The following is a 144,179-nucleotide window of genomic DNA, read 5'->3' as shown; positions in this document are numbered from 1 at the left end:
CTATCCACCATGAGGATTTTTGGATCAAGATTGTCATTTCTTTTATTGAGTCAAAACTTGTAAATTTGATTCCATTATAGATGAAAATTCAAAAAATTTTACTTGACATGTTATAAACAGTCAGTGATTCAGGGTTTTCAGCGATTGCTGTCAGTATAATCAATACAAAGGATGTTTGTTTTTTCTTTTGTCTCTATTGGTACAAACTATCTTATTTGTCAATCATGTAACCTAGTTTGTTAACTTCCAATCAGGATTCTGAAAGATAGCAACCATCGCTCCCAAAAAAGACTTTCAAGCTAAGCCCACCTGGTCGAGACCTACCCCAGTGTCTAGACTCGTTCGCCACTTTGATTCCTCTGTGTCATCTTCAGTTCGTTTACCTTCTTCACCAGAGTCTTCAAATTTATTTGAAGTAAATCAAATGGCAGACACAACTGAACTTTTAATGAGCATGCAAGAGATGATGAAAAACCTCACCAGAGATATGGCGGGAATGAAAGAAGAAATGGCAAACATGAAAACACAGATAAGTGATAAGACTTCCACGTCTAGGCCCGTACTTCAGCCTTCTCATGTTCCAGCTCCAGAGTCGCATAGACCCGTTATCCAGTCTTTCGAGGTGGATTTAGATGATGGTCAGTATGCTGCAGAGTATTGTGCTCCAGAGGTTGATAAAGAAAAAGAAAATTTTGAAAAATTTGAGAAGGAAATGTCTGAGAAATTCAGCAAGATGGCTCATGAGATGGAGCAGATGAGAGTCCAGGGACCCAAGAAATTTGACGTCTCTGAATTAATACTGTCTTCAACAGTTTCTTTACCGCCCAACTTCAAAGCTCCTGATTATGACAAATATGACGGAACCGGGTGTCCGCGTAACCACATGAGGTGGTTTATCATTTTGTCCCAGCAGTATGGTCTGAGCCGTGAGCAGATGGCCCAGTTGTTCCCGATTTCTTTGATTGGGATCGCAAAGAAGTGGTTTCTAAGGCTAAAGCCCGAGGAGGTGAGAACCCTGGAAGATATTTCGGAGAAACTAATAGAGCAATTCTCAATGGAAGAGGGTATTGAGGTCACGAAGAGAGACCTAAAACAGCTAAAGCAAGGTCCTCAAGAGACCTTCACTTTCTTTATCAGGCGCTGGAGACGCAAATCTGCTCAGCTAAGCCAGAAAATGACTGAATCAGAGCAGATAAAGCTGGTTCTGAAGAGTTTGTCTCCCATGTATTTTCATTTTCTCGCTCCTCAGCATTACCCGAGCTTTGACCATTTAATCAAGACGGGTACTCAGACAGAAGATGCCATAGCAAAAGGCTTGAGAGCCAAGGTTTCTTCTGAAATCCGAGACGGGAAAAGACCAATGGTCCAGTCCAAAGAAATTCATGCTGTCAGTTATACCAGGCCTGTGGCCCGAGTTGCTGCAGAGGCTGCAAAAGCGCCAAGGAGAGTTGCATATGACAGAAAGTTTGATCCTCTTCCATATCCGATAATAATGATATTCAAAAGGCTCATGAAAGATAGGAAGATCCGGCTCCCGGATATCAAACCTCCACCCAATCCCTTACCCGCATTCTGGAAGATGGATCAATACTGTGAATATCACAGAGGTCCAGGGCATTTGACCGAGAATTGTTTGGCCTTGAAGCATGCTATCCAGAACATGATTGACAAAAATGAGCTGGCAGTGGAGAGACCAAACGTTACTCAAAACCCACTTCCTAATCATCATACCATGCCTCCTCCTGCTACCAATGCAATTTTTACTGATGAACCTCTGCTCGATCCATCAACCCTCATTTGTGCCATTACCACAGAAAAAACCTATGTAATGAAGTTTGACAAGGAAGATTTCGAAGCAGTAGAAAAGAAAGATCATTATGTAATTTCCTTTGATGACGATGAATTGGCTGAATCGTCTTCATCTCAGTTTGGTACATTTCAGATTGACAGTGCTGGAAATAGAAGGACAGCTCCTTATGTCTTAAGGGCTGAGGACTTTGAAGAAGATGAGTTATTGTTGTTGGATAACCATTGTGACGAGATGCGTCATATGACCCGTGGTGGGCGTGTATTCAAGCCTCAAGAATTGTGTGTTGAAAATCCTGCAGAGGTTGCGCGAAATACTGAAAACCAGAGACAGAATAAGGTCAGTAAGGTCAGCGCCGATGAAGAAGAAGAGAGCTTGTTAAAGCAGTTGAAAAAGACTCAGGCCAATATTTCCGTATGGGGTTTACTCATGGCCTCATCTAAGCACAGAAAATTAGTCCTTCAAGAGCTTAACTCAGCACAAGTCTCTGTAGACACTACTCCGGATGAGCTGGTAAGCTTGGTTGCCATGACAAGAGTGTCTAAGACTTTATCTTTCACTGACGACGATCTGCCTTCTGAGGGCCGAGACCACACCAAATCTCTGAAAATCACAGTACTTTGCAACAAGAAGAGAGTACCAGAGGTGTTAGTTGATAATGGCTCTGCTTTGAATGTATGCCCGTTGAGTACTGCAACAACTCTTGGATTTGGTCCTGCGGATTTCATCCCATCTGAACAGGGTATTCTGGCGTACGATGGCACTCGCCGAGATGTGATCGGAACTCTGGTCACCGAAATACAGATCGGAGGAGAAGACTTTGAGATAGAGTTCCAGGTTTTGGACATCAAAGCCTCATTTTTGTTGTTACTCGGCCGCCCTTGGTTGCACAAGTTTGGGGTTGTTCCATCCTCTCTTCACCAAAAGCTAAAGTTTCTTCGCAAAAACGGAGTGGTAACTGTGAAGGGGGACCCAGACCTGGAAGTAGGGCTGATTACTCAGGACCTGACTATGGAGAAAGCTGAGGATGTTAGTTTGACTGGATTCTCATTAGAGGTGGCTGCCATTACCTTTAAAGAAGCTATGAATGAGGAAATTTGTTTCCTGACCAGTACAAACGCAAATGTCGTCAGGATGATTCGTCGACAAGGATATATGCCAGGTGCAGGGCTAGGTAGACACCATCAGGGTTTGACTGAGTTCCCTGAATTCGAATCCTTCAATAATCTATTTGGGCTGGGGTACAAGCCTTCAAAGAAGGAAGTTAAAGAAATGAAGCTGCTGATGATGAAATGGGCTGAATGTCGCCGCAGGGGGTTAGAATTACCAATGGCACCGATTAATTTGACGATGAATGGCCGTTTTCGAAGAGAGGGTGCAGATGTCCCTTTCTGTGGCTTTGCCGAAACTTGGTTAGATGAGAATTCAGGACAGAGGTTGCCAGGATTTGAAATTTTCTTTGATCTGCAGTTAGAAGACAAGCAGACCGATGTGCAGACAGAAGTTGAATCAGAAGCTGATTGGGCAGAACATGTAGAGCCGAGCCTTCTGAGTTCACTGTTTCTCGAAGATTCACAAACTATTGCCGTAATTGATCGGAGGGCCTCGATTCTGAACCCTACTCATTTAATCACCCCGGCAGAGGAACCATTGACCAACTGGACCTTTCAAGTCATACCTCAGGTTACTTTCCTAAACAGTCATGTCCCTCCAAAAGAGTCAGTTGTCCATAAATACACGTCAGTCTTTGGGTCTAATTCAGAGTCTGTTTATTCTAACAATTCTGTTAATGCAGGTACTGTAAATGTCGAGTCTCCTAAGGTCGATGATGATTCCTCTTCTTCCAGCGGAATCAAGTCAGATGCTACTTCTATCGTTGATTCAGAGTTAATTGACATAAATGTCAATATGTTCGTTGAGTCTGTAAATTTTTTTCAAGCGTCTATTGTAAAGCCCGATGTGGGTAATTTTTCATTTGATGTACCTGATTCAGCATTAAATGAAATAAAGCATCCTTTCTCTGAGTACAATCCAGTCTCTACTTTTATTTCTAATGTTTCTGCTTCAGAATCTGATAAACTTAATAATAACAATCAAGACCCCCCCTCTGATGAGGATACTGACGACACTCCTCCTGAAATCAAATACATGATTCAACAGGATGAGAGTCGCCGAGCAAAACCACTCGAAGAGGAAATTGAAACCGTGAATATAGGTGACGAAACCTTGATTCAGGAGATTCGAATTGGCAAAACTTTATCTCCTGAAGAACGCGAGGAATTAATCGCCTTATTTAAAGAGTTCAAGGAAGTTTTTGCTTGGTCATATGATGACATGCCAGGGTTAAGTGAAGAAATTGTTCAACATCGCTTACCCTTAATCCCTGGTGTTAAGCCAAAGAAGCAAAAGCTCCGAAAACTCAAAACTGAATGGGAGATGAAAGTTTATGAAGAAGTTAAGAAACTGTTGGAGGTAAAATTCATTCAAGTAGTTGAATACCCAGAATGGCTTGCAAACATTGTACCGGTGCCCAAAAAGGACGGAAAAGTTCGAATGTGTGTCGATTTTCGAGACCTGAACAAGGCAAGTCCTAAGGATGACTTTCCTCTTCCCAATATTGATCTCCTGGTTGATAATACAGCTGGTCATGCTCTTCTATCCTTTATGGATGGGTTCTCAGGCTACAATCAGATTAAGATGGCTCCCGAGGACATGATGAAGACAGCGTTCATTACTCAATGGGGTACATACTGCTACAGGGTGATGCCGTTTGGATTGAAAAATGCGGGTGCTACGTATCAGAGGGCTGCTACAACTCTTTTACATGATATGATCCATAAAGAGGTCGAGGTATATGTTGATGACATGATTGTGAAAGGCAAGACTCGACCTGAGCACACTGTTGCCCTGAGAAGGTTCTTTGAGCGGATCAGGAAGTATCAGCTTCGCCTAAATCCGAGTAAGTGCGTCTTTGGTGTTACATCAGGAAAGCTCTTAGGGTTTATGGTCAGTGAAAGAGGGATTGAAGTAGACCCGCAAAAGATTAAGGCAATTCAAGAAATGCAGCCGCCGAAGACAGAAAGGCAGATCCGAGGTTTCCTTGGCAAAGTTCAGTATCTGAGACGGTTCATATCACATCTGACGATGACGTGTGAACCCATTTTCAAGCTTCTGAAAAAGAATTCCTCGAAGAAGTGGAATGAAGAATGTCAGGAGGCATTTGAAAAGGTTAAGCAGTGCCTATCCTTGCCCCCTGTTCTATCGCCAGTCACTCCAGGCCAGCCATTATTGTTGTACTTGTCTATCACAGATACAGCGATGGGTTGCATGCTTGCTCAGCAAGATTCAGAGTCTAAACGGGAGAAGCCCATTTACTACATCAGTAAGAAGATGCTGGAATACGAATTAAAGTACACAGTTTTGGAAAAGACGTGTCTAGCATTAGTTTGGGCTACCCAGAGGCTTAGACATTATTTGCTTTCAAGCAAGATCTTTTTGCTTTCGCGGATGGATCCGCTAAAATACTTGTTTGAGAAACCCGCCCTTACAGGACGAACCGCAAGATGGTTGTTGTTATTGTCTGAGTTTGACATCACTTATGTCACTCAGAAATCAATTAAAGGGCGTATCGTTGCTGAACAGTTGGCTGATGCACCCATTGAAGAGAACGCTTTTCTGAAGGCAGACTTCCCTGACGAAGAGATCATGGATATTAAAGAAGAAGCTTCGAATACTAAGTGGCTTATGTATTTTGATGGAGCTGTAAACAGTCGAGGACAAGGAGTAGGAGCTGTACTTATATCCCCTCGGAAAGAATATATTCCTGTCTCTATCAAGTTGCAGTTTGAGTGCACCAACAATATGGCTGAGTATGAAGCTTGCATCGCCGGGTTAGAGGCAGCCTTAGCTTTGGAGATTCAGGATATTGATGTGTTTGGGGATTCTATTTTGATCATTTGCCAAATTAATGGGCAATGGAAAACTCGAGAAGATAAATTGATCCCTTATAACACTTATTTGGAATCTTTGGTCAGAAAGTTCAAGAACATTACGTTCACTCACTTGTCAAGGACCAGAAATCATTTTGCTGACGCTTTGGCTACTTTGGCCTCGATGTTAGACATTTCTGTATCAATGGAGGTTCAGCCGCTAGTTGTCAGACTTCAGTGGGCTCCTTCGCATGTGAATGCTATAGAGATCTCAGCCAGGTGTCCAGATGGGAAGCCTTGGTATACAGATGTCAGAAATCTTATTGCTGGTAAAGGACATCCCCCAGAAGCTTCAAGCAAAGAGAGGAAGACGCTTCAGAAGTTGGCTGCCAACTTTATTATTTGCGGAGAAGAGCTGTACAGAAGGTCATTTGATGGTATACAGCTTCTTTGTGTTGATGAAGATAAAGCTGCAGAGCTTATTGAGCAGACCCATGAAGGAGTTTGTGGACCTCACATGAATGGAAAAATGTTGTCAAGAAAGATTTTGAGACTCGGATTCTATTGGCCCACAATGGAAACAGATTGCTTCGCATTTGTGAAGAAATGCCATAAGTGTCAAGTCTATGCAAATCTTATTCACGTTCCTCCTTCGGTGTTGCACTCTATGACTTCTCCATGGCCATTTTCAGTATGGGGAATTGATATAATTGGGAAAGTTTATCCAAAGTCTTCGAGCGGTCATGAGTACATTCTGGTCGCAATTGATTATTTTACAAAATGGATTGAAGCCGCTTCGTATGCTTCCATTACTTCGAGCACAGTTGCGAAGTTCATTCGTGCCAATATTATTTGCAGATATGGAGTGCCTCACGAGCTGATTTCAGATAATGGGTCGCATTTCAAGAAAGAGGTGTTACACCTGTGTGAAGAATTCAAGATTAAACATCACAAGTCATCTCCTTACAGACCTCAAACAAATGGGGCTGTAGAGGCGGCAAATAAGAATGTCAAAATCATTATCAGTAAGATGACTGAGACCTATAAAGATTGGTCGAATAAGCTTCCATATGCCTTATGGGCTTATCGGACATCAATCAGATCTTCAACAGGTGTAACTCCGTATTCTTTGGTGTATGGAATGGAGGCAGTCCTCCCTGTTGAGCTTAGAATTTCCTCTTTGAGAGTGATGATGGAAGCTGACTTACCAGAGTCTGATTGGGCTAGAGCCAGGTATGATGAGCTGCAGATGATAGATGAGAAGAGATTGAGAGCCTTGTACCATATTCAAGGATATCAGAGGCGGATTGAGAGAGCTTTCAACAAGAAAGTCCGTGTTCGAGATTTGAAGCCTGGAGATCTTGTTTTGAAGTCTTACAGAGCACCGGTATTCGATCCCCGAGGGAAATTCAGGCCAAACTGGTCTGGTCCTTACATCGTCGATGAAGTCCTGCCTGGAAAAGCCGTAAGACTCCTCAATGAAAATGGAGAAAAATTAAATGAACCTACAAACCTGGATCAGTTAAAGAAGTACTATGCTTAAATACACCAAGAGGCCGTCTTTGATTGATCTGAGTTTTGAGCCAAACAACCTAAATATTTTAAACCGTTTTGCAAACCCTTTGGGCTTATAAAATAATTTGTTTCTTTGATAAACCCAAACCAGGGGCATTTTCTTTTTTATATATATATATAAAAAAAAGAGTAGTTTGAACTACGTTAGGACCTGATCCTCCATTTTGGGGTACGTAGGTAGTCTGGCTAGACCAGATTCGGTCCAAATCCTTAGAACCTTAGATATTCAACCCTTTTGAACCAAAGCCCACCTAGAAAGCCCTTCTGGTGAAACAAGCAAAGGTTCGAGGCGAATGAAAAGAAAAACAGAAAGAAAAGAATGAGAGTCTGAAGACCCGCTAGGTTGAAAACTCGAAAGGGCGACTTAGAGAAAGGTGAAAGTTGTTTTTCTTGCTAAGTCAACAAGCAAAGGGATCGACTTATCAGAAAATAAGGGTAGTGGTCAGCTGGATAGAAAAGTTGAAGAGACAATCTAGTCAGAGGCAAATACTTCTCATGAAAAGTTGAGTTGAATAGAAGCAGAAGGAGTTCCTCAGTTACGTAGTATTCCCAAGTTTGGGTGCAAGCAAAAGTTGAGATAAGTAGTCTTTTAGACTGAAAACTTGAAGAGCAAAAGTTGAAACAAGTGGTCTTTTAGACTGAAAACTTGGAAGACATTAATTTTGACTTCTTCCGAAAAGAGAAATCAAGGAGACCGAGAAGCAACCTCTACAGGGCAGGATCTTGAAATCCGAATAGTGTCAGCGAGGCTTACTTTGACACCTTTTTAAACTAGGGGCATTGAAACTGAGCAATCCGAAGGGGGTAATAACTATGACGGAGATCCCGATGGAGGAAATTAGGCCATCTTGACATAGTTTTTGAGACTACTCTGAGAGTGGCTGACCTTACCATTAAAAAATGATACATTTGATTTAAGAGTGAATCAAAATTTAGTCAAATCATTTGAATATTGTAAGTCTTCTTTGAAAGAGTCTTCAGGAGTCTGTTCCTTGTTTATCATTGTTTTCTTTTAGAATCAAAAGTGTTTGGCACTGGAGAGAATGGGTGTATACCTTCCAAAGTGAAAAGAAAATTCAAAGTAGATCCTGGTTTAAGAATCAAAGAAGGGCAAGAGATTTGTTATTCAGACCTGCCTGAAACATCAAAGCCTCAAGCACTGAGCAAAATGAAATATTCTTACATTCAGCCTTTGTGGAAATGGTTTTACCACTATACCAAAGAAAGAACTCATGCAAACTCAATTTTTCTCTACTTACCTTGGTTCTGCCTTCTTAAGACTTTGTCATGGAAGCACATCATACTAGGGGCATCTTTTATGACTTGCGTCATAAAAGATATTACACAATGATAACTGGGATATCTATTCTTAGCAAATAGAAACCAGAGAAGCTTGAACATACTCTTTGAGTTGAATTCCTTGATCAAATTGTTTCTTTTGGAGTCAGTTTCAGAAACTTCAATTCCCAGTGGAGTATAGAATCTATTCCTGCATCCTTCAAACCTCATCAAAATGCTTCTCACCTGTTAAAGAGAGTCAGCACCTGAAAATCTCATCAATCTATTTGAGTTTTGCTTTCAGCAAAGATCATGCGTTCCTAGTTATTCTTGGTAAGAGATGACTGGCCCATTAGTGAAATTGATCAAAGATGGTAAATTCTTCATTCCTTTTGAAGGTTTTTAATAGAATGTGAAAATTACCGAACCTGTGTTACACGGTTTGGTCTTTTCTTCGATCATTTTGAAAGATTTTTAATTAGGGGAAAATTTCCGATCCTGTGTTACACGGATTGGTCTTTTCTTCCTTCTCCCGGGTATTTAGTACCCCGATGATTAGTATTGTAATGTCAAGTGGTGACTTACCTAATCATCGTTCCGCTATGTGCAGCTTCCTAACGTGTTAGGAGTCATGTATATCTGCGAAGAGGTTTGTAGGGGACTGTTTAGCAGGACCTACGAATTTGGGTTTATGTGGAACTGTTTAGCAGAACCGCATGATCCGGAGTGATTTGCTACCTTGAAAGAGAGGAGTCAGAATTACTCGGATAGTTAAACAGATTTATTTTCATCAATGATCTGTATAACTATCGCTAGGCTTGAGACTCATTCTCGCCTCGGGTATTTAGTACCCAGATGATTAGTAATGTAATGTCAAGTGGTAACTTACCTAATCATCGTTCCGCAATGTGCAGCTTCCTAACGTGTTAGGAGTCATGTGTATCTGCGAAGAGGTTTGTAGGGGACTGTTTAGCAGGACCTACGAATTTGGATTTACGTGGAACTGTTTAGCAGAACCGCGTGATCCGGAGTGATTCGCTACCTTGAAAGAGAGGAGTCAGAGTTACTCGGTAGTTACACAGATTTATTTTCAGCAATGATCTGTATAACTATCGCTAGGCTTGAGACTTAGTCTCGCCTCGGGTATTAGAAGTTTGAGTTTAGCTCGAATATTCGATTACCCTAGTAATTGGTCGAGTCTTTGACTGATCGGCATGATTTTAAAAAAAAAAAAAAAAAATAATTCTTTGAGTGTTTGATTTTGAACTTGTTTTGGACGAGTTTTGATACATTGGTCTTTGGCCTATTTTTGCAGGTTTCTAAAAAAAAAAATAAAAAAATGGAAGCTCTTTGAGTGATTGAAGTGATTAACTTGTTTCTTTGGTTGGTGCTCTTGGAGCAATTGTTATGTTTACTTTGGCTTAGCCTGATATATAAAAAAAAGGAAAAAGAAAAAATGTTTGTGTTTTTGTAATCGTTCGTTCGTTTTTTATTAATTAGTCGAGTCATGAGTATTAGGGAGAGACTATCTCTTTGAGATGTCTTAGTTGCCGAGTTAAGAGTCGGTGAGAGACTATCTCCCTATTGTTAGTAGAGTTTTATCTTTGTGAATATCGTTTTAAAACTGAAAACCCAAAAATTTGCTTTGTTTTGGTTTCGGGTCAGTCAAAATGTGTCGTCTGTTCAGCTTTGCCATTCGCGTGTTACACACGCTCTGCCAAAGAGGGGCATCTGTAGACACCCCATTTTGACCGGACCCAAGTTCGCTATGCTTGGGAGAAACCCCATCCGATCATTTCCGCCATGTTTCGCATTTTTCCGTTTAGTGTTGAGAGGTTGAGAGAGATTATTCATAAGAATCCAAGCGAGGGAGAATTTGGACCCGTTTGGTGGGCCCGCATTAAACATTTGTTTAAAATTCGAATCAACCGAGGGCCCACATTGTGGGGCCCACGTTGTGGGGCCCGCGTTGTGGGGTCCACATTGTGGGGCCTCAGTAGGGCCTCTTGTGAGGCCTCTTATGAAGAACAATAATGATGGATTCTCCACTAAAGAAACATGATGGGCCCTCCACTAAGAACAATAATGATGGATTCTCCACTAAGAAACATGATGGGCCCTCCACTAAGAAGAATGATGATGGATTCTCCACTAAGAAACATGATGGGCCCTCCACTAAGAAGAATGATGATGGATTCTCCACTAAGAAACATGATGGGCCCTCCACTAAGAAGAATGATGATGGATTCTCCACTAAGAGGGACAACATGATGAGCTCTCCACCAACACATCTCTCTCTCTCTCTTTCTCTCCCTATATATATCTTCCTTCCCATCCATAAAAAAAAGGAGAAAATGAGAGATTTATCTTCCATTATCTTTTTCTCTTCCATTATCTCTTCCAATCACTCCCTCCAATCCCTTTCCCTATATTCTTCTTCCATTATCTCTCCCAATCACCTCCCAATCCTTCCCTCTAAGAGAAAGTGAAAGACGGCGGAACGGATCGGCGGTAACATTTTTTTTTTTGGGGGTTTTCTTTGCTAATTGAAAGGGTAAGACAAAGCGTATATCCGAGGATTACTTACCCTAGAGACAAGGAGAGCTAGCAAGGTTGGTATTCCAAAACCCTCTTTCATATATCTTAAACTAGAAGCATGCTAGGATAGAATTTGTGATTTATTTTTATTTTTTCTTATTGTTATTCAAAATATGTTTTTTTCAATCTCTGAGTGTTTTGCACATTAAGAAGTGTAGAAATCTGGAATTTCGAAGAATTTTGACTTCGTTTTGACCGTAATTTGACCTTTTGAACTTTACCCTCAAAGGGGTAAAATTCTAAAGATTGAATTTAAGAAGATGTCAACATAGATCCAAAATCAATGAAAATTTAAACATAATATAATTGTAAGATTTTGAATTAGTACGAATTTCTTTATGAATTCTTGATTTGATTTAAAGGGTTTAAAAATTCATTTAACTCTAGGGGTATTTTTGGAAAAAACCAATTTTCAAAAACTCTATAATGTTTTCAAAAGTGAAATTTGGATGAGATGCAAATTAAATCTAATCTAATCTCCCGTGAATTTTTCAAGATTTTTGGTTTCTGTTGGATATTTGTTTATGATTTTTTACGTAAAATCATGCATGCTGTATTAAATCTGATAAAAATAGTAAATTGCAATGAAAACTTCTGAAAATATTTTTTTGATAATTACTACTGGAATTACATGTTTTCATAAAGTTTAAACTGATTTGGATTTGATTTACTATGTGTTTCTTTGTTAATTCATAATCTGGATGGATATTTGTAAAATCGTAAATTAATAGTAAATCATTTTTAAAATTTATGAAACTTTTACAGTAATCCTTTCTTATTGTAATAAACATACTATAGAAATTTCATATTGTTTTGAATTGATTTGCTATACGTTACTGTGTTAATTCACAATCTGGACAGAAACTTTCAACATTGAAAAACTAATAGCAAACCACATTTAAAATCTATGAAATTTTTATTATAATCTTATATAATTAAGGAGAAGTTACTGTAAAAATTTCATCTTGTTCTGAAAAGATTTGTTATATGTTGATGTGTAAATCTACAATCTGAATTGAAACCTTTTAAAATCCTTGAGTAAATTGAATTAAAATCAAATTGTTTTAAAAATTTCCAGATCATAATATTCCATCACATATTCAATAATTAAATTATCAAAATAGAAACCTTAGGAATCACTGATTTCCTTTGTAAAATCCTGATGCTGTGATTAGTTTGTATGTTTTATTTTCTCATCACATTTACTCAAACTTAATCTAACAAAACCTGAAGGCATCATAGATTGCGCGAACTTATCGCACACACTTACATCACTTGCATCTAAACCCCTGCATCTCACATGCACACACGTCCTATTTTAGGAACCCGGAGTGTTATCTAGCATGGTTGACTGGGATTTCATCACCTGGTGCCTCTGTGCTAGAGAAGCATTCCACCCTTAGCCTAGTACCTTTATGGTACGTAAACGGATCTCTTGTTCACGTACTGATACGCCGGACACTGGTACAGTATATCGAACATGGATTCGCGCTAAGGGAACTCTTGGCCTTACCCCTAGATTAACCCACACATGCATGTAGTATACGAACACATGTGCATCACGTGTGTGAGCCTAGTTTAGGATATCCTACCCATTTGTGTCTAGATTAGGCCGTAGTCCATCTTCCAATGGCTACGATCGGTCCTAGGTACACAAACAAAGTCATGAGTCGAGATCCTTTCTCCACTCCGCTAGATTAGGGTTAGGGTTGATGCCTTCAGGTAACACTGATAAAATGTGTGAAGATTAAAAAACTTTTCCTTTGGGGTTAGGATGTAAATCCCATTCATTTCCAAAGATCTCATAGGATTAGTCATTCATGATCCATCCGTTGAAAGCAATCTTATGCTATCTCATCTCATCTTGATCACAGATTTTCAATCTTCTATTATATGATTCGATCGCGTTTCCATATCTTTTAGAGAGTCTTTTGACTCATCTGTCTTTAGCTGTTGTCAGTGGAGTCTTTGACTCGTGTTTTCTTTTCCTTTAGAGAGTCTTTGACTCATATATCCTTTAGTTGGTGTTAGTGGAGTCTTTGACTCGTGTTTTCATCTCTTTTAGAGAGTCTTTGACTCATTTATCCTTTAGTTGGTGTTAGTGGAGTCTTTGACTCGTGTTTCTTTTCTTTTAGAGAGTCTTTGACTCATTTATCTTTTAGTTGGTATTGTTGGAGTCTTTGACTCGTGTTTCCATTTCTTTTCGAGAGTCTTTGACTCACTTCGTTTTCTTAGTTGGTATCATTAGAGAGTCTTTGACTCATTTGTTCTTTTGTGATATTACCAGGGAGTCTTTGACTCGTTGGTTCTTCCGTTGGTGTTATTTGGGAGTCTTTGACTCATTCCTCCTTTAAGTTGTAGTATTAGAGAGCCTGTGGCTCATTTGTCTTCTTGAGTGCTGTTAGTAAGGAGTTTCTCCATAGTCTTGTTGTCATTTCTTCTTCTTTGGAGACTAGCCCAGTCTCATTATAGCTTTGCTTTTTGAGATCATAGATCATTTTTGTTGTCATCGATAGTCTAGTTTGCCTTGTTTAGGGGTTTCCCCTATTTGCCCTAAGGTTTGGTCCTAGGGTTTTGCTTTGTGTTTTCCCTTAGGTCTTTGACCAAAAGGGTGAAAACTCTTTACTTTAAAAACTTTTGAAAAACTTTAAAAATATGAAAAACAACTGAAAAACCTTAAAAAGCCTAAAGTGTTGAGTGTTTTAGAATCAGTAATTAGGAGAGTTTGTTTCGAACTACGTTGGCTTGATCCTCTTCCACGAGGTACGTAGTGCAGCTTGGGATCCACATCCCAAGTCCAGCCAAACCTTTAAAAATAAAAATTTTAAATCTTTCAAAGTTACAAAAATATTCAAACCATTTTCAAAAAGATCTTCCTCTAGAGTTAGGAGTATGTCCTAGCTGTTTAGGTTGTGTTAGGAGTTTGTCTTGATTTGTATTGATATGGTATGTCCTGTCGTGTGAGTGTCCCTAGAGTTAGGAGGCCTCGAGTCGATCGGTTAGACATTTAGTCGAACCGATGGCTAGACTAGGCATATAGTCATCCCGTGGTTTTCATTAGGTTGCACGGCCTAGTTACACATAGGATTGTAGGAACCACCTGCATTAGCTTAAGGCTAATCAATCTGCATTTAGTTAGGGCATATAGGATGTCCTAAAATCCACCATTCATTGGAATTTAAATAATAGTTCAAGAAGCTTTAATAACTAGTCCGGTCTTTTAGATCGAGTCTAGGATAGAGGTCTAGGTGTCTTAGGCATCATAATTTTGAATAGGGCATCGAACTACGTGGGCTCCGATTCTTCCCGAGGCCGGGATACGTAGTGCAGCTAGGATGGATGGCCATTCTGGTCCGAGTCCAGTCTTGCATTAGAGTTAGGCATGTCACCCATAACCTAGCTTTGCTTAGGTGACACATTTTCATTTTATGTGTTTATTTCTTCATTCTCAGGAAATGCATGCTTAGGTAGACGATTCCTGAGGATTGTTCCCATTTCATATGATTTTTACCCAAACTTCTTTGGAGTTAATGAAAATGGCATAAGAGACCAAGTGCTTGCACTCGGGCGAATTGGGGGTGCTCTCAGACCTTCCCCATTCGTAACCAGGCACGAACCCATATATATCTCTGGTTATCCATTGCACAGAGGATTTGATTTTAGGGTTCCATGGCCTATCCATGGATGGCGACTCTGAGTTCTTTTTAGGTACATCTCGGTTTCGAGCCCTGGCTCCTGATCAGGATGTATCTCATTCGTTTTGTATCGCCACTCGTGCTATGCTGTGAGGGTGGCATCCGTTTCGAGAGTTCCTTGGCAGAGCTCTCCTTCACATTGTGGAGATCTTAGAGGATTGCTGTGGAGACCTCGCGTCCCTCGCCACACTCGTCCTCTCCGGATCGGGGTCCACAGTAAGACATCTATCTTTTAGAAAAGGAAACGTTAGGGATGGTGTGAAGGTGATTTTAGCCATGTTTTGAGATGAGGATGAGATGGTAATGAATCTTAGATTCAGTTGATAAAGGATAGAGATTGAAAAAATAGAAAGTTTGTTATTGTAGATAGCTTAAAAAACATCCATCTTTTAGACATATGAGACCATAGAGACGGTGTCAATGAGCTTTTAGCCATGGTTTGGGATGAGGATGAGAGGGTATTTAATCTCAGATTTAATTGATTAATGATGGAGATTGTAAAAATAGAAAGTTTCTTATTTTTGAACCTCTATCAAACATCCATCTTTTAGACATAAGAAACCCTAGAGATGATATCAACGAGCATTTGGCCAAGTTTTGGGATAAGAATGAGTGGGTACTGAATCTTAGATTTAGTTGATGAATGATGGGTATTGAAAAAATAGAGGGTTTCTTATTTTAGAAACTTTATAAAATATCAATCTTTTAAACTTAGTAAATCTTAAAGATGGCGTCAAGGAGCTTTTTGCTTATTTCTGAGATGAGGATGCGATGGTATTGAATCTTAGATTTAGTTGATGATGGGTAGAGATTGAAAAAATAGAAAGTTTCTTATTTTAGAAAAAATATAAAACAAACATCTTTTAGATATAAGAAAACCAAGATATGCTGTCAAGGTGCTTTTGTTGGTAGAGATTGAAAAACAGAAAGTTTCTTATTTTAGAAACTTTATAAAACATCCACCTTTTAGACATAAGAAACACTATAGATGGTGTCAATGAGGTTTTAGCCAAGTTTTGAGATTATGATTAGATGGTATTGAATATTAGATTTTGTTGATCAAGGATAGAGATTGTAAACTAGAAAGTTTCTTACTTTAGTAACTTTATAAAACACCCATCTTTTAGACATAGGAAACCCCATAGATGGTGTCAAGGAGCTTTTTGGAAAGTTTTGAGGTGGGGATGAGATGATATTGAATTTTAGATTTAGTTGATGAAGGATGGAGATTGAAAAATTAGAAAGTTTCTTATTTTTGAAACTTTATAAGACATCAATATTTTAGACATAGGAAACCCAAAAGATGGTGTCGAGGAGCTTTTAGCCAAGTTTTGAGATGAGGATGAGATGATATTGAATCTTAGATTTAGTTGATAAAGGATAGAGATTGAAAAAATAGAAAGTTTGTTATTGTAGAAAGCTTAAAAAACATCCATCTTTTAGACATATGAGACCGTAGAGACGGTGTTAATGAGCTTTTAGCCATGTTTTGGGATGAGGATGAGAGGGTATTGAATCTTAGATTTAGTTGAGTAATGATGGAGATTGTAAAAATAAAAAGTTTCTTATTTTAGAAACTTTATCAAACATCCATCTTTTAGACATAAGAAACCCTAGAGATGATATGAACGAGCATTTAGCCAAGTTTTGGGATAAGAATGAGTAGGTATTGAATCTTAGATTTAGTTGATGAATGATGGATATTGAAAAAATAGAGAGTTTCTTATTTTTGAAACTTTATAAGACATCAATATTTTAGACATAGGAAACCCAAAAGATGGTGTCGATGAGCTTTTAGCCAAGTTTTGAGATGTGGATGAGATGGTATTGAATCTTAGAATTAGTTTATAAAGGATGGAGATTGAAAAACTAGAAAGTTTCTTATTTTATAAACTTTACAAAACATCCATCTTTTAGACATAAGAAACCCTAGAGATGATATCAACGAGCATTTAGCCAAGTTTTGGGATAAGAATGAGTGGGTATTGAATCTTAGATTTAGTTGATGAATGATGGGTATTACAAAAAAAATAGAGAGTTTCTTATTTTAGTAACTTTATAAAATATCAATCTTTTAAACTTAGTAAATCGTAAAGATGGTGTTAAGGAGCTTTTTGCTTAGTTCTGAGATTAGGATGCGATGGTATTGAATCTTAGATTTAGTTGATGATGGATAGAGATTGAAAAAATGGAAAGTTTCTTATTTTAGAAACTTTATAAAACAAACATCTTTTAGATATAAGAAAACCAAGATATGCTGTCAAGGTGCTTTTGTTGATAAAGATTGAAAAATAGAAAGTTTCTTATTTTAGAAACTTTATAAAACATCCACCTTTTAGACCTAGGAAACACTATAGATGGTGTCCATGAGGTTTTAGCCAAGTTTTGAGATTATGATTAGATGGTATTGAATATTAGATTTTGTTGATCAAGGATAGAGATTGTAAAATAGAAAGTTTCTTATTTTAGTAACTTTATAAAACATTCATCTTTTAGACATAGGAAACCCCATAGATGGTGTCAAGGAGCTTTTTGCAAAGTTTTGAGGTGAGGATGAGATGATAATGAATCTTAGATTTAGTTGATGAATGATGGAGATTGAAAAATTAGAAAGTTTCTTATTTTTGAAACTTTATAAGACATCAATATTTTAGACATAGGAAACCTAAAAGATGGTGTCGAGGAGCTTTTAGCCAAGTTTTGATATGTGGAGGAGATGGTATTGAATTTTAGAATTAGTTTATAAAGGATGGAGATTGAAAAAATAGAAAGTTTCTTATTTTAGAAACTTTACAAAACATTCATCTTTTAGACATATGAAACCCTATATATGGTGTCAAGGAACTTTTAGCTGAGTTTTGAGATGAGGATGAGATGATATTGAATCTTAGATTTAGTTGATGAAGAATAGAGATTTAAAAAATATATGGTTTCTTATTTTAGAAACTTTGTAAGACATCTATCTTTTAGAAAAGGAAACGTTAGGGATGGTGTGAAGGTGATTTTAGCCATGTTTTGAGATGAGGATGAGATGGTATTGAATCTTAGATTCAGTTGATAAAGGATAGAGATTGAAAAAATAGAAAGTTTGTTATTGTAGATAGCTTAAAAAACATCCATCTTTTAGACATAAGAGACCATAGAGACGGTGTCAATGAGCTTTTAGCCATGGTTTGGGATGAGGATGAGAGGGTATTTAATCTCAGATTTAATTGATTAATGATGGAGATTGTAAAAATAGAAAGTTTCTTATTTTTGAACCTTTATCAAACATCCATCTTTTAGACATAAGAAACCCTAGAGATGATATCAACGAGCATTTGGCCAAGTTTTGGGATAAGAATGAGTGGGTATTGAATCTTAGATTTAGTTGATGAATGATGGGTATTGAAAAAATAGAGGGTTTCTTATTTTAGAAACTTTATAAAATATCAATCTTTTAAACTTAGTAAATCTTAAAGATGGCGTCAAGGAGCTTTTTGCTTAGTTCTGAGATGAGGATGCGATGGTATTGAATCTTAGATTTAGTTGATGATGGGTAGAGATTGAAAAAATAGAAAGTTTCTTATTTTAGAAAAAATATAAAACAAACATCTTTTAGATATAAGAAAACCAAGATATGCTGTCAAGGTACTTTTGTTGATAGAGATTGAAAAACAGAAAGTTTCTTATATTAGAAACTTTATAAAACATCCACCTTTTAGACAAAGGAAACACTATAGATGGTGTCCAATAGGGTTTACTAAAGTTTTGAGATTATGATTAGATGGTATTGAATATTAGATTTTTTTTATCAAGGATAGAGATTGTAAAATAGAAAGTTTTTTATTTTAGTAACTTTACAAAACATTCATCTTTTAAACATAGGAAACCCCATAGATGGTGTCAAGGAGCTTTTTGCAAAGTTTTGAGGTGTGGATGAGATAATATTGAATCTTAGATTTAGTTGATGAAGGATGGAGATTGAAAAATTAGAAAGTTTCTTATTTTTGAAACTTTATAAGACATCAATATTTTAGACATAGGAAACCCAAAAGATGGTGTCGAGGAGCTTTTAACCAAGTTTTGAGATGTAGATGAGATGATATTGAATTTTAGAATTAGTTTATAAAGGATGGAGATTGAAAAAATAGAAAGTTTCTTATTTTAGAAACTTTACAAAGCATCCATCTTTTAGACATATGAAACCATATATATGGTGTCAACGAACTTTTAGCTGAGTTTTGAGATGAGGATGAGATCATATTGAATCTTAGATTTAGTTGATGAAGAATAGAGATTTAAAAAGAAGGTGGTTTCTTATTTTAGAAACTTTCTAAGACATCTATCTTTTAGCAAAGGAAACCTTAGGGATGGTGTCAAGGAGCTTTTTGCCAAGTTTTGAGATGAGGATGAGATGGTATTGAATCTTAGATTTAGTTGATAAAGGATAGAGATTGAAAAAATAGAAAGTTTGTTGTTGTAGAAAGCTTAAAAAACATCCATCTTTTAGACATATGAGACCCTAGAGACGGTCTCAATGAGCTTTTAGCCATGTTTTGGGATGAGGATGAGAGGGTATTGAATCTTAGATTTAGTTGATTAATGCTGAATATTGTAAAAATAGAAAGTTTCTTATTTTAAAAACTTTATCAAGCATCCATCTTTTAGACATAAGAAACCCTAAAGATGATATCAACGAGCATTTAGCCAAGTTTTGGGATAAGAATGAGTGAGTATTGAATCTTAGATTTAGTTGATGAATGATGGGTATTGAGAAAAAATAGAGAGTTTCTTATTTTAGAAACTTTATAAAATATCAATCTTTTAAACTTAGTAAATCGTAAAGATGGTGTCAAGGAGCTTTTTGCTTAGTTCTGAGATGAGGATGCGATGGTATTGAATTTTAGATTTAGTTGATGATGGATAGAGATTGAAAAAATAGAAAGTTTCTTATTTCAGAAACAATATAAAACAAAAATCTTTTAGATATAAGAAAACCAAGATATGCTGTCAAGGTGCTTTTGTTGATAGAGATTGAAAAACAGAAAGTTCCTTATTTTAGAAACTTTATAAAACATCCACCTTTTAGACATAAGAAACACTATAGATGGTGTCAATGAGGTTTTAGCAAAGTTTTGATATTATGGTTAGATGGTATTGAATATTAGATTTTGTTGATCAAGGATAGAGATTGTAAAGTAGAAAGTTTCTTATTTTAGTAACTTTATAAAACATCCATCTTTTAGACATAGGAAACCCCATAGATGGTGTCAAGGAGCTTTTTGCAAAGTTTTGAGGTGGAGATGAGATGATATTGAATCTTAGATTCAGTTGATCAAAGGATGGAGATTGAAAAATTAGAAAGTTTCTTATTTTTGAAACTTTATAAGACATCAATATTTTAGACATAGGAAACCCAAAAGATGGTGTCGAGGAGATTTTAGCCAAGTTTTGAGATTTGAATGAGATGATATTTAATCTTAGAATTAGTTTATAAAGGATGGAGATTGAAAAAATAGAAAGTTTATTATTTTAGAAACTTTACAAAACATCCATCTTTTAGACATAGGAAACCTTATATATGGTGTCAAGGAACTTTTAGCTGAGTTTTGAGATGAGGATGAGATGATATTGAATCTTAGATTTACTTGATGAAGAATAGAGATTTAAAAAATAGATGGTTTCTTATTTTAGAAACTTTGTAAGACATCTATCTTTTAGCAAAGGAAACCTTAGGGATGGTGTCAAGGAGCTTTTAGGCAAGTTTTGACATAAGGATGAGATGGTATTGAATCTTTGATTTAGTTGAAAAAGGATAAAGATTGAAAAAATAGAAAGTTTGTTATTGTAGAAAGCTTAAAAAACATCCATCTTTTAGACATATGAGACCCTAGAGACGGTGTCAATGAGCTTTTAGCCATGTTTTGGGATGAGGATGAGAGGGTATTGAATCTTAGATTTAGTTGATTAAAGATGGAGATTGTAAAAATAGAAAGTTTCTTATTTTAGAAACTTTATCAAACATCCATCTTTTAGACATAAGAAACCCTATAGATGATATCAACGAGCATTTAGCAAAGTTTTGGGATAAGAATGAGTGGGTATTGAATCTTAGATTTAGTTGATTAATGATGGATATTGAAAAAATAGAGAGTTTCTTATTTTAGAAACTTTATAAAATATCAATCTTTTAAACTTAGTAAATCGTAAGGATGGTGTGAAGGAGCTTTTTGCTTATTTCTGAGAAGCGGATGCGATGGTATTGAATCTTAGATTTAGTTGATAATGGACAGAGATTGAAAAAATAGAAAGTTTCTTATTTTGAAAACTTTATAAAACAAACATTTTTTAGATATAAGAAAACCAAGATATGCTGTCAAGGTGCTTTTGTTGGTAGAGATTGAAAAACAGAAAGTTTCTTATTTTAGAAACTTTATAAAACATCCACCTTTTAGACATAAGAAACACTATAGATGGTGTCAATGAGGTTTTAGCCAAGTTTTGAGATTATGATTAGATGGTATTGAATATTAGATTTTGTTGATCAAGGATAGAGATTGTAAACTAGAAAGTTTCTTACTTTAGTAACTTTATAAAACATCCATCTTTTAGACATAGGAAACCCCATAGATGGTGTCAAAGAGCTTTTTGGAAAGTTTTGAGGTGGGGATGAGATGATATTGAATTTTAGATTTAGTTGATGAAGGATGGAGATTGAAAAATTAGAAAGTTTCTTATTTTTGAAACTTTATAAGACATCAATATTTTAGACATAGGAAACCCAAAAGATGGTGTCGAGGAGCTTTTAGCCAAGTTTTGAGATGAGGATGAGATGATATTGAATCTTAGATTTAGTTGATAAAGGATAGAGATTGAAAAAATAGAAAGTTTGTTATTGTAGAAAGCTTAAAACACATCAATCTTTTAGACATATGAGACCGTAGAGACGGTGTTAATGAGCTTTTAGCCATGTTTTGGGATGAGGATGAGAGGGTATTGAATCTTAGATTTAGTTGAGTAATGATGGAGATTGTAAAAATAAAAAGTTTCTTATTTTAGAAACTTTATCAAACATCCATCTTTTAGACATAAGAAACCCTAGAGATGATATGAACGAGCATTTAGCCAAGTTTTGGGATAAGAATGAGTAGGTATTGAATCTTAGATTTAGTTGATGAATGATGGATATTGAAAAAATAGAGAGTTTCTTATTTTTGAAACTTTATAAGACATCAATATTTTAGACATAGGAAACCCAAAAGATGGTGTCGATGAGCTTTTAGCCAAGTTTTGAGATGTGGAGTAGATGGTATTGAATCTTAGAATTAGTTTATAAAGGATGGAGATTGAAAAAATAGAAAGTTTCTTATTTTATAAACTTTACAAAACATCCATCTTTTAGACGTAGGAAACCCTATATATGGTGTCAAGGAACTTTTAGCTGAGTTTTGAGCTGAGGATGAGATGATATTGAATCTTACATTTAGTTGATGAAGAATAGAGATTTAAAAAATAGATGGTTTCTTATTTTAGAAACTTTGTAAGACATCTATCTTTTAGCAAAGGAAACCTTAAGGATTGTGTCAAGGAGCATTTAGCCAAGTTTTGAGATGAGGATGAGATGGTATTGAATCTTAGATTTAGTTGATAAAGGATAGAGATTGAAAAAAATGAAAGTTTGTTATTGTAGAAAGCTTAAAAAACATCCATCTTTAGACATATGAGACCCTAGAGACGGTGTAAATAAGCTTTTAGCCATGTTTTGGGATGAGCATGAGAGGGTATTGAATCTTAGATTTAGTTGATGAATGATGGATTTTGAAAAAGTAGAGAGTTTCTTATTTTAGAAACTTTATAAAACATCTGGTGTCAAGGAACTTTTAGCTGAGTTTTGAGATGAGGATGAGATGATATTGAATCTTAGATTTAGTTGATGAAGAATAGAGATTTAAAAAATAGATGGTTTGTTATTGTAGAAAGCTTAAAAAACATCCATCTTTTAGACATATGAGACGCTAGAGACGGTGTCAATGAGCTTTTAGCTAAGTTTTGAGATGAGGATGAGATGGTATTGAATCTTAGATTCAGTTGATAAAGGATAGAGATTGAAAAAATAGAAAGTTTGTTATTGTAGAAAGCTTAAAAAACATCCATCTTTTAGACATATCAGACGCTAGAGACGGTGTCAATGAGCTTTTAGCCATGTTTTTGGATGAGGATGAGAGGGTATTGAATCTTAGATTTAGTTGATTAATGATGGAGATTGTAAAAATAGAAAGTTTCTTATTTTAGAAACTTTATCAAACATCCATCTTTTAGACATAAGAAACCCTAGAGATGATATCAACGAGCATTTAGCCAAGTTTTTGGATAAGAATGAGTGGGTATTGAATCTTAGATTTAGTTGATGAATGATGGATATTTAAAAAATAGACAGTTTCTTATTTTAGAAACTTTATAAAATATCAATCTTTTAAACTTAGTAAATCGAAAAGATGGTGTCAAGGAGCTTTTTGCTTGGTTCTGAGATGAGGATGCGATGGTATTGAATCATAGATTTAGTTGATGATGTATAGAGATTGAAAAAATAGAAAGTTTCTTATTTTAGAAACTTTATAAAACAAACATCTTTTAGATATAAGAAACCCCATAGATGGTGCAAGGAGCTTTTTGCAGAGTTTTGAGGTGGGGATGAGATGATATTGAATTTTAGTTTCAGTTGATGAAGGATGGAGATTGAAAAATTAGAGAGTTTCTTATTTTAGAAACTTTATAAGAAATCAATATTTTAGACAAAGGAAACCCAAAAGATGGTGTCGAGGAGATTTTAGCCAAGTTTTGAGATGTGGATGAGATGGTATTGAATGTTAGAATTAGTTTATAAAGGATGGAGATTGAAAAAATAGAAAGTTTCTTATTGTAGAAACTTTACAAAACATCCATCTTTTGGACATAGGAAACCCTATATATGGTGTCAAAGAACTTTTAGCTGAGTTTTGAGATGAGGATGAGATGATATTGACTCTTAGATTTAGTTGATGAAGAATAGAGATTTAAAAAATAGATGGTTTCTTATTTTAGAAACTTTGAAAGACATCCATCTTTTAGCAAAGGAAACCTTACGGATGGTGTCAATGAGCTTTTAGCCAAGTTTTGAGATGAGGATGAGATGGTATTGAATCTTATATTTAGTTGATAAAGGATAGAGATTGAAAAAATAGAAAGTTTGTTATTGTAAAAAGCTTATAAAACATCCATCTTTTAGACATATGAGACCCTAGAGACGGTGTCAATGAGCTTTTAGCCATATTCTGGGATGAGGATGAGAGGGTATTGAATCTTAGATTTCGTTGATTAATGATGGAGATTGTAAAAATAGAAAGTTTCTTATTTTTTAAACTTTATAAGACATCAATATTTTAGACATAGGAAAGCCAAAAGATGGTGTCGAGGAGCTTTTAGCCAAGTTTTGAGATTTGGATGAGATGGTATTGAATTTTAGAATTAGTTTATAAAGGATGGAGATTGAAAAAATAGAAAGTTTCTTATTTTAGAAACTTTACAAAATATCCATCTTTTAGACATACGAAACCCTATATATGGTGTCAAGGAACTTTTAGCTGAGTTTTGAGATGAGGATGAGATGATATTGACTCTTAGATTTAGTTGATGAAGAATAGAGATTTAAAAAATAGATGGTTTCTTATTTTAGAAACTTTGTAAGACATCTATCTTTTAGCAAAGGAAACCTTAGGGATGGTGTCAAGGAGCTTTTAGCCAAGTTTTGAGATGAGGATGAGATGGTATTGAATCTTACATTTGGTTGATAAAGGATAGAGATTGACAAAATAGAAAGTTTGTTATTGTAGAAAGCTTAAAAAATATCCATTTTTTAGACATATGAGACCCTAGAGACGGTATCAATGAGCTTTTAGCCATGTTTTGGGATGAGGATGAGAGGGTATTGAATCTTAGATTTAGTTGATTAAAGATGGAGATTGTAAAAATAGAAAGTTTCTTATTTTAGAAACTTTATCAAACATCCATCTTTTAGACATAAGAAACCCTATAGATGATATCAACGAGCATTTAGCAAAGTTTTGGGATAAGAATGAGTGGGTATTGAATCTCAGATTTAGTTGATGAATGAAGGATATTGAAAAAATAGAGAGTTTCTTCTTTTAGAAACTTTATAAAATATCAATCTTTTAAAAATACTAAATCGAAAAGATATTGTCAAGGTGCTTTTTGCTTAGTTCTGAGATGAGGATGCGATGGTATTGAATCTTAAAATTAGTTGATGATGGATAAAGATTGAAAAATAGAAAGTTTCTTATTTTAGAAACTTTATAAAACAAACATCTTTCAGATATAAGAAAACCAAGATATGCTGTGAAGGTGCTTTAGTTGGTAGAGATTGAAAAACAGAAAGTTTCTTATTTTAGAAACTTTATAAAACATTCACCTTTTAGACATAGGAAACACTATAGATGGTGTTCATGAGGTTTTAGCCAAGTTTTGAGATTATGATTAAATGGTATTGAATATTAGATTTTGTTGATTAAGGATAGAGATTGTAAAATAGAAAGTTTCTTACTTTAGTAACTTTATAAAATATCCATCTTTTAGACATAGGAAACCCCACAGATGGTGTGAATGAGCTTTTTGCAAAGTTTTGAGGTGTGGATGAGATGATATTAAATCTTAGATTCAGTTCATGAAGGATGGAGATTGCAAATTAGAAAGTTTCTTATTTTTGAAACTTTATACGAAATTAATATTTTAGACATAGGAAACCAAAAAGATGGTGTCGAGGAGCTTTTAGCCAAGTTTTGAGATGTGCATGAGATGGTATTAAATTTTAGAATTAGTTTATAAAGGATGGAGATTGAAAAAATAGATAGTTTCTTATTTTAGAAACTTTACAAAACATCTATCTTTTAGACATAGGAAACCCTTTATATGGTGTCAAGGAACTTTTAGCTGACTTTTGAGATAAGGATGAGATGATATTGACTCTTAGATTTAGTTGATGAAGAATAGTGATTTAAAAAATAGATGGTTTCTTATTTTAGAAACTTTGTAAGACATCTACCTTTTTGCGAAGGAAATCTTAGGGATGGTGTCAAGGAGCTTTTAGCCAAGTTTTGAGATGAGGATGAGATGGTATTGAATCTTAGATTTAGTTGATATAGGATAGAGATTGAAAAAATAGAAAGTTTGTTATTGTACAAAGGGTAAAAAACATCCATCTTTTAGACATATGAGACCCTAGAGACGGTCTCAATGAGCTTTTAGCCGTATTTTGGGATGAGGATGAGAGGGTATTGAATCTTAGATTTAGTTGATTAATGATGGAATTGTAAAAATAGAAAGTTTCTTATTTTAGAAACTTTATCAAACATCCATCTTTTAGACATAAGAAACCCTAGAGATGATATCAAAGAGCATTTAGCCAAGTTTTGGGTTAAGAATGAGTTTGTATTGAATCTTAGATTTAGTTGATGAATGATGGATATTGAAAAAATAGAGAGTTTCTTATTTTAGAAACTTTATAAAATATCAATCTTTTAAACTTAGTAAATCATAAAGATGGTGTGAAGGAGCTTTTTGCTTAGTTCTGAGATAAGGATGCGATGATATTGAATCTTAGATTTAGTTGATGATGGATAGAGATTGAAAAAATAGAAATTTCTTATTTTAGAAACTTAATAAAACAAACATCTTTTAGATTTAAGAAAACCAAGATTTGCTGTCAAGGTGCTTTTGTTGGTAGAGATTGAAAAACAGAACGTTTCTTATTTTGGAAACTTTATAAAACATCCCCCTTTTAGACATAGGAAACACTATAGATGGTGTCCATGAGGTTTTACCCAAGTTTTGAGATTATGATTAGATGGTATTGAATATTATATTTTGTTGATCAATGATAGAGATTGTAAAATAGAAAGTTTCTTACTTTAGTAACTTTATAAAACATCCATCTTTTAGACACAGGAAACCCCATAGATTGTGTGAAGGAGCTTTTTGCAAAGTTTTGAGGTGGGGATGAGATGATATTGAATCTTAGATTCAGTTGATGAAGGATGGAGATTGAAAAATTAGAAAGTTTCTTATTTTTTAAACTTTATAAGACATCAATATTTTAGACATAGGAAAGCCAAAAATGGTGTCGAGGAGCTTTTAGCCAAGTTTTGAGATTTGGATGAGATGGTATTGAATTTTAGAATTAGTTTATAAAGGATGGAGATTGAAAAAATAGAAAGTTTCTTATTTTAGAAACTTTACAAAATATCCATCTTTTAGACATACGAAACCCTATATATGGTGTCAAGGAACTTTTAGCTGAGTTTTGAGATGAGGATGAGATGATATTGACTCTTAGATTTAGTTGATAAAGAATAGAGATTTAAAAAATAGATGGTTTCTTATTTTAGAAACTTTGTAAGACATCTATCTTTTAGCAAAGGAAACCTTAGGGATGGTGTCAAGGAGCTTTTAGCCAAGTTTTGAGATGAGGATGAGATGGTATTGAATCTTACATTTGGTTGATAAAGGATAGAGATTGACAAAATAGAAAGTTTGTTATTGTAGAAAGCTTAAAAAATATCCATTTTTTAGACATATGAGACCCTAGAGACGGTATCAATGAGCTTTTAGCCATGTTTTGGGATGAGGATGAGAGGGTATTGAATCTTAGATTTAGTTGATTAATGATGAAGATTGTAAAAATAGAAAGTTTCTTATTTTAGAAACTTTATCAAACATCCATCTTTTAGACTTAAGAAACCCTAAAGATGATATCAACGAGCATTTAGCCAAGTTTTGGGATAAGAATGAGTGGGTATTTAATCTTAGATTTAGTTGATGAATGATGGATATTGAAAAAATAGAGAGTTTCTTATTTTAGAAACTTTATAAAATATTAATCTTTTAAACTTAGTAAATCGTAAAGATGGTGTGAAGGAGCTTTTTGCTTATTTCTGAGATGAGGATGCGATGGTATTGAATCTTAGATTTAGTTCACGATAGAGAGAGATTGAAAAAATAGAAAGTTTCTTATTTTAGAAACTTTATAAAACAAACATCTTTTAGATATAAGAAAACCAAGATATGCTGTCAAGGTGCTTTTGTTGTTAGAGATTGAAAAACATAAAGTTTCTTATTTTAGAAACTTTATAAAACATCCACCTTTTAGACATAGGAAACACTATAGATGGTGTCCATGAGGTTTTAGCCAAGTTTTGATATTATGGTTAGATGGTATTGAATATTAGATTTTGTTGATCAAGGATAGAGATTGTAAAGTAGAAAGTTTCTTATTTTAGTAACTTTATAAAACATCCATCTTTTAGACATAGGAAACCCCATAGATGGTGTCAAGGAGCTTTTTGCAAAGTTTTGAGGTGGAGATGAGATAATATTGAATCTTAGGTTCAGTTGATGAAGTATAGAGATTGAAAAATTAGAAAGTTTCTTATTTTTGAAACTTTATAAGACATCAATATTTTAGACATATGAAACCCAAAAGATGGTGTCGAGGAGCTTTTAGCCAAGTTTTGAGATGTGGATGAGATGATATTTAACCTTAGAATTAGTTTTATAAAGGATGGAGTTTGAAAAAATAGAAAGTTTCTTATTTTAGAAACTTTACAAAAGATCCATCTTTTAGATATAGGAATCCTTATATATGGTGTCAACGAACTTTTAGCTGAGTTTTGAGATGAGGATGAGATGATATTGAAACTTAGATTTAGTTGATGAAAAATAGAGAGTTAAAAAATATATGGTTTCTTATTTTAGAAACTTTGTAAGACATCTATCTTTTAGCAAAGGAAACCTTAGGGATAGTGTCAAGGAGATTTTAGCCAAGTTTTGAGATGAGGATTAGATGGTATTGAATCTTAGATTTAGTTGATAAAGGGTAGAGATTGAACAAATAGAAAGTTTGTTATTGTAGAAAGCTTAAAAAACATCCATCTTTTAGACATATGAGACCTTAGAAACGGTGTCAAAGAGCTTTTAGCCATGTTTTGGGATGAGGATGAGAGGGTAGTGAATCTCAGATTTAGTTGATGAATGATGGATATTGAAAAAATAGAGAGTTTCTTATTTTAGAAACTTTATAAAATATCAATCTTTTAAACTTAGTAAATCGTAAAGATCGTGTCAATGAGCTTTTTGCTTAGTTCTGAGATGAGGATGCGATGGTATTGAATCTTAGATTTAGTTGATGATGGATAGAGATTGAAAAATAGAAAGTTTCTTATTTTAGAAACTTTATAAAACAAACATCTTTTAGATATAAGAAAACCAAGGTACTTTTGTTGATAGAGATTGAAAAAGAGAAAGTTTCTTATTTTAGAAACTCTATAAAACATCCACCTTTTAGACCTAGGAAACACTATAGATGGTGTCCATGAGGTTTTAGCCAAGTTTTGAGATTATGATTAGATGGTATTGAATTTTAGATTTTGTTGATCAAGGATATAGATTGTAAAATAGAAAGTTCTTTATTTTAGAAACTTTACAAAACATCCATCTTTTAGACATAGGAAACCTTATACATGGTGTCAAGGAACTTTTAGCTGAGTTTTGAGATGAGGATGAGATGATATTGAATCTTAGATTTTGTTGATGAAGAATAGAGATTTAAAAAATAGATGGTTTCTTATTTTAGAAACTTTGTAAGACATCTATCTTTTAACAAAGGAAACCTTAGGGATGGTGTCAAGGAGCTTTTAGCCAAGTTTTGAGATTAGGATGAGATGGTATTGAATCTTAGATTCAGATGATAAAGGATAGAGATTGAAAAAATAGAAAGTTTGTTCTTGTAGAAAGCTTAAAAAACATCCATCTTTTAGACATATGAGACCCTAGAGACGGTGTCAATTAGCTTTTAGCCATGTTTTGGGATGAGGATGAGAGGGTATTGAATCTTAGATTTAGTTGATGATGGAGAGAGATTGAAAAAATAGAAAGTTTCTTATTTTAGAAACTTTATAAAACAAACATCTTTTAGATATAAGAAAACAAAGATATGCTGTCAAGGTGCTTTTGTTGATAGAGATTGAAAAACATAAAGTTTCTTATTTTAGAAACTTTATGAAAAATCCACGTTTTAGACATAGGAAACACTATAGATGGTGTCCATGAGGTTTTAGCAAAGTTTTGATATTATGGTTAGATGGTATTGAATATTAGATTTTGTTGATCAAGGATAGAGATTGTAAAGTAGAAAGTTTCTTATTTTAGTAACTTTATAAAACATCCATCTTTTAGACATAGGAAACCCCATAGATAGTGTCAAGGAGCTTTTTGCAAAGTTTTGTGGTGGAGATGAGATGATATTGAATCTTAGATTTAGTTGATGAAGGATGGAGATTGAAAAATTAGAAAGTTTCTTATTTTTGAAACTTTATACGAAATTAATATTTTAGACATAGGAAACCAAAAAGATGGTGTCGAGGAGCTTTTAGCCAAGTTTTGAGATGTGCATGAGATGGTATTAAATTTTAGAATTAGTTTATAAAGGATGGAGATTGAAAAAATAGAAAGTTTCTTATTTTAGAAACTTTACAAAACATCCATCTTTTAGACATAGGAAACCCTTTATATGGTGTCAAGGAACTTTTAGCTGACTTTTGAGATGAGGATGAGATGATATTGAATCTTAGATTTAGTTGATGAAGAATAGAGATTTAAAAAATAGATGGTTTCTTATTTTAGAAACTTTGTAAGACATCTATCTTTTAGCAAAGGAAACCTTAGGGATGGTGTCAAGGAGCTTTTAGCCAAGTTTTGAGATTAGGATGAGATGGTATTGAATCTTAGATTCAGATGATAAAGGATAGAGATTGAAAAAATAGAAAGTTTGTTCTTGTAGAAAGCTTAAAAAACATCCATCTTTTAGACATATGAGACCCTAGAGACGGTGTCAATTAGCTTTTAGCCATGTTTTGGGATGAGGATGAGAGGGTATTGAATCTTAGATTTAGTTGATGATGGAGAGAGATTGAAAAAATAGAAAGTTTCTTATTTTAGAAACTTTATAAAACAAACATCTTTTAGATATAAGAAAACAAAGATATGCTGTCAAGGTGCTTTTGTTGATAGAGATTGAAAAACATAAAGTTTCTTATTTTAGAAACTTTATGAAAAATCCACGTTTTAGACATAGGAAACACTATAGATGGTGTCCATGTGGTTTTAGCAAAGTTTTGATATTATGGTTAGATGGTATTGAATATTAGATTTTGTTGATCAAGGATAGAGATTGTAAAGTAGAAAGTTTCTTATTTTAGTAACTTTATAAAACATCCATCTTTTAGACATAGGAAACCCCATAGATAGTGTCAAGGAGCTTTTTGCAAAGTTTTGTGGTGGAGATGAGATGATATTGAATCTTAGATTTAGTTGATGAAGGATGGAGATTGAAAAATTAGAAAGTTTGTTGTTGTAGAAAGCTTAAAAAACATCCATCTTTTAGACATATGAGACCCTAGAGACGGTCTCAATGAGCTTTTAGCCATGTTTTGGGATGAGGATGAGAGGGTATTGAATCTTAGATTTAGTTGATTAATGCTGAATATTGTAAAAATAGAAAGTTTCTTATTTTAAAAACTTTATCAAGCATCCATCTTTTAGACATAAGAAACCCTAAAGATGATATCAACGAGCATTTAGCCAAGTTTTGGGATAAGAATGAGTGAGTATTGAATCTTAGATTTAGTTGATGAATGATGGGTATTGAGAAAAAATAGAGAGTTTCTTATTTTAGAAACTTTATAAAATATCAATCTTTTAAACTTAGTAAATCGTAAAGATGGTGTCAAGGAGCTTTTTGCTTAGTTCTGAGATGAGGATGCGATGGTATTGAATCTTAGATTTAGTTGATGATGGATAGAGATTGAAAAAATAGAAAGTTTCTTATTTCAGAAACAATATGTAGACACCCCATTTTGACCGTGCCCTGCACCTCCTTGTTTTGTGCATAACCTTTTCAAATCAGTGTGTGGACCCCAAATTACGCCCTAGGCTAGCTTAGGGTCCCACCATGGTCCCTGTAAAATTTCATCGAGATCCGTGCGCGTTCGCCTAGCGAACGAGCTAGGGCAGTGTCGTGGGGCAAGTTCAGAAGGGTAGCGATTTAGCCTGAAAAAGGGGGTGCTCTGGAACCTAAAAAGCCAGTTCAAATTTGCCATAATGGGTTGTCCAGGGAGATAAGGAGGTATACAGATTAGTGTGTAGCAAAATTAGTTAGGAAGAATCTTTGGAAGCTTCCTAGGTGGTTAGGCTTCCTTTGATCCCAGCCCTTAAATAAAAAGTTGATTTGGAGGGTTGGGATCAAAAGAGAGAAGATATTTTGCAAAAATTCCCCTCCCCTGTTTCCTACCTGGACCACTAACCCTATATAGAAAAATACCAAAATATATGGATGGGGGCTGCCCAGGGAACAGCAGGGCTTTGAAAAATATCATTTCTATTTTCTCACCCTGGCCACTCCCCTTGCTGTGTGAAAAAAAAGGTCATTGAATGCATTAGAGGGGTGTCCATGAAGGAGGGGGGGGGTATAATTTTTGATGGTCTTATAAGAGACCATCGAATTAGGGCAAAAGGAGGATTTTCTTTTGCTGGTTTTCTTTCTCTCGTTCAAAACCGAGAAGAGAGAAAGAGAAAGTGAGAGAGGAAGAAGAAGGAGAGGGAGGAATCCGGCCACCCTTGCCGGAAACCCACCACCTCAATACCCTTTTTCCCCTAAAAATCCAAACCCACCACCTCAATACCCTTTTTCCCCTAAAAATCCAAACCCACCACCGAGCAACCATCTTCTCCGGTGAGAAATCCCCAACTCCGGCCGGCCATCTCTCTCCACCACTACCACAGCCACCCCATACCCAATCACCACCACCACTAACTCTAACCCATTCCACCCCAAACCTACTTCGAAAACCCACGTCCAAGAAAACCACCATTTCAATCCATTTCCATTATCATCTTTACCTTCAAACCCATCGGATTCCGGCCGGTCGCCATTAAATCCAGCAAGACCCATTCAACCTCACAACCATTAAATCCCTTCTATTCCGTTGATTTTTATTTTTAAAAACCCATTTTCTGGAAAAAGCAGAGAGGGAGGAAGAGAAAAATAGAGAGAGAGAGGAGAGGAGCCACCACCGTATTCTTCCTAAATCTTCTTCTTCTTTTTCTTCTTCCCTTTTCCAAACCCATTTCAACCTTAACACCTCTTCTACTGGCGAAATTGGTAGATTCCGGCCCGGAATCCGACGATCTCCATCGGCCACCCCATCCACCCTTTTTCTCATCTCCTACCTCCATTTCCACCGCCACCTACCACCGAGCCACCGTCATCCACCTCCATCCATCTTCTCCGGTAGATTTGCCGGAGTCCCGACGGAAAATCTCCATTGCCGACCTCTGCTACAACCCCTACCTCTTCCTCTTCCTCTCCAATTTGGATTCCAAGTTTTAATATACACCGAGCAAATTCGTGCAAAAAGAGATAAGTAGAAGGACATTTCAAATAGCCTAGATCTAAAGAGAGGAAGGTAATCTTTTCTGCTTTTCTTATTTTATTTCTTCTTGTCATTGTTCATTGTTTATCCTTTTAATGCTCTTATTTTGGTTAATTTTGTCTTGCTGTGTGTGTTTTTATCGTTTAATTTCAGCTTATTAGAGTATTGTTCGATGTCATTTATATTTGGTAATTTTGTGTTCTCTCCTTCATTTCTTTTCTTTGCTGTTATTACTGAAGGTTCAAGTTTCATTTTCCATTTTTTTTGAGCAGTATGAGCCCAGCTTGTTTTATTCATCTCGACTGACTTGAATGTGTAGAATCCTTTGGCTAGAGCATTTTTTTTATTTGGATTAAATTGTCACTTAGCCTGTTAATTGTTGTGTGCTGAATATCTAAATCAGACACAAAGCAAGCCTGACCATGGATTTGATGACAAGGCTTTGTTGATTTGGTATTGATGCCGGTATATGGGAATACTAGCATTAGGTGTAACAATGGTGGCTCAAAATTTAGCTTTATCATATCACCAAATGTGTGCTGTGCTGATTTGTAGCTGAAAAGGGCAAAATCCAAATATGATAGTGTTATTATTGTTTTTCAATTTGACCCAACCGTAATGCAACACAACCCCTAACCGGATAAAAAAAAAAAATGGATCGGATTATCTCTGCAATTGAATGGGTAGATAGCAGTAGAGAAGTGATATATTTGTTTCATGTTTTTGCTTAGGATAAGTGAGAAAGAGGGTTCGGATGATTATATTAAGCTAGTTAGTTTTGTTTTATTGATTTCCTTCTATATTTGGATTGATAATGGCCTTTGATAGCCCCTGTTTAGTAGAGAATAGAGCCCCATTTTACATTGATAATGGCAGCCCTCACCTTAGTGATTTTTGAAAGCCTCACTCCCCTTTTGATCATGGCAGCCCTTACACCCTTGGTTTTGAAAGCCTCACATCCCTTTTGATAACGGCAGCCCTTACACCCTTGACTTTGAAAGCCTCGCACCATTTGATAATGGCAGCCCTCACCTTAGTGATTTTGAAAGCCTCACTTCCCTTTTGATAACGGCAGCCCTTACACCCTTGATTTTGAAAGCCTCGCAGCATTTGATAATGGCAGCCCTCACTTCTTTTTTTTATATATTGGCAGCCCCCGCACCTTTGTGATAGTAGCAGTCCTTATAAATGTTGATTCTGTTGCTTCTAATGGTTTATCTTATAAGTAGTGGGAGTAGCATTTCCTTAAAATGGATGCAAATGTTTGGAATTGTACTGTTGCATATTTTGGTGCCTGCATTGGTGTGCTTTTGGTGTTTACATAGGATTTGCTTATGCTTTTTATTTTAGGTGATCGTTTCCAAGTTTTCTTTACCTTCTTTTGGTTTACTAGGTCTAATATGGATTTTTTTGTTGTTGCTGTGATTGGTTGCTTTGAAATACTTGAGAATGATTTTCATTCAGGGGTCAACTTTAGTGTGTGAACTCTTTTAAAGAATTTGGATGTGCATTATTCTGATCGCATCATTATATAGTTCTGCATTCTATAGATTGAATGATTGAATCATTTGCCTAAAGTGTTATTCATAAAGTTAATATGCAGACACATAAGGGCATAATAATAATAATAATAATAATGACAGGGTCTCTTCCATAATAGTGTTATCTTAAGTGTTGATGTTGTCTTATGGTAATGGGTGTATTAAGTTATTTCTTGGTGAGGACATTTTATAGCCTGTTGGTATCACTTTTGTTGTTTATTCACTTATTTAGGGAAGCATTTTCGCTCTTTTACCTTTCATTTAGGAAACTTGTTTAGTTTTTTAGAAATTTTCTTAGCTATTAGTATCCTTTATAATTGTAAGGGCGATGAAGGCGCCTAGCCCAAGCCCATCCTTAGGGGACTCGCTCAATCCAAGTAGCGCTCCCCTCTTTTGTTTAGTAGGCCTACCTAACCTTTTGAATTTCTTTTAACCATTTTTTTTAAAAGAGCCCTTCTCGGGGCAATGATGAGGTTACTTGGAGCCCGTCTTTATGTTTTATGGCTCACCGCTTCACACTTGGATCTGCACAAGTTGATGTCCCATGTATGCACTGAAATTTTTAATAAATTGGAATTATCATAATCTTTTGATATTTTTTTATATATATTCTTCTCTTGTACTAATCTTTGAGTTAGGTTTTGAAGATGATAATAAATGGACTGCTCAGGTAAGACTCTCTTGAGGTTCATAAACTTGTCTTTTATTTAAATAAATTGTTTTAGGAAAGAAGGAGATCAGATGACTACTCTATTCGATATTATCGACATGAGTACTGTCTGATCTCAAGGCGGTTTGTAGGAATATTATCATGTGTATTATGATATCAGATGATTACTTTAGCATCATCTGATTTCATCCCCATATTGGGGTGGTGTTTGTGGTTGGGCATAGAAGTGTTTGATATTGTTTTCTTTTACTTTATTAGGCTATCCAGCGGCTGGTCTGGACTAATTAATGTTGTTTATCATTTTATGATTGCTATAGATTGTGTATTTCTTCTATTGAAAATTCTTCTTTGCTTAGCACTTGATTTATTTTTATAGGAATAAAATGGAATTTGCGATTATCTGGTAGCCTTTTCTTCTCTTTTTGATAGACTAACACAGTCTTATGGATTTCTGTTAAATTTCTTTAGATACTAGAATCCCCTCTCATTGCGAGGGCGATGAAGGCGCTAGCCCAAGCCCATCCTTAGGGGACTTGCTCAGTCCGAGTAGCATACCCCTCCTTTGTATATAGGAGACTTGTCCAGTCTCATTCTCTTGCTTAACCTCCTCTTTGTGTGTCGTTTGGTTTTGGGAGAACACCCTACTCGGCTTGGCAGCATACCCCTATCCTTATGGGTATTGGGTTGCACATTTGTTGCACCCTGCGGCTAGGTAGCTGTCCGGCCCGGCTGGGTGTTTCACCTTTGCCAAATATGCACAAGGTCTCTTATTCCTTTTAGACCCGCCCGGTCTCATTCTCTTGCTAAACCTCGTCCTTGTGTGTCGTTTGGTTTTGGGAGAACACCCTACTCGGCTTGGCAGCATACCCCTATCCTTATGGGTATTGGGTTGCACATTTGTTGCACCCTGCGGCTAGGTAGCTGTCCGGCCCGGCTGGGTGTTTCACCTTTGCCAAATATGCACAAGGTCTCTTATTCCTTTTAGACCCGCCCGGTCTCTTTCTCTTCCTAAACCTCCTCTTTGTGCGTCGTTTGGTTTTGGGAGAACACCTTACTCGGCTTGGCAGCATACCCCTACCCTTATGGGTATTGGGTTGCACATTTGTTGCACCCTAGGGCTAGGTAGCTGTCCGGCCCGGTTGGGTGTTTTACCTTTGCCAAATATGCACAGGGTCTCTTATTCCTTTTTACATCATTTGTGTCTCGGAGACAAGCCTTGTCTCCTGTAGAGAGTTTCTCCTTTAGGAGGCTTATCTAGCCTCATGTTAGAATAACCCTTCCTCCTGGCGAGTCTTTGACTCATTTTTACCCCTTTATTGGTAGTGTTTTTAGTGAGTCTCTGACTCATTTGTGCTCCTTTCTTTAGTGTGTTAGTTAGTAATTCGCCTTTAGATTTGTTGTCATTCATCCTTGTTTGAGACTAACTCAGTCATATAGAGCCTTCCCTGCTTGGGATCTTAGATTGTTTTCTCTGTTCTTGGGGCACTTCTTTACGTATTGTGGTTCGTCTCTTTGAGACGCTTGTTGTTTATTCGGGGTTTCCCCTTTTGATTTAGGGCTTTGCCCTAGTTTGTGGTTATGCTTGCGTGTTCCCTTGAAGGGTGAAAACATTTAAGAATCTAAGAGCATTGGAAAAGCTTTAAAATCCAAAAACATTAGAAATTTAAAACTCAAAAACATTTGAAAACTTTAAAAATATAAAAAACATTTGAAAATATAGAAAACCTTAAAAAAATCTGAAATGTTAGTGTTTCTTTTAAAAGCGTAGTTTGAGAGTTCGTTTCGAACTACGTTGGCTTGATCCTCTTCCACGAGGTACGTAGTGCAGCTTGGGATTCTTATCCCAGGTCCAGCCAAACTTTGTAAATAAATGCTTTAACCCTTTTTCTTCAAAACCTTGTTTTCAGCAAGATCTTCCTCTAGAGTTAGGAGTCTATCCTAGATAGAGAGTTTTAGAGTTAGGGTTTTTGTCTTTGATATGTTGTGTGCTTGTTTGTGTTGTTTTAGAGTTAGGAGTTGTCTTTTGTTGTGTGCTTATTTGTGTTTGTTTTAGAGTTAGGGGTTTGTCCTAGCTAGGAGTGCCTCCGCCCGGTTAGTTGGCGATTCACATCGCCGACTGATGACTAGGTCTTGGATACGTTAGCAATCCTATTGTTTTCCTTAGGGCATGCAGCCTAGTTACACGTAGGTTATAGGATTCACCTGCATTAGCTTAAGGTTAACTTGCATTTAGTTAGGGCATATAGGGTGTCCTAAAATCTACAATTCACTGGAATTTAAATAATCGTTCAAGAAACTTTAATAACTAGTCCGGTCTTTTAGATCGAGTCTAAGATAGAGGTCTAGGTGTCTTAGGCATCCTAGCTTAGAATAGACGCGAAGAACTACGTTGCCTTGATTCTCGTGGAGGCGGGGATACGTAGGCTTCTTTGGATGAACATCAGACCATCCGAGGACTCGGGCTAAATCATTTAGAGTCTTAGGATTTGTTGTGTTGTTATATTGTATATTTTGTTGTGTTTTCTTACTTTCTTGTGCAGACCTTATACCTGTAGTTGTGGCATGCATGTGTTCGTCCACCAGAACTTAGACACCAGTTAGGTATGTCACTCATAACCTAGCAATCATTAGGCGACACATCTTTTATCTTACTTTATGTGTGTTTATTATTGCATCCCCGAGTCATGCATGATTAGGTAGACGTCCACTCGGGGATATTTGTTCCCATTTCACATGATTTTTACCCAAACTTCTTCGAAGTTAATGAAAAATGGCATAAGAGACCAAGTGTTCGCACTCGGGCGAATTGGGGGCGCTCTTCGGACCTTCTCCATTCGTCATCAGGCGCGGACCTTTTGTATCTCTGGTTATCCATTGCAAACAGAGCATTTGTTTTGGTTCCATGGCGTGTCCATGGATGGCGACTCTGAGTTATTTTTAGGTATATCTTGGTTTCGAGCCCTGGCTCCTGATCAGGATGTATCTCTTTCGTTTTGTATCGCCACTCGTGCTATGCTGTGAGGGTGGCACCTATTTCGAGAGTTCCTTGGCAGAGCTCTCCTTCACGTTGTGGAGATCTTAGAGGATGGTGTAGGGACTAGTTTCCCTCACCTCACTACCTCTTCGGATCGGGGTCCACAGGCTGGCGACTCTGCTGGGGATGTTCTTGAAACATTGCCTAACTCTATAAAAATGCCATTTTTACTAACTTTGGAGAAATTTGAGCTAAAATCATTTTAAATGGGAATTCTATCGTTAGAATCCAGGGGCACCAGATAGGTGCGTAATTAAAACAAGGGATTCACACACTGCACATCATGCATTTTCATATTTGTTATTTGTTTCATTGTTTTTATCGTTTTTTATTATTGGCTCCACGGGATAGATATAATGCGTGCCTCATGGGATATCACTATCCAGATGGTGCTGTTGTATCTATTACCAAGCTATGCGCCGGTGCTGCAGCCGTAAACACTAGGTGTACTTGTGTTTACAGCAGCCGATGAGCAATGAAGCATACTATGTATAACACTAGGTGTACTTGTGTTATACATATTAGGTATGTTTCATACGCATAGTACCCGATAGATTGAGTTCGGAGCCCTACTTTGTTTTATATATTATGTATATACTTACTGGCCTAGTGAAACCCAATTAGGAAGTACCCGTGTTTATATAAGTATATTGCATTCATATAAGGGTCGAACATGTGTTGCTCACGCATGTGAAGCCTAGAGTTAGGAGCCTTGTCCCATCTGTAGACTAGGGTAGCTCACCTTGCGTGGCTACAGCACGGTCTTAGTACACTCACTGATCTGTCGCAAGTCGAGACTTTCTCGACTCCGTTAGATAGATTACGGCTGGTGCCCCTGGTTAGGATTTATGTATATGTGAATATACCTATATATATACTGATTATGTATATTAGGGTTCTCTTAGTTGGAGTTCCTTATTCATTTCATTTGGTTATATCCATTCTTTGTTCAGATCTAAATTTAGTCAGTGGTTTTGCTTGTCGTTACTGCGGCCACGATCTGTCCTTTGATCTGTTGTCCATGGGATTTGACTTGTTGTCGTAGGTTCTCACCCTGGGTCAGCCCTTCAGTTGATCGCCATTATCTATTGACCATATTTCAAGCTCATCTTACCCCCCATTATTCGCATCCCCTTTGGTTGAGCTGTGGGAATCCTTGGTGTAGCCGTTATGCTGCCGGATATTGTCCAGACCACTTTTGAGCATAAATGCTACTTCTTAGAGTTAGGAAAAGCCATGAGTTTACCTTATCTTGACTCTCTTATCTAGCCGTTATTCTGCTGAATTTTTCGCAAAAATATTTTTAAGCATAACTTCTATTCTTTAGAGTCAGTTTACCTTGTTTTGATTCCCAGTCATAGCCTCAATTAGCTTAGAACTCATTTTTTGGTAAAAACTTCGGGTTTGGTCAGCTGTATTTGCACCCTTTCAGTTTCACTAAGTGCGTGGCCTGTATATGTTGTTCTCGTGGCCGCAATTTATTTGCTACTCATTGATTGTATATTTATTCTTTTGTTGTGTCATAGATTCATTTTTTGCATCTATTATTGATTAGGATATATGCTTGTCTGTTTACTTATCTCGTCTTGAGATCTGGCCGGTAGCTTGTCACTGTTCCTATGGCCGCGGTCTATCACTTTGATCTCCTCGAGTGTATAGTTATTGGTATTCATCGCTGGATTTAAATCCGGTCTATGACCTACTTCTGTCATTTTGTGGCTGTGATTTATTTCCTTATTCACCGATCATCTTTGATCGCTGATGAAAAATTTGGTGTCGCCGATTGTATCCTCCCCTTATAATTGATCATCAAGTTTATCCTTATCATTTGTTTATGGATATCTCCATTCTCTCTGATTTTGTCGTTGTATGAGTGTTAGGTTTGATCATGGCGAACAACGTGTTGAAGAGTTGGATAAAGGAGACTATTAAAACTCTTCCGTGTGAGCATTCAAAGCGGAGCATGGCCGAGAAGTTTATTAGTGCATTCAATCATTTGAGCATACTCGGCATAGACTGGAAGTTTCTCCAAGCAGCTGCCAATCTTTGGGATCCTACTCTTCATGTCTTTAGATTCGGTTCATTTGAATTTTGTCCTATCTTTGAAGATTGGTGCGTCTTATTGGAGCTCCCATCGGAAGGACTCTGGGTCCAACCTCTGAGTCCAGATGACCCTCATTCCATTTTCTGCAAGTTGTTCAAAAATACCACGGTTGACGCTCTGTCATATTTTACAGACACAGGTGTGCGAGTTCAAGACCTCATCAAACTTTTTTCTAAAAATATCGACCCTGTCGACTCCCGTTTTCAGAGTTGTCGGCGCAGCGCCTTGATTTTCGGTGTCTTCGCGCGTTATGTCATTCGTGGAGATTCTTATAATGCTCCTTTGGCCTTGTTAGCTGTGGTGGATCAAATCAATGAGGGAAGGAATCCTGTTCCCACCATACTAGCAGAAACTTTCGCCGGACTGGACCTTATTGCTCGTCAGGAGGTTCATGATAATTTCTTTGGGTGTGTCAAACTGCTTTATTTGTGGCTTTGTGAAAAACTCACCATCCTTCGGCCGCAGAGCTCCCTTCAGTACACCCTCAGGGATCACCTTTCGTGGCAACCAATGGCCAATAAACCCCAATCCATTGATGAGTGGCATAATTGGTTGCAGCACGTGGAGAATGATCAATTTCATTTGGTGAGTCATTCATGCTTGCACGTTATCACTAGCACCCACCCATATCCCTTTGTGTATCTTATGGGTTTGGAAAAGTCAACCTTTTATGCACCAACCCGTTTGCTTCATCAGATCACGGGACGCCCATGTTCTCCCGGAACTGTAGCGCCTCCTCCTTGCGAAAAGCTATCCCCTGATCTTATCAATACCATTGTGGCTGCTTGGAGAAACAAGGTCGTAGAGAGGAGATTTGGCTTAATATCTAAGGTCCGATGTGGGGAATTAACAGGAAAGCTCGTGGGCAAGAGAGCTCGGATCGAAGAGCTTTGAAGATTCCTTTTCATAAAATTGTCATTTTAATTTCTTCAAATTTCATTGTAAATGGTTACTTTCATCCAATTGTTAACAAAGACTAATGTTTTGATTGTAACTACATTTTGACTATTGATCAATGGAATAGCATTTATGTCTTTCTCTTATCTTATTTGGTACAGAATACTTTATCTCAATGCTTATTGTTTTAATGTAGTATGTTAATTTCCAATTCAGGATTCTAAAATCGAGCAAACATCGCTCCCTCAGGTGTCAGTCAACCTGCGTGGTCTAGACAGTCAACCACGTCTAGACTCATTCGTCAATTCGAACCGCTAACCTTACCTGAACAATCTGCATCCTCTTTATCTGAATCATCTGAATCCCTAGAATCTGTCCAAATGGCTGAACCCAATGATGCGCTAACTAAAATTCAAGAGATGATGGTGAATCTTACCCGGGATATGGCCTTTATGAAAGAGGAGATGGCCCAAATGAAAGCCCAGTCTAATGAAAAGGTCTCTACTTCTAGAGCGCCTGCGGTTCACCCCCCTCCCGGTATACCGGCAAATCCGAGCCCTGCAAATTTGAACCACCCTTTCATTTCACCAGTAGACGTCGACCTAGAAGAAGGGCAGTACGCTGCAGAATATTGCATTCCAAATGTGGCCCAGTATAATAAGGAAAAACAGGTAGCTGATCAATTGGAGAAGCTGACAAAAGAAATGGAAAGCTTGAAGCATCAAGGCCCAAAGCAGTTCGATATATCTGAGCTGATAATGTCTCCGGGAGTCACCTTGCCCCCTAAATTCAAAACCCCCGATTATGACAAATATGATGGGACTGGATGTCCCCGGAATCATATGAGGTGGTTTATTGAGATGTCGCAGCAGTGTGGGCTATCTCCTGAGCAAATGGCCAGGGTCTTTCCAATGTCTCTTACTGGGGTGGCGAAGAAGTGGTTTCTGCGTCGTAAACCTGAAGAGGTGCAGACCTTACAAAGCATCTCCAACAAATTTGTAGAGCAGTTTTCTATGGAAGAAGGGATAGAGGTTACCAAGAGGGATCTCAAACAGTTAAAGCAAGGTCCTCTGGAGACCTTTACCTTTTTCATCCGTCGTTGGCGTCGAAAGTCTGCCCAGCTGAGCGAGAGGCTATCAGAAGAAGATCAGATCAAGTTGGTGATCAAGGGTTTGTCGCCGCAGTATTTTCATTTTATGTCCCCTCAGCATTACACCGATTTTGACCATCTGATTAAGACTGGGACGAGGACTGAGGATGCAATAGCTAAGGGTCTGAGGGCCAGACTTCCATCAGACATCAAGGAAGGAAAGAGACCCGTGGTCGTACAGAAAGAAGTTGACCACGTAAACCATGTTCGCCCAGCGGCCAGGACTGTAACAGAGGTGGCGAGACCAGCGCCAGCCCCGGTAGAGCAGAAACCTCAGAGGCACTTTGATCCCTTACCATACCCTTTACCCCTGATTCTGAAAAAATTGATAAGGGATAAGAAAATCAGACTACCTGATATTAGGCCAGTACCTAACCCGTTACCCCCATATTGGAGAGCAGACCAGTATTGTGAATACCACAGAAATTCGGGTCACCTCACTGAAAGATGTCTGGCCTTAAAGCATGCGCTCCAGACTATGTTAGAGAACGGAAAGCTTGAGGTGGAAAGGCCCAATGTAACGCGGAATCCCCTTCCCAATCATCGTGCAATTCCTCCTCCTGTAGCGAATGCCATTTTTGTCGAGGAGCCGGTTCTTGATCCATCCATTCTCATTTGCGCAATCACTCCTGATGAACCTTATATTCTAAGATTTGATCCTGAAGAGATCGAGGAGATGGAAAGGGAAAGGTCTTATGCCCTCTGGAGGGGGAGCACCAGTTTGGCAGAGACATCCTCTCCTTGTGTCCTTCGATGTGAGGATGTTGAGGCAGAAAAGGAAACGCCTTATGTTCTAAGGATGAGTGATTTTGAAGAAGAGGAGGCAATTGAAGCTCCGTATGTTTTGAGAATGGATGCAGATGATTTGCTTCTGTTAGAAGATCAGTGTGACGAGCTTCGTCACGTTACCAGGGGTGGCCGTGTGTTCAAGCCCGCGGAATTGAGAGCAGAAAACCCTGCAGAAGCAGTGAGAGCAGCCGAGAATCAGGGGCAGAATAGGCCGAGTGCAGATGAAGAAGAAGATAATTTGTTGAAGCAGCTGAAAAAGACCCAGGCAAACGTTTCTATTTGGGGTCTACTTATGTCTTCGTCTAAGCACAGGAAGGTTGTACTCAAGGAGTTGAATGCTGCTCAGGTGCCAACTGAGATCACTCCCGATGAGTTAGTAAGCCTAGTCGCTGTAACTAGGACTTCCAAGGTAATATCTTTCACAGACGATGATTTACCTCCTGAAGGGAGTGACCATGCTCGTTCACTCAAAATTACCGTGATCTGCAACAAGAAAAGGGTACCCGAAGTACTGGTCGACAATGGGTCCGCTCTGAATATCTGTCCTCTGAGTACTGCTGCGACTTTGGGCTTTGGACCTGGAGATTTTATTCCCTCAGAGCAGGGTATATTAGCATATGATGGCACCCGGCGAGATGTCATCGGAACCCTGGCCACTGAAATTCAGATTGGGGGAGAAGACTTTGACATAGAATTCCAGGTTTTAGATATTAAAGCTTCTTTCTTGTTGTTATTGGGTCGACCTTGGCTGCATAAGGTCGGAGTTATCCCTTCTACCCTTCATCAAAAGTTGAAGTTTGTTCATAACAACAGGGTAGTGACTGTGAAGGGTGATCCAGATTTAGAAATTGGACAAATTTCGCAGGAGCTCGTAGTTGGGAAGGAAGCCGATGTCAGTTTGACAGGGTTTTCTCTGGAGGTGTCGGTTATATCCATGAAAGAAGCCATGGGCGAAGAAGTTTTCTTCTTGACTAGCACCAACTCGAATGTGGTCAGGATGATCCGTAAACAGGGTTATATTCCAGGCGCAGGGCTGGGCAAATATCATCAAGGCCCTACTGAGTGGCCTGTGCTTAGAACTTTCAATGGTCTCTTTGGCTTGGGATATAAGCCGACCGAGCAGGAGGTCAAGGAAATGAAAAGATACATGCTGAAATGGGCCGAGTGCCGCCGCCGGGGTTTAGAATTGCCTATGGGGCCAATCAGTCTGATCAGAAATGGCATTTTCAGAAAAGAGGGGGCAGATTTTCCATTTTGCGGGTTTGCTGAGCCGTGGACCGATGATGTGACAGGGCAGAGGTTTCCAGGTTTCGAAATTTTCTTTAACCTAGAGTTATCAGAAGCGCCAATGAATGCGCAGATTACTGAGGCAGCACCGAAAACTGATTGGGCCGATGTTTTAGAGCCGGGCTGTCTGAATGGCATGTTTCAGATCGAATATCCAGTGGCAGCAGTGGTTGGCAGTGAGACTGAAGCGTCAGAGGTGGCAGTGATAGGCAGAGATGCATTCATTCTGAACCCCGCAGAGTTAATCACCCCAGCCGAGGGACCCTTGACCAACTGGACCTCCCAGGTTTTACCTCGAGTAGTCTTTCAGTATAGTCCCGTTTCCTCAAAAGAGTCAGTAGTGTCTAAGTATACATCTACTTCCCAGTCTGATATTGAGTTTGTTTATTCTAACGATTCTTTTGATGCAGGTACTGTAGAAGTTGGATCTGGTTCCGGAGTCGGTGACAAGTCCCTTTCTAATAAGGTCAAGTCCAAGAGTACTTTAGATGATGAGTTTATTTCTTCAACTGCACATATGCCAGAGTTGGCTGAGTTCAATGTTGAGTTGTCTGTTGAGTCTGTGAATACATCGTTAGAGTCCAATACAATGCCTGCTGTGGGCTATTCCATTCTTGATGTAACCAATACTATGAATGAAATGAAAGACTCTTTTACATACATTCCTGTCTCTGTTTCTCCTGTTTCCATTTCAAGTACTGATTCTGCTCTTAAAACTGATAATATTAATAATGATGATCAATATTCCCCCTCTGATGAGGATGCCGACGAAACTCCCCTTGAAATCAAACATATGATTCAACAAGAGGAGAGTCGCCGAGCAAGACCGCTTGAAGAGGAAATTGAAACCGTAAATGTTGGTGACGAAACCTTAATTCGGGAAATACGAATTGGCAAAACTTTATCTCCCGAAGAGCGTGAGGAATTAATCACTTTACTTAAGGAGTTCAAGGAGGTTTTTGCTTGGTCTTATGATGACATGCCGGGATTGAGCGAAGACATTGTCCAGCATCGGTTGCCTTTAATCCCTGGCGCGAAGCCAAAAAAGCAAAAACTCCGAAAACTTAAAACAGAATGGGAGTTAAAAGTTCATGATGAAATTAAAAAGCTATTGGAAGTAAAATTCATTCAAGTTGTTGAATATCCAGAATGGCTAGCGAATATAGTGCCGGTGCCCAAAAAGGACGGGAAGGTCAGGATGTGTGTGGACTTCAGGGACCTCAACAAGGCGAGTCCGAAGGACGATTTCCCGCTTCCGAACATTGATCTTCTGGTGGACAATACAGCTGGTCATGCTCTGTTATCTTTTATGGATGGGTTTTCGGGATACAATCAGATTAAGATGGCGCCGGAGGATATGATCAAGACAGCGTTTACTACTCAGTGGGGAACTTACTGTTACAGAGTAATGCCTTTTGGGTTGAAGAATGCAGGCGCTACTTATCAGAGGGCTGCGACTGCTCTTCTTCATGATATGATCCACAAAGAAGTCGAAGTCTATGTAGATGATATGATCGTCAAGGGAAAGACTCGGCCGGAGCATACTGTCTCTTTAAGAAAATTCTTTGAAAGAATCAGACAGTATCAGCTTCGTCTGAACCCCAGCAAGTGTGTATTCGGGGTTACTTCAGGAAAGCTACTGGGATTCATGGTGAGCGAAAGGGGAATTGAAGTAGATCCTCAGAAAATCAAAGCGATTCAGGAGATGGAACCGCCGAAGACCGAAAAGCAGATCCGAGGTTTTCTCGGAAAAGTTCAGTATCTGAGACGGTTTATAGCTCATCTAACTATGACCTGTGAGCCTATCTTCAAGCTTCTAAAGAAGAATTCATCGAAGAAATGGACCGAAGAATGCCAGGTGGCTTTTGAAAAAATCAAGCAGTGTTTGTCCTTACCTCCTGTTTTATCTCCTGTCATCCTGGGTCAGCCATTGTTGTTGTATTTATCCATCACGGATACAGCGATGGGTTGTATGCTTGCTCAGCAAGATTCAGGGTCTAAGAAGGAGAGGCCTGTATACTACATCAGCAAGAAGATGCTAGAATACGAGGTGAAGTATACAATCTTAGAGAAGACCTGTCTAGCATTAGTTTGGGCAACTCAGAGGCTCAGGCATTACTTGTTGTCAAGCAAGGTACTTCTGCTTTCACGGATGGATCCGTTGAAGTATTTGTTTGAGAAGCCTGCTCTTACCGGAAGAACCGCAAGGTGGTTATTATTGTTATCTGAGTTCGACATTACTTATGTCACTCAAAAGTCTGTTAAAGGGCGGGTCATCGCAGAACATTTAGCTGATTCCCCTGTGGAAGAGAGCGCATTCCTGAAGGCTGAATTTCCTGATGAAGAGATTATGGATATTGAAGAAGATACCCCAAATACCAGATGGACAATGTACTTTGATGGTGCAGTCAACAACCAGGGTCAGGGAATAGGAGCAGTACTCGTATCCCCTCAGAAGGAGTATATTCCTATATCTATCAAGTTGCAGTTTGAGTGCACCAACAACATGGCCGAGTATGAAGCTTGTATTGCCGGACTGGAGGCAGCCTTAGCTTTGCAGATTCAAGACATTGATGTGTTTGGAGATTCCATCTTGATCATTTACCAGACTAATGGAAAATGGAAGACTCGGGAAGATAGATTGATCCCGTATAATGCATATCTCGAATCTTTGGTCCAGAAGTTCAGGAGTATTACATTTACTCACTTGTACAGAACAAAGAATCATTTTGCTGATGCTTTGGCTACACTGGCTTCTATGTTAGACATTTCAGCAACAATGGAGGTCCAGCCACTTACAGTGCGACTGCAATGGGAGCCAGCACATGTGACCGTTATTGAAATAGCAGCTAGGTGTCCAGATGGAAAGCCCTGGTATACAGACATCAGGAATCTCATATCCGGTGAAGGGCATCCACCTGGGGCTTCTGGGAAAGAGCGCAAAACCCTTCAGAAATTAGCTGCCAATTTTGTTATTTGCGGTGGTCAGTTATATCGCAGATCTTTTGATGGGATCCAGCTTTTGTGTGTTGATGAAGACAAAGCAGTTGAGCTTATCGAGCAGACCCATGAGGGAGTTTGTGGACCTCATATGAATGGGAAAATGTTGTCAAGAAAGATTTTGAGACTTGGATTCTATTGGCCCACAATGGAAGCAGACTGCTTCGCATTTGTGAAGAAATGCCATAAGTGTCAAGTCTATGCTAATCTTATTCATGTACCTCCTTCGGAGTTGCACTCCATGACTTCTCCATGGCCGTTTTCAGTATGGGGAATTGACATAATTGGGAAGGTTCATCCAAAGTCTTCGAGCGGGCATGAATACATTTTGGTCGCAATTGATTACTTTACGAAATGGATTGAAGCCGCTTCGTATGCTTCCATTACTTCGAATACAGTTGCAAAGTTCATCCGTGCCAACATTATTTGCAGATATGGAGTACCTCATGAGTTAATCTCGGATAATGGTTCTCACTTCAAGAAGGAAGTAGCGCACTTATGTGTAGAGTTTAAAATAAAGCATCACAAGTCGTCTCCTTATAGGCCGCAGACGAATGGAGCCGTTGAAGCAGCAAACAAGAACATCAAGGTAATCATCAGTAAGATGACAGAAACTTACAAAGATTGGTCAAACAAGCTTCCTTATGCTTTGTGGGCTTACAGGACGTCGATCAGATCTTCTACAGGTGTCACTCCGTATTCTTTAGTGTATGGAATGGAAGCAGTTTTGCCTGTTGAACTGAGAATCCCATCCCTAAGAGTGATGATAGAGGCAAGCTTGCCGGAATCTGAATGGGCGAAGGCCAGGCATCATGAACTGCAGATGATAGATGAGAAGAGGCTACGAGCTCTATATCATATCCAGGGGTATCAAAGGCGGATTGAAAGGGCGTTCAATAAGAAGGTTCGTGTCCGAGATTTGAAACCAGGGGATCTTGTCTTGAAGTCCTATAGGGCACCGGTATTTGATCCGAGAGGGAAGTTTCGTCCAAATTGGTCTGGTCCTTATATTGTCGATGAAGTCCTGCCGGGAAAAGCCGTAAGACTCCTCAATGAAAATGGAGAAAAATTAACAGAACCTACAAACCTGGATCAGTTAAAGAAATATTACGCCTAAAACACTGGAAGGCCATCTTTGGACGATTTGAGCCTGTTAAGCCAATAGCCCCAGATTTCAAAAATGAGAACCCCTTTTTGCTAAACTCCTTTGAGCCAAAAGCAAAACCTCTTTATCAAACTTAAACCAGGGGCATCTTTTATGACTTTCGTCATAAAAGATATTAACCTCGAACTACGCGGGACCTGATTCCCATTTTCTTTGGGGATACGTAGGCAGTCTGGATAGTCCAGATTCGGTCTAATTGCTCAAAACTTACCAAATGTTATCCTGTTTGAACCCGAGCCTACCTAAAAGTCCTTCTGGTGTTATTGGCCCAGGTTTGTAAAAAAAAAAAAAAAAAAAAAAAAAAAAAAAAAAAAAAAAAAATGATGGAGTTTTGGACCCGCTAGACTGAAAACCCGCAAGGGCGGTCTAGGCAAAAGTTAGGGTCATTCACCCGCCAAGTTGAAAACCCGAAAGGGCGGCTTAGGCAAAAATCAGGGTGCTGAGCCTGCTGGATGGAAAAAGCTGCAAGGGCAGACAGTCCAGGCAAAAATTAAGGCTGCGGTCCGCTGAATCGAAACCCTAAAAGGGGCAATTCAGTATGGCAGGGATTTCACGAAGGATGGCTTTTGAAAGCCGATTGTGCTTCCGTTTTGGGCATTACTTCAGAGTCTGAGTAAGCGCCAGCATAATTTCTTTCGATACTTCTTCAATTTAAAGTGGTTAAAACTAAGTAATCCAAAGGAGGTAATAACCATGACTGAAATACCGAAAAGAGGAATGAAACACTTTTAGATACGGTATTCAAAGGATCCTAAGAGCGGTAGACTGTTACCACCTTAAACATTTATCAAATTAAGAAGCAGATTCAGTCTCTTTTAGAGTCTATGTTGCGCATTTATCAAAGTTTTCGTCTGTCATCTGTCAAAGTCTCGTTTATCGTGTGTCAAAATCTTTCATTGTCAGGTCAAAGTCAGGTCTTTAAGGTCAAGTTTAGCCTTTACTTCTCTTGAGGCTGGGGCGATAAACTTTAAAAGCAAGAAGTTGCATCTCCTGCGGAAAGAGCCGAACAGAGCAGAGTTCAGAAGGGGCAATTTTTTAAGTTTACTCGGAATGTTATCACGAAGTGCAGGAGGAAGAATGCTTTGAGCAGAACCCATTTTCCTGTATTTGCAAAAGCTTTGTAGCCTCAGGCATTTCTTTGAAATGAAAGCCTTTAGTTGAACCCTTGCGTTTGGCTCTCTTTTGAATCTTGTAATGGAAATAAAATCATACTAGGGGCATCTTTTGTGACTTGGTTTCCCAAGTCATAAAAGACGTCGAACAAAACTTTAGGGTTAAGATGGCTATTCTTGTCAAATAAAGATAAGAGAAGCTCGAACATCCCTTTTCGAGCTAGGCTCCTTGATCAGTTTCTTCAGAAAAATCCAATCCTCGTTGGAATTTAAAATTGAGTTTTGCATTTTTCAAAATATAGGCAGAGTTTTGGTTTATTTGTTTAAAGGGGGCCAATGCCCGCGAGATTTCGTCAAATGCCTTTGAGTTATACCTATGGTAAAGGTTATGATTTCCAGATCTATTCCAGTTGTGCTATGTTTTAACTATCTTTCCTCCCCTCTGATCTCTAAGAGGTTATGTTAGGAGCGACCTGACCGTCTTTTTTAGAATAAAAAGCTTGAGACATCATCCCTCCTATCCGGTATTGAAAGTTTGAGTCTTCTCAAACATTCTTTACCCGTTTTGAAATCCGGTATTGAAAATTTGGGTCTTCTCAAATATTCTCTACCCGTCTTGTATTCCGGTATTGAAAGTTTGGGTCTTCTCAAACATTCTTTACCCGTTTTGTAATCCGGTATCGAAAGTTTGAGTCTTCTCAAACAATTCTTTACCCGTTTTGAATGATCTGGCTCTCGATTCCAGGATAAAAACTCGATGTATCCGGTATTGATAGTTTGAGTCTTCTCAAACATTCTCTACCCGTTTTGTATCTGGTATTGATAGTTTGAGTCTTCTCAAACATTCTCTACTCGTTTTATAATCCGGTATCGAAAATTTGAGTCTTCTCAAATAATCTTTACCCGTTTTGAATGATCTGGCTCTCGATTCCAGGATAAAAACTCGATGTATCCGGTATTGATAGTTTGAGTCTTCTCAAACATTCTCTACCCGTTTTGTATCCGGTATTGAAAGTTTGAGCCTTCTTAAACATTCTTTACCCGTTTTGTATCCGGTATTGATAGTTTGAGTCTTCTCAAACATTCTCTACCCGTTTTATAATCCGGTATCGAAAATTTGAGTCTTCTCAAATAATCTTTACCCGTTTTGAATGATCTGGCTCTCGATTCCAGGATAAAAACTCGATGTATCCGGTATTGATAGTTTGAGTCTTCTCAAACATTCTCTACCCGTTTTGTATCCGGTATTGAAAGTTTGAGCCTTCTTAAACATTCTTTACCCGTTTTGTATCCGGTATTGATAGTTTGAGTCTTCTCAAACATTCTCTACCCGTTTTATAATCCGGTATCGAAAATTTGAGTCTTCTCAAATAATCTTTACCCGTTTTGAATGATCTGGCTCTCGATTCCAGGATAAAAACTCGATGTATCCGGTATTGATAGTTTGAGTCTTCTCAAACCTTCTCTACCCGTCTTGTATTCCGGTATTGAAAGTTTGAGTCTTCTCAAACATTCTTTGCCCGTTTTGTAATCCGGTATTGAAAGTTTGAGTCTTCTCAAACATTCTTTACCCGTTCTGAAATCCGGTATTGAAAATTTGAGTCTTCTCAAATATTCTCTACCCGTCTTGAAATCCGGTATTGAAAATTTGAGTTTTCTCCAACGTTCTCTACCCGTCTTGTATTCCGTATTGATAATTTGAGTCTTTTCAAATATTTTCCACTCGTCTTGTATTCCGGTTTTGATAGTTTGAGTTTTCTCAAACGTTCTCTGCCCGTCTTGTAGTCCGGTATTGAAAGTTTGAGTTTTCTCAAAATACTTATTTACCCGTTTTGGTAATTTCATAATCCGGTTTTGAGTCTTCTCAAGTATACTTTACTCGTTTTAGCACTCGATAATTAGCCAAGTGATTCTTGGTTTAAATTGTCAATCAAAATCTTCATTCTTCCATGCAAGCACCGAGTTAAGAGTCGGTGAGAGGTTATCTCCCTTTTGTTTTCAGTCTTTGAGTCTCGTAGTGTTATTCTGTTGTTTCACCCTGTGAATACCATTTTAAAATCAAAACCCAAAAATTTGCTTTTTTCTTATTTTCGGGCCGGCCAAAATGTGTTGTCTTGTCAGCTTTGCCATTCGTGTGACAAGCACACTCTGCCAAAGAGGGGCATCTGTAGACACCCCATTTTGACCGTGCCCTGCACCTCCTTGTTTTGTGCATAACCTTTTCAAATCAGTGTGTGGACCCCAAATTACGCCCTAGGCTAGCTTAGGGTCCCACCATGGTCCCTGTAAAATTTCATCGAGATCCGTGCGCGTTCGCCTAGCGAACGAGCTAGGGCAGTGTCGTGGGGCAAGTTCAGAAGGGTAGCGATTTAGCCTGAAAAAGGGGGTGCTCTGGAACCTAAAAAGCCAGTTCAAATTTGCCATAATGGGTTGTCCAGGGAGATAAGGAGGTATACAGATTAGTGTGTAGCAAAATTAGTTAGGAAGAATCTTTGGAAGCTTCCTAGGTGGTTAGGCTTCCTTTGATCCCAGCCCTTAAATAAAAAGTTGATTTGGAGGGTTGGGATCAAAAGAGAGAAGATATTTTGCAAAAATTCCCCTCCCCTGTTTCCTACCTGGACCACTAACCCTATATAGAAAAATACCAAAATATATGGATGGGGGCTGCCCAGGGAACAGCAGGGCTTTGAAAAATATCATTTCTATTTTCTCACCCTGGCCACTCCCCTTGCTGTGTGAAAAAAAAGGTCATTGAATGCATTAGAGGGGTGTCCATGAAGGAGGGGGGGGGTATAATTTTTGATGGTCTTATAAGAGACCATCGAATTAGGGCAAAAGGAGGATTTTCTTTTGCTGGTTTTCTTTCTCTCGTTCAAAACCGAGAAGAGAGAAAGAGAAAGTGAGAGAGGAAGAAGAAGGAGAGGGAGGAATCCGGCCACCCTTGCCGGAAACCCACCACCTCAATACCCTTTTTCCCCTAAAAATCCAAACCCACCACCTCAATACCCTTTTTCCCCTAAAAATCCAAACCCACCACCGAGCAACCATCTTCTCCGGTGAGAAATCCCCAACTCCGGCCGGCCATCTCTCTCCACCACTACCACAGCCACCCCATACCCAATCACCACCACCACTAACTCTAACCCATTCCACCCCAAACCTACTTCGAAAACCCACGTCCAAGAAAACCACCATTTCAATCCATTTCCATTATCATCTTTACCTTCAAACCCATCGGATTCCGGCCGGTCGCCATTAAATCCAGCAAGACCCATTCAACCTCACAACCATTAAATCCCTTCTATTCCGTTGATTTTTATTTTTAAAAACCCATTTTCTGGAAAAAGCAGAGAGGGAGGAAGAGAAAAATAGAGAGAGAGAGGAGAGGAGCCACCACCGTATTCTTCCTAAATCTTCTTCTTCTTTTTCTTCTTCCCTTTTCCAAACCCATTTCAACCTTAACACCTCTTCTACTGGCGAAATTGGTAGATTCCGGCCCGGAATCCGACGATCTCCATCGGCCACCCCATCCACCCTTTTTCTCATCTCCTACCTCCATTTCCACCGCCACCTACCACCGAGCCACCGTCATCCACCTCCATCCATCTTCTCCGGTAGATTTGCCGGAGTCCCGACGGAAAATCTCCATTGCCGACCTCTGCTACAACCCCTACCTCTTCCTCTTCCTCTCCAATTTGGATTCCAAGTTTTAATATACACCGAGCAAATTCGTGCAAAAAGAGATAAGTAGAAGGACATTTCAAATAGCCTAGATCTAAAGAGAGGAAGGTAATCTTTTCTGCTTTTCTTATTTTATTTCTTCTTGTCATTGTTCATTGTTTATCCTTTTAATGCTCTTATTTTGGTTAATTTTGTCTTGCTGTGTGTGTTTTTATCGTTTAATTTCAGCTTATTAGAGTATTGTTCGATGTCATTTATATTTGGTAATTTTGTGTTCTCTCCTTCATTTCTTTTCTTTGCTGTTATTACTGAAGGTTCAAGTTTCATTTTCCATTTTTTTTGAGCAGTATGAGCCCAGCTTGTTTTATTCATCTCGACTGACTTGAATGTGTAGAATCCTTTGGCTAGAGCATTTTTTTTATTTGGATTAAATTGTCACTTAGCCTGTTAATTGTTGTGTGCTGAATATCTAAATCAGACACAAAGCAAGCCTGACCATGGATTTGATGACAAGGCTTTGTTGATTTGGTATTGATGCCGGTATATGGGAATACTAGCATTAGGTGTAACAATGGTGGCTCAAAATTTAGCTTTATCATATCACCAAATGTGTGCTGTGCTGATTTGTAGCTGAAAAGGGCAAAATCCAAATATGATAGTGTTATTATTGTTTTTCAATTTGACCCAACCGTAATGCAACACAACCCCTAACCGGATAAAAAAAAAAAATGGATCGGATTATCTCTGCAATTGAATGGGTAGATAGCAGTAGAGAAGTGATATATTTGTTTCATGTTTTTGCTTAGGATAAGTGAGAAAGAGGGTTCGGATGATTATATTAAGCTAGTTAGTTTTGTTTTATTGATTTCCTTCTATATTTGGATTGATAATGGCCTTTGATAGCCCCTGTTTAGTAGAGAATAGAGCCCCATTTTACATTGATAATGGCAGCCCTCACCTTAGTGATTTTTGAAAGCCTCACTCCCCTTTTGATCATGGCAGCCCTTACACCCTTGGTTTTGAAAGCCTCACATCCCTTTTGATAACGGCAGCCCTTACACCCTTGACTTTGAAAGCCTCGCACCATTTGATAATGGCAGCCCTCACCTTAGTGATTTTGAAAGCCTCACTTCCCTTTTGATAACGGCAGCCCTTACACCCTTGATTTTGAAAGCCTCGCAGCATTTGATAATGGCAGCCCTCACTTCTTTTTTTTATATATTGGCAGCCCCCGCACCTTTGTGATAGTAGCAGTCCTTATAAATGTTGATTCTGTTGCTTCTAATGGTTTATCTTATAAGTAGTGGGAGTAGCATTTCCTTAAAATGGATGCAAATGTTTGGAATTGTACTGTTGCATATTTTGGTGCCTGCATTGGTGTGCTTTTGGTGTTTACATAGGATTTGCTTATGCTTTTTATTTTAGGTGATCGTTTCCAAGTTTTCTTTACCTTCTTTTGGTTTACTAGGTCTAATATGGATTTTTTTGTTGTTGCTGTGATTGGTTGCTTTGAAATACTTGAGAATGATTTTCATTCAGGGGTCAACTTTAGTGTGTGAACTCTTTTAAAGAATTTGGATGTGCATTATTCTGATCGCATCATTATATAGTTCTGCATTCTATAGATTGAATGATTGAATCATTTGCCTAAAGTGTTATTCATAAAGTTAATATGCAGACACATAAGGGCATAATAATAATAATAATAATAATGACAGGGTCTCTTCCATAATAGTGTTATCTTAAGTGTTGATGTTGTCTTATGGTAATGGGTGTATTAAGTTATTTCTTGGTGAGGACATTTTATAGCCTGTTGGTATCACTTTTGTTGTTTATTCACTTATTTAGGGAAGCATTTTCGCTCTTTTACCTTTCATTTAGGAAACTTGTTTAGTTTTTTAGAAATTTTCTTAGCTATTAGTATCCTTTATAATTGTAAGGGCGATGAAGGCGCCTAGCCCAAGCCCATCCTTAGGGGACTCGCTCAATCCAAGTAGCGCTCCCCTCTTTTGTTTAGTAGGCCTACCTAACCTTTTGAATTTCTTTTAACCATTTTTTTTAAAAGAGCCCTTCTCGGGGCAATGATGAGGTTACTTGGAGCCCGTCTTTATGTTTTATGGCTCACCGCTTCACACTTGGATCTGCACAAGTTGATGTCCCATGTATGCACTGAAATTTTTAATAAATTGGAATTATCATAATCTTTTGATATTTTTTTATATATATTCTTCTCTTGTACTAATCTTTGAGTTAGGTTTTGAAGATGATAATAAATGGACTGCTCAGGTAAGACTCTCTTGAGGTTCATAAACTTGTCTTTTATTTAAATAAATTGTTTTAGGAAAGAAGGAGATCAGATGACTACTCTATTCGATATTATCGACATGAGTACTGTCTGATCTCAAGGCGGTTTGTAGGAATATTATCATGTGTATTATGATATCAGATGATTACTTTAGCATCATCTGATTTCATCCCCATATTGGGGTGGTGTTTGTGGTTGGGCATAGAAGTGTTTGATATTGTTTTCTTTTACTTTATTAGGCTATCCAGCGGCTGGTCTGGACTAATTAATGTTGTTTATCATTTTATGATTGCTATAGATTGTGTATTTCTTCTATTGAAAATTCTTCTTTGCTTAGCACTTGATTTATTTTTATAGGAATAAAATGGAATTTGCGATTATCTGGTAGCCTTTTCTTCTCTTTTTGATAGACTAACACAGTCTTATGGATTTCTGTTAAATTTCTTTAGATACTAGAATCCCCTCTCATTGCGAGGGCGATGAAGGCGCTAGCCCAAGCCCATCCTTAGGGGACTTGCTCAGTCCGAGTAGCATACCCCTCCTTTGTATATAGGAGACTTGTCCAGTCTCATTCTCTTGCTTAACCTCCTCTTTGTGTGTCGTTTGGTTTTGGGAGAACACCCTACTCGGCTTGGCAGCATACCCCTATCCTTATGGGTATTGGGTTGCACATTTGTTGCACCCTGCGGCTAGGTAGCTGTCCGGCCCGGCTGGGTGTTTCACCTTTGCCAAATATGCACAAGGTCTCTTATTCCTTTTAGACCCGCCCGGTCTCATTCTCTTGCTAAACCTCGTCCTTGTGTGTCGTTTGGTTTTGGGAGAACACCCTACTCGGCTTGGCAGCATACCCCTATCCTTATGGGTATTGGGTTGCACATTTGTTGCACCCTGCGGCTAGGTAGCTGTCCGGCCCGGCTGGGTGTTTCACCTTTGCCAAATATGCACAAGGTCTCTTATTCCTTTTAGACCCGCCCGGTCTCTTTCTCTTCCTAAACCTCCTCTTTGTGCGTCGTTTGGTTTTGGGAGAACACCTTACTCGGCTTGGCAGCATACCCCTACCCTTATGGGTATTGGGTTGCACATTTGTTGCACCCTAGGGCTAGGTAGCTGTCCGGCCCGGTTGGGTGTTTTACCTTTGCCAAATATGCACAGGGTCTCTTATTCCTTTTTACATCATTTGTGTCTCGGAGACAAGCCTTGTCTCCTGTAGAGAGTTTCTCCTTTAGGAGGCTTATCTAGCCTCATGTTAGAATAACCCTTCCTCCTGGCGAGTCTTTGACTCATTTTTACCCCTTTATTGGTAGTGTTTTTAGTGAGTCTCTGACTCATTTGTGCTCCTTTCTTTAGTGTGTTAGTTAGTAATTCGCCTTTAGATTTGTTGTCATTCATCCTTGTTTGAGACTAACTCAGTCATATAGAGCCTTCCCTGCTTGGGATCTTAGATTGTTTTCTCTGTTCTTGGGGCACTTCTTTACGTATTGTGGTTCGTCTCTTTGAGACGCTTGTTGTTTATTCGGGGTTTCCCCTTTTGATTTAGGGCTTTGCCCTAGTTTGTGGTTATGCTTGCGTGTTCCCTTGAAGGGTGAAAACATTTAAGAATCTAAGAGCATTGGAAAAGCTTTAAAATCCAAAAACATTAGAAATTTAAAACTCAAAAACATTTGAAAACTTTAAAAATATAAAAAACATTTGAAAATATAGAAAACCTTAAAAAAATCTGAAATGTTAGTGTTTCTTTTAAAAGCGTAGTTTGAGAGTTCGTTTCGAACTACGTTGGCTTGATCCTCTTCCACGAGGTACGTAGTGCAGCTTGGGATTCTTATCCCAGGTCCAGCCAAACTTTGTAAATAAATGCTTTAACCCTTTTTCTTCAAAACCTTGTTTTCAGCAAGATCTTCCTCTAGAGTTAGGAGTCTATCCTAGATAGAGAGTTTTAGAGTTAGGGTTTTTGTCTTTGATATGTTGTGTGCTTGTTTGTGTTGTTTTAGAGTTAGGAGTTGTCTTTTGTTGTGTGCTTATTTGTGTTTGTTTTAGAGTTAGGGGTTTGTCCTAGCTAGGAGTGCCTCCGCCCGGTTAGTTGGCGATTCACATCGCCGACTGATGACTAGGTCTTGGATACGTTAGCAATCCTATTGTTTTCCTTAGGGCATGCAGCCTAGTTACACGTAGGTTATAGGATTCACCTGCATTAGCTTAAGGTTAACTTGCATTTAGTTAGGGCATATAGGGTGTCCTAAAATCTACAATTCACTGGAATTTAAATAATCGTTCAAGAAACTTTAATAACTAGTCCGGTCTTTTAGATCGAGTCTAAGATAGAGGTCTAGGTGTCTTAGGCATCCTAGCTTAGAATAGACGCGAAGAACTACGTTGCCTTGATTCTCGTGGAGGCGGGGATACGTAGGCTTCTTTGGATGAACATCAGACCATCCGAGGACTCGGGCTAAATCATTTAGAGTCTTAGGATTTGTTGTGTTGTTATATTGTATATTTTGTTGTGTTTTCTTACTTTCTTGTGCAGACCTTATACCTGTAGTTGTGGCATGCATGTGTTCGTCCACCAGAACTTAGACACCAGTTAGGTATGTCACTCATAACCTAGCAATCATTAGGCGACACATCTTTTATCTTACTTTATGTGTGTTTATTATTGCATCCCCGAGTCATGCATGATTAGGTAGACGTCCACTCGGGGATATTTGTTCCCATTTCACATGATTTTTACCCAAACTTCTTCGAAGTTAATGAAAAATGGCATAAGAGACCAAGTGTTCGCACTCGGGCGAATTGGGGGCGCTCTTCGGACCTTCTCCATTCGTCATCAGGCGCGGACCTTTTGTATCTCTGGTTATCCATTGCAAACAGAGCATTTGTTTTGGTTCCATGGCGTGTCCATGGATGGCGACTCTGAGTTATTTTTAGGTATATCTTGGTTTCGAGCCCTGGCTCCTGATCAGGATGTATCTCTTTCGTTTTGTATCGCCACTCGTGCTATGCTGTGAGGGTGGCACCTATTTCGAGAGTTCCTTGGCAGAGCTCTCCTTCACGTTGTGGAGATCTTAGAGGATGGTGTAGGGACTAGTTTCCCTCACCTCACTACCTCTTCGGATCGGGGTCCACACAATATAAAACAAAAATCTTTTAGATATAAGAAAACCAAGATATGCTGTCAAGGTGCTTTTGTTGATAGAGATTGAAAAACAGAAAGTTCCTTATTTTAGAAACTTTATAAAACATCCACCTTTTAGACATAAGAAACACTATAGATGGTGTCAATGAGGTTTTAGCAAAGTTTTGATATTATGGTTAGATGGTATTGAATATTAGATTTTGTTGATCAAGGATAGAGATTGTAAAGTAGAAAGTTTCTTATTTTAGTAACTTTATAAAACATCCATCTTTTAGACATAGGAAACCCCATAGATGGTGTCAAGGAGCTTTTTGCAAAGTTTTGAGGTGGAGATGAGATGATATTGAATCTTAGATTCAGTTGATCAAAGGATGGAGATTGAAAAATTAGAAAGTTTCTTATTTTTGAAACTTTATAAGACATCAATATTTTAGACATAGGAAACCCAAAAGATGGTGTCGAGGAGATTTTAGCCAAGTTTTGAGATTTGAATGAGATGATATTTAATCTTAGAATTAGTTTATAAAGGATGGAGATTGAAAAAATAGAAAGTTTATTATTTTAGAAACTTTACAAAACATCCATCTTTTAGACATAGGAAACCTTATATATGGTGTCAAGGAACTTTTAGCTGAGTTTTGAGATGAGGATGAGATGATATTGAATCTTAGATTTACTTGATGAAGAATAGAGATTTAAAAAATAGATGGTTTCTTATTTTAGAAACTTTGTAAGACATCTATCTTTTAGCAAAGGAAACCTTAGGGATGGTGTCAAGGAGCTTTTAGGCAAGTTTTGACATAAGGATGAGATGGTATTGAATCTTTGATTTAGTTGAAAAAGGATAAAGATTGAAAAAATAGAAAGTTTGTTATTGTAGAAAGCTTAAAAAACATCCATCTTTTAGACATATGAGACCCTAGAGACGGTGTCAATGAGCTTTTAGCCATGTTTTGGGATGAGGATGAGAGGGTATTGAATCTTAGATTTAGTTGATTAAAGATGGAGATTGTAAAAATAGAAAGTTTCTTATTTTAGAAACTTTATCAAACATCCATCTTTTAGACATAAGAAACCCTATAGATGATATCAACGAGCATTTAGCAAAGTTTTGGGATAAGAATGAGTGGGTATTGAATCTTAGATTTAGTTGATTAATGATGGATATTGAAAAAATAGAGAGTTTCTTATTTTAGAAACTTTATAAAATATCAATCTTTTAAACTTAGTAAATCGTAAGGATGGTGTGAAGGAGCTTTTTGCTTATTTCTGAGAAGCGGATGCGATGGTATTGAATCTTAGATTTAGTTGATAATGGACAGAGATTGAAAAAATAGAAAGTTTCTTATTTTGAAAACTTTATAAAACAAACATTTTTTAGATATAAGAAAACCAAGATATGCTGTCAAGGTGCTTTTGTTGGTAGAGATTGAAAAACAGAAAGTTTCTTATTTTAGAAACTTTATAAAACATCCACCTTTTAGACATAAGAAACACTATAGATGGTGTCAATGAGGTTTTAGCCAAGTTTTGAGATTATGATTAGATGGTATTGAATATTAGATTTTGTTGATCAAGGATAGAGATTGTAAACTAGAAAGTTTCTTACTTTAGTAACTTTATAAAACATCCATCTTTTAGACATAGGAAACCCCATAGATGGTGTCAAAGAGCTTTTTGGAAAGTTTTGAGGTGGGGATGAGATGATATTGAATTTTAGATTTAGTTGATGAAGGATGGAGATTGAAAAATTAGAAAGTTTCTTATTTTTGAAACTTTATAAGACATCAATATTTTAGACATAGGAAACCCAAAAGATGGTGTCGAGGAGCTTTTAGCCAAGTTTTGAGATGAGGATGAGATGATATTGAATCTTAGATTTAGTTGATAAAGGATAGAGATTGAAAAAATAGAAAGTTTGTTATTGTAGAAAGCTTAAAACACATCCATCTTTTAGACATATGAGACCGTAGAGACGGTGTTAATGAGCTTTTAGCCATGTTTTGGGATGAGGATGAGAGGGTATTGAATCTTAGATTTAGTTGAGTAATGATGGAGATTGTAAAAATAAAAAGTTTCTTATTTTAGAAACTTTATCAAACATCCATCTTTTAGACATAAGAAACCCTAGAGATGATATGAACGAGCATTTAGCCAAGTTTTGGGATGAGAATGAGTAGGTATTGAATCTTAGATTTAGTTGATGAATGATGGATATTGAAAAAATAGAGAGTTTCTTATTTTTGAAACTTTATAAGACATCAATATTTTAGACATAGGAAACCCAAAAGATGGTGTCGATGAGCTTTTAGCCAAGTTTTGAGATGTGGATGAGATGGTATTGAATCTTAGAATTAGTTTATAAAGGATGGAGATTGAAAAAATAGAAAGTTTCTTATTTTATAAACTTTACAAAACATCCATCTTTTAGACGTAGGAAACCCTATATATGGTGTCAAGGAACTTTTAGCTGAGTTTTGAGCTGAGGATGAGATGATATTGAATCTTACATTTAGTTGATGAAGAATAGAGATTTAAAAAATAGATGGTTTCTTATTTTAGAAACTTTGTAAGACATCTATCTTTTAGCAAAGGAAACCTTAAGGATTGTGTCAAGGAGCATTTAGCCAAGTTTTGAGATGAGGATGAGATGGTATTGAATCTTAGATTTAGTTGATAAAGGATAGAGATTGAAAAAAATGAAAGTTTGTTATTGTAGAAAGCTTAAAAAACATCCATCTTTAGACATATGAGACCCTAGAGACGGTGTAAATGAGCTTTTAGCCATGTTTTGGGATGAGCATGAGAGGGTATTGAATCTTAGATTTAGTTGATGAATGATGGATTTTGAAAAAGTAGAGAGTTTCTTATTTTAGAAACTTTATAAAACATCTGGTGTCAAGGAACTTTTAGCTGAGTTTTGAGATGAGGATGAGATGATATTGAATCTTAGATTTAGTTGATGAAGAATAGAGATTTAAAAAATAGATGGTTTGTTATTGTAGAAAGCTTAAAAAACATCCATCTTTTAGACATATGAGACGCTAGAGACGGTGTCAATGAGCTTTTAGCTAAGTTTTGAGATGAGGATGAGATGGTATTGAATCTTAGATTCAGTTGATAAAGGATAGAGATTGAAAAAATAGAAAGTTTGTTATTGTAAAAAGCTTAAAAAACATCCATCTTTTAGACATATCAGACGCTAGAGACGGTGTCAATGAGCTTTTAGCCATGTTTTTGGATGACGATGAGAGGGTATTGAATCTTAGATTTAGTTGATTAATGATGGAGATTGTAAAAATAGAAAGTTTCTTATTTTAGAAACTTTATCAAACATCCATCTTTTAGACATAAGAAACCCTAGAGATGATATCAACGAGCATTTAGCCAAGTTTTTGGATAAGAATGAGTGGGTATTGAATCTTAGATTTAGTTGATGAATGATGGATATTTAAAAAATAGACAGTTTCTTATTTTAGAAACTTTATAAAATATCAATCTTTTAAACTTAGTAAATCGAAAAGATGGTGTCAAGGAGCTTTTTGCTTGGTTCTGAGATGAGGATGCGATGGTATTGAATCATAGATTTAGTTGATGATGTATAGAGATTGAAAAAATAGAAAGTTTCTTATTTTAGAAACTTTATAAAACAAACATCTTTTAGATATAAGAAACCCCATAGATGGTGCAAGGAGCTTTTTGCAGAGTTTTGAGGTGGGGATGAGATGATATTGAATTTTAGTTTCAGTTGATGAAGGATGGAGATTGAAAAATTAGAGAGTTTCTTATTTTAGAAACTTTATAAGAAATCAATATTTTAGACAAAGGAAACCCAAAAGATGGTGTCGAGGAGATTTTAGCCAAGTTTTGAGATGTGGATGAGATGGTATTGAATGTTAGAATTAGTTTATAAAGGATGGAGATTGAAAAAATAGAAAGTTTCTTATTTTAGAAACTTTACAAAACATCCATCTTTTGGACATAGGAAACCCTATATATGGTGTCAAAGAACTTTTAGCTGAGTTTTGATATGAGGATGAGATGATATTGACTCTTAGATTTAGTTGATGAAGAATAGAGATTTAAAAAATAGATGGTTTCTTATTTTAGAAACTTTGAAAGACATCCATCTTTTAGCAAAGGAAACCTTACGGATGGTGTCAATGAGCTTTTAGCCAAGTTTTGAGATGAGGATGAGATGGTATTGAATCTTATATTTAGTTGATAAAGGATAGAGATTGAAAAAATAGAAAGTTTGTTATTGTAAAAAGCTTATAAAACATCCATCTTTTAGACATATGAGACCCTAGAGACGGTGTCAATGAGCTTTTAGCCATATTCTGGGATGAGGATGAGAGGGTATTGAATCTTAGATTTCGTTGATTAATGATGGAGATTGTAAAAATAGAAAGTTTCTTATTTTAGAAACTTTATCAAACATCCATCTTTTAGACATAAGAAACCCTAGAGATGATATCAACGAGCATTTAGCCAAGTTTTGGGATAAGAATGAGTGGGTATTGAATCTCAGATTTAGTTGATGAATGAAGGATATTGAAAAAATAGAGAGTTTCTTCTTTTAGAAACTTTATAAAATATCAATCTTTTAAAAATACTAAATCGAAAAGATATTGTCAAGGTGCTTTTTGCTTAGTTCTGAGATGAGGATGCGATGGTATTGAATCTTAAAATTAGTTGATGATGGATAAAGATTGAAAAATAGAAAGTTTCTTATTTTAGAAACTTTATAAAACAAACATCTTTCAGATATAAGAAAACCAAGATATGCTGTGAAGGTGCTTTAGTTGGTAGAGATTGAAAAACAGAAAGTTTCTTATTTTAGAAACTTTATAAAACATTCACCTTTTAGACATAGGAAACACTATAGATGGTGTTCATGAGGTTTTAGCCAAGTTTTGAGATTATGATTAAATGGTATTGAATATTAGATTTTGTTGATTAAGGATAGAGATTGTAAAATAGAAAGTTTCTTACTTTAGTAACTTTATAAAATATCCATCTTTTAGACATAGGAAACCCCACAGATGGTGTGAATGAGCTTTTTGCAAAGTTTTGAGGTGTGGATGAGATGATATTAAATCTTAGATTCAGTTCATGAAGGATGGAGATTGCAAATTAGAAAGTTTCTTATTTTTGAAACTTTATACGAAATTAATATTTTAGACATAGGAAACCAAAAAGATGGTGTCGAGGAGCTTTTAGCCAACTTTTGAGATGTGCATGAGATGGTATTAAATTTTAGAATTAGTTTATAAAGGATAGAGATTGAAAAAATAGATAGTTTCTTATTTTAGAAACTTTACAAAACATCTATCTTTTAGACATAGGAAACCCTTTATATGGTGTCAAGAAACTTTTAGCTGACTTTTGAGATAAGGATGAGATGATATTGACTCTTAGATTTAGTTGATGAAGAATAGTGATTTAAAAAATAGATGGTTTCTTATTTTAGAAACTTTGTAAGACATCTACCTTTTTGCGAAGGAAATCTTAGGGATGGTGTCAAGGAGCTTTTAGCCAAGTTTTGAGATGAGGATGAGATGGTATTGAATCTTAGATTTAGTTGATATAGGATAGAGATTGAAAAAATAGAAAGTTTGTTATTGTACAAAGGGTAAAAAACATCCATCTTTTAGACATATGAGACCCTAGAGACGGTCTCAATGAGCTTTTAGCCGTATTTTGGGATGAGGATGAGAGGGTATTGAATCTTAGATTTAGTTGATTAATGATGGAATTGTAAAAATAGAAAGTTTCTTATTTTAGAAACTTTATCAAACATCCATCTTTTAGACATAAGAAACCCTAGAGATGATATCAAAGAGCATTTAGCCAAGTTTTGGGTTAAGAATGAGTTTGTATTGAATCTTAGATTTAGTTGATGAATGATGGATATTGAAAAAATAGAGAGTTTCTTATTTTAGAAACTTTATAAAATATCAATCTTTTAAACTTAGTAAATCATAAAGATGGTGTGAAGGAGCTTTTTGCTTAGTTCTGAGATAAGGATGCGATGATATTGAATCTTAGATTTAGTTGATGATGGATAGAGATTGAAAAAATAGAAATTTCTTATTTTAGAAACTTAATAAAACAAACATCTTTTAGATTTAAGAAAACCAAGATTTGCTGTCAAGGTGCTTTTGTTGGTAGAGATTGAAAAACAGAACGTTTCTTATTTTGGAAACTTTATAAAACATCCCCCTTTTAGACATAGGAAACACTATAGATGGTGTCCATGAGGTTTTACCCAAGTTTTGAGATTATGATTAGATGGTATTGAATATTATATTTTGTTGATCAATGATAGAGATTGTAAAATAGAAAGTTTCTTACTTTAGTAACTTTATAAAACATCCATCTTTTAGACACAGGAAACCCCATAGATTGTGTGAAGGAGCTTTTTGCAAAGTTTTGAGGTGGGGATGAGATGATATTGAATCTTAGATTCAGTTGATGAAGGATGGAGATTGAAAAATTAGAAAATTTCTTATTTTTTAAACTTTATAAGACATCAATATTTTAGACATAGGAAAGCCAAAAGATGGTGTCGAGGAGCTTTTAGCCAAGTTTTGAGATTTGGATGAGATGGTATTGAATTTTAGAATTAGTTTATAAAGGATGGAGATTGAAAAAATAGAAAGTTTCTTATTTTAGAAACTTTACAAAATATCCATCTTTTAGACATACGAAACCCTATATATGGTGTCAAGGAACTTTTAGCTGAGTTTTGAGATGAGGATGAGATGATATTGACTCTTAGATTTAGTTGATGAAGAATAGAGATTTAAAAAATAGATGGTTTCTTATTTTAGAAACTTTGTAAGACATCTATCTTTTAGCAAAGGAAACCTTAGGGATGGTGTCAAGGAGCTTTTAGCCAAGTTTTGAGATGAGGATGAGATGGTATTGAATCTTACATTTGGTTGATAAAGGATAGAGATTGACAAAATAGAAAGTTTGTTATTGTAGAAAGCTTAAAAAATATCCATTTTTTAGACATATGAGACCCTAGAGACGGTATCAATGAGCTTTTAGCCATGTTTTGGGATGAGGATGAGAGGGTATTGAATCTTAGATTTAGTTGATTAATGATGAAGATTGTAAAAATAGAAAGTTTCTTATTTTAGAAACTTTATCAAACATCCATCTTTTAGACTTAAGAAACCCTAAAGATGATATCAACGAGCATTTAGCCAAGTTTTGGGATAAGAATGAGTGGGTATTTAATCTTAGATTTAGTTGATGAATGATGGATATTGAAAAAATAGAGAGTTTCTTATTTTAGAAACTTTATAAAATATCAATCTTTTAAACTTAGTAAATCGTAAAGATGGTGTGAAGGAGCTTTTTGCTTATTTCTGAGATGAGGATGCGATGGTATTGAATCTTAGATTTAGTTCACGATAGAGAGAGATTGAAAAAATAGAAAGTTTCTTATTTTAGAAACTTTATAAAACAAACATCTTTTAGATATAAGAAAACCAAGATATGCTGTCAAGGTGCTTTTGTTGTTAGAGATTGAAAAACATAAAGTTTCTTATTTTAGAAACTTTATAAAACATCCACCTTTTAGACATAGGAAACACCATAGATGGTGTCCATGAGGTTTTAGCCAAGTTTTGATATTATGGTTAGATGGTATTGAATATTAGATTTTGTTGATCAAGGATAGAGATTGTAAAGTAGAAAGTTTCTTATTTTAGTAACTTTATAAAACATCCATCTTTTAGACATAGGAAACCCCATAGATGGTGTCAAGGAGCTTTTTGCAAAGTTTTGAGGTGGAGATGAGATAATATTGAATCTTAGGTTCAGTTGATGAAGTATAGAGATTGAAAAATTAGAAAGTTTCTTATTTTTGAAACTTTATAAGACATCAATATTTTAGACATAGGAAACCCAAAAGATGGTGTCGAGGAGCTTTTAGCCAAGTTTTGAGATGTGGATGAGATGATATTTAACCTTAGAATTAGTTTTATAAAGGATGGAGTTTGAAAAAATAGAAAGTTTCTTATTTTAGAAACTTTACAAAAGATCCATCTTTTAGATATAGGAATCCTTATATATGGTGTCAACGAACTTTTAGCTGAGTTTTGAGATGAGGATGAGATGATATTGAAACTTAGATTTAGTTGATGAAAAATAGAGAGTTAAAAAATATATGGTTTCTTATTTTAGAAACTTTGTAAGACATCTATCTTTTAGCAAAGGAAACCTTAGGGATGGTGTCAAGGAGATTTTAGCCAAGTTTGGAGATGAGGATTAGATGGTATTGAATCTTAGATTTAGTTGATAAAGGGTAGAGATTGAACAAATAGAAAGTTTGTTATTGTAGAAAGCTTAAAAAACATCCATCTTTTAGACATATGAGACCTTAGAAACGGTGTCAAAGAGCTTTTAGCCATGTTTTGGGAGGAGGATGAGAGGGTAGTGAATCTCAGATTTAGTTGATGAATGATGGATATTGAAAAAATAGAGAGTTTCTTATTTTAGAAACTTTATAAAATATCAATCTTTTAAACTTAGTAAATCGTAAAGATCGTGTCAATGAGCTTTTTGCTTAGTTCTGAGATGAGGATGCGATGGTATTGAATCTTAGATTTAGTTGATGATGGATAGAGATTGAAAAAATAGAAAGTTTCTTATTTTAGAAACTTTATAAAACAAACATCTTTTAGATATAAGAAAACCAAGGTACTTTTGTTGATAGAGATTGAAAAAGAGAAAGTTTCTTATTTTAGAAACTCTATAAAACATCCACCTTTTAGACCTAGGAAACACTATAGATGGTGTCCATGAGGTTTTAGCCAAGTTTTGAGATTATGATTAGATGGTATTGAATTTTAGATTTTGTTGATCAAGGATATAGATTGTAAAATAGAAAGTTCTTTATTTTAGAAACTTTACAAAACATCCATCTTTTAGACATAGGAAACCTTATACATGGTGTCAAGGAACTTTTAGCTGAGTTTTGAGATGAGGATGAGATGATATTGAATCTTAGATTTTGTTGATGAAGAATAGAGATTTAAAAAATAGATGGTTTCTTATTTTAGAAACTTTGTAAGACATCTATCTTTTAACAAAGGAAACCTTAGGGATGGTGTCAAGGAGCTTTTAGCCAAGTTTTGAGATTAGGATGAGATGGTATTGAATCTTAGATTCAGATGATAAAGGATAGAGATTGAAAAAATAGAAAGTTTGTTCTTGTAGAAAGCTTAAAAAACATCCATCTTTTAGACATATGAGACCCTAGAGACGGTGTCAATTAGCTTTTAGCCATGTTTTGGGATGAGGATGAGAGGGTATTGAATCTTAGATTTAGTTGATGATGGAGAGAGATTGAAAAAATAGAAAGTTTCTTATTTTAGAAACTTTATAAAACAAACATCTTTTAGATATAAGAAAACAAAGATATGCTGTCAAGGTGCTTTTGTTGATAGAGATTGAAAAACATAAAGTTTCTTATTTTAGAAACTTTATGAAAAATCCACGTTTTAGACATAGGAAACACTATAGATGGTGTCCATGAGGTTTTAGCAAAGTTTTGATATTATGGTTAGATGGTATTGAATATTAGATTTTGTTGATCAAGGATAGAGATTGTAAAGTAGAAAGTTTCTTATCTTAGTAACTTTATAAAACATCCATCTTTTAGACATAGGAAACCCCATAGATAGTGTCAAGGAGCTTTTTGCAAAGTTTTGTGGTGGAGATGAGATGATATTGAATCTTAGATTTAGTTGATGAAGGATGGAGATTGAAAAATTAGAAAGTTTCTTATTTTTGAAACTTTATACGAAATTAATATTTTAGACATAGGAAACCAAAAAGATGGTGTCGAGGAGCTTTTAGCCAAGTTTTGAGATGTGCATGAGATGGTATTAAATTTTAGAATTAGTTTATAAAGGATGGAGATTGAAAAAATAGAAAGTTTCTTATTTTAGAAACTTTACAAAACATCCATCTTTTAGACATAGGAAACCCTTTATATGGTGTCAAGGAACTTTTAGCTGACTTTTGAGATGAGGATGAGATGATATTGAATCTTAGATTTAGTTGATAAAGAATAGAGATTTAAAAAATAGATGGTTTCTTATTTTAGAAACTTTGTAAGACATCTATCTTTTAGCAAAGGAAACCTTAGGGATGGTGCCAAGGGGCTTTTAGCCAAGTTTTGAGAAGAGGATGAGATGGTATTGAATCTTAGATTTAATTGATAAAGGATAGAGATTGAAAAAATAGAAAGTTTGTTATTGTACAAAGGGTAAAAAACATCCATCTTTTAGACATATGAGACCCTAGAGACGGTCTCAATGAGCTTTTAGCCGTATTTTGGGATGACGATGAGAGGGTATTGAATCTTAGATTTAGTTGATTAATGATGGAATTTGTAAAAATAGAAAGTTTCTTATTTTAGAAACTTTATCAAACATCCATCTTTTAGACATAAGAAACCCTAGAGATGATATCAACGAGCATTTAGCCAAGTTTTGGGATAAGAATGAGTTTGTATTGAATCTTAGATTTAGTTAATGAATGATGGATATTGAAAAAATAGAGAGTTTCTTATTTTAGAAACTTTATAAAATATCAATCTTTTAAACTTAGTAAATCGTAAAGATGGTGTGAAGGAGCTTTTTGCTTAGTCCTGAGATAAGGATGCGATGGTATTGAATCTTAGATTTAGTTGATGATGGATAGAGATTGAAAAAATAAAAATTTCTTATTTTAGAAACTTAATAAAACAAACATCTTTTAGATTTAAGAAAACCAAGATTTGCTGTCAAGGTGCTTTTGTTGGTAGAGATTGAAAAACAGAACGTTTCTTATTTTAGAAACTTTATAAAACATCCCCCTTTTAGACATAGGAAACACTATAGATGGTGTCCATGAGGTTTTAGCCAAGTTTTGAGATTATGATTAGATGGTATTGAATATTAGATTTTGTTGATCAAGGATAGAGATTGTAAAGTAGAAAGTTTCTTATTTTAGTAACTTTATAAAACATCCATCTTTTAGACATATGAAACCCCATAGATGGTGTCAAGGAGCTTTTTGCAAAGTTTTGAGGTGGAGATGAGATAATATTGAATCTTAGATTCAGTTGATGAAGGATGGAGATTGAAAAATTAGAAAGTTTCTTATTTTTGAAACTTTATAAGACATCAATATTTTAGACATAGGAAACCCAAAAGATGGTGTCGAGGTGCTTTTAGCCAAGTTTTGAGATGTGGATGAGATGATATTTAACCTTAGAATTAGTTTATAAAGGATGGAGATTGAAAAAATAGAAAGTTTCTTATTTTAGAAACTTTACAAAACATTCATCTTTTAGACATAGGAATCCGTATATATGGTGTCAACGAACTTTTAGCTGAGTTTTGAGATGAGGATGAGATGATATTGAATCTTAGATTTAGTTGATGAAGAATAGAGATTTAAAAAATATATGGTTTCTTATTTTAGAAACTTTGTAAGACATCTATCTTTTAGCAAAGGAAACCTTAGGGATGGTGTCAAGGAGCTTTTAGCCAAGTTTTGAGATGAGGATGAGATGGTATTGAATCTTAGATTTAGTTGATAAAGGGTAGAGATTGAACAAATAGAAAGTTTGTTATTGTAGAAAGCTTAAAAAACATTCATCTTTTAGACATATGAGACCATAGAAACGGTGTCAATAAGCTTTTAGCCATGTTTTGGGATGAGGATGAGAGGGTAGTGAATCTCAGATTTAGTTGATGAATGATGGATATTGAAAAAATAGAGAGTTTCTTATTTTTAGGAACTTTATAAAATATCAATCTTTTAAACTTAGTAAATCGTAAAGATGGTGTCAAGGAGCTTTTTGCTTAGTTCTGAGATGAGGATGCGATGGTATTGAATCTTAGATTTAGTTGATGATGGATAGAGATTGAAAAAATAGATAGTTTCTTATTTTAGAAACTTTATAAAACAAACATCTTTTAGATATAAGAAAACCAAGGTACTTTTGTTAATAGAGATTGAAAAAGAGAAAGTTTCTTATTTTAGAAACTCTATAAAACATCCACCTTTTAGACCTACGAAACACTATAGATGGTGTCCATGAAGTTTTAGCTAAGTTTTGAGATTATGATTAGATGGTATTGAATTTTAGATTTTGTTGATCAAGGATATAGATTGTAAAATAGAAAGTTTTTTATTTTAGAAACTTTACAAAACATCCATCTTTTAGACATAGGAAACCCTATACATGGTATCAAGGAACTTTTAGCTGAGTTTTGAGATGAGGATGAGATGATATTGAATCTTAGATTTAGTTGATGAAGTATAGAGATTTAAAAAATAGATGGTTTCTTATTTTAGAAACTTTGTAAGACATCTATCTTTTAACAAAGAAAACCTTAGGGATGGTGTAAAGGAGCTTTTAGCCAAGTTTTGAGATGAGGATGAGATGGTATTGCATCTTAGATTCAGTTGATAAAGGATAGAGATTGAAAAAATAGAAAGTTTGTTATTGTAGAAAGCTTAAAAAACATCCATCTTTTAGACATATGAGACCCTAGAGACGGTGTCAATTAGCTTTTAGCCATGTTTTAAGATGAGGATGAGAGGGTATTGAATCTTAGATTTAGTTGATTAATGATGGAGATTGTAAAAATAGAAAGTTTCTTATTTTAGAAACTTTATCAAACATCCATCTTTTAGACATAAGAAACCCTAGAGATGATATCAACGAGCATTTAGCCAAGTTTTGGGATATGAATGAGTGGGTATTGAATCTTAGATTTAGTTGATGAATGATGGATATTGAAAAAATAGAGAGTTTCTTATTTTAGAAACTTTATAAAATATCAATCTTTTAAACTTTGTAAATCGTAAAGATGGTGTCAAGGAGCTTTTTGCTTAGTTCTGAGATGAGGATGCGATGGTATTGAATCTTCGATTTAGTTGATGATGAATAGAGATTGAAAAAATAGAAAGTTTCTTATCTTAGAAACTTTACAAAACAAATATCTTTTAGATATAAGAAAACCAAGATATGCTGTTAAGGTGCTTTTGTTGGTAGAGACTGAAAAACAGAAAGTTTCTTATTTTAGAAACTTTATAAAACATCCACCTTTTAGACATAGGAAACACTATAGATGGTGTACATGAGGTTTTAGCCAAGTTTTGAGATTAAATTTAGATGGTATTGAATATTAGATTTTGTTGATCATGGATAGAGATTGTAAAATAGAAAGTTTCTTATTTTAGTAACTTTATAAAACATCACTCTTTTAGACATAGGAAACCCCATTGATGATGTCAAAGAGCTTTTTGCAAAGTTTTGAGGTGGCGATGAGATGATATTGAATCTTAGATTTAGTTGATGAAGGATGGAGATTGAAAAATTAGAAAGTTTCTTATTTTTGAAACTTTATAAGACATTAATATTTTAGACATAGGAAACCCAAAAGATAGTGTCGATGAGCTTTTAGCCAAGTTTTGAGATGTGGATGAGATGGTATTAAATTTTAGAATTAGTTTATAAAGGATGGAGATTGAAAAAATAGAAAGTTTGTTATTGTAGAAAGCTTAAAAAACATCCATCTTTTAGACATATGAGACCCTAGAGACGGTGTCAATGAGCTTTTAGCCATGTTTTGGGATGAGGATGAGAGGGTATTGAATCTTAGATTTAGTTGATTAATGATGGAGATTGTAAAAATAGAAAGTTTCTTATTTTAGAAACTTTATCAAACATCCATCTTTTAGACATAAGAAACCCTAGAGATGATATCAACGAGCATTTAGCCAAGTTTTGGGATATGAATGAGTGGGTATTGAATCTTAGATTTAGTTGATGAATGATGGATATTGAAAAAATAGAGAGTTTCTTATTTTAGAAACTTTATAAAATATCAATCTTTTAAACTTTGTAAATCGTAAAGATGGTGTCAAGGAGCTTTTTGCTTAGTTCTGAGATGAGGATGCGATGGTATTGAATCTTCAATTTAGTTGATGATGAATAGAGATTGAAAAAATAGAAAGTTTCTTATCTTAGAAACTTTACAAAACAAATATCTTTTAGATATAAGAAAACCAAGATATGCTGTTAAGGTGCTTTTGTTGGTAGAGACTGAAAAACAGAAAGTTTCTTATTTTAGAAACTTTATAAAACATCCACCTTTTAGACATAGGAAACACTATAGATGGTGTCCATGAGGTTTTAGCCAAGTTTTGAGATCAAAATTAGATGGTATTGAATATTAGATTTTGTTGATCATGGATAGAGATTGTAAAATAGAAAGTTTCTTATTTTAGTAACTTTATAAAACATCACTCTTTTAGACATAGGAAACCCCATTGATGATGTCAAAGAGCTTTTTGCAAACTTTTGAGGTGGCGATGAGATGATATTGAATCTTAGATTTAGTTGATGAAGGATGGAGATTGAAAAATTAGAAAGTTTCTTATTTTTGAAACTTTATAAGACATTAATATTTTAGACATAGGAAACCCAAAAGATAGTGTCGATGAGCTTTTAGCCAAGTTTTGAGATGTGGATGAGATGGTATTAAATTTTAGAATTAGTTTATAAAGGATGGAGATTGAAAAAATAGAAAGTTTGTTATTGTAGAAAGCTTAAAAAACATCCATCTTTTAGACATATGAGACCCTAGAGACGGTGTCAATGAGCTTTTAGCCATGTTTTGGGATGAGGATGAGAGGGTATTGAATCTTAGATTTAGTTGATTAATGATGGAGATTGTAAAAATAGAAAGTTTCTTATTTTAGAAACTTTATCAAACATCCATCTTTAAGACATAAAAAACCCTAGAGATGATATCAACGAGCATTTAGCCAAGTTTTGGGATAAGAATGAGTAGGTATTGAATCTTAGATTTAGTTGATGATTGATGGATATTGAAAAAATAAAGAGTTTCTTATTTTAGAAACTTTCTAAAATATCAATCTTTTAAACTTAGTAAATCGTAAAGATGGTGTGAATGAGCTTTTTACTTATTTCTGAGATGAGGATGCGATGGTAATGAATCTTCGATTTAGTTGATGATGGACAGAGATTGAAAAAATAGAAAGTTTCTTATTTTAGAAACTTTACAAAACAAACATCTTTTAGATATAAGAAAACCAAGATATGCTGTTAAGGTGCTTTTGTTGATAGAGATTGAAAAACAGAAAGTTTCTTATTTTAGAAACTTTATAAAACATCCACCTTTTAGACATAGGAAACACTATAGATGGTGTCCATGTGGTTTTAGCCAAGTTTTGAGATTATGATTAGATGGTATTGAATATTTGATTTTGTTGATCATGGATAGAGATTGTAAAATATAAAGTTTCTTATTTTAGTAACTTTATAAAACATCCATCTTTTAGACATAGGAAACCCCATAGATGGTGTCAAGGAGCTTTTTGCAAAGTTTTGACGTGAGGATGAGATGATATTGAATCTTAGATTCAGTTGATGAAGGATGGAGATTGAAAAATTAGAAAGTTTCTTATTTTTGAAACTTTATAAGACATCAATATTTTAGACATAGAAAACCCAAAAGATGGTGTCGAGGAGCTTTTAGCCAAGTTTTGAGATGTGGATGAGATGGTATTGAATTTTAGAATTAGTTTATAAAGGATGGAGATTGAAAAAATAGAAAGTTTCTTATTTTAGAAACTTTACAAAACATCTATCTTTTAGGCATAGGAAACCCTATATATGGTGTCAAGGAACTTTTAGCTGAGTTTTGAGATGAGGATGAGATGATATTGAATGTTAGATTTAGTTGATGAAGAATAGAGATTTAAAAAATAGATGGTTTCTTATTTTAGAAACTTTGTAAGACATCTATTTTTTAGCAAAGGAGCTTTTAGCCAAGTTTTGAGATGAGGATGAGTGGGTATTGAATCTTAGGGATGGTGTCAAGGAGCTTTTAGCCAAGTTTTGAGATGAGGATGAGTGGGTATTGAATCTTAGATTTAATTGATTAATGATGGAGATTGTAAAAATAGAAAGTTTCTTATTTTAGAAACTTTATCAAACATCCATCTTTAAGACATAAGAAACCCTAGAGATGTTATCAATGAGCGTTTAGCCAAGTTTTGGGATAAGAATGAGTGGGTATTGAATCTTAGATTTAGTTGATGAAAGACGGATATTGAAAAAATAGAGAGTTTCTTATTTTAGAAAGTTTCTAAAATATCAATCTTTAAAACTTAGTAAATCGTAAAGATGGTGTGAAGGAGCTTTTTGCTTATTTCTGAGATGAGGATGCGATTGTATTGAATCTTAGATTTAGTTGATGATGGACAATGATTGAAAAAATAGAAAGTTTCTTATTTTAGAAACTTTATAAAACAAGCATTTTTAGATATAAGAAAACCAAGATATGTTGTCAAGGTGCTTTTGTTGATAGAGATTGAAAAACAGAAAGTTTCTTATTTTAGAAACTTTATAAGACATCCTCCTTTTAGACATAGGAAACACTATAGATTGTCTCCTTAAGGTTTTAGCCAAGTTTTTAGTAACTTTATAAAACATCAATCGTTTAGACATAGGAAACCCCATAGATGGTGTCAAGGAGCATTTTGCAAAGTTTTGACGTGGGGATGAGATGATATTGAATCTTAGATTAATTGATAAAAGATGGAGATTGAAAAATTAGAAAGTTTCTTATTTTTGAAACTTTATAAGACATCAATCTTTTAGACATAAGAAACCCAAAAGATAGTATCGAGGAGGTTTTAGCCAAGTTTTGAGATGTGGATGAGATGGTATTGAATTTTAGAAACATAAAGGATGGAGATTGAAAAAATAGAAAGTTTCTTATTTTAGAAACTTTACAAAACATCCATCTTTTAGACATAGGAAACCCTATATATGGTGTCAAGTTACTTTTATCTGAGTTTTGAGATGAGGATGAGATGATATTGAATCTTAGATTTAGTTGATGAAGAATAGAGATTTAAAAAATAGATGGTTTCTTATTTTAGAAACTTTGTAAGACATCTATCTTTTAGCAAAGGAAACCTTAGGGATGGTGTCAAGGAGCTTTTAGCCAAGTTTTGAGATGAGGATGAGATGGTATTGAATCTTAGATTCAGTTGATAAAGGATAGAGATTGAAAAAATAGAAAGTTTGTTATTGTAGAAAGCTTAAAAAACATCCATCTTTTAGACATATGAGACCCTAGAGACGGTGTCAATGAGCTTTTAGCCATGTTTTGGGATGATGATGAGAGGGTATTGAATCTTAGATTTAGTTGATTAATGATGGAGATTGTAAAAATGGAAAGTTTCTTATTTTAGAAACTTTATCAAACATCCATCTTTTAAACATAAGAAACCCTAGAGATGATATCAACGTGCATTTAGCCAAATTTTGGGATAAGAATGAGTGGGTATTGAATCTTAGATTTAGTTGATGAATGATGGGTATTTAAAAAATAGAGAGTTTCTTATTTTAGAAACTTTATAAAATATCAATCTTTTAAACTTAGTAAATCGTAAAGATGGTATCAAGGAGCTTTTTGCTTACTTCTCAGATGAGGATGCGATGGTATTGAATCTTAGATTTAGTTGATTATTGATAGAGATTGAAAAAATAGAAAGTTTCTTATTTTAGAAACAATATAAAACAAACATCTTTTAGATATAAGAAAACCAAGATATGTTGTCACGGTGCTTTTGTTGATAGAGATTGAAAAACAGAAAGTTTCTTATTTTAGAAACTTTATAAAACATTTACCTTTTAGACATATCAAACACTATAGATGGTGTCCATGAGGTTTTAGCCAAGTTTTGAGATTATGATTAGATGGTATTGAGTATTAGATTTTGTTGATCAAGGATAGAGATTGTAAAATAGAAAGTTTCTTATTTTAGTAACTTTATAAAACATCCATCTTTTAGACATAGGAAACCCCATACATGGTGTCAAGGAGCTTTTTGCAAAGTTTTCAGGTGGGGATGAGATGATATTGAATCTTAGATTTAGTTGATGAAGGATGGAGATTGAAAAATTAGAAAGTTTCTAATTTTTGAAACTTTATAAGAAATCAATATTTTAGACATACGAAACCCAAAAGATGGTGTCGAGGAGCTTTTAACCAAGTTTTGAGATGTGGATGAGATGGTATTGAATTTTATAATTAGTTTATAAAGGATGGACATTGAAAAAATAGAAAGTTTCTTAATTTAGAAACTTTACAAAACATCCATCTTTTAGACATAGGAAACCCTATATATGGTGTCAAGGAACTTTTAGCTGAGTTTTGAGTTGAGGATGAGATTATATTTAATCTTAGATTTAGTTGATGAAGAATAGAGATTTAAAAAATAGATGGTTTCTTTCTTTAGAAACTTTGTAAGACATCTATCTTTTAGCAAAGGAAACCTTAGGGATGGTGTGAAGGAGCTTTTAGCCAAGTGTTGAGATGAGGATGAGATGGTATTGAATCTTAGAATTAGTTGATAAAGGATAGAGATTGAAAAAATAGAAAGTTTGTTATTGAAGAAAGCTTAAAAAACATCCATCTTTTAGACATATGAGACCCTAGAGACGGTGTCAATGAGCTTTTAGCCATGTTTTGGGATGCGGATGAGAGGGTATTGAATCTTAGATTTAGTTGATTAATGATGGAGATTGTAAAAATAGAAAGTTTCTTATTTTAGGAACTTTATCAAACATCCATCTTTTAGACATAAGAAATCCTACAGATGACATCAACGAGCATTTAGCCAAGTTTTGGGATAAGAATGAGTGGGTATTGAATCTTAGATTTAGTTGATGAATGATGGATATTGAAAAAATAGAGAGTTTGTTATTTTAGAAACTTTATAAAATCTCAATCTTTTAAACTTAGTAAATCGTAAAGATGGTGTCAAGGAGCTTTTTGCTTAGTTCTGAGACGAGGATGCGATGGAATTGAATCTTAGATTTAGTTGATGATGGATAGAGATTGAAAAAATAGAAAGTTTCTTATTTTAGAAACTTTATAAAGCAAACAACTTTCAGATATAAGAAAACCAAGATATGCTGTCAAGGTACTTTTGTTGGTAGAGATTGAAAAACAGAAAGTTTCTTATTTTAGAAACTTTATAAAACATCCACCTTTTAGACATAGGAAACACTATAGATGGTGTCCATGATGTTTTAGACAAGTTTTGAGATTATGATTAGATGGTATTGAATATTAGATTTTGTTGATCAAGGATAGAGATTGTAAAATAGAAAGTTTCTTATTTTAGTAACTTTAAAAAACATCTATCTTTTAGACATAGGATACCCCATAGATGGTGTCAATGAGCTTTTTGCAAAGTTTTGAGGTGGGGATGAGATGATATTGAATCTTAGATTTAGTTGATGAAGGATGGAGATTGAAAAATTAGAAAGTTTCTTATTTTTGAAACTTTATAAGACATCAATATTTTAGGCATAGGAAACCCAAAAGATGGTGTCGAGGAGGTTTTAGCCAAGTTTTGAGATGTGGATGAGATGGTATTGAATTTTACAATTAGTTTATAAAGGATAAAGATTGAAAAAATAGAAAGTTTCTTATTTTAGAAACTTTACAAAACATCAATGTTTTAGACATAGGAAACCCTATATATGGTGTCAAGGAACTTCTAGCTGGGTTTTGAGATGAGGATGAGATGATATTGAATCTTAGATTTAGTCGATGAAGAATAGAGATTTAAAAAATAGATGGTTTCTTATTTTAGAAACTTTGTAAGACATCTATCTTTTAGCAAAGGAAACCTTAGGGATGCTGTCAAGGAGCTTTTAGCCAAGTTTTGAGATGAGGATGAGATGGTATTGAATCTTAGATTGAGTTGATAAAGGATAGAGATTGAAAAAATTGAAAGTTTGTTATTGTAGAAAGCTTAAAAAACATCAATCTTTTAGACATATGAGACCCTAGAGACGGTGTCAATGAGCTTTTAGCCATGTTTTGGGATGAGGATGAGAGGGTATTGAATCTTAGATTTAGTTGATTAATGATGGAGATTGTAAAAATAGAAAGTTTCTTATTTTAGGAACTTTATCAAACATCCATCTTTTAGACATAAGAAACCCTAGAGATGACATCAACGAGCATTTAGCCAAGTTTTGGGATAAGAATGAGTGGGTATTGAATCTTAGATTTAGTTGATGAATGATGGATATTGAAAAAATAGAGAGTTTCTTATTTTAGAAACTTTATAAAATCTCAATCTTTTAAACTTAGTAAATCGTAAAGATGGTGTCAAGGAGCTTTTGGCTTAGTTCTGAGATGAGGATGCGATGGTATTGAATCTTAGATTTAGTTGATGATGGATAGAGATTGAAAAAATAGAAAGTTTCTTATTTTAGAAACTTTATAAAACAAACATCTTTTAGATATAAGAAAACCAAGATATGCTGTCAAGGTGCTTTTGTTCGTAGAGATTGAAAAACAGAAAGTTTCTTATTTTAGAAACTTTATAAAACATCCACCTTTTAGACATAGGAAACACTATAGATGGTGTCCATGAGGTTTTAGCCAAGTTTTGAGATTATGATTAGATGGTATTGAATATTAGATTTTGTTGATCAAGGATGGAGATTGTAAAATAGGAAGTTTCTTATTTTAATAACTTTATAAAACATCCATCTTTTAAACATAGGAAACCCCATAGATGGTGTCAAGGAGCTTTTTGCAAAGTTTTGAGGTGGGGATGAGATGATATTGAATCTTAGATTCAGTTGATAAAGGATGGAGAATGAAAAATTAGAAAGTTTCTTATTTTTGAAACTTTAAAAGACATCCCAAAAGATGGTGTCGAGGAGCTTTTAGCCGAGTTTTGAGATGTGGATGAAATGGTATTGAATTTTAGAATTTGTTTATAAAGGATGGAGATTGAAAAAATAGAAAGTTTCTTATTTAAGAAACTTTATAAAACAAACATCTTTTAGATATAAGAAAACCAAGATATGCTGTCAAGGTGCTTTTGTTGATAGAGATTGAAAAACAGAAAGTTTCTTATTTTAGAAACTTTATAAAACATCCACCTTTTAGACATAGGAAACACTATAGATCGTGTCAATGATGTTTTAGACAAGTTTTGAGATTATGATTAGATGGTATTGGATATTAGATTTTGTTGATCAAGGATAGAGATTGTAAAATAGAAAGTTTCTTATTTTAGTAACTTTATAAAACATCTATCTTTTAGACATAGGATACCCCATACATTGTGTCAAGGAGCTTTTTGCAAAGTTTTGAGGTGGGGATGAGATGATATTGAATCTTAGATTTAGTTGATGAAGGACGGAGATTGAAAAATTAGAAAGTTTCTTATTTTTGAAACTTTATAAGACATCAATATTTTAGACATAGGAAACCCAAAAGATGGTGTCGAAGAGCTTTTAGCCAAGTTTTGAGATGTGGATGAGATGGTATTGAATTTTACAATTAGTTTATAAAGGATAGAGATTGAAAAAATAGAAAGTTTCTTATTTTAGAAACTTTACAAAACATCCATATTTTAGACATATGAAACCCTATATATGGTGTCAAGGAACTTTTAGCTGAGTTTTGAGATGAGGATGAGATGATATTGAATCTTAGATTTAGTTGATGATGGATAGAGATTGAAAAAATAGAAAGTTTCTTATTTTAGAAACTTTATAAAACAAACATCTTTTAGATATAAGAAAACCAATATATGCTGTCAAGGTGCTTTTGTTGGTAGAGATTGAAAAACAGAAAGTTTCTTATTTTAGAAACTTTATAAAACATCCACCTTTTAGACATAGGAAACCTCATAGATGGTGTTAAGGAGCTTTTTACAAAGTTTTGAGGTGGGGATGAGATGATATTGAATCTTAGATTTAGTTGATGAAGGGTGGAGATTGTAAAATTAGAAAGTTTCTTATTTTTGAAACTTTATAAGAAATCAATATTTTAGACATATGAAACCCAAAAGATAGTGTCGAGGAGCTTTTAGCCAAGTTTTGAGATGTGGATGAGATGGTATTGAATGTTAGAATTAGTTTATAAAGGATGGAGATTGAAAAAATAGAAAGTTTCTTATTTTAGAAACTTTACAAAACATCCATCTTTTAGACATAGGAAACCCTATATATGGTGTCAAGGAACTTTTAGCGGAGTTTTCAGATGAGGATGAGATGATATTGAATCTTAGATTTAGTTGATGAAGAATAGAGATTTAAAAAATAGATGGTTTCTTATTTTAGAAACTTTGTAAGACATCTATCTTTTAGCGAAGGAAATCTTAGGGATGGTGTCAAGGAGCTTTTCGCCAAGTTTTGAGATGAGGATGAGATGGTATTGAATCTTAGATTTAGTTGATAAAGGATAGAGATTGAAAAAGTAGATAGTTTGTTATTGTAGAAAGCTTATAAAACATCCATCTTTTAGACATATGAGACCCTAGAGACGGTGTCAATGAGCTTTAGCCATGTTTTGGGATGAGGATGAGAGGGTATTGAATCTTAGATTTAATTGATTAATGATGGAGATTGTAAAAATAGAAAGGTTCTTATTTTAGAAACTTTATCAAACATCCATCTTTTAGACCTAAGAAACCCTAGAGATGATATCAACGAGCATTTAGCCAAGTTTTGGGATAAGAATGAGTAGGTATTGAATCTTATATTTAGTTGATGAATGATGGATATTGAAAAAATAGAGAGTTTCTTATTTTAGAAACTTTATAAAATATCAATCTTTTAAACTTAGTAAATCGTAAAGATGGTGTCAAGGAGCTTTTTGCTTAGTTCTGAGATGAGGATGCGATGGTATTGAATCTTAGATTTAGTTGATGATGGATAAAGATAGTGATTGAAAAAGACAAAGTTTCTTATTTTAAAACTTTATAAAACATCCACCTTTTAGACATAGGAAACACTATAGATGTTGTCCACGAGCTTTTAGTCAAGTTTTGAGATAATGATTAGATGGTATTGAATATTAGATTTTGTTGATCAAGGATAGAGATTGTAAAATAGAAAGTTTCTTATTGTAGTAACTTTATAAAACATCCATCTTTTAGACATAGGAAACCCCATAAATGGTGTCTGGGAGCTTTTTGCAAAGTTTTGAGGTAGGGATGAGATGAGATTGAATCTTAGATTTAGTTGATGAAGGATGGAGATTGAAAAATTGGAAAGTTTCTTATTTTTGAAACTTTATAAGACATCAATATTTTAGACATATGAAACCCAAAAGATGGTGTCGATGAGCTTTTAGCCAAGTTTTGAGATGTGGATGAGATGGCATTGAATTTTAGAATTAGTTTATAAAGGATGGAGATTGAAAAAATAGAAAGTTTCTTATTTTAGAAAGTTTACAAAACATCCATCTTTTAGACATAAGAAACCCTATATATGGTGTCAAGAAACTTTTAGCTGAGTTTTGAGATGAGGATGAGATGATATTGAATCTTAGATTTACTTGATGAAGAATACAGATTTAAAAAATAAATGGTTTCTTATTTTAGAAACTTTGTAAGACATCTATCTTTTAGCAAAGGAAACCTTAGGGATGGTGTCAAGGAGCTTTTAGCCAAGTTTTGAGATGAGGATGAGATGGTATTGAATCATATATTCAGTTGATAAAGGATAGAGATTGAAAAAATAGAAAGTTTGTTATTGTAGAAAGCTTAAAACACATCCATCTTTTAAACATATGAGACCCTAGAGACGGTGTCAATGACCTTTAGTCATGTTTTGGGATGAGGATGAGAGGGTATTGAATCTTAGCTTTAGTTGATTAATGATGGAGATTGTAAAAATAGAAAGTTTCTTACTTTAGAAACTTTATCAAACATCCATCTTTTAGACATAAGAAACCCTAGAGATGATATCAACGAGCATTTAGGCAAGTTTTGGGATAAGAATGAGTGGGTATTATATCTTAGATTTAGTTGATGAATGATGGATATTGAAAAAATAGAGAGTCTCTTATTTTAGAAACTTTATAAATATCAATCTTTTAAACTTAGTAAATCGTAAAGATTGTGTCAAGGAGCTTTTTGCTTAGTTCTGAGATGAGGATGCGATGGTATTGAATCTTAGATTTTGTTGATGATGGATAGAGATTGAAAAAATAGAAAGTTTCTTATTTTAGAAACTTTATAAAACAAACATCTTTTAGATATAAGAAAACCAAGATATGCTGTCAATGTGCTTTTGTTGATAGAGATTGAAAAACAAAAATTTTCTTATTTTAGAAACTTTATAAAACATCCAACTTTTAGACATAGGAAACACTATAGATGGTGTCCATGAGCTTTTAGTCAAGTTTTGAGATTATGATTAGATGGTATTGAAAATTAGATTTTGTTGATCAAGGATAGAGATTGTAAAATAGAAAGTTTCTTATTCTAGTAACTTTATAAAACATCCGTCTTTTAGACATAGGAAACCCCATAGATGGTGTCAGGGAGCTTTTTCTAAAGTTTTGAGGTAGGGATGAGATGATATTGAATCTTAGATTTAGTTAATGAAGGATGGAGATTGAAACATTGGAAAGTTTCTTATTTTTGAAACTTTATAAGACATCAATATTTTAGACATAGGAAACCCAAAAGATGGTGTCGAGGATCTTTTAGCTAAGTTTTGAGATGTGGATGAGATGGCATTGAATTTTAGAATTAGTTTATAAAGGATTGAGATTGAAAAAATAGAAAGTTTCTTATTTTAGAAAGTTTACAAAACATCCATCTTTTAGACATAGGAAACCCTATATATGGTGTTAAGGAACTTTTAGCTGAGTTTTGAGATGATATTGAATCTTAGATTTAGTGTTAAAAAACATCCATCTTTTAGACGTATGAGACCCTAGAGACGGTGTCAATGAGCTTTTAGCCATGTTTTGGGATGAGGATGAGAGGGTATTGAATCTTAGATTTAGTTGATTAATGATGAAGATTGTAAAAATAGAAAGTTTCTTAATTTAGAAACTTTATCAAACATCCATTTTTTAGACATAAGAAACCCTAGAGATGATATCAACGAGCATTTAGCCTAGTTTTGGGATAAGAATGAGTGGGTATTGAATCTTAGATTTAGTTGATGAATGATGGGTGTTGCAAAAAAAATTGAGAGTTTCTTATTTTAGAAACTTTATAAAATATCAATCTTTTAAACTTAGTAAATCGTAAAGATGGTGTCAATGAGCTTTTTGCTTAGTTCTGAGGTGAGGATGCGATAGTATTGAATCTTAGATTTAGTTGATGATGGATAGAGATTGAAAAAATAGAAAGTTTCTTATTTTAGAAACAATATAAGACAAATATCTTTTAGATATAAGAAAACAAAGATATGCTGTAAAGGTGCTTTTGTTGATAGTGATTGAAAAACAGTAAGAAACTTTATAAAACCCCCACCTTTCAGACATAGGAAACACTGTAGATGGTGTCCATGAGGTTTTAGATAAGTTTTGAGATTATGATTAGATGGTATTGAATATTAGATTTTGTTGATCAAGGATAGAGATTGTAAAATAGAAAGTTTCTTATTTTAGTAACTTTATAAAACATCCATCTTTTAGACATAGGAAACCCCATAGATGGTTTCAAGGAGCTTTTTGCAAAGTTTTGAGGTGGGGATGAGATGATATTGAATCTTAGATTTAGTTGATGAAGGATGGAGATTAAAAATTGGAAAGTTTCTTATTTTTGAAACTTGATAAGACATCAATATTTTAGACATAGGAAACCCAAAAGATGGTGTCGATGAGCTTTTAGCCAAGTTTTGAGATGTGGATGGGATGGTATTGAATTTTAGAATTAGTTTACAAAGGATGGAGATTGAAAAAATAGAAAGTTTCTTATTTTAGAAACTTTACAAAACATCCATCTTTTAGACATAGGAAACCCTATATATGGTGTCAAGGAACTTTTAGCGGAGTTTTGAGATGAGGATGAGATGATATTGAATCTTAGATTTAGTTGATGAAGAATAGAGATTTAAAAAATATATGGTTTCTTATTTTAAAAACTTTGTAAGACATCTATCTTTTAGCGAAGGAAATCTTAGGGATGGTGTCAAGGAGCTTTTCGCCAAGTTTTGAGATGAGGATGAGATGGTATTGAATCTTAGATTTAGTTGATAAAGGATAGAGATTGAAAATGTAGAAAGTTCGTTATTGTAGAAAGCTTATAAAACATTCATCTTTTAGACATTTGAGACCCTAGAGACGGTGTCAATGAGCTTTAGCCATGTTTTGGGATGAGGATGAGAGGGTATTGAATCTTAGATTTAATTGATTAATGATGGAGATTGTAAAAATAGAAAGGTTCTTATTTTAGAAACTTTATCAAACATCCATCTTTTAGACATAAGAAACCCTAGAGATGACATCAACGAGCATTTAGCCAAGTTTTGGGATAAGAATGAGTGGGTATTGAATCTTAGATTTAGTTGATGAATGATGGATATTGAAAAAATAGAGAGTTTCTTATTTTAGAAACTTTATAAAATATCAATCTTTTAAACTTAGTAAATCGTAAAGATGGTGTGAAGGAGCTTTTTGCTTAGTTCTGAGATGAGGATGCGATGGTATTGAATCTTTGATTTAGTTGATGATAGATAAAGATAGCGATTGAAAAAGAGAAAGTTTCTTATTTTAAAACTTTATAAAACATCCACCTTTTAGACATAGGAAACACTATAGATGTTGTCCACGAGCTTTTAGTCAAGTTTTGAGATTATGATTAGATGGTATTGAATATTAGATTTTGTTGATCAAGGATAGAGATTGTAAAATAGAAAGTTTCTTATTGTAGTAACTTTATAAAACATCCATCTTTTAGACATAGGAAACCCCATAGATGGTGTCAGGGAGCTTGTTGCAAAGTTTTGAGGTAGGGATGAGATGAGATTGAATCTTAGATTTAGTTGATGAAGGATGGAGATTGAAAAATTGGAAAGTTTCTTATTTTTGAAACTTTGTAAGACATCTATCTTTTAGAAAAGGAAACCTTAGGGATGGTGTCAAGGAGCTTTTTGCCAAGTTTTGAGATGAGGATGAGATGGTATTAAATCTTAGCTTCAGTTGATAAAGGATAGAGATTGAAAAAATAGAAAGTTTGTTATTGTAGAAAGCTTAAAAAACATCCATCTTTTAGACATAAGAAACCCTAGAGATGATATCAACGAGCATTTAGCCAAGTTTAGAGATAAGAATGAGTGGATATTGAACCTTAGATTTAGTTGATGAATGATGGATATTGAAAAAATAGAGAGTTTCTTATTTTAGAAACTTTATAAAATATCAATCTTTTAAACTTAGTAAATCGTAAAGATGGTGTGAAGGAGCTTTTTGCTTAGTTCTGATATGAGGATGCGATGGTATTGAATCTTAGATTTAGTTGATGATGGATAGGGATTGAAAAAATAGAGAGTTTCTTATTTTAGAAACTTTATAAAACAAACATCTTTTAGATATAAGAAAACCAAGATATGCTGTCAAGGTGCTTTTGTTGGTAGAGATTGAAAAACAGAAAGTTTCTTATTTTAGAAACTTTATAAAACATCCACCTTTTAGTCATAGGAAACACTATAGATGGTGTCCATGAGCTTTTAGCCAAGTTTTGAGATTATGATTAGATGGTATTGAATAGATTTTGTTGATCAAGGATAGAGATTGTAAAATAAAAAGTTTCTTACTTTAGTAACTTTATAAAACATCCATCTTTTAGACATAGGAAACCCCATAGATGGTGTCAAAGAGCTTTTTGCAAAGTTTTGAGGTGGGGATGGGATGATATTGAATCTTAGATTCAGTTGATGAAGGATGGAGATTGAAAAATTAGAAAGTTTTTATTTTTGAAACTTTATAAGACATCAATATTTTAGACATAGGAAACCCAAAAGATGGTGTCGATGAGCTTTTAGCCAAGTTTTGAGATGTGCATGAGATGGTATTGAATCTTAGAATTTTTAAAAAGGATGGAGATTGAAAAAATAGAAAGTTTCTTATTTTAGAAACTTTACAAAACATCCATCTTTTAGACATAGGAAACCCTATATATGGTGTCAAGGAACTTTTAGCTGAGTTTTGAGATGAGGATGAGATGATAATGAATCTTAGATTTAGTTGATGAAGAATAGAGATTTAAAAAATAGATGGATACTTATTTTAGAAACTTTGTAAGACATCTATGTTTTAGTAAAGCAAACCTTAGGGATGGTGTCAAGGAGCTTTTAGCCAAGTTTTGAGATGAGGATGAGATGGTATTGAATCTTAGATTTAGTTGATAAAGGATAGAGATTGAAAAAATAGAAAGTTTGTTATTGTAAAAAGCTTAAAAAAACATCCATCTTTTAGACATATGAGACCCTAGAGACTGTGTCAATGAGCTTTTAGGCATGTTTTGGGATGAGGATGAGAGGGTATTGAATGTTAGATTTAGTTGATTAATGATGGAGATTGTAAAAATAGAAAGTTTCTTATTTTAGAAACTTTATCAAACATCCATCTCTTACACATAAGAAACCCTAGAGATGATATCAACGAGCATTTAGCCAAGTTTTGGGATAAGAATGAGTGGGTATTGAATCTTAGATTTAGTTGATGAATGATGGATATTGAAAAAATAGAGAGTTTCTTATTTTAGAAACTTTATAAAATATCAATCTTTAAAACTTAGTAAATCTTAAAGATGGTGTGAAGGAGCTTTTTGCTTATTTCTGAGATGAGGATGCGATGGTATTGAATCTTAAATTTAGTTGATGATGGACAGAAATTGAAAAAATAGAGAGTTTCTTATTTTAGAAACTTTATAAAACAAAAATCTTTTAGATATAAGAACACCAAGATATGCTGTCAAGGTGCTTTTGTTGGTAGAGATTGAAAAACAGAAAGTTTCTTATTTTAGAAAGTTTATAAAACATCCAACTTTTAGACATAGGAAACACTATAGATGGTGTTCATGAGCTTTTAGCCAAGTTTTGAGATTATGATTAGATGGTATTGAATATTAGATTTTGTTGATCAAGGATAGAAATTGTAAAATAGAAAGTTTCTTACTTTAGTAACTTTATAAAACATCCATTTTTAGACAAAGGAAACCCTATAGATGGTGTCATAGAGCTTTTTGCAAAGTTTTGAGGTGGGGATGAGATGATATTGAATCTTAGATTCAGTTGATGAAGGATGGAGATTGAAAAATTAGAAAGTTTCTTATTTTTGAAACTTTATAAGACATCAATATTTTAGACATAGGAAACCCAAAAGATGGTGTCGATGAGCTTTTAGCCAAGTTTTGAGATGTGCATGAGATGGTATTGAATTTTAGAATTAGTTTATAAAGGATGGAGATTGAAAAAATAGAAAGTTTCTTATTTTAGAAACATTACAAAACATCCATCTTTTAGACATAGGAAACCCTATATAAGGTGTCAAGGAACTTTTAGCTGAGTTTTGAGATGAGGATGAGATGATATTGAATCTTAGATTTAGTTGATGAAGAATAGAGATCTAAAAAATAGATGGTTTCTTATTTTAGATAGTTTGTAAGACATCTATCTTTTAGCAAAGGAAACCTTAGGGGTGGTGTCAAAGAGCTTTTAGCCAAGTTTTGAGATGAGGATGAGATGGTATTGAATCTTATATTCAGTTGATAAAGGATAGAGATTGAAAAAATAGAAAGTTTGTTATTGTAGAAAGCTTAAAAAACATCCATCTTTTAGACAAATGAGACCCTAGAGACAGTGTCAATGAGCTTTTAGCCATGTCTTAGGATGTGGATGATAGGGTATCGAATCTTAGATTTAGTTGATTAATGATGGAGATTGTAAAAATAGAAAGTTTCATATTTTAGAAACTTTATCAAACATCCATCTTTTAGAAATAAGAAACCCTAGAGATGATATCAACGAGCATTTAGCCAAGTTTTGGGATAAGAATGAGTGGGTATTGAATCTTAGATTTAGTTGATGAATGATGGATATTGAAAAAATAGAGAGTTTCTTATTTTAGAAACTTTATAAAATATCAATCTTTTAAACTTAGTAAATCGTAAAGATGGTGTCAAGGAGCTTTTTGCTTAGCTCTGAGATAAGGATGCGATGGTATTGAATCTTAGATTTAGTTGATGATTGACAGAGATTGAAAATATAGAAAGTTTCTTATTTTAGAAACTTTATAAAACAAACATCTTTTAGATATAAAAAAACCAAGATATGTTGTCAAGGTGCTTTTGTTGGTAGAGATTGAAAAACAGAGAGTTTCTTATTTTAGAAACTTTATAAAACATCCACCTTTTAGACATAGGAAACACTATAGATGGTGTCCATGAGCTTTTAGCCAAGTTTTGAGATTATGATTAGATGTTATTGAATATTAGATTTTGTTGATCAAGGATAGAAATTGTAAAATAAAAAGTTTCTTACTTTAGTAACTTTATAAAACATCCATCTTTTATACATAGGAAACCCCATAGATGGTGTCAAGGAGCTTTTCGCAAAGTTTTGAGGTGTGGATGAGATGATATTGAATCTTAGATTTAGTTGATGAAGGATGGAGATTGAAAAATTAGAAAGTTTCTTATTTTTGAAACTTTATAAGACATCAATATTTTAGACACAAGAAACTCAAAAGATGGTGTCGATGAGCTTTCAGCCAAGTTTTGAGATGTGCATGAGATGGTATTGAATCTTAGAATTAGTTTATAAAGGATGGAGATTGAAAAAATAGAAAGTTTCTTATTTTAGAAACTTTACAAAACATCCATCTTTTAGACATAGGAAACCCTATATATGGTGTGAAGGAACTTTTAGCTGAGTTTTGAGATTAGGATGAGATGATACTGAATCTTAGATTTAGTTGATGAAGAATAGAGATTTAAAAAATAGATGTTTCTTATTTTAGAAATTTTGTAAGACATCTATCTTTTAGCAAAGGCAACCTTAGGGATGGTGTCAAGGAGCTTTTATCTAAGTTTTGAGATGAGGATGAGATGGTATTGAATCTTAGATTTAGTTGATAAAGGATATAGAATTAAAAAATAAAAAGTTTGTTATTGTAGAAAGCTTAAAAAGCATCCATCTTTTAGACATATGAGACCCTAGAGACGGTGTCAATGAGCTTTTACCCATGTTTTGGGATGAGGATGAGAGGGAATTGAATCTTCTTAGATTTAGTTGATTAATGATGGAGATTGTAAAAATAGAAAGTTCTTATTTTAGAAACTTTATCAAACATCCATCTTTTAGACATAAGAAACCCTAGAGATGATATCAACGAGCATTTAGCCAAGTTTTGGGATAAGAATAAGTGGGTATTGAATCTTAGATTTAGTTGATGAATGATGGATATTGAAAAAATAGAGAGTTTCTTATTTTAGAAACTTTATAAAATATCAATCTTTTAAACTTAGTAAATCTTAAAGATGGTGTGAAGGAGCTTTTTGCTTATTTCTGATTTGAGGATGCGATGGTATTAGATCTTAAATTTAGTTGATGATGGACAGAAATTGAAAAAATAGAAAGTTTCTTATTTTAGAAACTTTATAAAACAAAAATCTTTTAGATATAAGAACACCAAGATATGCTGTCAAGGTGCTTTTGTTGGTAGAGATTGAAAAACAGAAAGTTTCTTATTTTAGAAACTTTATAAAACATCCACCGTTTAGACATAGGAAACACTATAGATGGTGTCCATGAGCTTTTAGCCAAGTTTTGAGATTCTGATTAGATGGTATTGAATATTAGATTTTGTTGATCAAGGATAGAAATTGTAAAATAGAAAGTTTCTTACTTTAGTAACTTTATAAAACATCCATTTTTAGACAAAGGAAACCCCATAGATGGTGTCATAGAGCTTTTTGCAAAGTTTTGAGGTGGGGATGAGATGATATTGAATCTTAGATTCAGTTGATGAAGGATGGAGATTGAAAAATTAGAAAGTTTCTTATTTTTGAAACTTTATAAGACATCAATATTTTAGACATAGGAAACCCAAAAGATGGTGTCGATGAGCTTTTAGCCAAGTTTTGAGATGTGCATGAGATGGTATTGAATTTTAGAATTAGTTTATAAAGGATGGAGATTGAACAAATAGAAAGTTTCTTATTTTAGAAACTTTACAAAACATCCATCTTTTAGACATAGGAAACCCTATATATGGTATTGAATCTTAGATTCAGTTGATAAAGGATAGAGATTGAAAAAATAGAAAGTTTGTTATTGTAGAAAGCTTAAAAAACATCCATCTTTTAGACATATGAGACCCTAGAAACAGTGTCAATGAGCTTTTAGCCATGTGTTAGGATGTGGATGAGAGGGTATTGAATCTTAGATTTAGTTGATTAATGATGGAGATTGTAAAAATAGAAAGTTTAATATTTTAGAAACTTTATCAAACATCCATCTTTTAGAAATAAGAAACCCTAGAGATGATATCAACGAGCATTTAGCCAAGTTTTGGGATAAGAATGAGTGGGTATTGAATCTTAGATTTAGTTGATGAATGATGGATATTGAAAAAATAGAGAGTTTCTTATTTTAGAAACTTTATAAAATATCAATCTTTTAAACTTAGTAAATTGTAAAGATGGTGTCAAGGAGCTTTTTGCTTATTTCTGAGATGAGGATGCGATGGTATTGAATCTTAGATTTAGTTGATGATGGACAGATATTGATAAAATTGAAATTTTCTTATTTTAGAAACTTTATAAAACAAACATCTTTTAGATATAAGAAAACCAAGATATGCTGTCAAGGTGCTTTTGTTGATAGAGATTGAAAAACAGAAAGTTTCTTATTTTAGAAACTTTATAAAACATCTACCTTTTAGACATAGGAAACACTATAGATGGTGTCCATGAGCTTTTAGTCAAGTTTTGAGATTATGATTAGATGGTATTGAATATTAGATTTTGTTGATCAAGGGTAGAGATTGTAAAATAGAAAGTTTCTTATTCGAATAACTTTATAAAACATCCGTCTTTTAGACATAGGAAACCCCATAGATGGTGTCAGGGAGCTTTTTGCAAAGTTTTGAGGTAGGAATGAGATGATATTGAATCTTAGATTCACTTGATGAAGGATGGAGATTGAAAAATTAGAAAGTTTCTTATTTTTGAAACTTTATAAGACATCAATATTTTAGACATAGGAAACCCAAAAGATGGTGTCGCTTTTAGCCAAGTTTTGAGATGTGGATGAGATGTTATTGAATCTTAGAATTAGTTTATAAACGATGGAGATTGAAAAAATAGAAAGTTTCTTATTTTAGAAACTTTACAAAACATCCATCTTTTAGACATAGGAAACCCTATATATGGTGTGAAGGAACTTTTAGCTGAATTTTGAGATGATGATGAGATGATATTGAATCTTAGATTTAGTTGATGAATAATAGAGATTTAAAAAATAGATGTTTTCTTATTTTAGAAACTTTGTAAGATATGAATCTTTTAGCAAAGGAAACCTTAGGGATGGTGTCAAGGAGCTTTTAGCCAAGTTTTGATATGAGGATGAGATTGTATTGAATCTTAGATTTAGTTGATAAAGGATAGAGATTGAAAATATAGAAAGTTTGTTATTGTGGAAAGCTTAAAAAACATCCATCTTTTAGACATATGAGACCCTAGAGACGGTGTCAATTAGCTTTTAGCCATGTTTTGGGATGAGGATGAGAGCGTATTGAATCTTAGATTTAGTTGATTAATGATGGAAGTTGTAAAAATAGAAAGGTTCTTATTTTAGAAACTTTATCAAACATCCATCTTTTAGACATAAGAAACCCTATAGATGATATCAACGAGCATTTAGCCAAGTTTTGGGATAAGAATGAGTGGGTATTGAATCTTAGATTTAGTTGATGAATGATGGATATTGAAAAAATAGAGAGTTTCTTATTTTAGAAACTTTATAAAATATCAATCTTTTAAACTTAGTAAATCGTAAAGATGGTGTCAAGGAGCTTTTTGCTTAGTTCTGAGATGAGGATGCGATGGTATAGAATCTTAGATTTAGTTTATGACGGATAAAGATTGAAAAAATAGAAAGTTTCTTATTTTAGAAACTTTATAAAACAAACATCTTTTAGATATAAGAAAACCAAGATATGCTGTCAAGGTGCTTTTGTTGATAGTGATTGAAAAAGAGAAAGTTTCTTATTTTAAAACTTTATAAAACATCCACCTTTTAGACATAGGAAACACTATAGATGGTGTCCATGAGCTTTTAGTCAAGTTTTGAGATTATGATTAGATGGTATTGAATATTAGATTTTGTTGATCAAGGATAGAGATTGTAAAATAGAAAGTTTCTTATTCTAGTAACTTTATAAAACATCCGTCTTTTAGACATAGGAAACCCCACAGATGGTGTCAGGGAGCTTTTTGCAAAGTTTTGAGGTAGGAATGAGATGATATTGAATCTTAGATTTAGTTGATGAAGGATGGAGATTGAAAAATTGGAACGTTTCTTATTTTTGAAACTTTATAAGATATCAATATTTTAGACATAGGAAACCCAAAAGATGGTGTCGAGGAGCTTTTAGCTAAGTTTTGAGATGTGGATGAGATGGCATTGAATTTTAGAATTAGTTTATAAAGGATGGAGATTGAAAAAATAGAAAGTTTCTTATTTTAGAAAGTTTACAAAACATCCATCTTTTACACATAGGAAACCTTATATATGGTGTCAAGGAACTTTTAGCTGAGTTTTGAGATGAGGATGAGATGATATTGAATCTTAGATTTAGTTGATGAAGAATACAGATTTAAAAAATAGATGGTTTCTTATTTTAGAAACTTTGTAAGACATCTATCTTTTAGCAAAGGAAACCTTAGGGATGGTGTCAAGGAGCTTTTAGCCAAGTTTTGAGATGAGGATGAGATGGTATTGAATCTTAGATTTAGTTGATAAAGGATGCAGATTGAAAAAAAGGAAGTTTGTTATTGTAGAAAGCTTAAAAAACATCCATCTTTTAGACATATGAGACCCTAGAGACGGTGTCAATGAGCTTTTAGCCATGTTTTGGGATGAGGATGAGAGGGTATTAAATCTTAGATTTAGTTGATTAATGATGGAGATTGTAAAAATAGAAAGTTTCTTATTTTAGAAACTTTATCAAACATCCATCTTTTAGACATAAGAAACCCTAGAGATAATATCAACGAGCATTTAGCCTAGTTATTGAATCTTAGATTTAATTGATAAATGATGGGTATTGCAAAAAAAATAGACAGTTTCTTATTTTAGAAACTTTATAAAATATCAATCTTTTAAACGTAGTAAATCGTGAAGATGGTGTCAAGGAGCTTTTTGCTTAGTTCTGAGATGAGGATGTGATGGTACTGAATTTTAGATTTAGTTCATGATGGATAGAGATTGAAAAAATAGAAAGTTTCTTATTTTAGAAACTTTATAAAACAACATCTTTTAGATATAAGAAAACCAAGATATGCTGTCAAGGTGCTTTTGTTGATAGAGATTGAAAAACAGAAAGTTTCTTACTTTAGAAACTTTATAAAACATCCATCTTTTAGACATAGGAAACACTATATATGGTGTCAATGGGGTTTTAGCCAAGTTTTGAGATTATGATTAGATGATATTGAATATTAGATTTTGTTGATCAAGGATAGAGATTGTAAAATAGAAAGTTTCTTATTTTAGTAACTTTATAAAACATCCATCTTTAAGACATACCCCCATAGATGGTGTCAAGGAGCTTTTTGCAAAGTTTTGAGGTGGGGATGAGATGATATTGAATCTTAGATTTAGTTGATGAAGGATGGAGATTGAAAAATTAGAAAGTTTCTTATTTTTGAAACTTTATAAGAGATCAATATTTTAGACATAGGAAACCCAAAACATGGTGTCGAGGAGCTTTTAGCCAAGTTTTGAGATGTGGATGAGATGGTATTGAATTTTAGAATTAGTTTACAATGGATGGAGATTGAAAAAATAGAAAGTTTCTTATTTTAGAAACTTTACAAAACATCCATCTTTTTGACATAGGAAACCCTATATATGGTGTGAAGGAACTTTTAGCTGAGTTTTGAGATGAGGATGAGATGATATTGAATCTTAGATTTAGTTGATGAAGAATAGAGATTTAAAAAATAGATGGTTTCTTAATTTAGAAACTTTGTAAGACATCTATCTTTTAGCAAAGGAAACCTTAGTGATGGTGTCAAGGAGCTTTTAGCCAAGTTTTGAGATGAGGATGAGATGGTATTGAATCTTAGATTCAGTTGATAAAGGATAGAGATTGAAAAAATAGAAAGTTTGTTATTGTAGAAAGCTTAAAAAACATCCATCTTTTAGACATATGAGACCCTAGAGACGGTGTCAATGAGCTTTTAGCCATGTTTTGGGATGAGGATGAGAGGGTATTGAATCTTAGATTTAGTTGATTAATGATGGAGATTGTAGAAATAGAAACTTTCTTATTTTAGAAACTTTATCAAACATCCATCTTTTAGACATAAGAAACCCTAGAGATGATATCAACGAGTATTTAGCCAAGTTTTGGGATAAGAATGAGTGGGTATTGAATCTTAGACTTAGTTGATGAATGATGGATATTGAAAAAATAGAGAGCTTCTTAATTTAGAAACTTTATAAAATATCAATCTTTTAAACTAAGTAAATCGTAAAGATGGTGTGAATGAGCTTTTTGCTTATTTCTGAGATGAGGATGCGATGGTATTGAATCTTAGATTTAGTTGATGATGGATAGTGATTGAAAAAATAGAAAGTTTCTTATTTTAGAAACTTTATAAAACAAACATCTTTTAGATATAAGAAAACCAAGATATGCTGTCAAAGTGCTTTTGTTGATAGAGATTGAAAAACAGAAAGTTTCTTATTTTAGAAACTTTATAAAACATCCACCTTTTAGACATAGGAAACACTATAGATGGTGTCCATGAGGTTTTAGCCAAGTTTTGAGATTAGGATAAGATGGTATTGAATATTAAATTTTGTTGATCAAGGATAGAGATTGTAAAATAGAAAGTTTCTTATTTTAGTAACTTTATAAAACATCAATCTTTTAGACATAGGAAACCCCATAGATGGTGTCAAGGAGCTCTTTGCAAGGTTTTGAGGTGGGGATGAGATGATATTGAATCTTAGATTTAGTTGATGAAGGATGGAGATTGAAAAATTAGAAAGTTTCTTATTTTTGAAACTTTATAAGACATCAATATTTTAGACATAGGAAACCCAAAAGATGGTGTCGAGGAGCTTTTAGCCAAGTTTTGAGATGTGGATGAGATGGTATTGAATTTTAGAATTAGTTTATAAAGGTTGTAGATTGAAAAAATAGAAAGTTTTTTATTTTAGAAACTTTAGAAAACATCCATCTTTTAGACCTAGGAAACCCTATATATGGTGTGAAGGAAATTTTAGATGAGTTTTGAGATGAGGATGAGATGATATTGAATCTTAGATTTAGTTGATGAAGAATAGAGATTTAAAAAATAGATGGTTTCTTATTTCAGAAACTTTGTAAGACATCTATCTTTTAGAAAAGGAAACCTTAGGGATGGTGTCAAGGAGCTTTTCGCCAAGTTTTGAGATGAGGATGAGATGATATTGAATCTTAGATTCAGTTGATAAAGGATAGAGATTGAAAAAATAGAAAGTTTGTTATTGTATAAAGCTTAAAAAACATCCATCTTTTAGACATAAGAAACCCTAGAGATGATATCAACGAGCATTTAGCCAAGTTTTGGGATAAGAATGAGTGGGTATTGAATCTTAGATTTAGTTGATGAATGATGGATATTGAAAAAATAGAGAGTTTCTTATTTTAGAAACTTTATAAAATATCAATCTTTTAAACTTAGTAAATCGTAAAGATGGTGTCAAGGAGCTTTTTGCTTAGTTCTGAGATGAGGATGCGATGGTATAGAATCTTAGATTTAGTTTATGACGGATAAAGATTGAAAAAATAGAAAGTTTCTTATTTTAGAAACTTTATAAAACAAACATCTTTTAGATATAAGAAAACCAAGATATGCTGTCAAGGTGCTTTTGTTGATAGTGATTGAAAAAGAGAAAGTTTCTTATTTTAAAACTTTATAAAACATCCACCTTTTAGACATAGGAAACACTATAGATGGTGTCCATGAGCTTTTAGTCAAGTTTTGAGATTATGATTAGATGGTATTGAATATTAGATTTTGTTGATCAAGGATAGAGATTGTAAAATAGAAAGTTTCTTATTCTAGTAACTTTATAAAACATCCGTCTTTTAGACATAGGAAACCCAACAGATGGTGTCAGGGAGCTTTTTGCAAAGTTTTGAGGTAGGAATGAGATGATATTGAATCTTAGATTTAGTTGATGAAGGATGGAGATTGAAAAATTGGAACGTTTCTTATTTTTGAAACTTTATAAGACATCAATATTTTAGACATAGGAAACCCAAAAGATGGTGTCGAGGAGCTTTTAGCTAAGTTTTGAGATGTGGATGAGATGGCATTGAATTTTAGAATTAGTTTATAAAGGATGGAGATTGAAAAAATAGAAAGTTTCTTATTTTAGAAAGTTTACAAAACATCCATCTTTTACACATAGGAAACCTTATATATGGTGTCAAGGAACTTTTAGCTGAGTTTTGAGATGAGGATGAGATGATATTGAATCTTAGATTTAGTTGATGAAGAATACAGATTTAAAAAATAGATGGTTTCGTATTTTAGAAACTTTGTAAGACATCTATCTTTTAGCAAAGGAAACCTTAGGGATGGTGTCAAAGAGCTTTTAGCCAAGTTTTGAGATGAGGATGAGATGGTATTGAATCTTAGATTTAGTTGATAAAGGATGCAGATTGAAAAAAAGGAAGTTTGTTATTGTAGAAAGCTTAAAAAACATCCATCTTTTAGACATATGAGACCCTAGAGACGGTGTCAATGAGCTTTTAGCCATGTTTTGGGATGAGGATGAGAGGGTATTAAATCTTAGATTTAGTTGATTAATGATGGAGATTGTAAAAATAGAAAGTTTCTTATTTTAGAAACTTTATCAAACATCCATCTTTTAGACATAAGAAACCCTAGAGATAATATCAACGAGCATTTAGCCAAGTTATTGAATCTTAGATTTAATTGATAAATGATGGGTATTGCAAAAAAAATAGACAGTTTCTTATTTTAGAAACTTTATAAAATATCAATCTTTTAAACGTAGTAAATCGTGAAGATGGTGTCAAGGAGCTTTTTGCTTAGTTCTGAGATGAGGATGCGATGGTACTGAATTTTAGATTTAGTTCATGATGGATAGAGATTGAAAAAATAGAAAGTTTCTTATTTTAGAAACTTTATAAAACAACATCTTTTAGATATAAGAAAACCAAGATATGCTGTCAAGGTGCTTTTGTTGATAGAGATTGAAAAACAGAAAGTTTCTTACTTTAGAAACTTTATAAAACATCCATCTTTTAGACATAGGAAACACTATATATGGTGTCAATGGGGTTTTAGCCAAGTTTTGAGATTATGATTAGATGATATTGAATATTAGATTTTGTTGATCAAGGATAGAGATTGTAAAATAGAAAGTTTCTTATTTTAGTAACTTTATAAAACATCCATCTTTAAGACATACCCCCATAGATGGTGTCAAGGAGCTTTTTGCAAAGTTTTGAGGTGGGGATGAGATGATATTGAATCTTAGATTTAGTTGATGAAGGATGGAGATTGAAAAATTAGAAAGTTTCTTATTTTTGAAACTTTATAAGAGATCAATATTTTAGACATAGGAAACCCAAAACATGGTGTCGAGGAGCTTTTAGCCAAGTTTTGAGATGTGGATGAGATGGTATTGAATTTTAGAATTAGTTTACAATGGATGGAGATTGAAAAAATAGAAAGTTTCTTATTTTAGAAACTTTACAAAACATCCATCTTTTTGACATAGGAAACCCTATATATGGTGTCAAGGAACTTTTAGCTGAGTTTTGAGATGAGGATGAGATGATATTGAATCTTAGATTTAGTTGATGAAGAATAGAGATTTAAAAAATAGATGGTTTCTTAATTTAGAAACTTTGTAAGACATCTATCTTTTAGCAAAGGAAACCTTAGTGATGGTGTCAAGGAGCTTTTAGCCAAGTTTTGAGATGAGGATGAGATGGTATTGAATCTTAGATTCAGTTGATAAAGGATAGAGATTGAAAAAATAGAAAGTTTGTTATTGTAGAAAGCTTAAAAAACATCCATCTTTTAGACATATGAGACCCTAGAGACGGTGTCAATGAGCTTTTAGCCATGTTTTGGGATGAGGATGAGAGGGTATTGAATCTTAGATTTAGTTGATTAATGATGGAGATTGTAGAAATAGAAACTTTCTTATTTTAGAAACTTTATCAAACATCCATCTTTTAGACATAAGAAACCCTAGAGATGATATCAACGAGTATTTAGCCAAGTTTTGGGATAAGAATGAGTGGGTATTGAATCTTAGACTTAGTTGATGAATGATGGATATTGAAAAAATAGAGAGCTTCTTAATTTAGAAACTTTATAAAATATCAATCTTTTAAACTAAGTAAATCGTAAAGATGGTGTGAATGAGCTTTTTGCTTATTTCTGAGATGAGGATGCGATGGTATTGAATCTTAGATTTAGTTGATGATGGATAGTGATTGAAAAAATAGAAAGTTTCTTATTTTAGAAACTTTATAAAACAAACATCTTTTAGATATAAGAAAACCAAGATATGCTGTCAAAGTGCTTTTGTTGATAGAGATTGAAAAACAGAAAGTTTCTTATTTTAGAAACTTTATAAAACATCCACCTTTTAGACATAGGAAACACTATAGATGGTGTCCATGAGGTTTTAGCCAAGTTTTGAGATTAGGATAAGATGGTATTGAATATTAAATTTTGTTGATCAAGGATAGAGATTGTAAAATAGAAAGTTTCTTATTTTAGTAACTTTATAAAACATCAATCTTTTAGACATAGGAAACCCCATAGATGGTGTCAAGGAGCTTTTTGCAAGGTTTTGAGGTGGGGATGAGATGATATTGAATCTTAGATTTAGTTGATGAAGGATGGAGATTGAAAAATTAGAAAGTTTCTTATTTTTGAAACTTTATAAGACATCAATATTTTAGACATAAGAAACCCAAAAGATGGTGTCGAGGAGCTTTTAGCCAAGTTTTGAGATGTGGATGAGATGGTATTGAATTTTAGAATTAGTTTATAAAGGTTGTAGATTGAAAAAATAGAAAGTTTTTTATTTTAGAAACTTTAGAAAACATCCATCTTTTAGACCTAGGAAACCCTATATATGGTGTGAAGGAAATTTTAGATGAGTTTTGAGATGAGGATGAGATGATATTGAATCTTAGATTTAGTTGATGAAGAATAGAGATTTAAAAAATAGATGGTTTCTTATTTCAGAAACTTTGTAAGACATCTATCTTTTAGAAAAGGAAACCTTAGGGATGGTGTCAAGGAGCTTTTCGCCAAGTTTTGAGATGAGGATGAGATGATATTGAATCTTAGATTCAGTTGATAAAGGATAGAGATTGAAAAAATAGAAAGTTTGTTATTGTATAAAGCTTAAAAAACATCCATCTTTTAGACATAAGAAACCCTAGAGATGATATCAACGAGCATTTAGCCAAGTTTTGAGATAAGAATGAGTGGGTATTGAACCTTAGATTTAGTTGATGAATGATGGATATTGAAAAAATAGAGAGTTTCTTATTTTAGAAACTTTATAAAATATCAATCTTTTAAACTTAGTAAATCGTAAAGATGGTGTGAAGGAGCTTTTTGCTTAGTTCTGAGATGAGGATGCGATGGTATTGAATCTTAGATTTAGTTGATGATGGATAGGGATTGAAAAAATAGAGAGTTTCTTATTTTAGAAACTTTATAAAACAAACATCTTTTAGATATAAGAAAACCAAGATATGCTGTTAAGGTGCTTTTGTTGCTAGAGATTGAAGAACAGAAAGTTTCTTATTTTAGAAACTTTATAAAACATCCACCTTTTAGACATAGGAAACACTATAGATGGTGTCCATGAGCTTTTAGCCAAGTTTTGAGATGGTATTGAATATTAGATTTTGTTGATCAAGGATAGAGATTGTAAAATAAAAAGTTTCTTACTTTAGTAACTTTATAAAACATCCATCTTTTAGACATAGGAAACCCCATAGATGGTGTGAAGGAGCTTTTTGCAAAGTTTTGAGGTGGGGATGAGATGATATTGAATCTTAGATTCAGTTGATGAAGGATGGAGATTGAAAAATTAGAAAGTTTCTTATTTTTGAAACCTTATAAGACATCAATATTTTAGACATAGGAAACCCAAAAGATGGTGTCGATGAGCTTTTAGCCAAGTTTTGAGATGTGCATGAGATGGTATTGAATCTTAGAATTAGTTTATAAAGGATGGAGATTGAAAAAATAGAAAGTTTCTTATTTTAAAACTTTACAAAACATCCATCTTTTAGACCTAGGAAACCCTATATATGGTGTCAAGGAACTTTTAGATGAGTTTTGAGATGAGGATGAGATGATATTGAATCTTAGATTTAGTTGATGAAGAATAGAGATTTAAAAAATAGATGGTTTCTTATTTCAGAAACTTTGTAAGACATCTATCTTTTAGAAAAGGAAACCTTAGGGATGGTGTCAAGGAGCTTTTCGCCAAGTTTTGAGATGAGGATGAGATGATATTGAATCTTAGATTCAGTTGATAAAGGATAGAGATTGAAAAAATAAAAAGTTTGTTATTGTATAAAGCTTAAAAAACATCCATCTTTTAGACATAAGAAACCCTAGAGATGATATCAACGAGCATTTAGCCAAGTTTTGGGATAAGAATGAGTGGGTATTGAATCTTAGATTTAGTTGATGAATGATGGATATTGAAAAAATAGAGAGTTTCTTATTTTAGAAACTTTATAAAATATCAATCTTTTAAACTTAGTAAATCGTAAAGATGGTGTCAAGGAGCTTTTTGCTTAGTTCTGAGATGAGGATGCGATGGTATAGAATCTTAGATTTAGTTTATGACGGATAAAGATTGAAAAAATAGAAAGTTTCTTATTTTAGAAACTTTATAAAACAAACATCTTTTAGATATAAGAAAACCAAGATATGCTGTCAAGGTGCTTTTGTTGATAGTGATTGAAAAAGAGAAAGTTTCTTATTTTAAAACTTTATAAAACATCCACCTTTTAGACATAGGAAACACTATAGATGGTGTCCATGAGCTTTTAGTCAAGTTTTGAGATTATGATTAGATGGTATTGAATATTAGATTTTGTTGATCAAGGATAGAGATTGTGAAATAGAAAGTTTCTTATTCTAGTAACTTTATAAAACATCCGTCTTTTAGACATAGGAAACCCAACAGATGGTGTCAGGGAGCTTTTTGCAAAGTTTTGAGGTAGGAATGAGATGATATTGAATCTTAGATTTAGTTGATGAAGGATGGAGATTGAAAAATTGGAACGTTTCTTATTTTTGAAACTTTATAAGACATCAATATTTTAGACATAGGAAACCCAAAAGATGGTGTCGAGGAGCTTTTAGCTAAGTTTTGAGATGTGGATGAGATGGCATTGAATTTTAGAATTAGTTTATAAAGGATGGAGATTGAAAAAATAGAAAGTTTCTTATTTTAGAAAGTTTACAAAACATCCATCTTTTACACATAGGAAACCTTATATATGGTGTCAAGGAACTTTTAGCTGAGTTTTGAGATGAGGATGAGATGATATTGAATCTTAGATTTAGTTGATAAAGGATGCAGATTGAAAAAAAGGAAGTTTGTTATTGTAGAAAGCTTAAAAAACATCCATCTTTTAGACATATGAGACCCTAGAGACGGTGTCAATGAGCTTTTAGCCATGTTTTGGGATGAGGATGAGAGGGTATTAAATCTTAGATTTAGTTGATTAATGATGGAGATTGTAAAAATAGAAAGTTTCTTATTTTAGAAACTTTATCAAACATCCATCTTTTAGACATAAGAAACCCTAGAGATAATATCAACGAGCATTTAGCCAAGTTATTGAATCTTAGATTTAATTGATAAATGATGGGTATTGCAAAAAAAATAGACAGTTTCTTATTTTAGAAACTTTATAAAATATCAATCTTTTAAACGTAGTAAATCGTGAAGATGGTGTCAAGGAGCTTTTTGCTTAGTTCTGAGATGAGGATGCGATGGTACTGAATTTTAGATTTAGTTCATGATGGATAGAGATTGAAAAAATAGAAAGTTTCTTATTTTAGAAACTTTATAAAACAACATCTTTTAGATATAAGAAAACCAAGATATGCTGTCAAGGTGCTTTTGTTGATAGAGATTGAAAAACAGAAAGTTTCTTACTTTAGAAACATTATAAAACATCCATCTTTTAGACATAGGAAACACTATATATGGTGTCAATGGGGTTTTAGCCAAGTTTTGAGATTATGATTAGATGATATTGAATATTAGATTTTGTTGATCAAGGATAGAGATTGTAAAATAGAAAGTTTCTTATTTTAGTAACTTTATAAAACATCCATCTTTAAGACATACCCCCATAGATGGTGTCAAGGAGCTTTTTGCAAAGTTTTGAGGTGGGGATGAGATGATATTGAATCTTAGATTTAGTTGATGAAGGATGGAGATTGAAAAATTAGAAAGTTTCTTATTTTTGAAACTTTATAAGAGATCAATATTTTAGACATAGGAAACCCAAAACATGGTGTCGAGGAGCTTTTAGCCAAGTTTTGAGATGTGGATGAGATGGTATTGAATTTTAGAATTAGTTTACAATGGATGGAGATTGAAAAAATAGAAAGTTTCTTATTTTAGAAACTTTACAAAACATCCATCTTTTTGACATAGGAAACCCTATATATGGTGTCAAGGAACTTTTAGCTGAGTTTTGAGATGAGGATGAGATGATATTGAATCTTAGATTTAGTTGATGAAGAATAGAGATTTAAAAAATAGATGGTTTCTTAATTTAGAAACTTTGTAAGACATCTATCTTTTAGCAAAGGAAACCTTAGTGATGGTGTCAAGGAGCTTTTAGCCAAGTTTTGAGATGAGGATGAGATGGTATTGAATCTTAGATTCAGTTGATAAAGGATAGAGATTGAAAAAATAGAAAGTTTGTTATTGTAGAAAGCTTAAAAAACATCCATCTTTTAGACATATGAGACCCTAGAGACGGTGTCAATGAGCTTTTAGCCATGTTTTGGGATGAGGATGAGAGGGTATTGAATCTTAGATTTAGTTGATTAATGATGGAGATTGTAGAAATAGAAACTTTCTTATTTTAGAAACTTTATCAAACATCCATCTTTTAGACATAAGAAACCCTAGAGATGATATCAACGAGTATTTAGCCAAGTTTTGGGATAAGAATGAGTGGGTATTGAATCTTAGACTTAGTTGATGAATGATGGATATTGAAAAAATAGAGAGCTTCTTAATTTAGAAACTTTATAAAATATCAATCTTTTAAACTAAGTAAATCGTAAAGATGGTGTGAATGAGCTTTTTGCTTATTTCTGAGATGAGGATGCGATGGTATTGAATCTTAGATTTAGTTGATGATGGATAGTGATTGAAAAAATAGAAAGTTTCTTATTTTAGAAACTTTATAAAACAAACATCTTTAGATATAAGAAAACCAAGATATGCTGTCAAAGTGCTTTTGTTGATAGAGATTGAAAAACAGAAAGTTTCTTATTTTAGAAACTTTATAAAACATCCACCTTTTAGACATAGGAAACACTATAGATGGTGTCCATGAGGTTTTAGCCAAGTTTTGAGATTAGGATAAGATGGTATTGAATATTAAATTTTGTTGATCAAGGATAGAGATTGTAAAATAGAAAGTTTCTTATTTTAGTAACTTTATAAAACATCAATCTTTTAGACATAGGAAACCCCATAGATGGTGTCAAGGAGCTCTTTGCAAGGTTTTGAGGTGGGGATGAGATGATATTGAATCTTAGATTTAGTTGATGAAGGATGGAGATTGAAAAATTAGAAAGTTTCTTATTTTTGAAACTTTATAAGACATCAATATTTTAGACATAGGAAACCCAAAAGATGGTGTCGAGGAGCTTTTAGCCAAGTTTTGAGATGTGGATGAGATGGTATTGAATTTTAGAATTAGTTTATAAAGGTTGTAGATTGAAAAAATAGAAAGTTTTTTATTTTAGAAACTTTAGAAAACATCCATCTTTTAGACCTAGGAAACCCTATATATGGTGTGAAGGAAATTTTAGATGAGTTTTGAGATGAGGATGAGATGATATTGAATCTTAGATTTAGTTGATGAAGAATAGAGATTTAAAAAATAGATGGTTTCTTATTTCAGAAACTTTGTAAGACATCTATCTTTTAGAAAAGGAAACCTTAGGGATGGTGTCAAGGAGCTTTTCGCCAAGTTTTGAGATGAGGATGAGATGATATTGAATCTTAGATTCATTTGATATAGGATAGAGATTGAAAAAATAAAAAGTTTGTTATTGTATAAAGCTTAAAAAACATCCATCTTTTAGACATAAGAAACCCTAGAGATGATATCAACGAGCATTTAGCCAAGTTTTGGGATAAGAATGAGTGGGTATTGAATCTTAGATTTAGTTGATGAATGATGGATATTGAAAAAATAGAGAGTTTCTTATTTTAGAAACTTTATAAAATATCAATCTTTTAAACTTAGTAAATCGTAAAGATGGTGTCAAGGAGCTTTTTGCTTAGTTCTGAGATGAGGATGCGATGGTATAGAATCTTAGATTTAGTTTATGACGGATAAAGATTGAAAAAATAGAAAGTTTCTTATTTTAGAAACTTTATAAAACAAACATCTTTTAGATATAAGAAAACCAAGATATGCTGTCAAGGTGCTTTTGTTGATAGTGATTGAAAAAGAGAAAGTTTCTTATTTTAAAACTTTATAAAACATCCACCTTTTAGACATAGGAAACACTATAGATGGTGTCCATGAGCTTTTAGTCAAGTTTTGAGATTATGATTAGATGGTATTGAATATTAGATTTTGTTGATCAAGGATAGAGATTGTAAAATAGAAAGTTTCTTATTCTAGTAACTTTATAAAACATCCGTCTTTTAGACATAGGAAACCCAACAGATGGTGTCAGGGAGCTTTTTGCAAAGTTTTGAGGTAGGAATGAGATGATATTGAATCTTAGATTTAGTTGATGAAGGATGGAGATTGAAAAATTGGAACGTTTCTTATTTTTGAAACTTTATAAGACATCAATATTTTAGACATAGGAAACCCAAAAGATGGTGTCGAGGAGCTTTTAGCTAAGCTTTGAGATGTGGATGAGATGGCATTGAATTTTAGAATTAGTTTATAAAGGATGGAGATTGAAAAAATAGAAAGTTTCTTATTTTAGAAAGTTTACAAAACATCCATCTTTTACACATAGGAAACCTTATATATGGTGTCAAGGAACTTTTAGCTGAGTTTTGAGATGAGGATGAGATGATATTGAATCTTAGATTTAGTTGATGAAGAATACAGATTTAAAAAATAGATGGTTTCGTATTTTAGAAACTTTGTAAGACATTTATCTTTTAGCAAAGGAAACCTTAGGGATGGTGTCAAGGAGCTTTTAGCCAAGTTTTGAGATGAGGATGAGATGGTATTGAATCTTAGATTTAGTTGATAAAGGATGCAGATTGAAAAAAAGGAAGTTTGTTATTGTAGAAAGCTTAAAAAACATCCATCTTTTAGACATATGAGACCCTAGAGACGGTGTCAATGAGCTTTTAGCCATGTTTTGGGATGAGGATGAGAGGGTATTAAATCTTAGATTTAGTTGATTAATGATGGAGATTGTAAAAATAGAAAGTTTCTTATTTTAGAAACTTTATCAAACATCCATCTTTTAGACATAAGAAACCCTAGAGATAATATCAACGAGCATTTAGCCAAGTTATTGAATCTTAGATTTAATTGATAAATGATGGGTATTGCAAAAAAAATAGACAGTTTCTTATTTTAGAAACTTTATAAAATATCAATCTTTTAAACGTAGTAAATCGTGAAGATGGTGTCAAGGAGCTTTTTGCTTAGTTCTGAGATGAGGATGCGATGGTACTGAATTTTAGATTTAGTTCATGATGGATAGAGATTGAAAAAATAGAAAGTTTCTTATTTTAGAAACTTTATAAAACAACATCTTTTAGATATAAGAAAACCAAGATATGCTGTCAAGGTGCTTTTGTTGATAGAGATTGAAAAACAGAAAGTTTCTTACTTTAGAAACTTTATAAAACATCCATCTTTTAGACATAGGAAACACTATATATGGTGTCAATGGGGTTTTAGCCAAGTTTTGAGATTATGATTAGATGATATTGAATATTAGATTTTGTTGATCAAGGATAGAGATTGTAAAATAGAAAGTTTCTTATTTTAGTAACTTTATAAAACATCCATCTTTAAGACATACCCCCATAGATGGTGTCAAGGAGCTTTTTGCAAAGTTTTGAGGTGGGGATGAGATGATATTGAATCTTAGATTTAGTTGATGAAGGATGGAGATTGAAAAATTAGAAAGTTTCTTATTTTTGAAACTTTATAAGAGATCAATATTTTAGACATAGGAAACCCAAAACATGGTGTCGAGGAGCTTTTAGCCAAGTTTTGAGATGTGGATGAGATGGTATTGAATTTTAGAATTAGTTTACAATGGATGGAGATTGAAAAAATAGAAAGTTTCTTATTTTAGAAACTTTACAAAACATCCATCTTTTTGACATAGGAAACCCTATATATGGTGTGAAGGAACTTTTAGCTGAGTTTTGAGATGAGGATGAGATGATATTGAATCTTAGATTTAGTTGATGAAGAATAGAGATTTAAAAAATAGATGGTTTCTTAATTTAGAAACTTTGTAAGACATCTATCTTTTAGCAAAGGAAACCTTAGTGATGGTGTCAAGGAGCTTTTAGCCAAGTTTTGAGATGAGGATGAGATGGTATTGAATCTTAGATTCAGTTGATAAAGGATAGAGATTGAAAAAATAGAAAGTTTGTTATTGTAGAAAGCTTAAAAAACATCCATCTTTTAGACATATGAGACCCTAGAGACGGTGTCAATGAGCTTTTAGCCATGTTTTGGGATGAGGATGAGAGGGTATTGAATCTTAGATTTAGTTGATTAATGATGGAGATTGTAGAAATAGAAACTTTCTTATTTTAGAAACTTTATCAAACATCCATCTTTTAGACATAAGAAACCCTAGAGATGATATCAACGAGTATTTAGCCAAGTTTTGGGATAAGAATGAGTGGGTATTGAATCTTAGACTTAGTTGATGAATGATGGATATTGAAAAAATAGAGAGCTTCTTAATTTAGAAACTTTATAAAATATCAATCTTTTAAACTAAGTAAATCGTAAAGATGGTGTGAATGAGCTTTTTGCTTATTTCTGAGATGAGGATGCGATGGTATTGAATCTTAGATTTAGTTGATGATGGATAGTGATTGAAAAAATAGAAAGTTTCTTATTTTAGAAACTTTATAAAACAAACATCTTTTAGATATAAGAAAACCAAGATATGCTGTCAAAGTGCTTTTGTTGATAGAGATTGAAAAACAGAAAGTTTCTTATTTTAGAAACTTTATAAAACATCCACCTTTTAGACATAGGAAACACTATAGATGGTGTCCATGAGGTTTTAGCCAAGTTTTGAGATTAGGATAAGATGGTATTGAATATTAAATTTTGTTGATCAAGGATAGAGATTGTAAAATAGAAAGTTTCTTATTTTAGTAACTTTATAAAACATCAATCTTTTAGACATAGGAAACCCCATAGATGGTGTCAAGGAGCTTTTTGCAAGGTTTTGAGGTGGGGATGAGATGATATTGAATCTTAGATTTAGTTGATGAAGGATGGAGATTGAAAAATTAGAAAGTTTCTTATTTTTGAAACTTTATAAGACATCAATATTTTAGACATAAGAAACCCAAAAGATGGTGTCGAGGAGCTTTTAGCCAAGTTTTGAGATGTGGATGAGATGGTATTGAATTTTAGAATTAGTTTATAAAGGTTGTAGATTGAAAAAATAGAAAGTTTTTTATTTTAGAAACTTTAGAAAACATCCATCTTTTAGACCTAGGAAACCCTATATATGGTGTGAAGGAAATTTTAGATGAGTTTTGAGATGAGGATGAGATGATATTGAATCTTAGATTTAGTTGATGAAGAATAGAGATTTAAAAAATAGATGGTTTCTTATTTCAGAAACTTTGTAAGACATCTATCTTTTAGAAAAGGAAACCTTAGGGATGGTGTCAAGGAGCTTTTCGCCAAGTTTTGAGATGAGGATGAGATGATATTGAATCTTAGATTCAGTTGATAAAGGATAGAGATTGAAAAAATAGAAAGTTTGTTATTGTATAAAGCTTAAAAAACATCCATCTTTTAGACATAAGAAACCCTAGAGATGATATCAACGAGCATTTAGCCAAGTTTTGAGATAAGAATGAGTGGGTATTGAACCTTAGATTTAGTTGATGAATGATGGATATTGAAAAAATAGAGAGTTTCTTATTTTAGAAACTTTATAAAATATCAATCTTTTAAACTTAGTAAATCGTAAAGATGGTGTGAAGGAGCTTTTTGCTTAGTTCTGAGATGAGGATGCGATGGTATTGAATCTTAGATTTAGTTGATGATGGATAGGGATTGAAAAAATAGAGAGTTTCTTATTTTAGAAACTTTATAAAACAAACATCTTTTAGATATAAGAAAACCAAGATATGCTGTTAAGGTGCTTTTGTTGCTAGAGATTGAAGAACAGAAAGTTTCTTATTTTAGAAACTTTATAAAACATCCACCTTTTAGACATAGGAAACACTATAGATGGTGTCCATGAGCTTTTAGCCAAGTTTTGAGATGGTATTGAATATTAGATTTTGTTGATCAAGGATAGAGATTGTAAAATAAAAAGTTTCTTACTTTAGTAACTTTATAAAACATCCATCTTTTAGACATAGGAAACCCCATAGATGGTGTGAAGGAGCTTTTTGCAAAGTTTTGAGGTGGGGATGAGATGATATTGAATCTTAGATTCAGTTGATGAAGGATGGAGATTGAAAAATTAGAAAGTTTCTTATTTTTGAAACCTTATAAGACATCAATATTTTAGACATAGGAAACCCAAAAGATGGTGTCGATGAGCTTTTAGCCAAGTTTTGAGATGTGCATGAGATGGTATTGAATCTTAGAATTAGTTTATAAAGGATGGAGATTGAAAAAATAGAAAGTTTCTTATTTTAAAACTTTACAAAACATCCATCTTTTAGACATAGGAAACCCTATATATGGTGTCAAGGAACTTTTAGCTGAGTTTTGAGATGAGGATGAGATGATAATGAATCTTAGATTTAGTTGATGAAGAATAGAGATTTAAAAAATAGATGGTTACTTATTTTAGAAACTTTGTAAGACATCTTTGTTTTAGTAAAGCAAATCTTAGGGATGGTGTCACGGAGCTTTTAGACAAGTTTTGAGATGAGGATGAGATGGTATTGAATCTTAGATTTAGTTGATAAAGGATGGAGATTGAAAAAAAGGAAGTTTGTTATTGTATAAAGCTTAAAAAACATCCATCTTTTAGACATATGAGACCCTAGAGACGGTGTAAATGAGCTTTTAGCCATGTTTTGGGATGAGGATGATAGGGTATTAAATCTTAGATTTAGTTGATTAATGATGGAGATTGTAAAAATAGAAAGTTTCTTATTTTAGAAACATCCATCTTTTACACATAAGAAACCCTAGAGATGATATCAACGAGCATTTAGCCAAGTTTTGGGATAAGAATGAGTAGGTATTGAATCTTAGATTTAGTTGATGAATGATGGATATTGAAAAAATAGAGAGTTTCTTATTTTAGAAACTTTATAAAATATAAATCTTTTAAACTTAGTAAATCGTAAAGATAGTGTGAAGGAGCTTTTTGCTTAGGTCTGAGATGAGGATGCGTTGGTATTGAATCTTAGATTTAGTTGATGATGGATAGAGATTGAAATAATAGAAAGTTTCTTATTTTAGAAACTTTATAAAACAAACATCTTTTAGATGTAAGAAAACCAAGATATGCTGTCAAGGTGGTTTTGTTGGTAGAGATTGAAAAACAGAAAGTTTCTTATTTTAGAAACTTTATAAAACATCCACCTTTTAGACATAGGAAACACTATAGATGGTGTCCATGAGCTTTTAGCCAAGTTTTGAGATTATGATTAGATGGTATTGAATATTAGATTTTGTTGATCAACGATAGAGATTGTAAAATAAAAAGTTTCTTACTTTAGTAACTTTATAAAACATCCATCGTTTAGACATAGGAAACCCCATAGATGGTGTCAAGGAGCTTTTTGCAAAGTTTTGAGGTGGGGATGAGATGATATTGAATCTTAGATTCAGTTGATGAAGGATGGAGATTGAAAAATTAGAAAGTTTCTTATTTTTGAAACTTTATAAGACATCAATATTTTAGACAAAGGAAACCCAAAAGATGGTGTCGATGAGCTTTTAGCCAAGTTTTGAGATGTGCATGAGATGGTATTTAATTTTAGAATTAGTTTATAAAGGATGGAGATTGAAAAAATAGAAAGTTTCTTATTTTAGAAACTTTACAAAACATCCATCTTTTAGACATAAGAAACCCCACCTCAAGGAACTTTTAGCTGAGTTTTGAGATGAGGATGAGATGATAATGAATCTTAGATTTAGTTGATGAAGAATAGGGATTTAAAAAATAGATGGTTTCTTATTTTGGAAACTTTGTAAGACATCTATGTTTTAGTAAAGCAAACCTTAGAGATGGTGTCAATGAGCTTTTAGCCAAGTTTTGAGATGAGGATGAGATGGTATTGAATCTTAGATTTAGTTGATAAAGGATAGAGATTGAAAAAATAGAAAGTTTGTTATTGTAGAAAGCTTAAAAAACATCCATCTTTTAGACATATGAGACTCTAGAGACGGTGTCAATGAGCTTTTAGCCATGTTTTGGGATGAGGATGAGAGGGTATTAAATCTTAGATTTAGTTGATTAATGATGGAGATTGTAAAAATAGAAAGTTTCTTATTTTAGAAACTTTATCAAACATCTATCTCTTACACATAAGAATCCCTAGAGATGATATCAACGAGCATTTAGCCAAGTTTTGGGATAAGAATGAGTGGGTATTGCAAAAAAAATATAAAGTTTCTTACTTTAGAAACTTCATAAAATATCAATCTTTTAAACTTAGTAAATCGTAAAGATGGTGTCAAGGAGCTTTTTGCTTAGTTCTGAGATTAGGATGCGATGGTATTGAATCTTAGATTTAGTTGATGATGGATAGAGATTGAAAAAATAGAAAGTTTCTTATTTTAGAAACAATATAAAATAAACATCTTTTAGATATAAGAAAACCAAGATATGCTGTCAAGGTGCTTTTGTTGATAGAGATTGAAAAACAGAAAGTTTCTTATTTTAGAAACTTTATAAAACACCCACCTTTTAGACATAGGAAACACCATAGATGGTGTACATGAGGTTTTAGCCAAGTTTTGAGATTATGATTAGATGGTATTGAATATTAGATTTTGTTGATTAAGGATAGAGATTGTAAAATAGAAAGATTCTTATTTTAGTAACTTTATAAAACATCCATATTTTAGACATAGGAAACCCCATAGATGGTGTCAAGGAACTTTTTGCAACGTTTTTAGGTGGGGATGAGATGATATTGAATCTTAGATTTAGTTGATGAAGGATGGAGATTGAAAAATTAGAAAAAGACATCAATATTTTAGACATAGGAAACCTAAAAGATGGCGTCGAGGAGCTTTTAGCCAAGTTTTAAGATGTGGATGAGATGGTATTGAATTTTAGAATTAGTTTATAAATGATGGAGATTGAAAAAATAGAAAGTTTCTTATTTTAGAAAATTTACAAAACATCCATCTTTTAGACATAGGAAACCCTATATATGGTGTTAAGGAACTTTTAGCTGAGTTTTGAGATGAGGATGAGATGATATTGAATCTTAGATTTAGTTGATTAAGAATAGAGATTTAAAAAATAGATGGTTTCTTATTTTAGAAACTTTGTAAGACATCTATCTTTTAGCAAAGGAAACCTTAGGGATGGTGTCAATGAGCTTTTAGCAAAGTTTTGATATGAGGATGAGATGGTATTGAATCTTAGATTTAGTTGATAAAGGATAGAGATTGAAAAAATAGAAAGTTTGTTATTGTAGAAAGCTTAAAAAACATCCATCTTTTAGACATATGAGACCCTAGAGACGGTGTCAATGAGCTTTTAGCCATGTTTTGGGATGAGGATGAGAGGGTATTGAATCTTAGATTTAGTTGATTAATGATGGAGATTGTAAAAATTGAAAGTTTCTTATTTTAGAAACTTTATCAAACTTCCATCTTTTAGACATAAGAAACCCTAGAGATGATATCAACGAGCATTTAGCCAAATTTTGGGATACGAATGTGTGGGTATTGAATCTTAGATTTAGTAGATGAATGATGGATATTGAAAAAATAGAGAGTTTCTTATTTTAGAAACTTTATAAAATATCAATCTTTTAAACTTAGTAAATCGTAAAGATGGTGTGAAGGAGCTTTTTACTAACTTCTGAGATGAGGATGCGATGGTATTGAATCTTAGATTTAGTTGATGATGGACAGAGATTGAAAAAATAAAAAGTTTCTTATTTTAGAAACTTTATAAAACAAACATCTTTTAGATATAACAAAACCAAGATATGCTGTTAAGGTGCTTTTGTTAATAGAGATTGAAAAACAGAAAGTTTCTTATTTTAGAAACTTTATAAAACATCCACCTTTTAGACATATGAAACACTATAGATGGTGTCCATGAGGTTTTAGCCAAGTTTTGAGATTATGATTAGATGGTATTGAATATTAGATTTTGTTGATCAAGGATAGAGATTGTAAAGTAGAAAGTTTCTTATTTTAGTAACTTTATAAAACATCCATCTTTTAGACATAGGAAACCCCATAGATGGTGTCAAGGAGCTTTTTGCAATGTTTTGAGGTGGGGATGAGATGATATTGAATCTTAGATTTTGTTGATGAAGGATGGAGATTGAAAAATTAGAAAGTTTCTTATTTTTGAAACTTTATAAGACATCAATATTTTAGACATAGGAAACCCAAAAGATGGTGTCGAGGAGCTTTTAGCCAAGTTTTGAGATGTGGATGAGATGGTATTGAATTTTAGAATTAGTTTATAAAGGATGGAGATTGAAAAAATAGAAAGTTTCTTATTTTAGAAACTTTACAAAACATCCATCTTTTAGACATAAGAAACCCTATATATGGTGTCAAGGAACTTTTAGCTGAGTTTTGAGATGAGGATGAGATGATATTGAATCTTAGATTTAGTTGATGAAGAATAGAGATTTAAAAAATATATGGTTTCTTATTTTAGAAACTTTGTAAGACATCTATCTTTTAGCAAAGGAAACCTTAGGGATGGTGTCAAGGAGATTTTAGCCAAGTTTTGAGATGAGGAAGAGATGGTATTGAATCTTAGATTTAGTTGATAAAGGATAGAGATTGAAAAAATAGAAAGTTTGTTATTGTAAAAAGCTTAAAAAAACATCCATCTTTTAGACATATGAGACCCTAGAGACTGTGTCAATGAGCTTTTAGGCATGTTTTGGGATGAGGATGAGAGGGTATTGAATGTTAGATTTAGTTGATTAATGATGGAGATTGTAAAAATTGGAAGTTTCTTATTTTAGAAACTTTATCAAACTTCCATCTTTTAGACATAAGAAATCCTAGAGATGATATCAACGAGCATTTAGCCAAATTTTGGGATACGAATGTGTGGGTATTGAATCTTAGATTTAGTAGATGAATGATGGATATTGAAAAAATAGAGAGTTTCTTATTTTAGAAACTTTATAAAATATCAATCTTTTAAACTTAGTAAATCGTAAAGATGGTGTGAAGGAGCTTTTTACTAACTTCTGAGATGAGGATGCGATGGTATTGAATCTTAGATTTAGTTGATGATGGACAGAGATTGAAAAAATAAAAAGTTTCTTATTTTAGAAACTTTATAAAACAAAATCTTTTAGATATAACAAAACCAAGATATGCTGTCAAGGTGCTTTTGTTAATAGAGATTGAAAAACAGAAAGTTTCTTATTTTAGAAACTTTATAAAACATCCACCTTTTAGACATATGAAACACTATAGATGGTGTCCATGAGGTTTTAGCCAAGTTTTGAGATTATGATTAGATGGTATTGAATATTAGATTTTGTTGATCAAGGATAGAGATTTTAAAGTAGAAAGTTTCTTATTTTAGTAACTTTATAAAATATCCATCTTTTAGACATAGGAAACCCCATAGATGGTGTCAAGGAGCTTTTTGCAATGTTTTGAGGTGGGGATGAGATGATATTGAATCTTAGATTTTGTTGATGAAGGATGGAGATTGAAAAATTAGAAGGTTTCTTATTTTTGAAACTTTATAAGACATCAATATTTTAGACATAGGAAACCCAAAAGATGGTGTCGAGGAGCTTTTAGCCAAGTTTTGAGATGTGGATGAGATGGTATTGAATTTTAGAATTAGTTTATAAAGGATGGAGATTGAAAAAATAGAAAGTTTCTTATTTTAGAAACTTTACAAAACATCCATCTTTTAGACATAGGAAACCCTATATATGGTGTCAAGGAACTTTTAGCTGAGTTTTGAGATGAGGATGAGATGATATTGAATCTTAGATTTAGTTGATGAAGAATAGGGATTTAAAAAATATATGGTTTCTTATTTTAGAAACTTTGTAAGACATCTATCTTTTAGCAAAGGAAACCTTAGGGATGGTGTCAAGGAGCTTTTAGCCAAGTTTTGAGATGAGGAAGAGATGGTATTGAATCTTAGATTTAGTTGATAAAGGATAGAGATTGAAAAAATAGAAAGTTTGTTATTGTAAAAAGCTTAAAAAAACATCCATCTTTTAGACATATGAGACCCTAGAGACTGTGTCAATGAGCTTTTAGGCATGTTTTGGGATGAGGATGAGAGGGTATTGAATGTTAGATTTAGTTGATTAATGATGGAGATTGTAAAAATTGGAAGTTTCTTATTTTAGAAACTTTATCAAACTTCAATCTTTTAGACATAAGAAACCCTAGAGATGATATCAACGAGCATTTAGCCAAGTTTTGGGATACGAATGTGTGGGTATTGAATCTTAGATTTAGTAGATGAATGATGGATACTGAAAAAATAGAGAGTTTCTTATTTTAGAAACTTTATAAAATATAAATCTTTTAAACTTAGTAAATCGTAAAGATGGTGTGAAGGAGCTTTTTACTAATTTCTGAGATGAGGATGCGATGGTACTGAATCTTAGATTTAGTTGATGATGGACAGAGATTGAAAAAATAGAAAGTTTCTTATTTTAGAAACTTTATAAAACAAACATCTTTTAGATATAAGAAAACCAAGATATGCTGTCAAGGTGCTTCTGTTGATAGAGATTGAAAAATAGAAAGTTTCTTATTTTAGAAACTTTATAAAACATCCACCTTTTAGACATAGGAAACCCCATAGATGGTGTCAAGGAGCTTTTTGCAAAGTTTTGAGGTGGGGATGAGATGATATTGAATCTTAGATTTAGTTGATGAAGGATGGAGATTGAAAAATTAGAAAGATTCTTATTTTTGAAACTTTGTATGACATCAATCTTTTAGACATAGGAAACCCAAAAGATGTTGTCGAGGAGCTTTTAGCCAAGTTTTGAGATGTGGATGAGATGGTATTGAATTTTAGAATTAGTTTATAAAGGATGGATATTGAAAAAATAGAAAGTTTCTTGTTTTAGAAACTTTACAAAACATCAATCTTTTAGACATAGGAAATTTTATATATGTTGTCAATGAACTTTTAGCTGAGGTTTGAGATGAGGATGAGATGATATTGAATCTTAGATTTAGTTGATGGAGAATGGAGATTTAAAAAATAGATGGTTTCTTATTTTAGAAACTTTGTAAGACATCTATCTTTTAGCAAAGGAAACCTTAGGGATGGTGTCAAGGAGCTTTTAGCCAAGTTTTGAGATGAGGATGAGATGGTAATGAATCTTTGATTTAGTTGATAAAGGATAGGGATTGAAAAAATAGAAAGTTTGTTATTGTATAAAGCTTAAAAAACATCCATCTTTTAGACATATGAGACCCTAGAGACGGTGTCAATGAGCTTTTAGCCAAGTTTTGGGATGAGGATGAGAGGGTATTGAATCTTAGATTTAGTTGATTAATGATGGAGATTGTAAAAATAGAAAGTTTCTTATTTTAGAAACTTTATCAAACATCCATCTTTTAGACATAAGAAACGCCAGAGATGATTTCAACGAGCATTTAGCCAAGTTTTGGGATAAGAATGAGTGGGTATTGAATCTTAGATTTAGTTGATGAATGATGGATATTTAAAAAATAGAGAGTTTCTTATTTTAGAAACTTTATAAAATATAAATCTTTTAAATTTAGTAAATCGTAAAGATGGTGTCAAGGAGCTTTTTCTTAGTTCTGAGATGAGGATACGATGGTATTGAATCTTAGATTTAGTGGATGATTGATAAAGATTTAAAAAATAGAAAGTTTCTTATTTTAGAAACAATATAAAACAAACATCTTTTAGATATAAGAAAAGCAAGATATGCTGTCAAGGTGCTTTTGTTGATAGAGATTGAAAAACAGAAAGTTTCTTATTTTAAAAACTTTATAAAACACCCACCTTTTAGACATAGGAAACACAAAAGATGGTGTCGAGGAGCTTTTAGCCAAGTTTTGAGATGTGGATGAGATGGTATTGAATTTTAGAATTAGTTTATAAAGGATGGAGATTGAAAAAGTAGAAAGTTTCTTATTTTAGAAACTTTACAAAACATCCACCTTTTAGACATAGGAAACCCTATATATGGTGTGAAGGAACTTTTAGCAAAGTTTTGATATGAGGATGAGATGGTATTGAATCTTAGATTTAGTTGATAAAGGATAGAGATTGAAAAAATAGAATGTTTATTATTGTAGAAAGCTTAAAAAACATCCATCTTTTAGACATATGAGACCCTAGAGACGTTGTCAATGAGCTTTTAGCCATGCTTTAGGATGAGGATGAGAGGGTATTGAATCTTAGATTTAGTTGATTAATGATGGAGATTGTAAAAATAGAAAGTTTCTTATTTTAGAAACTTTATGAAACATCCATCTTTTAGACATAAGAAATCCTAGAGATGATATCAACGAGCATTTAGCCAAGTTTTTGGATAAGAATGAGTGGGTATTGAATCTTAGATTTAGTTGATGAATGATGTATATTGAAAAAATAGAAAGTTTCTTATTTTAGAAACTTTATAAAATATCAATCTTTTAAACTTAGTAAATCGTAGAGATGGTGTGAATGAGCTTTTTGCTTATTTCTGAGATTAGGATGCGATGGTATTGAATCTTAGATTTAGTTGATGATGGACAAAGATCGAAAAAATAGAAAGTTTCTTATTTTAGAAACTTTATAAAACAAACATCTTTTAGATATAAGAAAACCAAGATATGCTGTGAAGGTGCTTTTGTTGATAGAGATTGAAAAACAGAAAGTTTCTTATTTTAGAAACTTTATAAAATATCTACCTTTTAGACATAGGAAACACTATAGATGGTGTCCATGAGCTTTTAGCCAAGTTTTGAGATTATGATTAGATGGTATTGAATATTAGATTTTGTTGATCAAGGATAGAGATTGTAAAATAGAAAGTTTCTTATTTTAGTAACTTTATAAAACATCCATCTTTTAGACATAGGAAACCCCATAGATGGTGTCAAGGAGCTTTTTGCAAAGTTTTGAGCTGTGGATGAGATGATATTGAATCTTAGATTTAGTTGATGAAGGATGGAGATTGAAAAATTAGAAAGTTTCTTATTTTTAAAACTTTATAAGACATCAATCTTTTAGACATAGGAAACCTAAAAGATGGTGTCGAGGAGCTTTTAGCCAAGTTTTGAGATGTGGATGAGATGATATTGAATTTAAGAATTAGTTTATAAAAGATGGAGATTGAAAAAATAGAAAGTTTCTTATTTTAGAAACTTTACAAAACAACCTTCTTTTAGACATAAGAAACCCTATATATGGTGTCAAGGAACCTTTAGCTGAGTTTTGAGATGAGGATGAGATGATATTGAATCTTAGATTTACTTGATGAAGAATTGAGATTTAAAAAATAGATGGTTTCTTATTTTAGAAACTTTGTAAGACATCAATCTTTTAGCAAAGGAAACCTTAGGGATGGTGTCAAGGAGCTTTTAGCCAAGTTTTGAGATGAGGATGAGATGGTATTGAATCTTAGATTTAGTTGATAAAGGATAAATATTGAAAAAATAGAAAGTTTTTTATTGTATAAAGCTTAAAAAACATCCATCTTTTAGACATATGAGACCCTAGAGACGGTGTCAATGAGCTTTTAACCATGTTTTGGGATGAGGATGAGAGGGTATTGAATGTTAGATTTAGTTGATTAATGATGGATATTGTAAAAATAGAAAGTTTCTTATTTTAGAAACTTTATCAAACATCCATCTTTACGACATAAGAAACCCTAGAGATGATATCAACGAGCATTTTGCCAAGTTTTGGGATAAGAATGAGTGGGTATTGAATCTTAGATTTAGTTGATGAATGATGGATATTGAAAAAATAGAGAGTTTCTTATTTTAGAAACTTTATAAAATATCAATCTTTTAAACTTAGAAAATCGTAAAGATGGTGTGAATGAGCTTTTTGCTTATTTCTGAGATGAGGATGTGATGGTATTGAATCTTAGATTTAGTTGATGATGGATACAGATTGAAAAAATAGAAAGTTTCTTATTTTAGAAACTTTATAAAACAAACATCTTTTAGATATAAGTAAACCAAGATATGCTGTGAAGGTCCTTTTGTTGATAGAGATTGAAAAATAGAAAGTTTCTTATTTTAGAAACTTTATAAAACATCCACCTTTTAGACATAGGAAACACTATAGATGGTGTCCACGAGGTTTTAGCCAAGTTTTGAGATTATGATTAGACGGTATTGAATATTAGATTTTGTTGATCAAGGATAGAGATTGTAAAATAGAAAGTTTCTTACTTTAGTAACTTTATAAAACATCCATCTTTTAGACATAGGATACCCCATAGATGGTGTCAAGGAGCTTTTTGCAAAGTTTTGAGGTGTTGATGAGATGATATTGAATCTTAGATTCAGTTGGTGAAGGATGGAGATTGAAAAATTAGAAAGTTTCTTATTTTTTAAACTTTATAAGACATCAATATTTTAGACATAAGAAACCGAAAAGATGGTGTCGAGGAGCTTTTAGCCAAGTTTTGAGATGTAGATGAGATGGTATTGAATTTTAGAATTAGTTTATAAAGGATGGAGATTGAAAAAATAGAAAGTTTCTTATTTTAGAAACTTTACAAAACATCCATCTTTTAGACATAGGAAACCCTATATATGGTGTCAAGGAACTTTTAGCTGAGTTTTGAGATGAGGATGAGATGATATTGAATCTTAGATTTAGTTGATGAAGAATAGTGATTTAAAAAATAGATGGTTTCTTATTTTAGAAACTTTGTAAGACATCTATTTTTTAGCAAAGGAAACCTTAGGGATGGTGTCAAGGAGCTTTTAGCCAAGTTTTGAGACGAGGATGAGATGGTATTGAATCTTAGATTTAGTTGATAAAGGATAGAGATTGAAAAAATAGAAAGTTTGTTATTGTAGAAAGCTTAAAAAACATCCATCTTTTAGACATATGAGACCTTAGAGACGGTGTCAATGAGCTTTTAGCCATGTTTAGGGATGAGGATGAGAGGGTATTGAATCTTAGATTTAGTAGATTAATGATGGAGATTGTAAAAATAGAAAGTTTCTTATTTTAGAAACTTTATCAAACATCCATCTTTTAGACATAAGAAACCCTAGAGATGATATCAACGAGCATTTAGCCAAGTTTTGGGATAAGAATGAGTGGGTATTGAATCTTAGATTTAGTTGATGAATGATGGATATTGAAAAAATAGACAGTTTCTTATTTTAGAAACTTTATAAAATATCAATCTTTTAAACATAGTAAATCGTAAAGATGGTGTCAAGGAGCTTCTTGCTTTGTTCTGAGATGAGGATGCGATGGAATTGAATCTTAGATTTAGTTGATGATGGATACAGATTGAAAGAATAGAAAGTTTCTTATTTTAGAAACTTTATAAAACAAAATCTTTTAGATATAAGAAAACCAAGATATGCTGTCAAGGTGCTTTTGTTGATAGAGATTGAAAAACAGAAAGTTTCTTATTTTAGAAACTTTATAAAACATCCACCATTTAGACATAGGAAACACTATAGATGGTGTCCATGAGCTTTTAGCGAAGTTTTGAGATTATGATTAGATGGTATTGAATATTAGATTTTGTTGATCAGGGATAGAGATTGTAAAATAGAAAGTTTCATATTTTAGTAACTTTATAAAACATCCATCTTTTAGACATAGGAAACCCCATATATGGTGTCAAGGAGCTTTTTGCATAGTTTTGCGGTGGGGATGAGATGATATTGAATCTTAGATTTAGTTGATGAAGGATGAAGATTGAAAAATTGGAAAGTTTCTTATTTTTGAAACTTTATAAGACATCAATATTTTAGACATACGAAACCCAAAAGATGGTGTCGAGGAGCTTTTAGCCAAGTTTTGAGATATGGATGAGATGGTATTGAATTTTAGAATTAGTTTATAAAGGATGGAGATTGAAAAAATAGAAAGTTTCTTATTTTACAAACTTTACAAAACATCCATCTTTTAGACATAGGAAACCCTAGATATGGTGTCAAGGAACTTTTAGCTGAGTTTTGAGATGAGGATGAGATGAGATTGAATCTTAGATTTAGTTGATGAAAAATAGAGATTTAAAAAATAGATGGTTTCTTATTTTAGAAGCTTTGTAAGACATCTATCTTTTAGCAAAGGAAACCTTAAGGATGGTGTCAAGAAGCTTTTAGCCAAGTTTTGAGATGAGGATGAGATGGTATTGAATCATAGATTCAGTTGATAAAGGATATAGATTGAAAAAATAGAAAGTTTGTTATTGTAGAAAGCTTAAACTACATCCATCTTTTAGACATATGAGACCCTAGAGACGGTGTCAATGATCTTTTAGCCATGTTTTGAGATGAGGATGAGAGGGTATTGAATCTTAGATTTAGTTAATTAATGATGGAGATTGTAAAAATAGAAAGTTTCTTATTTTAGAAATTTTATCAAACATCAATCTTTTAGACATAAGAAACCTTAGAGATGATATCAACGAGCATTTAGCCAAGTTTTGGGATAAGAATGAGTGGGTATTGAATCTTAGATTTAGTTGATGAATGATGGGTATTGCAAAAAAAATAGAGAGTTTCTTATTTTAGAAACTTTATAAAATATCAATCTTTTAAACTTAGTAAATCGTAAAGATGGTGTCAAGGAGCTTCTTGCTTAGTTCTGAGATGAGGATGCGATGGTATTGAATCTTAGATTTAGTTGATGATGGATAGAGATTGAAAAAATACAAAGTTTCTTATTTTAGAAACTTTATAAAACAAACATCTTTTAGATATAAGAAAACCAAGATATGCTGTTAAGTTGCTTTTGTTGATAGAGATTGAAAAACAGAAAGTTTCTTATTTTAGAAACTTAATAAAACATCCACCTTTAAGACATAGGAAATACTATAGATGGTGTCCATTAGCTTTTAGCCAAGTTTTGAGATTATGAGTAGATGGTATTGAATATTAGATTTTGTTGATTAAGGATAGAGATTGTAAAATAGAAAGTTTCTTATTTTATTAACTTTATAAAACATCCATCTTTTAGACATAGGAAACCCCATAGATGGTGTCAACGAGCTTTTTGCAAAGTTTTGAGGTGAGGATGAGATAATATTGAATCTTAGATTTAGTTGATGAAGGATGGAGATTGAAAAATTAGAAAGTTTCTTATTTTTGAAACTTTATAAGACATCAATATTTTAGACATAGGAAACCCAAAAGATGGTGTCGAGGAGCTTTTAGCCAAGTTTTGAGATGTGGATGAGATGGTATTAAATTTTAGAATTAGTTTAAAAAGGATGGAGATTGAAAAAATAGAAAGTTTCATATTTTAGAAACTTTATCAAACATCCATCTTTTAGACATAAGAAACCCTAGATATGATATCAACGAGCATTTCGCCAAGTTTTGGGATAAGAATGAGTGGGTATTGAATATTAGATTTAGTTGATGAATGATGGATATTGAAAAAATAGAGAGTTTCTTATTTTAGAAACTTTATAAAATAACAATCTTTTAAACTTAGTAAATCGTAAAGATGGTGTCAAGGAGCTTTTTGCTTAGTTCTGAGATGAGGATGCGATGGTATTGAATCTTAGATTTAGTTGATGATGGATAGAGATTGAAAAAATAGAAAGTTTTTTATTTTAGGAACTTTATAAAACAAACATCTTTTAGATATCAGATATGGAAGCTAGCTAGTCAATCATCTTGGCTGTTCCTTCTTCCTCTCTAGGTTATTTGATTTGATTTGGAGCCCTAAAAACGACCAAAACCCTCTTCTCCTTTTTCGCCGGCTGATCTACACGCTTCTATCGGCGGCGATTCCTCCCCAGAAGATATGCTCTATGACCCCCTCTTTTGATTCAAGATCCGAAATGTTCTGAGTCTCTTGGAGGAAGAGAAACCAGAGAAGAGGGTTTTATGGGTTTGGTTCAAGCTGTTTGGTGGCCATGATTGGCTCTTTTCACAAAGGGTCAAGAGGCTATGGGAGATCGAGAATGGGTTCGAGTCATGGATAGAGGCGATTGGCAATTTTGGGGTTTGTGTTAGGGTATGTAAAAGGTGGGTTTTTTAGCTTGAAGGAACGAAGGGCATGAGGTTTTGGATCTGATTTGGGGTGGTTTTGTTACAGAGATTTGGGCATTTTTTATGGAGGCTTGGATCTGTGATGAGGCATGGACAAGGGAAAAGAGGGTTAGATTTGGGCAATATCTGTGAGTTTGGCTGAAATTTGCTGCAGGGATTTGGGTTATAAGGGTTTGAATTTGTTTGTATCAAAGCTCCGTTTAGATCAGCCATGGATGCCCTCGGATCAGCAGCCATGGATGCTCACGGTCTGTCATCTCTTGATGGTTCTGATGGGGATTCCCTTCCTCATCAGTTTGGAGGTTTAACCAACTGGTCACCGGGGCTTCATCTTGTTCAGGAAAAGGGCGGGGCCATGAAAATCAACTCTGAAGAGGAGTTGGCACAGTTATGCAGCTCCTCCAAATCTGACCTTCCTCAACTGGTAAAGCTCAAAATTGACTACACGCCCTCCCCATCTAGGTCTCTTCAAAAGCTTCGTACCCAAATTTCTAATGGGGAGCTTAATTGCATTCAAGCGTCAGTTCATGAGAAAATGCAATTTTTAAAAGCTGTTGATAAGGAGATTCATCTGTCTTCCTCCTCAACTAAGAAAAAGAAAGGTGCGAAAAAGTCAAGGAAATTGGCGAAATCCCATATTAAGCAGCTCATTGAAGATGGAGAAGACATTTTCGCCTCTTTCGATGACCGTTTGAAGCATCTCCTGGGGAGAACCAAATCTTCCATTTCTGAAGAGGAATTCTGCATTCAGCACTCTGAAAATCCATCTTCCGAAGAAGATCGCGAAACCGCCATCCTGGAAAACCAGCAGTTTTTTGTTACTGCTGATGGGAAGATGGAGCAGTGCTTTCCCTCTCTTGTCACCTGCACGCCCTCTCCTCCATTCAATGCAGCCCCCAATATTGACTTGTCTGCATTAAAAGTCTTGGGAGGCAAAGATGGAAAGGCCAGCTACCTCCTTTCCTTGGGAAAAGAAGCAAATGGTCGTGCTCCCTCTTGTGTGCATCATGCTAGTGGGCCATGCCTGCTCAGTAAACCTGCAGCCTCAGACACTCGGCTCCTTGACAGCACCTTTGGAGCCTCGGTTTCTTCATTTCCTTTGGACGCTGATGGTCTCTTGAAAGACCCAATTGCTTCCCACCCTATAGCTAGCAGCTCCTACCCTTTGATTTCTTCTAACTTCGATCAGAGAAGGGATCTTCCAATCTCTGCGCCGAATCCAAGGAACTCCATTCTTGCTCCCGGAAACAGTAAGAATCTGACTCTAAAGCCACCCAGTTCTACCCCAAATCAATGGAAAAAATTGTTCTCAAACCATGACCAAGGAACTGTGCCCACAAAGTTAGATCTCATCACCCCTGCCGCCGAAGAACAAGAAAATTTGAAGATTCATTTTAATGATGATGAGACCCTGGAAACTGAAGCTAAATGGGCGAATTGTCTGGTTGGGTATTTTATTGGCAGACGACCCTTCTTCATTTCCCTTCGCGAATCTCTCTTGCGAAGATGGCAGATCTCCGGAAATCTACAAATGTACTACCTTGATCATGGTTTTATCATATTCAAATTCTCTTCTGCACCCGATTGCACCCGAATACTTGAAGAAGCTGGGCAACATTATGGAGGCAGACCCTTGATCCTTCAAAGGTGGGATCCGGATTCCTCTTTGCATAAGAAGCAACTTCCTGACATTCCCATTTGGGTAAGGCTCCCGGGGCTTCATCTAAAGTTTTGGTCCCAGCATTGTCTAAGTAGAATCGCTAGTTTGATAGGTAAACCTCTGTACATGGATACCCAAACAGCAGAAGCTACTCGGCTTAATTACGCCAGAATGTGCATTCAAATCAGTGCTAAACAAGTCCTCCCATCCTCTATCACTCTCAAAACCTCCTCCAAAGAAATTATCCAACCCATACTTTATGATTGGAAGCCGAAGGCTTGCACAAATTGTTGGGATTTTAGTCATTGCTTGGAAGATTGCCCTGTTTCCATTCCAACCCATTCTAGGAAGGAATGGAGACCTGTTTCCAGAGTTGTTGAGGGTGTACGGAGTAGTCCCATAATTCCAGCTCTTCCTGAATCTGATCCTATGATTGGGTCTAAAGTTCTCAAAGACAATATCCTTTCAGCTCGAAATGAAGAATTTGCCCAAGTTAACAGTTATGCGTCCTTAGCAAATTCGGAAGAGGTTTTTGATGGGAAGGATTCATTGGCATGCCTCTCAAAAGAAGACCCAGGTAAGGGCATTGTCTCCTCTCCCTCCACATCTGAGGGAGGATCTTGGCAAACCATTTCAAAGAAGAAAGGAAAAGCTTCACCACCACCCCCTTCTCTGCCAGGCCAAAGAATCCCCTTCAAAGGGCTCATCCCCGGATCTTACAAGTCCTAAGTGGGGTCTGGACCTCTTGCTTTTGGGTTCGTGTCCCCTCTGTTTGCTGTTGGGCTTTGAAATTCTGTTTCACTTAGTTGTTGCTTGCTTGTTGGTTTTTGGCCGTTGTTCTTGATTTGTTTTTGTCCGTGCTGCTTTGCACTTAGTCTGTTCTTGTTTCCCGGTCGCTTGTGGCTTGGGTGCGCTCTTGCTCTATCTTTGTAATCTCCATTTTTTTCAATATATCTGGTCGGGGTCTGCCTAACCCCAGCTTACCCTTTTCAAAAAAAAAGATATAAGAAAACCAAGATATGCTGTCAATGTGCTTTTGGTGATAGAGATTCAAAAACAGAAAGTTTCTTATTTTAGAAACTTTATAAAACATCCACCTTTTAGACATAGGAAACACTATATATGGTGTCCATGAGGTTTTAGCCAAGTTTTGAGATTATGATTAGATGGTATTGAATATTAGATTTTGTTAATCAAGGATAGAGATTGTAAAATAGAAGGTTTCTTATTTTAGTAACTTTATTAAACATCCATCTTTTAGACATAGGAAACCCCATAGATGGTGTCGAGGAGGTTTTTGCAAAGTTTTCAGGTAGGGAGGAGATGATATTGAATCTTAGATTTAGTTGATGAATGATGGAGATTGAAAAATGAGAAAGTTTCTTATTTTTGAAACTTTATAAGAAATCAATATTTTAGACATAGGAAACCCCAAAGATGGTGTCGAGGAGCTTTTAGCCAAGTTTTGAGATGTGGATGAGATGGTATTGAATTTTAGAATTAGTTTATAAATGATGGAGATTGAAAAAAATAGAAGGTTTCTATTTTAGAAACTTTACAAAACATCCATCTTTTAGACATAGGAAACCCTATATATGGTGTCAAGGAACTTTTAGCTGAGTTTTGAGATGAGGATAAGATGATATTGAATCTTAGATTTAGTTGATGAAGAATAGATATTTAAAAAATAGATGGTTTCTTATTTTAGAAACTTTGTAAGACATCTATCTTTTAGCAAAGGAAACCTTCGGGATGGTGTGAAGGAGCTTTTCGCCAAGTTTTGTGATGAGGATGAGATGGTATTGAATCTTAGATTCAGTTGATAAAGGATAGAGATTGAAAAAATAGAAAGTTTGTTATTGTAGAAAGCTTAAAAACCATCCATCTTTTAGACAAATGAGACCCTAGAGACGGTGTTAATGAGCTTTTAGCCATGTTTTGGGATGAGGATGAGAGGGTATTGAATCTTAGATTTAGTTGATTAATGATGGAGATTTTAAAATGAAAAGTTTCTTATTTTAGAAACTTTATCAAACATCCATCTTTTAGACATAAGAAACCTTAGAGATGATATCAACGAGCATTTAGCCAAGTTTTGGGATAAGAATGAGTTGGTATTGAATCTAAGATTTAGTTAATGAATGATGGATATTGAAAAAATAGAGAGTTTCTTATTTTAGAAACTTTATAAAATATCAATCTTTTAAACATAGTAAATCGTAAAGATGGTGTCAAGGAGCTTCTTGCTTAGTTCTGAGATGAGGATGCGATGGTATTGAATCTTAGATTTAGTTGATGATGGATAGAGATTGAAAAAATAGAAAGTTTCTTATTTTAGAAACTTTATAAAACAAACATCTTTTAGATATAAGAAAACCAAGATATGCTGTCAAGCTGCTTTTGTTGATAGAGATTTAAAAACAGAAAGTTTCTTATTTTAAAATTTTATAAAACATCCACCTTTTATACATAGGAAACACTATAGATGGTGTCCATGAGCTTTTAGCCAAGTTTTGAGATTATGAGTAGATGATATTGAATATTAGATTTTGTTGATCAAGGATAGAGATTGTAAAATAGAAAGTTTCTTATTTTAGTAACTTTATAAAACATCCATCTTTTAGACATAGGAAACCCCATAGATGGTGTCAACGAGCTTTTTGCAAAGTTTTAAGGTGGTGATGAGATGATATTGAATCTTAGATTTAGTTGATGAAGGATGGAGATTGAAAAATTAGAAAGTTTCTTATTTTTGAAACTTTATAAGACCTCAATATTTTAGACATAGGAAACCCAAAAGATGGTGTGGAGGAGCTTTTAGCCAAGTTTTGAGATGGGGAAGAGATGGTATTGAATTTTAGAATTAGTTTATAAAGGATGGAGATTGAAAAAATAGAAAGTTTCTTATTTTAGAAACTTTACAAAACATCCATCTTTTAGACATAGGAAACCATATATATAGTGTCAAGAAACTTTTAGCTGAGTTTTGAGATGAGGATGAGATGATATTGAATCTTAGATTTAGTTGATGAAGAATAGAGATTTAAAAAATAGATGGTTTCTTATTTTAAAAACTTTGTAACACATCTATCTTTTAGCAAAGGCAACCTTAGGGATAGTGTGAAGGAGCTTTTAGCCAAGTTTTGAGATGAGGATGAGATGGTATTGAATCTTAGATTCAGTTGATAAAGGATAGAGATTGAAAAAATAGAAAGTTTGTTATTGTAGAAAGCTTAAAAAAACATCCATCTTTTAGACATATGAGACCCTAGAGACGGTATCAATGAGCTTTTAGCAATATTTTGGGATGAGGATGAGAGGGTATTGAATCTTAGATTTAGTTGATTAATGATGGAGATTGTAAAAATAAAAAGTTTCTTATTTTAGAAACTTTATCAAACATCCATCTTTTAGACATTAGAAACCCTAGAGATGATATCAACGAGCATTTAGCCAAGTTTTGGGATAAGAATGAGTGGGTATTGAATATTAGATTTAGTTGATGAATGATGGATATGGAAAAAATAGAGAGTTTCTTATTTTAGAAACTTTATAAAATATCAATCTTTTAAACTTAGTAAATCGTAAAGATGGTTTGAAGGAGCTTTTTGCTTAGTTCTGAGATGAGGATGCGATGGTATTGAATCTTAGATTTAGTTGATGATGGATAGATATTGAAAAACTAGAAAGTTTCTTATTTTAGAAACAATATAAAACAAACATCTTTTCGATATAAGAAAACCAAGATATGCTGTCAAGGTGCTTTTGTTGATAGAGATTGAAAATCAGAAAGTTTCTTATTTTAGAAATTTTATAAAACACCCACCTTTTAGACATAGGAAACACTATAGATGGTGTCCATGAGGGTTTAGCCAAGTTTTGAGATTATGATTAGATGGTATTGAATATTAGATTTTGTTGATCAAGGATAGAGATTGTAAAATAGAAAGTTTCTTATTTTAGTAACTTTATAAAACATCCATCTTTTAGACATAGGAAACCCCATAGATGGTGTCAAGGAGCTTTTTGCAAAGTTTTGAGTTGGGGATGAGATGATATTGAATCTTAGATTTAGTTGATTAAGGATGGAGATTGAAAAATTAGAAAGTTTCTTATTTTTGAAACTTTATAAGACATAAATATTTTAGACATAGCAAACTCAAAAGATGGTGCCGATGAGCTTTTAGCCAAACTTTGAGATGTTGATGAGATGGTATTGAATTTTAGAATTAGTTTATATAGGATGGAGATTGAAAAAGTACAAAGTTTATTATTTTAGAAACTTTACAAAACATCAATCTTTTAGACATAGGAAACCCTATATATGGTGTCAAGGAACTTTTAGCTGAATTTTGAGATGAGGATGAGATGATATTGAATCTTAGATTTAGTTGACGAAGAATAAAAGTTTTAAAAATAGATGGTTTCTTATTTTAGAAACTTTGTAAAACATCTATCTTTTAGCAAAGGTAACCTTAGGGATGGTGTCAAGGAGCTTTTAGCCATGTTTTGAGATTAGGATGTGATAGTATTGAATCTTAGATTTAGTTGATAAAGGATAGAGATTGAAAAAATAGAAAGTTTCTTATTTTAGAAACAATATAAAAAAACATCTTTTAGATATAATAAAACCAAGATATGCTGTCAAGGTGCTTTTGTTGATAGAGATTGAAAAACAGAAAGTTTCTTCTTTTAGAAACTTTATTAAGACACCCCCTTTTAGACATAGGAAACACTATAGATGGTGTCCATAAGGTTTTAGCCAAGTTTTGAGATTATGATTAGATGGTATTTAATATTAGATTTTGTTAATCAAGGATAGAGGTTGTAAAATATAAAGTTTCTTACTTTAGTAACTTTATAAAACATCCATCTTTTAGAAATAAGAAACCCCATAGATGGTGTCAAGGAGCTTTTTGCAAAGTTTTGAGGTGGGGATGAAATGATATTCAATCTTAGATTTAGTTGATGAAGGATGGAGATTGAAAAATTAGAAAGTTTATTATTTTTGAAACTTTATAAGACATCAATATTTTAGAGATAGGAAACCCAAGAGATGGTGTCGAGGAGCTTTTAGCCAAGTTTTGAGAAGTGGATGAGATGGTATTGAATTTTAGAATTAGTTTATAAATGATGGAGATTGAAAAAATAGAAAGTTTCTTATTTTAGAAACTTTACAAAACATCCATCTTTTAGACATATGAAACCCTATATATGGTGTCAAGAAACTTTTAGCTGAGTTTTGAGATGAGGATGAGATGATTTTGAATCTTAGATTTAGTTGATGAAGAATAGTGATTTAAAAAAAAAGATGGTTTCTTATTTTAGAAACTTTGTATGACATCTATCTTTTAGCAAAGGAAACCTTAGGGATGGTGTCAAGGAGCTTTTCGCCAAGTTTTGATATGAGGACGAGATGGTATTGAATCTTAGATTTAGTTGATAAGGGATAGAGATTGAAAAAATAGAAAGTTTGTTATTGTAGAAAGCTTAAAAAACCTCCATCTTTTAGACATATGAGACCCTAGAGACGGTGTCTATGAGCTTTTAGCCATGTTTTGGGATGAGGATGAGAGGGTATTAAATCTTAGATTTAGTTGATTAATGATGGAGATTGTAAAAATAGAAAGTTTCTTATTTTAGAAACTTTATCAAGCATCCATCTTTTAGACATAAGAAACCCTAGAGATGATATCAACGAGCATTTAGCCAAGTTTTGGGATAAGAATGAGTGGGTATTGAATCTTAGATTTAGTTGATGAATGATGGGTATTGAAAAAATAGAGAGTTTCTTATTTTGGAAACTTTATAAAATATCAATCTTTTAAACTTAGTAAATTGTAAAGATGGTGTCAAGGAGATTTTTGCTTAGTTCTGAGATGAGGATGCGATGGTATTGAATCTTAGATTTAGTTGATGATGGATAGAGATTGAAAAGATAGAAAGTTTCTTATTTTAGAAACTTTATAAAACAAACATCTTTTAGATATAAGAAAACCAAGATATGCTGTCAAGGTGCTTTTGTTGATAGATATTGAAAAACAGAAAGTTTCTTATTTTATAAACTTTATAAAACACCCACCTTTTAGACATAGGAAACACTATAGATGGTGTCCATGAGGTTTTAGCCAAGTTTTGAGATTATGATTAGATGGTATTGAATATTTGATTTTGTTGATCAAGGATAGAGATTGTAAAAAAGAAAGTTTCTTATTTTAATATCTTTATAAAACATCCATCTTTTAGACATAGGAAACCCCATAGATGGTGTCAAGGAACTTTTTGCAAAGTTTTGAGGTGGGGATGAGATGATAAGGAATCTTAGATTTAGTTGATGAAGAATTGAGATTGAAAAATTGGAAAGTTTCTTATTTTTGAAACTTTATAAGACATCAATATTTTAGACATACGAAACCCAAAAGATGGTGTCGAGGAGCTTTTATCCAAGTTTTGAGATGTGGATGAGATGGTATTGAATTTTAGAATTAGTTTATAAAGGATGGAGATTGAAAAAATAGAAAGTTTCTTATTTTAGAAACTTTACAAAACATCCATCTTTTAGACATAAGAAACCCTATATATGGTGTCAAGGAACTTTTAGCTGAGTTTTGAGATGAGGATGAGATGATATTGAATCTTAGATTTAGTTGATTAAGGATAGAGATTTAAAAAATAGATGATTTCTTATTTTAGAAACTTTGTAAGACATCTATCTTTTAGCAAAGGAAACCTTAAGGATGGTGTCAATGAGCTTTTAGCCAAGTTTTGAGATGAGGATGAGATGGCATTGAATCTTGATTCAGTTGATAAAGGATAGAGATTGAAAAAATAGAAAGTTTGTTATTATAGAAAGCTTAAAAAACATCAATCTTTTAGACACATGAGACCCTAGGGACGGTGTCAATGAGCTTTTAGCCATATTTTGGGATGAGGATGAGAGGGTATTGAATCTTAGATTTAGTTGATTAATGATGGAGATTGTAAAAATAAAAAGTTTCTTATTTTAGAAACTTTATCAAACATCAATCTTTTAGACATAAGAAACCTTAGAGATGATATCAACGAGCATTTAGCCAAGTTTTGGGATAAGAATGAGTGGGTATTGAATCTTAGATTTAGTTGATTAATGATGGGTATTGAAAAAATAGAGAGTTTCTTATTTTAGAAACTTTATAAAATATCAATCTTTTAAACTTAGTAAATCGTAAAGATGGTGTCAAGGAGCTTTTTGCTTAGTTCTGAGATCAGGATGCGATGGCATTGAATCTTAGATTTAGTTGATGATGGATAGAGATTAAAAAAATAGAAAGTTTCTTATTTTAGAAACAATATAAAACAAACATCTTTTAGATATAAGAAAACCAAGATATGCTGTCAAGGTACTTTTGTTGATAGAGATTGAAAAACAGAAAGTTTCTTATTTTAGAAACTTTATAAAACATCCACCTTTTAGACAAAGGAAACTCTGTAGATGGTGTCAATGAGGGTTTAGCCAAGTTTTGAGATTATGATTAGATGATATTGAATATTAGATTTTGTTGATCAAGGATAGAGATTGTAAAATAAAAAGGTTCTTATTTTAGTAACTTTATAAAACATCCATCTTTTAGAAATAGGAAACCCCATAGATGGTGTCAAGGAGCTTTTTGCAAAGTTTTGATGTGGGGATGAGATGATATTGAATCTTAGATTTAGTTCATGAAGGATGGAGATTGAAAAATTAGAAAGTTTCTTATTTTTGAAACTTTATAAGACATCGATATTTTAGACATAGGAAGCCCAAAAGATGGTGTCGAGGAGCATTTAGCCAAGTTTTGAGATGTGGAAGAGATGGTATTGAATTTTAGAATTAGTTTATAAAGGATGGAGATTGAAAAAATAGAAAGTTTCTTATTTTAGAAACTTTACAAAACATCAATCTTTTAGACATAGGAAACCCTATATATGGTTTCAAGGAAATTTTAGCTGAGTTTTGAGATGAGGATGAGATGATATTGAATCTTAGATTTAGTTGATGAAGAATAGAGATTTAAAAAATGGATAGTTTCTTATTTTAGAAACTATGTAAGACATCTATCTTTTAGCAAAGGAAACCTTAGCGATGGTGTCAAGGAGCTTCTAGCCAAGTTTTGATATGAGGATGAGATGGTATTGAATCCTAGATTTAGTTGATAAAGGATAGAGATTGAAAAAATAGAAAGTTTGTTATTGTAGAAAGCTTAAAAAACATCCATCTTTTAGACATATGAGACCCTAGAGACGGTGTCAATGAGCTTTTAGCCATGTTTTGGGATGAGGATGAGAGGGTATTGCATCTTAGATTTAGTTGATTAATGATAGAGATTGGAAAAATAGAAAGTTTCTTATTTTAGAAACTTTATCAATCATCAATCTTTTAGACATAAGAAACCCTAGAGATGATATCAACGAGCTTTTAGCCAAGTTTTGGGATAAGAATGAGTGGGTATTGAATCTTAGATTTAGTTGATGAATGATGGGTGTTGAAAAAATAGAGAGTTTCTTATTTTAGAAACTTTATAAAATAGCAATCTTTTAAACTTAGTAAATCGTAAAGATGTTGTCAGTGAGCTTTTTGCTTAGTTCTAAGATGAGGATGCGATGGTATTGAATCTTAGATTTAGTTCATGATGGTTAGATATTGAAAAAATAGAAAGTTTCTTACTTTAGAAACAATATAAAACAAACTTTTAGATATAAGAAAACCAAGATATGCTGTCAAGGTGCTCTTGTTGATAGAGATTGAAAAACAGAAAGTTTCTTATTTTAGAAACTTTATAAAACATCCACCTTTTACACATAGGAATCACTATAGATGGTGTACATGAGGTTTTAGCCAAGTTTTGAGATTATGATTATATGGTATTGAATATTAGATTTTGTTGATGAAGGATAAAGATTGTAAAGTAGAACGTTTCTTATTTTAGTAACTTTATAAAACATCCATCTTTTAGACATAGGAAACCCCATAGATGGTGTCAAGGAGGTTTTTGCAAAGTTTTGAGGTGGGGATGAGATGGTATTGAATCTTAGATTTAGTTCGGGAATGATGGAGATTGAAAAATTAGAAAGTTTCTTATTTTTGAAACTTTATAAGACATAAATATTTTAAAGATAGGAAACTCAAAAGATGGTGTCGATGAGCTTTTAGCCAAATTTTGAGATGTGGATGAGATGGTATTGAATTTTCGAATTAGTTTATAAAGGATGGAGATTGAAAAAGTAGAAAGTTTCTTATTTTAGAAACTTTACAAAACATCCATCTTTTAGACATAGGAAACCCTATATACGGTGTCAAGGAACTTTTAGCTGAGTTTTGAGATGAGGGTGAGATGATATTGAATCTTAGATTTAGTTGATGAAGAATAGAAATTTAAAAAATAGATGGTTTCTTATTTTAGAAACTTTGTAAAACATCTATCATTTAGCGAAGGAAACCTTAGGGATGGTGTCAAGGAGCTTTTAGCAATGTTTTGAGATGAGGATTAGATAGTATTAAATCTTAGATTTAGTTTATAAATGATAGAGATTGAAAAAATAGAAAGTTTCTTATTTTAGAAACAATATAAACCAAACATCTTTTAGATATAAGAAAACCAAGATATGCTGTCAAAGTGCTTTTGTTGATAGAGATTGAAAAACAGAAAGTTTCTTATTTTAGAAACTTTATAAAGACACCCACCTTTTAGACATATGAAACACTATAGATGGTGTCAATGAGGTTTTAGCTAAGTTTTGAGATTATGATTGGATGGTATTTAATATTAGATTTTGTTGATCAAGGATAGAGATTGTAAAAATTGAAAGTTTCTTACTTTAGTAACTTTATAAAACATCCATCTTTTAGACATAGGAAACCCCATAGATGGTGTCATGGAGCTTTTTGCAAAGTTTTGAGGTAGGGATGAGATGATATTCAATCTTAGATTTAGTTGATGAAGGATGGAGATTGAAAAATTAGAAAGTTTCTTATTTTTGAAACTTAATAAGACATCAATATTTTAGACATAGGAAACCCAAAAGATGGTGTCGAGGAGCTTTTAGCCAAGTTTTGAGAAGTGGATGAGATGGTATTGAATTTTAGAATTAGTTTATAAAGGATGGAGATTGAAAAAATAGAAAGTTTCTTATTTTAGAAACTTTACAAAACATCCATCTTTTAGACATATGAAACCCTATATATGGTGTGAAGAAACTTTTAGCTGAGTTTTGAGATGAGGATGAGATGATTTTGAATCTTAGATTTAGTTGATGAAGAATAGTGATTTAAAAAAAAGATGGTTTCTTATTTTAGAAACTTTGTAAGACATCTATCTTTTAGCAAATGAAACCTTAGGGATGGTGTCAAGGAGCTTTTCGCCAAGTTTTGATATGAGGATGAGATGGTATTGAATCTTAGATTTAGTTGATAAGGGATAGAGATTGAAAAAATAGAAAGTTTGTTATTGTAGAAAGCTTAAAAAATATCCATCTTTTAGACATATGAGACCCTAGAGATGGTGTCAATGAGCTTTTAGCCATGTTTTGGGATGAGGATGAGAGGGTATTGAATCTTAGATTTAGTTGATTAATGATGGAGATTGTAAAAATAGAAAGTTTCTTATTTTAGAAACTTTATCAAACATCCAGCTTTTAGACATAAGAAACCCTAGAGATGATATCAACGAGCATTTAGCCAAGTTTTGGGAAAAGAATGAATGGGTATTGAATCTTAGATTTAGTTGATGAATGATGGATATTGAAGAAATAGAGAGTTTCTTATTTTAGAAACTTTATAAAATATCAATCTTTTAAACTTAGTAAATCGTAAAGATAGTGTCAAGGAGCTTTTTGCTTAGTTCGGAGATGAGGATGCGATGGTATTGAATCTTAGATTTAGTTGATGATGGATAGAGATTGAAAAAATAGAAAGTTTCTTATTTTAGAAACTTTATAAACCAAACATCTTTTAGATATAAGAAAACCAAGATATGCTGTCAAGGTGCATTTGTTGATAGTGATTAAAAAAAACAGAAAGTTTCTTATTTTATAAACTTTATAAAACACCCACCTTTTAGACATAGGAAACACTATAGATGGTGTCCATGAGGTTTTAGCCAAGTTTTGAGCTTATGATTAGATGGTATTAAATATTAGATTTTGTTGATAAAGGATAGAGATTGTAAAATAGAAAGTTTCTTATTTTAATAACTTTATAAAACATCCATCTTTTAGACATAGGAAACCCCATAGATGGTGTCAAGGAGCTTTTTGCAAAGTTTTGAGGTGGGGATGAGATGATATTGAATCTTAGATTTAGTTGATGAAGAATGGAGATTGAAAAATTGGAAAATTTCTTATTTTTGAAACTTTATAAGACATCAATATTTTAGACATATGAAACCCAAAAGATGGTGTCGAGGAGCTTTTAGCCAAGTTTTGAGATGTAGATAAGATGGTATTGAATTTTAGAATTAGTTTATAAAGGATGGAGATTGAAAAAATAGAAAGTTTCTTATTTTAGAAACTTTACAAAACATTCATCTTTTAGACATAAGAAACCCTATATATGGTGTCAAGGAACTTTTAGCTGAGTTTTGAGATGAGGATGAGATGATATTGAATCTTAGATTTAGTTGATGAAGAATAGAGATTTAAAAAATAGATGATTTCTTATTTTAGAAACTTTGTAAGACATCTATCTTTTAGCAAAGGAAACCTTTGGGATGGTGTCAAGAAGCTTTTAGCCAAGTTTTGAGATGAGGATGAGATGGTATTGAATCTTGATTCAGTTGATAAAGGATAGAGATTGAAAAAAGAGAAAGTTTGTTATTATAGAAAGCTTAAAAAACATCCATCTTTTAGACATATGAGACCCTAGAGACGGTGTTAATGAGCTTTTAGCCATGTTTTGGGATGAGGATGAGAGGGTATTGAATCTTAGATTTAGTTGATTAATGATGGAGATTGTAAAAATAGAAAGTTTCTTATTTTAGAAACTTTATCATACATCAATCTTTTAGACATAAGAAACCCTAGAGATGATATCAACGAGCATTTAGCCAAGTTTTGGGATAAGAATGAGCGGGTATTGAATCTTAGATTTAGTTGATGGATGATGGGTATTGAAAAAATAGAGAGTTTCTTATTTTAGAATTTTTATAAAATATCAATCTTTTAAACTTAGTAAATCGTAAAGATGGTGTCAAGGAGCTTTTTGCTTAGTTCTGAGATGAGGACGCGATTGTATTGAATCTTAGATTTAGTTGATGATGGATAGAGATTGAAAAAATAGAAAGTTTCTTATTTTAGAAACAATATAAAACAAATATCTTTTAGATATAAGAAAACCAAGATATGCTGTCAAGGTACTTTTGTTGATAGAGATTGAAAAACAGAAAGTTTCTTATTTTAGAAACTTTATAAAACATCCACCTTTTAGACAAAGGAAACACTATAGATGGTGTCCATGAGGGTTTAGCCAAGTTTTGAGATTATGATTAGATGGTATTGAATATTAGATTTTGTTGATCAAGGATAGAGATTGTAAAATAGAAAGTTTCTTATTTTAGTAACTTTATAAAACTTCCATCTTTTAAACATAGGAAACCCCATAGATGGTGTCAAGGAGCTTTTTGCAAAATTTTGAGGTGGGGATGAGATAATATTGAATCTTAGATTTAGTTGATGAAGGATGAAGGTTGAAAAATTAGAAAGTTTCTTATTTTTTGAACTTTATAAGACATCAATATTTTAGACATAGGAAACCCAAAAGATGGTGTCGAGGAGCTTTTCGCCAAGTTTTGAGAAGTGGATGAGATGGTATTGAATTTTAGAATTAGTTTATAAAGGATGGAGATTGAAAAAATAGAAAGTTTCTTATTTTAGAAACTTTACAAAACATCAATCTTTTAGACATAAGAAACCCTATATATGGTGTCAAGGAACTTTTAGCTGAGTTTTGAGATTAGGATGAGATGATATTGAATCTTAGATTTAGTTGATTAAGAATAGAGATTTAAAAAATAAATGGTTTCTTATTTTAGAAACTTTGTAAGACATCTATCTTTTAGCAAAGGACACCTTAGGGATGGTGTGAAGGAGCTTTTAGCCAAGTTTTGATATGAGGATGAGATGGTATTGAATCCTAGATTTAGTTGATAAATGATAGAGATTGAAAAAATAGAAAGTTTGTTATTTTATAAAGCTTAAAAAACATCCATCTTTTAGACATATGAGACCATAGAAACGGTGTAAATGAGCTTTTAGCCATGTTTTGGGATGAGGATGAGCGGGTATTGAATCTTAGATTTAGTTGATTAATGATGGAGATTGTAAAAATAGAAAGTTTCTTATTTTAGAAACTTTATCAAACATCCATATTTTAGACATAAGAAACCCTAGAGATGATATCAACGAGCATTTAGCCAACTTTTGGGAAAAGAATGAGTGGGTATTGAATCTTAGATTTAGTTGATGAATGATGGATATTGAAAAAATAGAGAGTTTCTTATTTTAGAAACTTTATAAAATATCAATCTTTTAAACTTAGTAAATCGTAAAGATAGTGTCAAGGAGCTTTTTGCTTAGTTCTGAGATGAGGATACGATGGTATTTAATCTTAGATTTAGTTCATGAGGGTTAGATATTAGAAACAATATAAAACAAACATCTTTTAGATATAAGAAAACCAAGATATGTTGTAAAGGTGCTTTTGTTGATAGAGATTGGAAAACAGAAAGTTTCTGATTTTAGAAACTTTATAAAACATCCACCTTTTAGACATAGGAAACACTATAGATGGTGTTCATGAGGTTTTAGCCAAGTTTTGAGATTATGATTAGATGGTATTGAATATTAGATTTTGTTGACCAAGGATAGAGTTTGTAAAGTAGAAAGTTTCTTACTTTAGTAACTTTATAAAACATCCATCTTTTAGACATAGGAAACCACATAGATGGTGTCAAGGAGCTTTTTGCAAAGTTTTGAGGTGGGGATGAGATGGTATTGAATCTTAGATTTAGTTCATGAATGATAGAGTTTTAAAAATTAGAAAGTTTCTTATTTTTAAAACTTTATAAGACATCAATATTTTAAACATAGGAAACACAAAAGATGATGTCGAGGAGCTTTTAGCCAAGTTTTGAGATGTGGATGAGATGGTATTGAATTTTAGAATTAGTTTATAAAGGATGGAGATTGAAAAAATAAAAAGTTTCGTATTTTATAAACTTTACAAAACATCCATCTTTTAGACATAGGAAACCCTATATATGTTGTCACGGAACTTTTAGCTGAGTTTTGAGATGAGGATGAGATGATATTGTCTCTTAGATTTAGTTGATGAAGAATAGAGATTCAAAAAATAGATGGTTTCTTATTTTAGAAACTTTGTAAGACATCTATCTTTTAGCAAAGGAAACCTTAGGTATGGTGTCAAGGAGCTTTTAGCCAAGTTTTGAGATGAGGATGAGATGGTATTGAATCTTAGATTCAGTTGATAAATGATAGAGATTGAAAAAATAGAAAGTTTGTTATTCTAGAAAGCTTAAAAAACATCCATCTTTTAGACATTTGAGACCCTAGAGACGGTGTCAATGAGCTTTTAGCCATGTTTTGGGATGAGGATGAGAGGGTATTGAATCTTAGATTTAGTTGATTAATGATGGAGATTGTAAAAATAGAAAGTTTCTTATTTTAGAAACTTTATCAAACATCCATCTTTTAGACATAAGAAACCCTAGAGATGATATCAACGAGCATTTAGCCAAGTTTTGGGATAAGAATGAGTGGGTATTGAATCTTAGATTTAGTTGATGAATGAAGGATATTGAAAAAATAGAGAGTTTCTTATTTTAGAAACTTTATAAAATATCAACCTTTTAAACTTAGTAAATCGTAAAGATGCTGTCAAAGAGCTTTTTGCTTAGTTCGGAGATGTGGATGCGATGGTATTGAATCTTAAATTTAGTTGATGATGGATAGAGATTGAAAAAATAGAAAGTTTCTTGTTTTAGAAACTTTATAAAACAAACATCTTTTAGATATAAGAAAACCAAGATATGCTGTCAAGATGCTTTTGTTTGTAGAGATTGAAAAACAGAAAGTTTCTTATTTTAGAAACTTTATAAAACATCCACCTTTTAGACATAGGAAACACTATAGATGGTGTCCATGAGGTTTTAGCCAAGTTTTGAGATTATGATTAGATGGTATTGAATATTAGATTTTGTTGATCAAGGATAGAGGTTGTAAAATAGAAAGTTTCTTACTTTAGTAACTTTATAAAACATCCATCTTTTAGACATAGGAAACCCCATAGATGGTGTCAAGGAGCTTTTTGCAAAGTTTTGAGGTGGGGATGAGATGATATTGAATCGTAGATTTAGTTGATGAAGGATGGAGATTGAAAAATTAGAAAGTTTTTTATATTTGAAACTTTATAAGAAATCAATATTTTAGACATAGGAAACCCAAAAGATGGTGTCGAGGAGCTTTTAGCCAAGTTTTGAGATGTGGATGAGATGGTATTGAATTTTAGAATTAGTTTATAAAGGATGGAGATTGAAAAAATAAAAAGTTTCTTATTTTAGAAACTTTACAAAACATCAATCTTTTAGACATAGGAAACTCTATATATGGTGTTAAGGAACTTTTAGCTGAGTTTTGAGATGAGGATGAGATGATATTGTATCTTAGATTTAGTTGATGAAGAATAGAGATTTAAAAAATAGATGGTTTCTTATTTTAGAAACTTTGTAAGACATCTATCTTTTAGCAAAGGAAACCTTAGGTATGGTGTCAAAGATCTTTTAGACAAGTTTTGAGATGAGGATGAGATGGTATTGAATCTTAGATTTAGTTGATAAAGGATAGAGATTGAAAAATTAGAAAGTTTGTTATTGTAGAAAGCTTAAAAAACATCCATCTTTTCAACATATGAGACCCTAGAGACGTTGTCAATGAGCTTTTAGCCATGTTTTGGGATGACGATGAGAAGGTATTGAATCTTAGATTTAGTTGATTAATGATGTAGATTGTAAAAATAAAAAAGTTTCTTATTTTAGAAACTTTATCAAACATCCATCTTTTAGACATAAGAAACCCTAGAGATGATATCAACGAGCATTTACCCAAGTTTTGGGATAAGAATGAGTGGGTATTGAATCTTAGATTTAGTTGATGAATGAAGGATATTGAAAAAATAGAGAGTTTCTTATTTTAGAAACTTTATAAAATATCAATCTTTTAAACTTAGTAAATCGTAATGATGATGTCAAGGAGCTTTTTGCTTAGTTCTGAGATGAGGATGCGATGGTATTGAATCTTAGATTTAGTTGATGATGAATAGAGATTGAAAAAATAGAAAGTTTCTTATTTTAGAAACTTTATAAAACAAACATCTTTTAGATATAAGAAAACCAAGATATGCTGTCAAGGTGCTTTTGTTAGTAGAGATTGAAAAACAGAAAGTTTCTTATTTTACACACTTTATAAAACATCCACCTTTTAGACATAGGAAACACTATAGATGGTGTCCATGTGGTTTTAGCCAAGTTTTGAAATTATGATTAGATGGTAATAAATATTAGATTTTGTTGATCAAGGACAGAAATTGTAAAATAGAAAGTTTCTTATTTTAGTAACTTTATAAAACATCCATCTTTTAGACATAGGAAACCCCATAGATGGTGTCAAGGAGCTTTTTGCAAAGTTTTGAAGTGGGGATGAGATGATATTGAATCTTAGATTTAGTTGATGAAAGATGGAGATTGAAAAATAAGAAAGTTTCTTATTTTTGAAACTTTATAAGACATCAATATTTTAGACATAGGAAACCCAAAAGATGGTGTCGAGGAGCTTTTAGCCAAGTTTTGAGATGTGGATGAGATGGTATTGAATTTTAGAATTACTATATAAAGGATGGAGATTGAAAAAATAGAAAGTTTCTTGTTTTAGAAACATTACAAAACATCCATCTTTTAGACATAGGAAACCCTATATATGGTGTCAAAGAACATTTAGCTGAGTTTTGAGATGAGGATGAGATGATATTGAATCTTATATTTAGTTGATGAAGAATAGAGATTTAAAAAATAGATGGTTTCTTGTTTTAGAAACTTTGTAAGACATCTATCTTTTAGCAAAGGAAACCTTAGGGATGGTGTGAAGGAGCTTTTAGCCAAGTTTTGAGATGAGGATGAGATGGTATTGAATCTTAGATTCAGTTGATAAAGGATAGAGATTGAAAAAATAGAAAGTTTGTTATTGTATAAAGCTTAAAAAACATCCATCTTTTAGACATATGAGACCCTAGAGACGGTGTCAATGAGCTTTTAGCCATGTTTTGGGATGAGGATGAGAGGGTATTGAATCTTAGATTTAGTTGATTAATGATGGAGATTTGAAAAATTGAAAGTTTCTTATTTTAGAAACTTTATCAAACATCCATCTTTTAGACATAAGAAACCCTAGAGATGATATCAACGAGCATTTAGCCAAGTTTTGGGATAAGAAGGAGTGGGTATTGAATCTTAGATTTAGTTGATGAATGATGGATATTGAAAAAATAGAGAGTTTCTTATTTTAGAAACTTTATAAAATATTAATTTTTTAAACTTAGTAAATCGTAAAGATGGTGTCAAGGAGCTTTTTGCTTCGTTCTGAGATGAGGACGCGATGGTATTGATTCTTAGATTTAGTTGATGATGGATAGAGATTGAAAAAATAGAAAGTTTCTTATTTTAATAACTTTATAAAACAAACATCTTTTAGATATAAGAAAACCAAGATATGCTGTCAAGGTGCTTTTGTTGATAGAGATTGAAAAACAGAAAGTTTCTAATTTTAGAAACTTTATAAAACAACCACCTTTTAAACATAGGAAACACTATAGATGGTGTCCAAGAGCTTTTAGCCAAGTTTTGAGATTATGATTAGATGGTATTGAATATTAGATTTTGTTGATCAAGGATAGAGATTGTAAAATAGAAAGTTTCTTACTTTAGAAACTTTATAAAACATCTATCTTTTAGACATAGGAAACCCCATAGATGGTGTCAAGGAGCTTTTTGCAAAGTTTTGAGGTGGGGATGAGATGATATTGAATCTTAGATTCAGTTGATGAAGGATGGAGATTGAAAAATTAGAAAGTTTCTTATTTTAGAAACTTTATAAGACATCAATATTTTAGACATAAGAAACCCAAAAGATGGTGTCGAGGAGCTTTTAGCCAAGTTTTAAGATGTGGATGAGATGGTATTGAATTTTAGAATTAG

At 33.5% G+C, this 144,179-nt stretch overlaps 2 protein-coding genes across 2 annotated transcripts; both read left to right on the top strand.

The window, feature by feature from the left end:
• The first annotated feature begins 700 nt into the window (after nt 1-700).
• LOC143883621 (uncharacterized) lies at nt 701-3,837 on the top strand. The gene is made up of 2 exons (XM_077386965.1): nt 701-3,490; nt 3,603-3,837. Exons 1-2 carry the CDS (start codon nt 713-715, stop codon nt 3,609-3,611), a joined length of 2,787 nt encoding a protein of 928 aa, XP_077243080.1. The 5' UTR covers nt 701-712; the 3' UTR covers nt 3,612-3,837.
• Nucleotides 3,838-42,026: 38,189 nt separating this feature from the next.
• Nucleotides 42,027-124,386, top strand: LOC143882985 (uncharacterized). The gene is made up of 8 exons (XM_077386359.1): nt 42,027-45,567; nt 46,021-46,145; nt 46,209-46,277; nt 46,857-47,315; nt 47,433-47,952; nt 48,580-48,776; nt 124,027-124,209; nt 124,291-124,386. Exons 1-8 carry the CDS (start codon nt 42,027-42,029, stop codon nt 124,384-124,386), a joined length of 5,190 nt encoding a protein of 1,729 aa, XP_077242474.1.
• The last annotated feature ends 19,793 nt before the right edge of the window (nt 124,387-144,179 follow it).

This window comes from Tasmannia lanceolata, unplaced genomic scaffold, assembly GCF_043159265.1.
Source record: "Tasmannia lanceolata isolate RefF3 unplaced genomic scaffold, GAP_Taslan_0.1 ptg000008l, whole genome shotgun sequence".
In the NCBI taxonomy this organism is placed as follows: Eukaryota; Viridiplantae; Streptophyta; class Magnoliopsida; order Canellales; family Winteraceae; genus Tasmannia; species Tasmannia lanceolata.
Note: the sequence above shows the minus strand (reverse complement) of the source record. Positions and strands in the feature narration are given on the sequence as shown.

Excerpts from the sequence above, each read along its gene's own strand:
- LOC143882985 (XM_077386359.1), top strand. The coding sequence starts at position 42,027 with ATGGCTGAACCCAATGATGCGCTAACTAAAATTCAAGAGATGATGGTG. Across the intron at positions 46,278-46,856 it reads GGGGAACTTACTGTTACAGA|CAAGATTCAGGGTCTAAGAA; the intron begins GTAATGCCTTTT and ends ATGCTTGCTCAG. Across the intron at positions 48,777-124,026 it reads AAAGGGCGTTCAATAAGAAG|ATCCGAAATGTTCTGAGTCT; the intron begins GTTCGTGTCCGA and ends TTTTGATTCAAG.
- LOC143883621 (XM_077386965.1), top strand. The coding sequence starts at position 713 with ATGTCTGAGAAATTCAGCAAGATGGCTCATGAGATGGAGCAGATGAGA.